The following is a 144,179-nucleotide window of genomic DNA, read 5'->3' as shown; positions in this document are numbered from 1 at the left end:
TTTCTGGCTATTGTGGAAACACAATAAATGAAGCACACTTCACAAGTTTCTCTACATCATGTTTAAGGAAAATTGTTACACTTGTATATGGACATAATGATTTATCTTAACATATTAGAATGGAAAGTTTATTAATCTTTAGGAAAAGTAATTATATATATTTTAGTCTGGGGAAATAAAAGCACGTAATTACTGGCAGGATTTTATCATCTCTTTAAATTATTGCACTAATCATAATAAATATTCATTGTGATTTTCATCAACTATCTAGCTACAATATTTTGATTTTCCTGTTTATTTTTGTGTCTTGAAGATACGAATCTCCTGGAGACTAGAAAGTTATTTAAATCTAGTGTAATGCTGATTGATAAGATAAAATGCCTTTAATTTCTTATCCATAGTAACAGTTGTTGATTGAATAACAGGTAAATAAATGAATGAACATGTATGAATGATTAGAAATTTACTACATTTTTCTAAGATGAATGTTCTTTCTGCACTAATTTATATACAGTACAATCATTCAGTTCTAAATTTAATGCCTTATTTATATTCCAAGATTCCTATTGATTTTCCTCTGTGTCACATTATATTTACACCCTGTCATCAGCTTTACTCTTTGAAAATACAACATTATGTAACATATTGAAACATATTTTCTTTTATAAGGAAAAAATAAGGAGATATCAACAGACTGAAAAGATGTTTTCAGAGGCATAGATTCTTCAGGAAGATACTGGCGTTCATAAGATCTCAAGGTTAGCATACATTATTATTTTCATGCTTTTACAGATCTGAGATATAACTGTGTCACTGCTCCGTGTTGTTATTGCTAATGTGTAATTGGATAATAAGGGAAAATGCTCTTATATAAAATATATATTTTTTAAAAGATCTTTTCAAAATTTTTAGAAATTCATTTATACCAGAAATGTATTATTTCATTCAATTGGGATGGTTACAAGAAAATATTGTTTTAGTAGAGAATCCATTGGTTATTAAAATTTTCTCCTTTTTTTAAAGGATAACACTGTTAGCATAAAAATAAATGTTAGGCATTCCTATAAAATTTTATTTTTGATTTCTTAAGGAATGTACACCTATTTAGCAAATTTTTTATTTCTTTTGTATCTTTGGTTACAACATACACCCATATATACATATAGTTTAGAAGGATAGCTAATCAGCAATCCTTCTAAAATTCTTAGAATCCCACTCCCCAACTTTCCCAAGTACAGTGAAAGAAATTTTACTCTTGTCGGAAAATGTGACCTCAATAAAATGACAGTTGATATGAATGAACAAAAGGATATTTGAGAAACTTTTCTAAGTTGTTAGAATCATATGTCTAGAAAAGAAAAGCAAAATAAGCCTACTCTCATTAAACAGCTTTTTATAATAGTAAACAAATGTAAAATATTCATTTGGAAGTTTGAGTTACAACGTAGGTTAAAATGGCTCATTCAAATGGGATAGCTTGAGAAAGTGAATGATTTCTGACTTCTTTATATTGTGGGACCCAATATCAAATATTCATGATTTTAAGTGAAATGTATTAATGATTCTTATTTATTTATTTTTATTTGTTTTGTGTGTTTATTTATCTTTATTGACATAACATTGGTTTATAACATTATGTAAGATGCATGTGTACAACATTATATTTCTGCTTCTGTGTACAACACAGCATGCTCACCATAAAAAATTTAGTTTCTGTCTGTTACCATAGAGTTGACCTTCCTTACCCACTCCCCACGCCTCCACCGCCTCCCAGCCCCTTCCTCTCTGGTAACCACTACTCTGTTCTCTGTAATGATCGTTTTATTTTTATTGCCTTGGTCAGGCTTGCCTTCAATATCTACTTGTTTTCCTCACTCATCCAAGGATATATTCATTCAAAATTTATTTAGGACTTACCATATGCAAGACAATGGCTGAGTGCTGCTTTGGTTGTTTCAAAATGAATTAAGATATGGTTCTTGTTCTCGAGAATTGCCGAACCAATATGTTACTCGGAAATTAATTTTATTATTAACACAAGCAACACATAATTAAAAAGACAGGCTAGATTTAAAAGGGCATGTAATGAATTCTAAAGCACAATGGGAATTATTTGGGGATTATTCATATTTTCACATTATGGCTTTTATTAGCCTACAATACTGAGAGTTAATACCAATGGGAATGATGCTCCGTTACAACCCACACTCAAATGACCTTTTATTAAAGTAGCTCTTCAAGTACACCACAAGTAAGTAATATGAGATTCTAAGAAAGAAAAGTCTCTTTTTTGCCACAACTGCAAATTTAATGTTGTAGAAAATAGTTATGCAAACACATGAAAAGAACAAAGGTGAGCGTTGCCTACTTGGTTTTTCTTATTCCTGTACAGGCAACTTTATTAAACTCACCAGAGAATTAAATCATTTCCCCAATGACCTAGAAAGGCAAGTAGATTTGCAATGCTTGTAATGTAGGTTTGAATGATATAAACCCCTAAGGAATCCATATGCAAATAGCTGGATAAGTAAAGAGATTTGCAGTGGAGTGGGAGTCCAAACTCTGTTGGAAATGGAATCGCATAGCACTCTGCTTCTCACAAAGAGCTTTTAGAAAGATCATGTCTTAAGAAGTTAAAGCAAGTCAAGTAATTAAAAATAGTAAACATCTTTTTGAAAAGTCAGTGAAGACACCCCTTTCTTAATTATTCCATTAAAGTAGTTAAATTAATTTATATAAGAACTACAATCATTCAACAAATATTTATCAATTGCCTGCTATGTGCATGGGGGCAACAGCAGTGAATAAAATACACCAATATCCTTGCCTTAGTGGAAATTACATTCTAAAGGGTGGAAATATATAATCAATAAAAAACAAAGTTAATTATATGTTACATTAGATGGTGATGGTGCTATGGAGAAAAAGAAAACAGGTAAAGAACATAGAAAGTAAGGAGGGGTAGAATTTTTAAAGCGCCTAATAACCTAGTACTACATAATTTGTACAAAGGAGATAGATGTCACTTTACCCCACATCGTGCCAACTAAAAGCAAGTATAGTGAAATATAGCATCTGATGGTAAGTTTTCTAAATCATCATTTGCTAAGGTAAATATCATTTTAATGTACGTAAAATAACTAGTATGTATCTCAGTTTCGCTGGAAAGAAAACTTTTTAAAATGATAATACATTTACTACATGTACATGAAATACTGTCAAAGTGCTTGCAATAAAGAAATATACAGGGCTTCCCTGGTGGTGCAGTGGTTGGGAGTCCGCCTGCAGATGCAGGGGACACGGGTTTGTGCCCCGGTCCGGGAGGATCCCACGTGCCGCGGAGCAGCTGGGCCCGTGAGCCATGGCCGCTGAGCCTGCGCGTCCGGAGCCTGTGCTCCGCAGCGGGAGAGGCCACAGCTGTGAGAGGCCCGCCTACTGCAAAAAAAAAAAAAAAAATATATATATATATATATATATACAACTGAATGTGGATTCATCCATTCACTTACTAAAGGATAAAGACTATAACTATCCATCTGTGTATGGGGGAAAATCAATCCATTTTTTAGAATTGAATAAATATTATAAACCTAATAGTAAAAGATCTCTATGGCAATACATATAGATGATTCATGGTGCTAGAAGACTCTATATAATTTTTTTATTGTTCTATCATCAGTCTTATTATCATTTTAGGAGAGTACTGAGTACTGGGATTGAAGACAGAAGGAAATTATTTAAACACCACCTCATTCACGTAGAACACTAATTTTTTAAAAGACATATGTGTTTCGTTGTACATTTGATTTATTAGAAGAAGTGTGGAGATTTGGAAATTAAAATAAATCAATCTATTTGTGATCTTCAACAAATGAGTCATCAGGTTTCTTTTGATGGTAATCTGGTTGGAATTTTTCTGTGAAACATTAGGTGCTGAGCACAAGATTCTGGAATTGTTTACAGGCCAGATAACCCTGCCCAATTTTTGGAGTCTGCCCTATAGATGAACTCATCACATAAATTGACATTATCTTAAAAGCCATTCAGTCTTGACTTTACTGGATAAAATTGAAAAGTTTAGCCAACTTGATGTGCAGAAAAGTAGTTAAATCAGTTTTTTCATTGTTAATAAGTCAATGTGAAAGGAATATCTAGCCATCCAAAAGAACAAAATTTAGATTAAAAGGTTTCGAAACCTATTAAGTATTACAATTTCTTTAATCTTCCAAAAGACAGGTATTATAAATAGTATTATCATCTAAAGGAAATAAATGGCCAGTATTGAAGTAGTAAAAGAAGTACAAAGTAAAGGTCACGATTGTTTAGAAGACTGTCTTAATTAAACCAAGGCAGTGGGTATGTATAACATGCTGTATTGTAGACAGAAGAGATGGTCCGCTCTGTGAAGCTGACCAAATAGAGGCAACCAGCACAACAGTATTGTCTGTTTTGGGAAAACCCAAAGAAAAGACAAAATAAGAGTTGCAGAGGACTAGTGGAAGATTATGGGAAAAACAAAGACTTCTTATTAATGTCACTGTGTCAGAGATAGATTCCTCCCAAACCAACATTAATCTTTGTTAGATTTATCTAGAGACTTTGAAAGAAAGAACTAGAAACTCTCGTTTAAGGGTAACTAAAACATGACTTTTCAAAAGCAAGTAGAAAATAGCAGATGCTTTCCCTTAAATTCGCTCACTTTCATCTTCCGTATATGTGCTTTACAAAAGTTAAACCCAGGAATATTTTGCAGATTTGTACCACAAATCCAGTTCCCCGTGGACTCTTCCAAATAATGACTCTTGCATCCTGTCACAAACCACCACACACAAATGTACATCTGTGAATCTCACATCACCTGGTATGCCCATGTTCTGGGTTGTTCCTCCCTCTCCACCTTTCTTCAGTGGTTCTCCAAATGACTTCCTACCATTCTCCTTTTCCATCATTCTTATAAATGATCTGTCTAATCCAGGTTTCTCAACCTCAGCACTACTGACACTTTGATGGCATAATTTTTTGTTGAGGGGGCTGTCCTGTGCACTGTAGGATGTTTAGCAGCCTCCCGGGCAGTAGTCGCCAGTAGTACTCCACCCCACAAGTTGTGAAAACCAAAAATGTCTCCAGACATTGCCCAGTGTCCCTTTGTCTCATCCCCAGATGAGAACCACTGATCAAATCCTAACCGTCACAACCTCAATAAGCATCCACTCCATATCAACAACCTCCCAACCACCTACAGCATCTTGCTCTCCATTAAAACTCAACTGAGACCCTTTAAATTCCAGCCCCCTTTGTTAAAGTGAAACTCACTTCTGACCATCTGTATTTGTTTTTAGTTCCCTTTTATTTGCTTATGCCTGGCCTTGTATCTAAAATGTGTCTAACGGAATGAGTGAGAAAATTAGGGAAAAGGAAAAATAAGGTAAAAACGTAAGATTGTCAGGAGTTGCAAATGAATAAACCCTTTTCCTCTCACTTTTTTTTCTTGAATTCATGGATACTTCCATGTCCCCCAAGTCTTACTTGGAATTCGTCTTGGACACCAGCAGCTCACCCTCCACATTTCTTAGTCTGTCCGTTTTACAGTGTACATGCAAACCTGAATCCATAGGGGAAATCTCTTTTCTTACATACAGGCATATGAGTGCTACAGGAGCAAATTATACCACTCTGCAGATAGATGGTTTTCTAATCTGAGTCAGCCCCTCAGTAGCATTCGCTAATCCTTTCACTCTGACTGTGGTCAGCCACCATTTCAAAACCATATCACCCCCACACAAGCCATACAATCTCTCCCCTTCACTCTCAGTGCACCTGCTGTTTTGACAAGAAAATTACAGTCATTTTGTGGAAACTACTTGTGCATCCTTGCAATTCCCTCCAGCACCAAACAGCAACATCTATCACCATTCTTTCTTTCCTCCAATCTTAAGGGATCAGGAGTCCTTCCTGCTATTCAAGGCAAAGCGTGGATTTGATTTTATTCCCTATCACTGATGCTGAGGCTTTTGCCATTAATTTCCCTTATGTCCTTTATCTTCAACTTTTTCTTCTTTGCTGGCCCTTTTTCTTCAACCTGTATATGCTCTTCAAACTTCTATCCAAAAAATAAATCAACAAACAGAAGCAAGCTGACCTCTCCCTTCACTAGATTTCTCTTGCTGCTAACATCCAATTTCTCTACTCCCCAGCTCATTCAAACTCTCCATAGCTGCGGTTATCTCCAACCTCCAAGGTTCAGCCACTCCTCAGCACAGTAAGATCTGATTTCTAACCCCATTTAACAGAGCATGCTCTCTCTAAAGTCTCAGATGACCTGCAGCCCTTATCTTGACTGGTTCTCTCAGGGTATTTGACACTGTTAACTTCATTTTTCTTCTTTCACTCCCTGGGCTGCTGTGACACCCCTCCCTCTTGGTTTGCCTCATACCTTGGAGACGCTTTTATAAAGTCCCCTTTCACAGGCTCTTCTTTCTCTGTTCTTTCACAAAGTCAGGAATCACAACTCAAATACCAATAGGCAGCCATAGGTAATATAAATGAGCGAAATCAGCTGACTGGAAGCAATAAACACTGCCGGGGCCAAACAACTTGCCCACAAAGGTCTTGATATTTCACTCGTGCTCACATGATAGTGCTCCCTAGAGACCCACCCTCAGCTTACTGCTGCTCATCCACCCTCCTGGCTCTCCCTGATCAAGCAAAGCCACTCTTAAGACTGTGAATGGCCTAGACGGCAGTGACTCCAACCCTGTTCTTTGATTAAACTACAGAATTGCACGTTACACACACATGTCTACAGGATAGCAATGCCTAGTAAGGACAGACACAAAACCAAATCATCAGAGCAATGGAAATACAAAGTCCAAAAACAGACACGATATACATGTGATCCTAACACGCAACAAAGAAATAATCATCAGTCAATGGGGGAGGCCTTGCAATGAAAGGCTGTGAACAACCCCAAGTACACATAATTAATTCGTGTCTGATAAAGAAGGCACTTTGAATGGGGAGAAGCAGGGAAGGACAATGGCTTACTTAGAAGAAGGTACTAGAACAATTCTTTAACTACGTGGGGAAAGGTAAGGTGAGATCTATACATCATACTATACTGAAGTAAATTGCGGATAGATTTAAAATATTTTAAAAGATTTAAAATTACTTTAAATATTTTCAAATGTTTAAATTATTATTGAACATTCAGTAAATTCAGTAGCTCACAGGTATTTATGTGCCTTGGGTTTAGGAAAGCACTTAAGCAATGCAAGAAAGCAAAAGAAAAATGATTTATTCATTTTTATATTTACAAACAATAAAATTTACTCTTCTTGTACAGTTTCATGAGATTTGACAATTGCACAGAGTCATGTACTTCACCACAATCAAGATACAGAACAGAGCTTCTCTGGTGGCTCAGTGGTTGAGAGTCCGCCTGCCGATGCAGGGGACACGGGTTCGTGCCCCGGTCCCGGAAGATCCCACATGCCGCAGAGCTGCTGGGCCTGTGAGCCATGGCTGCTGAGCCTGCGCGTCCGGAGCCTGTGCTCCGCAACAGGAGAGGCCACAACAGTGAGAGGCCCGCGTACCGCAAAAAAAAAAAAAAAGAAAAAAAGATACAGAACAGTTTCATCACCCCCAAAATTCCCTTGAGGTGCCCCTTGTTGGCCCCTGCCCATCCTAATCCCTGACAACTGATTTGTATAGGTCACTATAGTTTTGCCTTTTCCAGAATGTCATATCAGTGGAAACATACAGAATGTAATCTTTTGCATCCGGCCTCTTTCCCTTAATTAAAATGCATTTGAGATAGATTTATGTTGTTGCATATTTCAATAGTTTCTTCCTTATTATTACTAAGTAGTATTCCATTGTATAGATGTATCACAGTTGGTTTATCCATTAAAGGACATTTGGGTTGTTTAGATTTTGATGTTTTGAATAAAGCTGCTATAAGGATCCAAGTAGAATTTTTTGTGAGAAGCTAAGTTTTCGTTTATCATGGGTAACTGCTTTGGTGGGATTGTGTGTCACATGTTAAGTTTATAACTTTCTAAGACACTACAAAAATGTATTCCAAAATGGCTTATATCATCTTGCATTTCCATCAGTAATGTATGAACATTCACACTGCTCCACACATTTACCAGTATTTGGTATTGCCAGTTTTTTTTTTTAATTAATTAATTAATTTATTTATTTTTGGCTGTGTTGGGTCTTCGTTTCTGTGCGAGGGCTTTCTCTAGTTGCGGCAAGTGGGGCCACTCTTCATCGCGGTGCATGGGCCTCTCACTGTCGCGGCCTCTCTTGTTGCGGAGCACAGGCTCCAGACACGCAGGCTCAGCAGTTGTGGCTCACGGGCCCAGTTGCTCCATGGCATGTGGGATCTTCCCAGACCAGGAGTTGAACCCGTGTACCCTGCATTGGCAGGCAGATTCTCAACCACTGCACCACCAGGGAAGCCTTCCAGTTTTTTAATTTATTTTATTCTAGCCATTCTAATTGTTGTGGTTTTTAATTTTTGTGTCCTTAATAAATAATAATATTGAGCATTTTTACTTGTGCTTATTCACCATCTATATACATATATACTTTTGTGAAGTGTTTGTTCAAATATTTTGTCCAATTTTTTAAAAAGTCTTAATTATTTAGAGCAGTTTTAGGTTCACAGCAAAATTGAGAGGAAGGTACAGAGATTTTCCATATATTCCCCACCCCATACACATGCATAGCTTCCCCCATTATCAGCATCCTTCACCAGAGTGGCAGCTTTGTTATACCTGATGAACCTACATTGACACATTGCCCAAAGTCCATGGTTTACATTAGGTTTCATTCTTGGTGTTGTACATTGTATGAGTTTGGGTAAATGTATAATGACATGTATCCATCACTGTAGTATAATACAAAATACTTTCACTACCCTCCGAGTCCTTTGTGCCCCACCTACTTATCTTTCCTTCCCACCCTCAGTCCCTGGCAACCACTGATTTTTTACTGTCTGCATAGTTTTTGCCTTTTCCAGAATGTCATATACTTGGAAGAGTATAGTACGTAGCCTTCTCAGGTTGTCTTCTTTTACTTGATAATATGCATTTACGTTTCCTCCCTGTCTTTTTGTGGCTGAAAAGCCACATTTATTTTTATCACTAAAAAATATTCCATTGTCTGGATGTACCACACTTTTTTATCCATTCACCTACTAAAGGATATCTAAGTTTTGGTAATTATGAATAAAGTTCCTAGAAACATTCACTTGCAGATTTTTTCATGGACATAAGTTTCCAACCCCTTTGGGTAAATAATTGTTAAGTCATATGGTAAGAGTATGTTTAGTTTTGTAAGAAACTGCCAAACTGTCTTCCGAAGTGCCTGTACCATTCTGCATTCCCAGGAGCAATGAAGAGTTCCTATTGCTCCACATCCTTGTCAGCATTTGGTATTGTCAGTGTTTTGGATTTTGGCCATTCTAATAGGTGTATAGTGGTATCTCATTTTTAAAATTTGCATTTTCCTGATGATATATGATGTGGAACATCTTTTCATATGCTATTTGCCATCTGTATATCTTTGGTGAGGTGTCTGTTCAGGTCTTTGCCCCATTTTTTAATCTTTTTTTTCTTATTGTTGAGTTTTAAGAGTTCTTTGTATATATATATATTTTTTTTTGCCTAATTTTTTTTATTGAGTTGTTTTTATTGTTTAGTTTTGAGAGTTCTTTATAAATATTCTGGATAAAAATCCTTTAGGAGATGTGGAATTGGCAAATATTTTCTCCTTTGTGGCTCATTTTTTGTATTCTTGACTTTTTTCTTTTACAGAGTAAGAGTTTTTAACTTTGATGAAGTCACATTTATGAATTTTTTTCTTTTATGAATTCGGATTTTGGTGTTGTATCTAAGAGCTCTTTGCCTATCCCAAGGTCATAAAGATTTCACCTATTTTTCTTCTAAATATTTTATAATGTCATGTTTTACATTTAGGTATATGATCAATTTTGAGTAAATTTTTGTATAAGGAAAGAGACTGAGGTTCAGTATTTTGCATACAGACATCCAACTGTTTCATCACTATTTTTCTTGAAGACTCTCTCTTCTCCTTTAAATTGCCTCTGCACTTTTGTCAAAAATCAATCATATTTGTGTGGATCTATTTCTGGCCTCTCTATTTTGTCCCACTGATGTATGTATTTGTAATTTTTCCCATTATCACAGTCTTGATTCCTGTAGCTCTGTAGTAAGTCTTGAGATCAGATAGTGTGTGCCCTCTTCTTTTTCAAAATCGCTTTGTCCTATGCATTTTAAAATCAGCTTGTCAATATCTAAAAAAAACCCAGTTCTTCTGGGGTTTTGATTGGAAATCATTGACATATATTTTTTAAATGCTCCAAATTAAACTTAAATTTAAAAATCTTGAAAAATATTCACTGTATATATAAGATACAAACAGTCAATATTATTAAAATATGAAGAATTGTTAGATATCATTAAGAAAATATAAACTTCATTAAGGTAATTAGCAAGGCCTTGTGGGAACTTTTTACAAAAGGTGTTCTGGTCAGCTCTAAATTTAAAAAATAACGTTAAAATAACAAGTAATCAAAAACATTTGATGTGTAATGGTCATAAAAACATAAAAACTTTGGGAAATAATGTAGTATACTGACAGAGAGCATCATTTTAAGGTCAGACTGAACTTTGAGTTCATTCTTTACTTATCTGTGAGGATTTAAGCAAACTTTCTAATGTTCAGATACTCTATCAATTAAGTAGAAGAAGATAAAGTCTGGTACATTGTAAACATAAAAGTGGATTATTATTGGTGAAGATGTGGAGAAATGAACTGTATCATACTGCAAAGGTGGACAAGTAAATTGTTTCAACTTTTCTCAAAGACCATTTGTCATTATGTGCCAAATAATCGTACTCCTTACATATTCTTAGGAACTCCAAATATTTACAAACCTTAATGAAACAATCAATTATGAACACAAAACTATGTATACAAAGACGTTTATTAAGATAATATTTAGGGACATCCCTGGTGGTCCAGTGGTGAAGACTTTGCCTTCCAGTGCAGGGGGTGCAGGTTCAATCCTGGTTAGGGAGCTAAGATCCCACATGCCTTGTGGCCAAAAAACCAAAACAAAAATCAGAAGCAATATTGTAACAAATTTAATAAAGACTTTAAAAATGGTCCACATCAAAAAAATCCTTAAATATAATATTTAAAATAATGAAAATGGGAAACATCCGCATGTCTGAAAATAATGAAGTAATTAAATAAATTATTAAATATCCATGTAAAGTAATATCCTGAGATGGTTAAAATAAAGGTGTTCCACGGCATGTTTTATTATTATTGGTGACATCTGAAATATACCAATAAGTGAAAAAGTAGGCTATAAAACAGCTTTTACAGTATGATGTCATTTATGCTCTTAAATGATGTATATGCATGTAAGAAAGGATGATTATATAAATGCATATGTGTATGGGTGTATGCACATATACACACGTACGTATAATAGAAGTGATTAGGTCTGTGTGGTTGGGTGTAAATTTAATTAATTGCTTTTTTGGTGTTTTTCAATAGTCTCCAAATTTCCTGAAAATACATCTTATTATTACAAAAAAAGATAATTTAAAATATGGAATATGAAGGGATAGAAAATCATAAACTACATAAAAAAATAAATAGCCAACTACTTAAAACATTATTTATTTCATAGATGACAGTGAAGGGTGATTAGCCTTATTATTTAAGGAAATTCACAAATTAATATGAACATCAATAGGACTCCAATAGAAAAATGGGCTAAAATAATAGAACAACATGCATAAAAATGAACTATAAGCAGCTGATAAACATATAAAAAACTTCATCTTTAATAGTACTCAAAGAAATGGGAATAAAGTGTTATAATTTTATGTCTATCAAACCAGCACAGATTTTTTTATTGCATATCTGTTTCACTGACATATACTGTTGACGGAAATACATTAGTAGCAAAATATGTTAAACTTTCATATGCTTATGCTTTCTTATCTTAAACAATAAATTTCCAGACAAAAGCAAATATATCATAGAATTACATATAATTGTTTGAATCATTGAAAATAATAAGCGTGTTCTATAATAGGAGAATTGTTTTAAAAATTGTGGTACATCCAGAAGATATAATGTGACACATCCACTGAAATTTCATTTACAAGAAATTTTAATGACAAGAAAAATACTCATCATATGTTAGATGAGAAAAATAGACATGAAAAAGTGAAGAAAATATAAATTAAATATATAAAAGGGGCATTAAAGTAAACCAAAGACAGAGAAATTAAATAAAATATTTTAAATTATTGTATAATAAGGTAAATATTATAAATAGCATTTGAAAACAGATTTTTTTAAAAAAGTAGAATGGGAAGTGATTTGTATTTTAAATTTCTAAATGTTCATAGTGTTTTTTTCTATTGAGGTATAGTTGATGTACAATACTATATAAGTTTCAGGAGTACAACATAGTCATTCACAATTTTTAAAGGTTATTTTCCAATTTTAGTCATTATAAAATGTTGGTTATATTCCCTGTACAATATATCCTTGTAGCTTATTTATTTTATGCATAATATATCTATTAATCCCCTACCCCTATATTGCCCTTCCCTCCTTCCCTCTCCCCACTGGTAACTGCTAGTCTGCTCTCTATATCTGTGAGTCTATTCCTTTTTTGTTATATTCACTAGTTTTTTTTTTTTTTAGATTTTACATATAAGTAATATCTGTCTGATTTATTTCATCTAGCAAATGCCCTCCAAGTCCGTCCATGTTGTTGTGAATGGCAAAATTTCATTCTTTTTTATGGCTGAAGTAGTATTCCATTGTATATATATACCACATCTTTATACATTCATCTGTTGATGGACACTAAATGTTCATAATTTTCATGTAAATCTTAATTTTAAAATATTTGTTTATCTCCTCTATGTCTCAAACTTTTTCCTGCTACTGTGTTGACCATCTCATTTAAAAATAGCCAGTCATGTAAGTCAGGAAGCTTCTCACTCATCAGTCATTTCCAGAAAACCACGACCAAATTTTACTAAGTCTTTTCTTCATGCTACTTCTCATCCCCTCCTGAGAGCTGCACTGTCACTACCACCGCTTTAATTCTGCTGCTCTTCATCTCTCAGCTGGATAAAGTAATAGCCTGTTGACGAGTTTCTCTGATTCCTCTTGTGTCCCTTCAAATCCATTCTCAATACAGCTCCCCGGAGGTTCAATCTAAAACAAATGTCTGACCATGACCTTCATTCACCCTCCTGCATTTCTTCAGCAATGTCCCATACATTGATAAGACCCAAGCCACTTGTCTCAAGTACCTGCTTTTTGCATTCTTCTTCAGCATCTTCGCTCAGCGTGCTCAACCTTGATTCTACATTTCATCATCCTGAACTCTTATACTCACCCCCTTGGTTCCATACCTTTGTGCCTTGACATAGATGCTTGTTCTGGTTGGAATGCTGTTCTGTTCATCCTCTCCTCTCTTTTTGTTGCTTCACTAATTCCTCTTTATACTGAAAGGATTAGATCTAGTGACTCCTCAAGCAGAAAAGTTTTTTTTCAGAGCTTTTTCCATGTTCTAGCTCCTTATGTTTACTATCAGATTATTAACAGCTTTTTTTTTCAAATTATCTATTTACGTGTTATCCTCCCCTCAAGACCAGTGAGCTCCAAAGTATAACCTATGGGGTGAACAAGAAGATCTTTTGAGAAGCAAAGTAAAAATATTAGTATCTCTATTTCTGTTTGTTCCTCATTTCTAATTTCTATGTTTAAGTATTCATACAATTGAGATAATATATTTGTACAATAATACATTATATTATATATAAATGCATATACATACATATATAGGATTGCAGTGAATGCAGAAACTTTTTTTTGCTGGTGGGAATGTATGGTTTACCATGCTTGAAGACCATTGCTCTGAAGTTTTGCAAGGGCAAGGAATATGCCTTTTTATCCATATTTTTATCCATATCCTTTTTATCTATATAGGGACTCTGTTGAACTTAACTGAAAGTAAAATTTTAACAAACTCTTATCCACATTTATGAAATTGGTTGCAAAGTGATTAAAAATTTAGATTAAGGTGGAAAATCCTCTCTCTCTTGTTTACTAAACTTGATGTGTATGAGAGTTAGAGGGAATTTGAGAGAGAAAAATAGAAAGCAATAGAGAAAAAAATTCATACTAAAGTAACTTTCATTATTGCAAATGGTTTTAAATCATGAGGAAATGAAGTTTTAACATGCATGCTTATAGTTTCCCAAAGGTACTTAAAATGCAACATTGTCTTAGACAAAAAGATCTATGAGGATTTATAAAAGGGAGCATAACTTTTCAAAGCTAATGAAATTTTGAGGATAGAGTGTGTTTGTGTATCCCAATTCTACAAGCTCAGAACTTGAAAGTCCTTTAAAAATTCCCTTTTCAAGGAGTTGCCCAGTTTACATATGCACTGGGATATCTGCCAATCAGTATTAATACTAATTGATAAAAGGACCAGAAGTCTAAACCCGAGAGAAAATTCCATTCAAATGTTTGATTACCTTATAGTGAATGACTCTCCTAATTTTAATAAAATCATAGTTCTAGTTTTCTGTAATTCCAGACAAAGAATGTAGGGAAAATGTAAAGGAATGTCATCTTCCTGGTTTGTATAAGGACAAATGGTACACAAATGAATGAATAATAAAATATTTACAAGCTGTGTTTTTTTTTTTTTTTGCGGTACGCGGGCCTTTCACTGCTGTGGCCTCTCCCGCCGTGGAGCACAGGCTCCGGACGCACAGGCTCAGCGGCCATGGCTCACGGGCCCAGCCGCTGCGCGGCACGCGGGACCCTCCTGGACCGGGGCACGAACCCGCGTCCCCCGCATCGGCAGGCGGACGCTCAACCACTGCGCCACCAGGGAAGCCCACAAGCTGTGTTTTGGTGTTGTTTTCAGGGAAAATTTGAAAGTATATATCTAAATATAACATCAGATGTTGGAAAGGAATTTTTCTCTTCTAATTAGTTTTTAAAAGATCTTTATGAACATGATGAATAAGGAGGCCCTCTTGGATTTTTTTTTCTTACAAAATGTTATAACTTTGTGTTTTCCTGCCCCTGCTTCATTTTAAGTAGAGCTGATTCTAATTTAGTTGGTTTTTTAGGTTTTTAACATCAAGCCAAAAATAAACATCTAAAAATTTGTGTTACTCTTGGACAATTATGCCCCACTCTAAGGCATACATTTCCTGAAACTGTTATTTTTATCTCACTCATGATTACCTGTAAGAATCAAAAGAAATGAATATATGGTATGCGGTATTTCTCACATGGCCTCATATATTAAGAAAAAATTAAAACTAACAGATGGAACCTATTTCAGAACACCTAAAAAAATCCCTTAGTTTTAAAGTTCTTTAGTCTCCAAAATGATTTTTCAGAACAGGATAATATGGTATATCTTGAAGACAAACATTTAGGGAATTTTCTTCAACACAGGTTTGATTTCCAATTGTCAACATCATATAACTAGTTTCTTTTACAGCCAGCAGAGATGGTAGCTTCAGCCTTTCTGTTAAATATAAATGGGAAGGGTTGGAAAAATGGCTGCAATTTTATGCTTAATTTTATCTCTAGGTATTCTACTTTCTAGATTTCTAAAGCAATAAGTACAGCATAAGTAAGGGTCAGAAACACAAAAGTATAATTATAATGACATGAGTGTTTCCAAACTCTCCTTTTAATCAGCATCACCCTCATGTGAGACTGATTGGGAAACTCATTCTGCTTTGAAATCTACTTTTTGATTCATCCCGTAACAATGCGAATCCCTTATTTAGCCACGTCTACTTGAAAATCAGTAAGGTTAAAGGGCATAACAAAGTGCTAACAGAGGCCAAGCTGCCTCATGCTCACATTATGTGCTCTATGTTGAAACTTCCAGAGGTTTATTGATGCAGTGGGACTAGAAAAATGAGAGCAGAACCAATTTTCTCCCTGGCCTTCACCCTTTCCCACAGACCACAAGATAACCACCATTATCAAAAGGAAACTAAAATTTTCCTCTTCTGTTTTTTGTCAAACTAAAATAATGGGATTTCTTTTTTCTTCTCAAGGATGTTTCACTAGGTCAAATATAAATCTTAGCAGAATATTGCTTATGTTCAGAACAAGTAGTGTATTTCCTTTTCTTTCCCTCTATTACTGATATATGAATAATGAGTATTAAAAAGAGCATATGTAAATGTGAAAGCTTTACACCAAGTTGACAAGAATTTTTAAATTGTATTTATGAATGGGCAAAATATGACTATGCTTTTTATTGTTTTCAACGTGTCTATTATGAAGATTTATATTGATGAAGTCAATACCACATAAAATGAATCCTAGATCTAGGAGACAATTAATTCTTCTCATAACTGTAAAACTTGAAAAAAAAATGTAAAGAAAGAAAATACAGTAAAAATAACGTGTGGTGAAATGATCTTATCACAAATTGTACTGGTTTCTTTAGTAAAGAACTATCTACGCTTTAAAAGTAAAGAATTAAAACAAACATATTCCATTAAGACAGGGCTGAAAACTGGCAGCCTGAAAACTGAAGATATATATTTTCTGGCTATCAGAGTTGGCTTTTTAAAACATTAAATTTGCTGAATTTCCACTACTTTCCATTTTCTTATTCTGTGCTATTTCACATATTTTGTTATCTCTCTGGCCCTGAAGTCATCTGGGTTTGTAACCCCAGCTTTAAAAAATTGTTTTTGCATGATTTTAAAAACATTAGCAAGTGTGCAGAACAGATTCTCTTATTTACTATCAGTAGACATGTAAATTCTTTACAGTGTTTTCTGAGGGTATTAGGTAATATTTACTAAAACATTAATTCCTTTGAATCTTCTATCTCACTGAAGTTATTCTACAGAAACACTCATATCGGTGCGTAAAAGATGTTCACTGATAAATTGATGAAGAGTGAAAAATAGGAAACCTTCCAAATGCCTGTCAATAATGTATTGGTTTAATAAATTATAGTAAATACATAATGGAATATTATATAGCTCTTTAATAAAAGAATGAGGTAGTTCTAATGCACGGGATATGGAAATATATCAAGTAAATATTATTAAGTTAAAAAAAGAAAGTGGCAAAATATTTTTGTGTTTGTGTGAATAATTATCTCATATTACTAAAATGATAATACATGACTGTATTGCTAATGTATGCCAAACTGGTAATTGTAGCTCTCTTTTATGGGGTGGGATCATGATGGGTTTCTTATATATTAAACCCATATTCCTGTAACATTTAAATAATTAGAGCAAGCATACATGACATATAATAAAAAGCTAAACTATAGACATCCAAAACACTGCAATTTTCTATAAAAAAATTATCAGTTAAGAAACAATTTTCCTGGGCTTCCCTGGTGGCGCAGTGGTTAAGAATCCGCCTACCAATGCAGGGGACATGGGTTCGAGCCCTGGCCCGGGAGGATCCCGCATGCCGCGGAGCAACTAAGCCCGTGTGCCACAACTACTGAGCCTGCGCTCTAGAGCCCAGGAGCCACAACTACTGAGTCTGTGTGCCCCAACTACTGAGGCCTGCGTGCCTAGAGCTCGTGCTCCACAACAAGAGGGGCCACCAAGATGAGAAGCCCGTGCACTGCAACGAAGACCCAACTCAGCCAAGGATAAATAAGTAAATTAAAAAAAAAAAAAAAAGAAACAATTTTCCTATATTTATACCTTAGCCATAGCTTAAGAACAGTGGTATATATATGGTCCAGATTGTAAACATTCATTTGATTATGTTTACAAGATTTTTGTTGCTTTTTTCTTATTTAAATGAATAAAATGCATTGTTAGAGGTATAGATAAAATTGTTCAAATCTAACTCATTCTTAGGGAGAAGAAAAGCAAATATTTTGGTACCAATTTCTCATAGACTTAAGAAGAGAAGTATATGTGGAGCTTCATGAAAACTTTTATGCTGTGGACCAGGTCTATTCTCAATGCGTTAGATATTTCTTCTTTGACTCACATTTTAAAATTCTATAATAACCTGTTTTGGAAGGAAAGAAAAAGCATATTCCTCCTGCTGTTGAGATGAAAAATTTGTCATCTCTGTCTTAATCATGAACTAGGCAGTGGGTTACAAAATAAACTTGGCAAAATTTAGATGACCTGTCCTTGTAGACCATTTGGTCTACAAATGGACAGATGATATACAAGATGACCTTCTTGTTATCAAGGATAGGATCAAGAATGAGGCAAGCTTGCATGCAGAAGAAGGAATTTGTGTGCTAGCCTTGGAAAATTTTATGTCTGATCTGATCACAATGACAGGTTTATTGCCAAGATGAGAGGGAATTAAAACCTGGCTGGCCTAAGGGGAACTTGAGAATAAAGAGAGGATCACAGTTTGGAAAATGAGATCATGACTTGGACTATTGTCATCATTATCAATAGCAAACATATACTGAGAAGCCACTAGATGAAAGGCATTGAATTACGTGTGGTGAGGCTGTCGTTATAAAACCCACAGGAGAAGCTGACAGAATGATATATATTTACACAGTTGATTTAATGGTATAGTTAGTCATTCTTGACATCACCAGAATTGGTAACATTCGAAAGTTTCTGTTTCCCATGAAACTATGACTCTTCTCCTTATAAAAATGCACACAGAAGTTTACATGTGAAATCAGAGGTTCATTCATTCACAGATCCCTGATTTTCTTTCAAAAAGATTTTCTTAGGTTAACACTAAAGATGGAAAAGACAATCTGGTTTTGAACTCCAGGGTAATGTGCACATTTGTGAACCAATAATATGCTCTCAAAATTCATTTTAATTAGATATGCCGACACAAACTTTCTGTGCATTTGTCAGTTTAAATATAAAGTGTCGAATATTCTGGTTGCTTGACAAACAGTAGTAGTTTTGTTGTTGTTATTGTTTTAAAGTTAGTCCAGGACGTGCAGACTCAAAGTTTTAAAATGTAGATTCAATTGACCTCAGATTTCTCTTGTTTATTTATTATTGATCATGATTAAACAGATTTCTTCAAAGTGAATCTGGGCATGCTATTTACTTCTTCCCTAAGAATGAACTGACTAAGGTTTCTTCAACGTCTCCATAAATTTCAGCTGAATACGATTTCACATGATTCCCGCCATCAATGAACATGTCAATATCCAATGACCACATAAAAACCATGCTTTGTCATTTAAAGTATTGGTTTTGTCAGGTGTCGAATAGATAATAACTGTCTTTAAGGCTATATTATTCTGGGTGTTTACTGACCTCACCTTTACGAAATTACTCAGAATTTCTAGAGTGTGTGTTAAACATGTGTTAAACCCTTCAATGCAACGCACTAAACAGAAATGTATGTAAGACTGTGCTCTGCTTCTGCCACAGAGACACTGGCACAGACATAGATTCTGGTGGAATCTGCTCATTCTTCCAAAAGTGATATTTAGTCATGATCCACTATAGGTAATTCTTTCCTGTGTGTCAGTCATAGGACACATTAAATGTTATATCACAGGAGAACAAGATTTTGAATTGTGTTTTCAATTAAGTAGATGAATAAATAATATGCATTAATATTAATCAATATGTATTAATTAAGATCTGCAAAGAGACCATATGTTGCACTGGATATAGCCATTGTTTCCATATTGTATCAGATGTATGGTAGTCTCCAAAGGGAAATTGAAAAAAGGATCTATAAAACAAACAATCAAGCAGGAAACTCTGCCTTCCCTTTCCTCTCTCTATCTCAGTGGGTTCCCCAAAAGAACTATCCACAGCAGTCCAGAGTTCTACTCTTCACATCACTTTATTGTCTTTGTTGCCCCAAGACAGAAGATAAATCAATGTCTTCAAATGTCAGGAGACAAGGAAGGTGGATAACAAACTCGACTGTTACTGACACATTCAGTGCCATGCTGCTTTTTCGTGTTTATGGCAAAGGGACAAAACAAGGGGGAAGGAAGCTACTTACTGAGCGCCAGTGGGTTTACTAGCCGTGACCTTGTGAATACTGAGCTTTTGGGATTTGTTGACCACATGGTAAAGATATTCAGAGACTGAACAACAGGGGACCCAAAGGCCCTTTACATCAGAAACCTCACCTTAAATTTTCCAAATGACAATATCCCTGGATCCTAGACATATAATGAATGATATTTATCTGCTCTTTCACAAAAATGTTATATGAGGAGTAGCTGAAAGAGTTTTTGTCATCAATGAATATCTTTTATCAGTATTATAAGTGTACATGTGAGAAAAAATTTATCACTAACTTTAAACTCATTTGTTATGAATTATTAGCAATTGTTCAGAATGTAACATCTCCTCTCAAAGAGCTCATAATTTTTTTTCACATTTCATTTATGGTAACTCAACGAAATATTATATTACTCACTTATATATACTTATTATATTACTTTTCTTTCTGTATCCTCTTAATGTTTCCTCACTTCTTTTGCTTGCTTTTCCTCTTCTCCATCCTCCCCTTTCTATTTTCTTCTCTTCTCATTGATCTTAGAGTTTCCTTCCCTCACCTTAATTAAATTTATGACCTAGAACTGCTGTTTGCCTTCCCTTTTTCTTTTTGATTTGTTCAGTTCAGGAAACATTTATTATCTACCACGTGCACAGGCACTGAGAATCCTAAGTGAAGAAGAAATAGCTTCTGCTTTGAGGAAACTATGGAGCTTTTTTCCCTTTGGCTCCTGAGGAGGGGTAAGGAAAACAAAACTAGATTGTTTGTGGTTAAAGGGGAAGACAAATCCAGCCTTTATCTTTAGCATCATTAGCAAGAACCAGCTCTGCTTCAACCGGATCCCTTAGCAGTTCAGTAGTGACTACAATTCCTTAAAGGGGCAAAATCTTTCATTCTACACTATAGTAATGTCTATAAGTACAAATACCCCTGAGAGAAACCTAGTTAATTAAGCTCTTCCTATTTGAGATTCCCATGGTGCACTGTTTAATTTATTTTATTATTATTATTATCATTATATACTATCTTGCCTCTAACTGTGCTATTTCCCCCAAAACAGTAGGAGAAAAGTGGGACAGGCCATTTTAAGGCCCTGGGATTCTAATTTCCAGCGTTACCTTCATCCCTTCCCCTGGTATTCTTGCTTCTTTGAAGATTGTATTAGCTGCCTCTTCTTTCTCCTATCTCCATAAAGGAGTTAACTAATTCTGTGTTCTACACCACTTACCCACTGCCCCCACTTCCATTCCATCTCTTCCTCCATAACTCTTGGGGAAGACAGGAGTGTGTCTAGTCTTCCACTATTTTCATATGGTCTTAAAGAGCTATTTCATGGAATTGTTTTTGAAATGGATCATTGACATTTTCAATGACATCCTCCTTAGTATTTTGCCTTGACATTTCTCCCATTTTTTTCATAACCTCTCCAAGAATAGAAATAGTCTCTTGCTTCAGTTGAAGTGTCCCCCTCCCCTTCATTAAAGAATAATGAAATGGCTTCTCTTTCACTGAATCTTGACATATTTTCTGGAATGTGACAATACATTTGTGAATGCTATTTTAGGGACACACACCTCATTTATGAAAGATCTAGCATCTGTTGCCATTGCTAGGTACCTGCCTTAGCCAATTCTCAAATAGCAAAAACCGTTATGTATAAATTTCTATCACTTCTTACTTCAAAATCACCCAAATATATTTAGAAGTTCCCCACATTTGGTGAAGAAATATTCTTAATGATGGATTTTAGGAAATATGAACTATCATGGGGTAGCAGGTTGGGAAGGTGAAGTGATATTTAAGCAACCAAGATAGGCTTAAATTTTCTTTGAGTTTTGTCCTTTATCTTTAAAATTCATGCAACTCTTTGTATGCAACTCCATGCTATCTTTATGTTTATTATAATACAGTGGGATGTTTTGATTACTTACAGCATTTTCTCTAAGTTTTTTCATTAAAACGGATAGATCAATATGCATTGTTTTTACTCTGTGCTTTTGTGTTAGGTCTACCATGCCTCCCTTAATAGAGAAACAGGAATAGACAATAATTTGCTTTTTCCTTCACCCTGCCCAAATAGGACACTGAATTTTTATGGTTAATCAACTTGATCTTCTTCCTTATCATGTACAAACCCACTTTTCCCCACTCCTATGTGACGTTTCACCTGACATGATATAAAAGCCTCACTGATTTGTCCAATATTTGGTTATTTTTCCCAAATGAATGTGTATTTTTAACATATTTACATAGATCCTTTTAGCTGTCTTTGAGAACTCCAAGAAGACAAAAGCTTTGTTTCTTAATCTAATTTATAGTGTGACTTGTACGGCTAATGGATAACAAGATATTTAATAAATGCATTTTGATGATGATTTTTGAATTTCTTTTCCACAGCTTTCTTTATATAACCTTCTTGCTTGAATGAATGTGGATTTATATTTGCAATCAAGTGGTTACCTTCTAGAGATATGGTTAATAATAAGAAAGAAATCAGCAATAACAGTAGTGATTGTTGATATAAAAATGGCATAAATTTTAAAAATTAATTTAATACATGCTTGGGCTTCTTTTGTTTTCATGTGAGACTGATTCCTGGTTAAGGGTGTCTCTTAGTGACTGTGCCAGAGCAAACTGTAAGGAAATTTCTTGACTTAAAACTAGAGGTACTGGGAATCAGAATAAATCCACAGGTGACACCTAATTCTTGAACTTGAGAGATCTCCAGAGTTGCTGGTAATATGCCAGTAAACCTAAAAGATGAAATGCTAGAAGTAATTGACCCGTAGTCCATCCCCGATGAAACAACATGAAATTACAATACTCTCTGGCCCAAACCTCTAGCCTATTACTATTCCTGGAGAGCAGAGTGCATTGTCTCATTGAGGCAAGGTGCTGGCAGGCAACCAGTTCTCTCTCTTTTTCTGCTCTAAAATGCATTGAATAGGCTGTTGAACTTGTTTATATTATTTGCTTCAGTGGCTTGCCTTGGCAAATTACTCCCTGTCTTTATTGTTAAATTCAGTGTACTGCTAGTGTTTTAATTTTAGTTGGTAGCCCAGTGTTTAACATTTCTACTAGTGTAAACAGTGTTGGATAAGTTGATATTCTTTCTGAGAAAGAAGCTTATAAAATTTATCTCATCCTCTATTTGGCATTCTTTTACCCAGTACCAAGAAAGCCTCTATGTTTGCATTTAAAATTATGTTTATTCTATGGGAAACATAATTAATACCTATGAACTTGTCCTTTGCTCTACTGCTGGGCAAGGCATTCTCTTCTTTAGCTCCTTCCAATGCTTAACTGTGAAGTCAGCTTCTCTTCATCATTCTCTGCTCACTAAGCCCTGGAGACACATGTAGACTTTCCCCTCCTATTCCACAAGACACCTCATTGATCTTTCCAGTTTTATTGCACCAGTTCTTTGTTTTCCACAGGAATCCCTGCTGGCTTGTCCCTACAGGATTCTGGCTGCATTCTAAATTACATACGTAGTCTAAATCTCTAAAGCCTGAACTCTGGATTCTGGTAAATTAGAGGGAGAATTTAGCTGCCTGGCCTGCCTGGAAAGGATAATCCATTTCTGTGGTTGGTAGTTTGTAGTCATTCTGTATTTATCTTTAACATAGTTTCTGTATAATTTGTATAATTTATGCATCTAGAAATAACATCACAGGAACATTTTGCATATATTTAAAAAATCAAATATTTCTATATGGCAAGGTTTTCTCTGAAAAGCATGCCTTTCCAAAGAAAATGTTGCATTATAACATCTTGTATTGCTCTGACTGCTTGAATTTGGAGTCAGTATTTTATATTCCATCAAACAATCAACTTCTTTTACTTGAATATTCATCTGAAGGATCAGTTAATGTTCAGAGTTCAAATTTTGGCTCAGTCCCTGTCTAGAGCTTCTGGCCTCTTTCTACCTGATTACCTGCTACGTAATTACATCCTCTCTACCAAATGGATGTTTTTAGACCGTGAGAAAAGGTTGTCATGTTCTTTTACTTATTGTATAATTCACATATTGGAGATTATAGGCGTTCATAAAGGAAAAGCCCTTTTGCCTTATTCTCTACCGATGACTTTTCACATATCTTCTAGAATGCAGGCTCTCAGTGGAAATCTGTTCACCACTCCAGTGTCCTTGCTGATAGTTTCCCAACATAGCTATCACAGCCTTGGAGCAGTGATTAGAATTTTCAAAGATATTTTTTAAATTGCCTATTCCTTTCCAGAACTTCTGATAACTTCATCCCAACACTCCTGACACTCTAGTCCCTCCCCTGGAAAATTAGTTTGCTGAATGCAGAATATCACTGATGGGACTGTTCTGTGCAAGTGAGTGACGTGGAGAAAGTAAAAGTGTTGACTACCAGACCTTTGAAAATTAGATGAAGCTTTCTGGGAAAAAATGAAAAGCCGATACACACAACTTTTTGCATATACTTTCCTAGGACTCATGAATCTCTTAAAACTCCCTATTACCATTTGGTGTTGATCTTGTCAGCATTAGTGAAAAAAATATATATATATATATTATATGTGTATATATATAATATATGTGAGATTTATATTGTGAAATATATATAGTGAAATACAGTATATGTATATGCATGTAACTATATATGTATATAAACATGTAATACTTAAACAAAAATACTCAAGCAATTCATTATGTATCATTAACTCCTTTTTTCAGTTGTCAATATATTATGAATCTCTTCTCATATCAGCAGTTATCCAATGACCTCATAATTTTAATGACTGAATAGTATTACACCATAGGTATATCAGATTACATAGTAAATCCTCTATTTCCAAACAGTGAGATTGCTTATATTTTTCCATTATTCATAGTGATCCTTAGAGTTAAGTGCTTAAATACATTTATGATTGTTCTCTCTGCATAAATTCTTAGAAATGAATTTTAGGACTTTTGATAAGAAATGCCAATCAGTGGACATTTATCTTGCATATTCTAATTCCAGCTGATCATAGTATTCTCTCTTAGTAGTAAAGTTTTACGTTGGAATAAACATGATTATTCAGGAATATTCATAATCTTCAAGATTTCTGGTGACAAGTCTTTATGGAGTATCCAGGAGTAAATCTGAATGACATTTTTCTGAATTTACCGAGGATCTGTGCTTTTGTAAGCAGCAGTAGATTCTCAAACTCCTCTGAAACAGATCAAACAATTAGTTAGCTCTTACTAGTAGTTGAGATATGTTATGTGGTTGTGTCCCTCTCCTGAACACGCTGAGGGTGACAGTTATCTGGCTTCCTGAATTGGCTGAAACATCAATCGACTCACATTTAATTTGAGGCTTTGGGATTTTCTACCTTTACTAGACCAGGTTGTTTCATCCATCTTCCTTAACTATGCCCAGCATCTCCCTGGACTGCAGAGCTAGAGCTGCGCTTGTCTCTAGCTGCCCTTATTCTTTTTACTACTGGAATTTTTATCTAACTGATTTGCTTTTTTTTTTAATAGAAGAAAATATTTGTAGCAAAGAGCATGCAACTTAAAAGTACATTTAGTTAGGAAAGATAGAAGTTATTTGAAATGATTTAAGTAAAATATTGTGAACATTTCAATTATATTTTAATCAGAATTTGGAACTGGTATGTGACTATTACCACATCTCCATTGTCATTTAGTTATAGCTTTAAAAGGTCAAATATGTTATTTTCTATCTGTTTAAAAAAAAAGCTGATTTACCACGGATAGAGGAGAAGACTTCTCAGTCATCAAGCTCAATTATTTCCTTCTTATTCAGGATTTGTTGATGTTCTAATGAAGGTAGAAGTTGATTAAAATAGTAGGATTTAACTTATTTTGAAGTTGCAATAAAATCAGTGGTTTTAAATCATTCGTTCAACAAATATTGATTAAGTTTCTATTTTATGTGCAAGACACTATTCTAGGGCCTTGAACATATCAACAAATGAGATGAAGATACCTTCCTTACAAGAATTTACTTCCTAGCAACAGAAGATAGACAATTACCAATTAATGTAATATTATGTTCTGTGTATATATCATGTAATGTATATAATGTATATATCATATATATGATAATCTATATATAATATAGATTCTGTATATGTAAACTATCCAGAATATCATATAGTAGGTTAGAAAGTGATAAGGAAAAAAGAAAAATAGAACTGGGGAAGTAAGATCTGAAGTGCAGAGTAGGAGGGTGGGCAGATTGTAGTATTAAATAAGGTGGACAGTTTACTGAGAGAAGGAAAGAATTGGAAGAAGTGGAGGAGGTAGTCAAGGGTTACCAGGGGCAATAGTGATCCAGGCAGAGGGGACAACCAGAATGGGGGCCCTTAGGTGGGAGTGACTCCACTTAAAAGACAGCAGTGAGGCCAGGGATGGCATGAATGATTAAGAAGAATGACTAAGAAAAGAGTTGTAGGTGATAAAGTTAAAGAAGTAAAGCGGTCTTGTTTATACAGACCCTTTTCACTAGTGAAAAACTATTACTCTGAGTAAATGGAAGAGCCCTTGAAAGGTTTTGGGAAGAAGATGACATGATCTGACTTAGACATTTAAAAGGATCTGCCAGGCTGCTGTATTAAAAACTGTAAAAAAGAAAAAAGGCAGAAAGGAGACCTCTTATGAAGTTTGGACCAGGGTGATAGCAGTGGAGGTGTAAGAAGTGGTCTAATTTTGGATGTTTTGTAGGTAGTTGCAATGGGACTTATTGACAGGTTGTGAAGTGCTAGAAAAAGAGAGAAGACAAACATAACAGAGCAACTGGGATCAAAGTATGATCAGTGGAGTTGGAGAAGGCCATGTATAACAGGACTGAGTAGGGGAAATCAGAAGTTCAGGTGAGGATAAAAAGTTTAAAATATCCATTATACATTCAAGCAGAGGTAGTGAGGATGCAGGTAGGTATTGCAGCATGGAGTTAGGAGAACAGCCTGGACAAAATATATAGCTTCAGCAAGGAGATGATATGTAAAACCACGAGAGAGCATGAGATCACAAAGGCAGTAAATGTAAATAGAGAAAAGATCCAAAAATTGAGACCTGACCCTCTCCAATTTAATCAAGAGGTTGGGGAGAAGAGGACTACCAGAAAAGGAGACTGAGAAGGACTAAAACAGTGAAGTAGGAGAAAAGACAAAGGATGTGACATCATGGGTCACAAGAATGTGCATCAAGAGAAGGAAGTGATTGGTTGTGTCAACTGCTTCTGATAGGCCAAGAAAAGGCAGATTGAGAATTGGCCATTGCATTTAACGATATGGAGATCACCGCTGGTCTTGATGAGAGCTGCCTTAGTGGGTCAGTGGAATTAAAGCCTGACTTAAGTGGGTTTAAGAGAGTATGGGTGGAGAAGATTTAGTGTATGTGTAGATAGCTATTTCAAGGAGTTTTGCTACAAAGGAGAGCAAAGAAGAGGAGCAGTAACTGGATGGGAAGCGGTGTTGGGAGAAGGTTGTCATTTTCTTAACTGGGAGAGACAACAGCATATTTATATGAGAAGGATCCAGTGGAGAGTGAACAATTAATGACGTGGCAGAAGGAGAGAATTGCTGGCTCAGTGTCCTTGAGTAAACAAGACAGGGTAGGGTCTAATACATAAGGGAGGTGAGCATATTGGGAAAATTTTAATATACTGTTTTGACACTGCATGACAGTCTCATTATTAAATAGTTCAAAGAGTCCAAGATTCAGAGTAGAAGTGGGTGGCATGTGGATAGGTATCTGGGCTTACTGTCACTTATTTCTAGGTTATTAATTCTTAACCAGGGGCCATGAGGATAGTGGCCATATCTATCTTATTTATTCTGTGTGCCTAGCGCCTAGGATGGGTTCTGGCACATTAAAGAGGTGCTTAATAAATATTTTCTAATTGACTGATTAGGTGAAGGAGATGTTTTATTTTCTGTATTTCTTACATTTAGCATAATTTACCCTTATTACTTTTTTTCTCGCAGTTTTATTGAGATATAATTGACATATAGCACTGTATAAGTTTAAAATGTATACCCTCATCACTTTTCAAATTAAAAAATGAACGTTATTCATCTTAAAGAAATGCATGGAACCAGGAATCTATAATTGGTGATTTCAAGTGAAAAGCAATATTTAAAAAATAAACTACCTTGGGCGACTTGCTAAATACTGTGTAATTCTGAACTGTTGACTGAAAAAAAAATGCACAGCAAGAGTTGTGAGTTAAGTTTTATTTGGGGCAAAATGAGGACTATAGCCCAGGAGACAGCATCTCAGATAGCTCTGAGGAACTGCTCCAGAGAAGTAAGGCAAATGTCAGTGTTGTATATGATTTTAGTGAAGGCAGTACCTGCAGTGAAGCACACATGTTGACAGAGGCTTGCTGCTAGTCACGAGGAGCAGATGTCTCCATTCATGATTTTAGTGCTTTTCTAGATATGAGGAGATACAAGAATTTGGGCTCATAAAATCTTCTCCTGAAAATATCTAAATATCTGAAGGCCTGTTCTGCCAGTTTTTCCCAGAGCACAGAGGGCCTCATTCCTGATCTCCACCCTGAACTCCTTTCAGGGTGTGTTGACGGTCAGAGGTTGCAGCAGCTAGTGACTTAATCCTTGCAGAGGCAGATGGCAATGACAATTTTTAGATGGCAAAACCAAAATAAAAATAATATGTATTGGATGCCAATAATATGGTAGGCTTTTACATTTACGTAGTAAGATATTACAACTAACCCCATTTTATAGATGAGGAAACCAAAGCTTAGAGATGTTAAGTATCTTGACAGAAATCACAAGGTGCAGTGAAAGACATGGACTCAACCAAGGTCTGTCTGACTTCCTGCTCTTCGCTACTTCACAAATCTGTCTTTTGCAATGCTGGTACCCTGCATAAAAATATTACCCAAAAACCTAATGCAACATTTTCTTTGTATCAGATTCATTCTAAGCAGTTTCTTCACCACATAAATTCAGAATTGTTTCCTAGCAGTACTATCTTGGCTTAAAATGTATTTTTAATTAGTAGCCTTTTAAGAAAGGTAGAAGCACATTTGAACGAGTTCAGAGGATTTTCCTCAAATAACAAGGTGCAGCCGGATTGCTTTTTCTGATACGTACCTGTCTTTCCTCCCAGGGGAAGGTGGGAAAAGAGAAGGAGCTTACAGTACGGAAACCCATTTATAGTTTGAGACCCTGGAAAACATTACAAAGCAGAAAGTGAATTATTTGTCCTTTTGTCAAAGTTGGAATTCTCACTGACTTAAAGTACAGAATTCAATTCATTGGATAGGCATCTGGGATTACATGAGCCATATTCTGATTTTTTAAAAATTTGAAGTATATTAGTAAGCATTGTGAAAATCTTTTCAAATAATATTAAATATATTAAGTAAAACTGAAAGTTTCTTCTTTATCTCCCTTCTCCTAATGGTAAGCATGGTCAAAGCTGACTATGTCTTTTTTCAAGACTTTTTCTGTGTACAGTAAAAACATTATCTTGGTGTCCTCTGCTTTGGAACATACGTGGGAGCCACACTCATTTTTACATCTGCAGAGCATCCCATGTTATGAATGTGTCAATACTCATTTAACTATTTCCCTATGGAAGGACATTTGAAATGCTTTTCAATTTTTCACTGTTACAAAGAGTGCTATAATAAGCACCTATGTATTTCCAGAGAATATGTTCCTAGGCATAGAATTACTGGTCAAAAGCGTTGGGCATTCCAAAATTTTGACAGATAGTGCCAAATTACTGGGAAAAAAAAGCTGCTCCACAACGAAGTAGGCCAAAGCTTGCTATCATAGCCCTTTGCCAACACTGGATATCATCAGTCTTGAAATCTGCCAATTTGAGGTGTGTGTGTGTGTGTGTGTGTGCTTTATTGGTACCTCTGGATTTTAATTTGCATTTCCCTGATTATTAAAGAGGTTGAGCATCTTTTCATCTGTATATTGGCAGTTGGTATTTCTTTTTTCTATTAAGTATCTGCATAGAATTCAAAATATGTCCAGTTTCTCAATGATTTCTCCTTTTAGGTTTGACTGAAATATTCCAGAGAGTACCCAAGTTTTACCCAGGAAATAAGAGTGCATGTGCAGATCATTATTTTCAAAATGGAAAGTATATTTCTTTTTGTGGATTTTTTTCTTGACTATAAAAGTAAGTCATGATAATGATAAGAAAAACAAGATCCAGGTGTGCAGAAAACCATTTTTAAAAAACTATTAAGAACACAATTAAGAAAAATGTTAAAACCTATTACAATAACAACCCAGAGGTACCCACTATCAACATTTGGGTGGATCTATACACTTTATTTTGTAGCATACCATTTTACAAAAGTGATAAAAGATGATAGTACACATTGTTTCTAAACAATTTAAAGTATTTTAAATTGTAATTTATTTTGTTTTTATTGTGAAAATAACTCATACTCATGGTGAAGCACACAAATACCTAGGAAAGTGTAATGTGGAACTCAAAACTTTCTGCTCAACCCTGCTCCTGCACAAGCTAACGTTTTGGTTTGCTAAATTATGTCGTCAACAATTGCCTTATTATGTTGGTGTTCAGACCCATGGAGAAACCCTACTTAAGCAATAATGAAGTGAAAATTCCCTCAAAATATGCACTGGTATTAATTAATCACAGAATTTTGCTTTTCCTGAAGTATCATGGGTAAAACATAGCCATGGGGTATGAAGACGTGATTGGAGTCCCATTTCTGCCATTTATTAATAGTCTGACATTAAGAACTACTTCACTCCTCCTCAGATGCAAACTGGGATTAGTAACGCACACCCTTCAAGGTACTCTGAGGATTAAGTGACATTACTGCCTGACACATGGCAAAGTGCCCAATAAATACGTTTGAATTTGAATTATCCAAACTATTCCATATAGCTATATTTATCTTATAACTAGATTTACACAGGAAATAATGTTATTTTCACATCATTTATTTATAACCAAAAGTCTTTGACTTACCACAAAGATGGCAAACAAGACTTTAAGTGTTGTGACATAAAACATAAGAGCTTCACTAGGTCATAACATTTATTATTTTCAAGCACAGGGCATCTAAATTGTTTGGAAATCATTACGTCCTAAAAATTGAGAAGCGTAAACACGAGCAAGCACATAAAACCTACTAGTAGCGTCATTTTTTTTTTTACGTGACATTAGAGCAGCATATTTAATCATGGTATCTCAATATTCCTATGAAGAATCTACTGTGGACAGGATAGTCTTTAAATAGAAGGTTTAGACAGAATTATGTCAAAAATTAATACAGCCCATATTCATGGCATTTTTCAAAACTACTCCTTTAGGAATTTCTATTCCAGTCTAAATAAAAAGGGAATTAGCTTTTAAAAATATTTTCCCACTACTAACTTTCCTTATCCTTTCAACTTGTTTTGGTAATTGTTTTACTGAGGTTATATATATTTTACTGAGGATATATATATATATATACACACACACACTGTGTATATATAGTAGTGAAGGGTTTTATGGCTTACTTAAGGGAAACTTCTTTTGAATTCTTGAATTCTTTGAATCTGTCTACTTAATCTGCTCTTAGTGATGCTGAGATTGCCTGAAGGAATAATTCTGAGCTGGGGTTTCATATTGTGAAGATGATTCTATTTATAATCTGAGCTAATAGACCCTGCATTTTTATGAAGTCTTCATCTCAGAGCCCTATTAAATTGGGGAAGTACCAGAAATGGCTGTCACTTTTTCAATGTAAAAATATCAATATGAAAGAAGGCAAAATGTGCCTTTGATATTGTAGAATATTATTGTAAGTAAGGCCTTATTTTAGAGGGCAATTCAATACATCAGTGAGCCTGTGGATGAATTATGATGTGATCCTGTGGGAAAAAGAAAAATCAAGGGGAACAGAGTGGACAATTTGTTTTGAATAGAGTGGGAATGGTATTAACAGCTCAATTAAGTACCAATGGTTTAGAATTAGCTAAAAGTCATTGTCTTCCTGGGACAAATATATTCTAGCTTTTCTAACTTGCTTTATGTTTCACATAAATGCGAACTAAAACGTGTTTACATTTTTCCTGTTGACAACAGAGCAAGCCAAAAAAGGCTTCACTTGCTGAGTAGAAATGAAGATTCATCCATCTTTGCTTTCTAGAACACTGTCAGGGCACAAATTCTTTAAGTTTCTATATTTAGGCTAATGTAGATACATTTTCACTGGAGAAGTTTGGCCCAACTATTCTGAATCTTCCTCATTCCTCGCTCTCCTACTTTCTCTCTCCATCTTCAGCACACGTTCACCAACTATGTCTTAGGAGGCACCATCACTCCATAGGTGAATGATGTTTTCTCATCAGTTGCTCTGCACTGGATTCAGGCCTCTGACAAGAACAGCTATTTGATAAAATGACAGTGGTCAGCTTTTCCTCAAACATAGTTTCTCTGCATTTTTAGTTTTATCACATAATCTCACTTTCTCCGCCTCACCTCCTGAAGAAGACTCTTTTTTTTTTTTTTACCCCTGAAGTTGCTCTTTCAGATCCACCTTCTCCTACCTTTTTCTATCATCTGCTTCCAGAGCTAGACAGCTTTCACAGTCCCTTCCTGTGTTCTCATTCTTTGATTCCAAATCTGCCTGAGCTTTAAATGTAATTCCAAGGTCATTCCCCCACAGAGTGTTGAAACTTCTGTTTCACACTCGCTAGATCAGGCTAATACCCCTAATCATTTCATCTCCACTCAGAACCCTAGGAAAGGCACACTGTTATGTGTTCTCCCTACCCAAGTGTGAACTCTGTAAAAGAATGTTGAAACAGACATTTAAAAAGTTCCCACTAAGAGAAAATGAAGGATCCATCACACCCTATTTCCATAATGCTTTATCTATTTCCCCCCAAATCTTTTAGTCTCCCCCAATACCCAAGTGAATGGTGGGAACTCCTGCTGTTTGTCTCGCTACCACTCAGCTTTCTCTTTTATCCCTGAGTGCTAAATCACAAGTGGAGATAGAGAAATTACACATTAAAAACTCTCATGTGTATCTAGCAATGGCAGAAGTCAGTTTCAAAAGCCCCTGCAGATCTTGATAATAACGATTTCTTTCTAATTCTGGTTGTTCATTGCTAAAATAGAAAAGCTGGGAGCAGGACAAAATTGTATTCCCAGAGAAATCTAAACAGTAGCTCTTCACAACAAAGTAAAAATAATGTTCACTGATTTGCAAACTTTATGGGTATATCATAAAATATTGGGTCACCACTCTGGATCTGGTAACAAAACAAAAATATGTAGATTATTCCAAAAAGAACAGCTCAGAACTCCAAGTTAAAGCCTTAATGTCAACCTGTTCTCAGATGAGACAGATACATGGAAAGAAATCTTCAGAGGGCTTTTTAAGAGTTGCCAAAGAAATACAGAAATTCAATAAATAGAAAAAGTGTGGAAAAGCACTCACATTTATTTTCAATGAAGAATCTAGCCTATTCTCATGACATAATGATAAACAACAAGAGAGCCTACGTCCTTGATTTGTGAAGACTTCATGAACACCATCCTCCAGAATACTGAGAACTCACATTGCTGGGAAGGCCAGTGTTCTGATACAATCTCTGACCGATTCTCTTGCCCTACATTTTTCCTTTATAAGCATGTTGGGCAGAGTGGCTCAAATGGAAATTTAATTAAAAGAGAAAAAAGCTACCAGTTTTTCTTCAAATAGGTAAATCATGATTTTATGGAATTTCTGATTTATATAAGTGTATTATATACCAAAATCGTCTCATCACAGGAATTCGACTTCCTGGTGCCCTTAAGCCCATTCCCTTCAGACACCTGCAGCCGTCTCCAACAGTAATCTGGACAGAAAACCAAGCATCTGTTCTAGTATAATACTCATCCTGCATCAGCCAGTGTTAAGGTGAGATATGCTTTGGTGTTTGCAACATAGTTGTCAGCTATGGACTTGGTAGGATAATGAAAGTTAATATTTATTGAGTTCACCATGGACTAGTACACTCATATCTTCTTTAATCCTCAGTAACCTGAAAGGTACAAATTATCATTATCTCTGTACACAGCCATCTACAACCCCCATATCACCCCCTCCTTCCCTGAAAATTTTAGCTTTTGTCTTACTGTTACTCTCCCTAACATCATACCTTCATAACCTAATTCTTGGTTATATCTGTATCCATGTAAATAAGCCCTTCAGTGGTAGGTTTCTGACTACCTTCTCCAATAGCTTTATCTTTTACTTTCCTCCTGTGTACATACCATACAACTGTTCATAACCAATAATTGTAACCCTTCCATGATATCCATTCTCTAACTGCCTCCTATCTTACTTGCTTCCTCCCCCTAGTAATATGATTCTTATAATCCTTCAACCCCATTGGGACCTACCATGCATGGATCCCACCACCTTTCCACTCATGTCTTCCTTTCTTCCCCAAATAAACTAGATTCCGTGGCCCATCATTGTAATCACTTCCTGAAATTTACCCTCAACTCCCTTTGCCCATCTCTCCTGCTTTATAATACATTCCTGGCATGACCCCACCTCAGGTTCAACCTTACATTGCCTATTTCAGACCTGTTTCCAGCTGAACATGACTGAAGAAAAATGTACAACTATACTGATTTATTTCTATTTAAATTCATAACCACTAATTTCAACTGAGTCTAGGTGGCAGTCACTAATCCTATCTTATTTTCCAGGTCCACTAAGTCCCTTCCCATCCAGAAGACATTCTTTTTCTTCTTATAACAAAACTCCAACACCTCCTCCCCCCATCTCTGTGATCAGCTTATGATCTTGTTCACTATTTCACTGAGAAAATAGAAGCAGAAGAGAAATGTCGTAGGCTCTCCTCCATATCTCAACCTTCTATTTGTCACTATGGATGAACTGTTTGTTTTGCTATCAAGGCCAGACACTCAACTTGTACACAAGATCTCATTCTTTGTTGCCTATCCAAAGATATTGCTCTGGTATTTACTCTTCTCTCCTATATCATCAATATCTCCCTCTACTATATTACTTCTATCAGCTTGTAAGTATGCTTTTTTTTCTTTAAAAGTGAAGTCTCTTTTCTCCCACATCACCTTTCATCTATGCCTCATTTCTATCCACTCACTTAGCAAAACTCCTTGAGAGAGCTATTTACACTCTGTGGTCTGGCATTGCCCCTACCACTTCATCAAAGCTGCTCATCAAGGTCACAGTGCCCTTTGAGTTTCTAAATATGATTGTAAATTCTCAGCCTTCCGCTTACCTGACCCATCACTAGCTTTGGAGAGAGTTGATTACTCCCTCCTGTGCGCCGCCCTATTTTATTTTATTTATTTTTTAAACTTTCTTTACTTTGCTGCCAAGAAACTACACTCCTCGTTTTCCTCTTGCCATGTTTGCTGGCTCTTCTCAGTTTCCTTTGTTGGTTATTCCTCATTTCCCCAGTCACTAAACATTGGGGTGCACAGGACTCAGTCCTCAGACTGTCTCTCTCCTTTATCTGCAATCTAGAGGCTTTGCATATTATTTGTTCACTGGAAAATGTTTATCTTTAGCTTAAAGTCCTTCCATAAATTTCAACTCATACATATAGATAGATAGGTAAAACTACCTATCTGACTTCTCCACTTAAATATATAATAGACATCTCAAAGTTAATTTGACCTAACCTAAACTCTTATTCTTATTTATCCCTTGGAAAACTTTTGCAGGCTTTCCAGGCATAAAACACTAACGCCCTCCTTATAATTGCACAGGTGAGAATCCTTGGAGTCCAGGTTGTCTCCTCTGTTTTCCCTAATCCCAAATCAAGCAAGTCTTTTTGGACTCTACTCCAAAATATATTCAGAATAAACCATGTCTTATCACCTTCACCTGATTCAGGTCCCCATCATTTTTCATTTGGTTTATTGTTAACAGCTTCCTAACTGGCCCCTCTTTCTACCCTTACTCTCACACAGTGTATTTTCAACACAGCAACCAGAGTCATCTTTTTTTTTATTTTTTGCGGTACGCGGGCCTCTCACTGTTGTGGCCTCTCCCGTTGCGGAGCACAGGCTCCGGACGCGCAGGCTCAGCGGCCATGGCTCACGGGCCCAGCCGCTCCGCGGCACGTGGGATCCTCCCGGACTGGGGCACAAACCCGCGTCCCCTGCATCGCCAGGCGGACTCTCAACCACTGCGCCACTAGGGAAGCCCTGTTTTGTTTTGTTTTGTTTTTTTTCAAAGTCATCTTAACCTTATTCGTATTGTTCACTTTTCTGCTCAAGACCCTCCAGTGACTTTCTGTTTCACTCAAAGTCCTTACAAGGGGCTACAAATGACAGGACTATCTGGTGCTCTTCTTATGCCTCAATCACCTCACACACGTCTCTGCCCTCGTCTCCTCCTCTCTCCCTCCCTTGCTCACTCTTTTCCAACATTCTCACCTCCTTGTTATTTCTGGAACGGGCCATATCCTTTGTGTTTGCCATTTCTTTTTTTCTGCAATTCTCTTCACTGCAGATGCTCTCATGACTCACTTCTTCACCTCCTTCAGGTCTTTGCTCAAAAATCACTTCTCAGTGAGGCTTTTTCTAATCACTCTCTAAAATTTGCCCCCTCCTTCTCCATCCTAAGACTTCACTCCCTATCCCTTGTGCACTTAGCACATGATACAGTGTATATTTTATTTAGTTATTTTCTTGTTACCTATTTATTTTCTTTCTCCCCTTCTTCTCCTATGTCCACTAGAATGAAGTTCCTCGAAGGTGAGAATTTTTTCTGTGCCTTGAAAAGTGCCTGAAACATAGTCGATGTCCCAAAAGTATTTTTTCATGAATGGTTTCCCATTTTAAATAGGACGCTTAGAAAGTATAAGACCAAAACCATACAGCAAGTAAGCTGTGCTGCTGAGTCCGGAACCCAGGCACTCTGAGTCCCATGCCTTGCCAAGTACTCTTCACTAGACCTGTTTACCAGATGCTGGAGTAGGACCTGGAGTGGCAGTGACTCATCATCCCTTGCTTACCTATTAATGGTGAAGCTGGGATAGTTACAGGAGAGAAGTTGTACTTTCAATACAAATTGGAAAATAAAATGGAAACAATGAGGAAAGGCTCTTAGAGCAGTTTGATGAATTCAGAGGCTGAATCTTTTTTTTTTCATTCTAATTAAATTCATTTATTTATTTATTTTTAATTTTTTAATAGATCTTTATTGGATTATAATTGCTTCACAATGCCATGTTAGTTTCTGTTGCACAACAAAGCGAATCAGCCATACTCATGCACATGTCCCCATATCCCCTCCCTCTTGAGCCTCCCTCCCACCCTCCCTATCCCACCCCTCTAGGTCATCACAAAGCACCGAGCTCATCTCCCTGTGCTATGCTGCTGCTTCCCACCAGCCAACTATTTTACATTCGGTAGTGTATATATGTCGATGCTACTCTCACTTCGCCCCAGCTTCGCCCTCCCACCCCATGCCCAGAAGCTGAATCTTAAAAGATGAGTAGGAATAGCCAGAGAAGAAAAGAGGAGGTATTTTAGGTGATAGAAATAGCATTGCAAATACATGGAGGTGTATAGTTGCATTTTATGTTCAGTGCCCTATTAGTGGGATGGAAAAAAAAAACATGTAGCATTTGATAGAAGGTAAGACTGAGGCAGGAAGAAGAGTCCATATGGTGGAGACTCTTGGGACCATGCTAAGTATCCTGATAGTGAGTCATGCAGGAGTTTAGCGGGGTGGGGGGGAGGGGGAGTGTTCCTTGATTACACTTCTGTTTGCGATTGCCCACCCAGTGCCAGGTGTAAAGAGGGAGACCAGGGACTAGACCAGCAAGGCAAGAACGGGGAACAGGGAGCAGTGGGTGGAGAATGCTGGGGAACACCAGGTGGGAATGGCTGCAGGAAAGAGGGCTGGATGAAGAGGAACCTGCCATGGCAACCAAGAATCAAAAGTCGGAAAAGTGGAAGATGCCTAGGGGAGTTTGATGCAAGTGACAGAAATAGAACACTTAAAAAGGGCTGAAAAAATTTTTAAGGGATAGTTTCTTCTGGAAAGGTCAGTTCTAAAGGAATGATGGAAGCAGATGCCTTATGGAAGAATAGATGAGAGATGACAAATTACAGTAATTTTCCAAATTATTGGATATAAAGAGAGAAGTGGAGTAATATCAAGATGGCAGTGCAAAAAGTGCTTTGTTTCATTTTTCAAATGAAATGAGAAGGTGTGTTCTGGGTTGGTATTTGTCCTATACACATTGAAATTATTCACTAGTTGCTTATGGCTCCTACTAGATCCGATAGGCAGATTTATCTATTCTGATTCCATGGTGGAATCTATTCCGATCTATTCAGAATCTAGAGTCAGCAGTCAGTGTCCAGGGTCATTGTTAAATATTTTTTATATTCTCCTTAGTGTGATTATAGGCTAAAGGGAAGAAAGTAGAAAAGGAATGGCTGAAGATATGGGAAAATGGCAATTATTCATAGCAAAGGTTAGCAAACTATGGCTGAGAGCCAAATGTGACCTACTACTTCTTTTTGTATGACCCTCAAATAACGGTTTAACGTTTTTTAACGATTGAAAAAATAAGAACGTTTCATGACCCATAATGATTTCATGAAATTCAAATTTCAGTGCCCATGTATAAAATTTTATTGGAACACAGACAAATCAATTTGTTTACATACCATCTACAGCTGCTTTTGCATTGCAACAACAGAGTTGAATAGTTGCAACAGAGACCATATGTCTTGCAAAAGCCTAAAATATTTATTATCTGGTTTATTACAGAAAAAACTTGTTGACCACTGATTTATAGTACAATTCTTGAGAAGAGAGAGGGAGAAGATGAGATCAAGGGCACATGCAGAGGTATTGGCCTTGAACAGGAAAAAAATGCTTTATCCTACAAAACGGGGAAAGGATGATAGGATTGTGCAAATATAAACAGTTTTGTAGGGGCTGGAGGAGAAAGAGGTGGGGGCTTGTCCCCACCACATACACCTCACACTCTAAGTGAAATGTGTTAGCTGCCATCGATCATGACATTCTAGAGGACAAAAACTGTGTCGTATTCATCTCTGTCTTCCCCACAGCTTTCAGCACAGAACCTTTCTTTCAGCCACTCTCACTAAATATTTAATTGAATCCCAGGTGAAACCCTATTATAAGCGCATTCCTAGAAACCTCTGCCTTTAGGGCCTTGCATTTAATTCTCTTACTATCTGAGCCCACATTTATTCAAGTTTGATGTTATGTTTAGAGGTGTAAAGAAAATGGAAGCTGACTTCTTATTCAGTTAATTTCCAGTTCACTAAATAGAGTCCATATAGTCAGAAAGAGTTAATATTCTTATTAAAATTGTCCTGTTTTTCCCTTTTTTCAACTGGAATAGTTTTGTGTATCAGTAAGGTGTTTTAAGAATAAATACTATCCAATATAAGTCATTAATACAGATTTTTTTTTAAAGCTACTAACAATGTAAAAACAAAATAGGAACCACAGGAAAGTTTAAAAGTTAAAGGGGAAAAATTATTATAGAGTAGCATATATGACAACCCTTAGTTATTTTATTTAGCCAGCATGGTGAGTTTTAAGAGTTTGAATTTTAACACGCTTGGGTATACACTACTCATTCACTGCCATTGTCACAGTTGCTACTGTCTTATACCTGCTCATATGAATATATTGCCAGCCCGGACCTGAAAAGTATTTAAATTTATAATTGCTAATGAAGAGTTATCTGAAAGCACAGAACAGTACAGATGACCAACTTGAGGTTTATTTTCATCATGGCTTAAATATACATGCACACATATACATACAAGAATATTTACATGAATATACATAAATTCACCCCAATCAGCCAAATCATCAGCTCTCCCTTGTTTACTTAAAAAGTAACAGCATGACAGTGGTAATCATATTACAATATATAAATATATCAAACCAACACGTTGTACACTTTAAACTTTCACAATGTTATGCGCCAATTATAAGTCAACAAATAAATAAGCACCAAAATAAAAAAAAGTAACAGCATGTTTGTGAAAGTGTCTATTTTACCTATTAATCTATTGTGAAAATTAATTTTGTAAACACTCAGTTATCTAATGTTCTTTAGCCCCCCAATAAATCTTTCCATCTCCAAAGGGAGCTATACTTGTGACGACCTATAATGATATTCATCTTGGCATGATCATCGTTATAGTAATCTTCTAGTAAGGCATAGATTGCTGAAAAGAATACTCTGAAGTGACTGATGATAGCGTTATAATGCCCAGTGACAGAGAACATATCTATACATTCAAAGTAATAGTAACTAGGCACATTTACACACTCCCAGGCTGCCGCCTCTAATCTAGAAACTTATCTAACAGATGTAAAGTACAGCACAAACTTGCAGTAAAATGATGTGTCAGGAGCTTTGGGGGAGAAAAAGAGAGAGAGAGAGAGGACATATGCAAAGGAAAAAAAAAAGCAAAATATTTTGCCTATTAATCAATTCATGGGATATGAGAATTGGAAAATGGGAGTTTTTGTTTCGTCTTTCCAACTGTATTATTTTTCAACAAATACAAAATTTTGGTTCTTTGCCACTTTCTTCAATAAATCACTCTGGTACCAGAAAAAAAATCCCCAAACAAAGCAGTGCATGGTCTGTGAAGGTGACAGAAACATCAATAAAAATAGTCAGTTTAACTGTTGATCTCTATTGATAGAGGTGTACCTTTAAGATCACTTGTTCTAAATGGTATCAAACTCCTCATAGGTAAAGGCTAGGAGGAACAGGATATGGTTGCAGCTGAACATGCTTTTCATTAAGTATCTTACTTCAGGCTTTCTATCTGAACAACATTTAAATGTTGGGAAGCTGACATTTTTTTTAAAAAATGAACAAAACGTAATTTATTAGCAGACTGTTCTCTGGAAGGAGTCCCAGTTATTTACAAGTAAAGAAAAGGGATGTATAATAGAACTAATAGTTGTACTAATGAGCAAAATCAGGTTCTATTGTCACCATTTAGTTTTGACACATTAGAATTTAAGGGAATGTAACTAAATTGAGATCTATAAGAATGGAAAAATGTTAAATTTGCATTTTAAGCCATCTTTCTAGTCTCCTGTTTGTCCCATATTATGGAATTACTCTGCATGTGATACTTTTTCAAGCCTAATATTTTTTATTCATCCTTATCCAAGGACAAAAGGTTCTAGTTAGGTCCTATTTCTTAGAGAGCTCACAAACTATTATTTTATCTGGAAATTTCCTCTTGTTAAATGATGGGATCAACGGACTTCTCCCCTAAAAATATATTTTTAATAGGAGTGTCAATTTTATATAGTATACATATACTCCCAGGAGCAGAGGAAGTTGCTTAGTGACTTCTGTAAAGCTTTTTTGAAAATGACCCATGGTACTGATCTGTGTAGTAAGAAAATCAGGGAGTTACGACTGCTTTTTAGCACTCACCTCAAACATACTTTTCATAATATCCTGTGAACAATCCTTATATGCCCATCTCTTTTCCTGCATCTTCGTCTATCATGTTATTCTATAGCCAACCCAAGCTCTATGCTATCTTTTCTCTCTACCCTTAAGCCATGTGGTTCTCACTGAGTGATTCCATTCATGCCCCGCAGCCTCTGCATCTCCTGTGACAGTGTCTACCCAAACCACCGGAAGCCTGGCTACCATGCTGAGCTTGAGTTATTCAAATCACTCTGTTTTTGATAAGAAGAAAAGCAACACAGTAATCAGGTGATAAAGTACTATTTAAAAGCAAAGCTCAGCGCTTCCCTGGTGGCGCAGTAGTTGAGAGTCCACCTGCCGATGCAGGGGACACGGGTTCGTGCCCCGGTCCGGGAAGACCACACATGCTGCAGAGCGGCTGGGCCCGTGAGCCACGGCCGCTGAGCCTGCGCATCCGGAGCCTGTGCTCCGCAATGGGAGAGGCCACAATAGTGAGAGGCCCACGTACCGCAAAAGCAAAGCTCAAAATATCTGTGTATAATTTGGTTAACTACTTGATCAGATATGAAATGCAGGTCCGTATGGCAAACCAGACTTTTTCCCGTTATGTGCTTGGCTTGCAGATCTACTCTGTTAGTGATGTGCCTTTAATCTCTAAACTGTTTATTTCACTGGTGTTTATGATATGATTTGGCTCACTGAAGCTTAAACCTTTGAGGGGTAAAAAATGCTATTATTTTTATATTTAGTTATAGCTGTCCACTTTCACACAGTGCATTTAGGAACAGGAAACATCCCCTTAAACACTATCCATTTATCGAACATATAAAAGGAAAGACTTTAATTCCTTATAGTAGTTACTAAGGGCTACCACTTGTCAAATACATTTCTGCAGTTAAATAATAAAAAGCCAGAGTGTTTGATTGAAAAGAGCACTAGTCTAAGCTAAGAAAGTGGCTACTTGATATATTTATGCCTTACTTTTCCCACCAGTAAAACTTCTTCCTTGCATGGCTACTTAAGGATGAAAAATATATTTAAAACACCTCAGGAGAAAATTCAAGTCCATCAAAAGATTGAATAAATTCAAGTTACCCAGCAAAACCCTCCCAAAGGCCATATGAAATTGGACTCATAACGGGAGAATGGTTGAAATGTTTTTTTCTTCCTCTCCAAGAATGATTTCTTACGTTTCCAATTCAGTAACGATTCTTCTGTTTATTCTGTGCTCTTGATATTCAACAAAAAGTCATTTCAATCTTGGCAATATATTCACCAAAACCTAAAATGAACTGTTCATTTGGGTTTCATTCTCTCTGCAAATATCATAAAATTACATTTATTCTCTCTTCTATAAATTTAACACCAATATTTATAAAATTATTGCAATACAGGCCACATTATATTCTCTTTTGTCCTATGAAATTCACCACAATTAAACTGAAATCTTACTATTTTCCATAGCACAGTATGTCCCTTGCCTCAAGAGGAAAGAATAGACAGTTGTGATGGACAAAAACTGAGTAAGGAATTTCTACTTTGTAAACCCTTTTTCCTTCTGGTCCATCTGCTGTAGATTTGATGCAGGAGGGTATTCTCATCATCAATCAGTGTCTCAATAAGTATTTCTTATGTTAATGGCCATTAAAGTCTAGTGAACTTAATGCTGAAAAAATATAAATACAAAGCTCTTCTATATGTAATATTAGTGTGTGGACATTTTAGTCTATCTAGCATACTTTTATTTAACACATGTCATGAATTGGTAGAAAGCTTCTGTTTACAGAAATAGCATTCTTAAAATAGCTTACATATTGGCAGACATGTTGATCCAAAATGTGAAATGTTTGTGAAGGCCCATTAGCAAAGCCTGAATACCTCTTATGTGCAAGTGTCTGTACTCTAAAAGAAACCTACCTCTGACTTCAAAGAGACTATGTTAGACAAATAAGTACATGCAAAATCACAGGCACTGCTCTTGGACATGGGAACAGTTGAAGCACATCTCTTCTGTATTTGGAAGAAAAGGAGGAAAGGGAGAAAAGTTGTTGGCAAAGAGGGTAGTAATGATGATTGGTACTTGAGGAAAAGGTCCAAGACGTTTTATCAGTTGGAGGAATTTTTAACAAGGCTGAAAATGTGTTACCAGCTGTGGAACAGCTACAAGAGGAGAAAAATTGCAAGGTATCCTGTCTGATCCAATTCTCATAACCCTGTTGTGATGGGTGGGAGGAGGAAGTGTGTACAATATCTCCAGCTTTTCATTTGTTTTTTATTGAAACAAGCTCAGAAAACACAAACTGGAAGCTGGTGTTAAACAATAATTCTGTCCTCTGAATAACAACCTGCATGTTGCCAGCATTATCAAAAATATAAAGACAGCTATCTAAAAGCTGTGTACGGGCTTCCCTGGTGGCGCAGTGGTTGAGAGTCCGCTTGCCGATGCAGGGGACACGGGTTCGTGCCCCGGTCCGGGAAGATCCCACATGCCGCGGAGCGGCTGGGCCCGTGAGCCATGGCCGCTGAGCCTGCGCGTTCGGAGCCTGTTGCTTCGCAACGGGAGAGGCCACAACAGTGAGAGGCCCGCGTACTGCAAAAAAAAAAACAAATCATAAAAGCTGTGTACAGCTTATGTCTATATTCTAAAAACATTTTTGCAAGAACTTGTGCAACAGCATTGAGCATCTCCGGTGTGAAAGGCTTGTGGTAGGCACTAAAGATATAAATATGAATAATGTGGAGCCTTTATCTTTGAGATCCCAGTTTATTGGTATCTTTCTAGAAATGTAGACACATTAATACAGTATGGTGTTATAAAGTGGATAGTAGAGTACTAAACAAAGACACATGAAAGAGAGAGAAAGGAATGGCCTTTTCTCTCCATGTGCAAAGGATATGGAGATAGGTTTTAAAGGGAAGGCAATTTTGAGCTAAGTCTTAAAGGGGAGGCAAGAGTTGATTGATGGAGGAAATAAGAGTATAAGAAATCAGAGGACCATCTCACAGTTAATACTGGCCTGTGGACTGAGAATGGGCTTCTATTCCAGACTCTTCTATTTATAGCTAAAGATGTAGGGGTCATTACAGATTAAAAGTTGCCCCTCAAATTGTTGCCTGGGAAACACTCTCCAACTATGTTATGATTGGTTCTTTTCCAGTATACAATTAATAACTATAACAAAACTGACAATAGTATATTTAGGTTCAGAAGTTTTAGCATCATTTCTCTCTGGGATAGCAAGAAAGCAAGAGTTCCACTCCTGGACATTTGCTTTGCAGGCACTCTCCACGCATAAGGAAAATTTAGTATGAATGCATCAATATTTTCCCAATTAGATGTTTTTACCTCAGGCTTTCCAATTTTTCTGCTGTTAAATTTCAACCGGAACTACGTAATGGCCAGCTGTAGATTTTTTTTTTAATTCTCAAGGTCTTCTTCCAGTTTAAACATGTATCTCTTAGCTCTAGTGCCCTTACCATTTTTTGTGAAAATACAATCTCTCTCCTCCAGGCAAGTAAAGTAATTTATCATAATGTAGGGCTCAGCAGCCGGGTCAGAAGTAGGGTTACTCTACTCACTGAGACCTTCTTGTGCCACCTCCAGTCACCCCTTCTCGTCCACTGCCACTGAGAGAAGGCATGGGAGTAGATATGTGAATCTCTTTGCAGTACCTCAAAAGTGAATTTAGAAAAGCAGTGCAGTATGTAGTTCCTTAAAGAAAATGTTGAAAAGGAATCTGTTCATTAATCAAAAGAAATTACATCTTTAACAAAGCTGGTAGACAGGATGGCATCGTGTCCAATCCAGCCTAAGGGTGGAGTGTGGAGGCAGAGTTCAATTTCCTTCATATCTAAAGGCTTAAACTTACAGCAGTTGAAATTGTTTGAACAATATCCTTATTTGAAGAACCTAGGGGCAAGACGGGAATAAAGATGCAGACCTACTAGAGAATGGACTTGAGGATACAGGGAGGGGGAAGGGTAAGCTGGGACAAAGTGAGAGAGTGGCATGGACATATATACACTACCAAACATAAAATAGATAGCTAGTGGCAAGCAGCCGCATAGCAGAGGGAGATCAGCTGGGTGCTTTGTGACCACCTAGAGGGTTGGGATAGGGAAGGTGGGAGGGAGGGAGATGCAAGAGGGAAGAGATATGGGGACATATGTATATGTATAACTGATTCACTTTGTTATAAAGCAGAAACTAACACACCATTGTAAAGTATTATACTCCAATAAAGATGTTAAAAAATATATATCCTTATTTTTAAATGCCTTTCTTACCATTAAATTAAGTTAGCATAATTAATTTTAATATAAAAGTTCTAATGTTATTAATTTTACATTGTATCAGTAACAGGAAACAGAACACTTGTAAAATATAGAAAAAGCCAAAGTCAAAAATCAAAATCACCTATTACTTAACGTCCAAAAGATAACTATTTTTTATGATTTTGATTCTACTTTTCTAATTATTTTATGCTTATAGATACTTAAAATATTGAGCCCGTAGTGTGTATATTGCTTTAAACTCACACATAGTCCCTTAATTCCTTTAATTCCTCTCCAGTCTTCTTCTATACATATTAGTTGTAATCATGTTTCTTTATATTTCTGGGAAATTTCTTCACTAATTATTTTTTAAGCATATGTATTGTTTTTACATAGTCAAAATACTGATTTCAATGGCTATCTGATATTCTGCTACATTGATAAATATATATTAAGTATATTTAGGTAATTTAAAGTTGGTTTTGTTTGTTTGTTTGTTTGTTTGCGGTACATGGGCCTCTCACTGCTGTGGCCTCTCCCGTTGCGGAGCACAGGCTCCGGACGCGCAGGCTCAGCGGCCATGGCTCACGGGCCCAGCCACTCCGTGGCATGTGGGATCTTCCCGGACCAGGCAGGAACCCGTGTCCCCTGCATCGGCAGGCAGACTCTCAACCACTGTGGCACCAGGGAAGCCCCTAAAGTTTTAATTATTGTGTGATTTCTTGAAATAGCTTTGTATTTAAAAACCTCATTCTTCTTGTAGCCCATTAAACCATAAATTTATTGCTGCCACCTGGTTCCACAGTGGCCATAGAATATAGTAAATTAAAATAAAGGGAAAATGGAATAATGTAGCCATAGGTGTCCTAGGTCAAAGAAATACTGTATAAATAAAATGTAATAAGCATATGTAGACAACCTTAAAGTCACCTCACTGTGAATGGCTGGGAAACAGTAGCAATATAATGCCCAATTTTGTCTCAGCCGTCATAATTGCATGTTCCATAGATAACTATCAGTAATTAAAGAGGCAAAGATCCAAATCTTGCTTTGGCTTCGAAAGAGTAGCAATAGCTGTGGTATCCCCAGTTGTTGGCTAAAGTTATCAGGAGTTATAGTATTCAGATAAAATGTATTTACCATTCTCTCTATTCCTAATCCCACATAAGAAATTCTTAGAATATCTAGAGTTTAAATGAGACTGTGATCAAAACTTGTTTTTACTGTTTATTTACAAGGCTAATGGCTTTTCTTCAATGGCATGTTGGTGTTCTAAACTAAGACACATGTGACTAAGACAAGGTTCTTTAGCCTAACGACCGAATTAAATAACACCACCTTCCAATACGAAGGAACACATATGCACTATGATCACATGTGTACATAACAATCATATACTAGTATTATAAGGGTGTATAATTTCCTTCCCTCCCGAGACAAAAATCAGAGCCAAACATGCTTGGATCATGGTTTCATGTAATAGTGCTCTTTGATAAAACAGACATGAATAGTGAATACTAAACAGGAAGCCGACTATATGAACAAGGAAGAAAATGCATGCTTCATTTCAAAGAAACCAGTCACTAGCATTAATAGCAAGCCACGGGATTAAGCTCATTAAAAAATTTGCCTAAAGGAGAAATCTCACTTGTTTCTTGTATTTCTTCATGTCGTATGTTTAATATAAAGCACAGAGGTGGATTTTGTGATCTGGATCATGATTTTAATCTGCATAGAACACTTTAATAATAGTTTACTTATCTGAGTACCACAATTAAGTTCAATTGATGGTATTCCAGATTTGAAGTTTGATTGTGAAGTTGTTTTTCTTTCTTTACCTTTAATCAGGCCACTGAGAGAAATTCCGTTCTCTTAAAAGTTAGCTGTGATGGAGGGAATTGTTTATCTAGGTAATCGATTTTGTCTATGAGCTCCTCTGCCAGGCATTGGGCACTCAGAGGTCAAGAAGGAATCTTTGTGTTCTTAGAACCATGTACTTTTGCCAGGTGCATGGTAGACATTCAATATTTACCACTGAGTGGCTCCATATCTGATATTCCTCTTGTATTTCTTTCTTTTTTTCTTTTTATTCTTTTATGTTTTATTTATTTTTATTTTTTAATTTTTTTTGCGGTACGCGGGCCTCTCACTGTTGTGGCCTCTCCCATTGCGGAGCACAGGCTCCAGACGCGCAGGCTCAGCGGCCATGGCTCACGGGCCCAGCCGCTCTGCGGCACGTGGGATCTTCCGGGACCGGGGCACGAACCCGTGTCCCCTGCATCGGCAGGCGGACTCTCAACCACTGCACCACCAGGGGAGCCCTCTTCCTTTCTTTTTTAATGTATTATTATCTTTAATTAAGTACAAAGACTTTCCCAATCATGTCACCTAGAGATCATTTTATCCAGTGCTCTGTTTGGCCGCCAGTCTCTTGTCTCTCTTCTCAGCAATGGTAAGGCAGATACCCCTTCCCTGGGGAAGAGAGATCCATGGTTTGTTGTTTTTGCCAATAACAAAAATGTTGGAGAGCCAGATGGCAAAGCTGTTGCCATTGGCATCTCTCACATGAACTATATCAAAAGAAACAGAATGTCTTTTCTGGTTGGTGATCACACCAGTTCTTCCCAGGTTAGCATCTCCAGTCACCATGCTCAGGTTACCAGTGTCAAATTTGACAAAATCAGTAATCTTGCCAGTCTCCAAATCAGTTTGAATGGTGTCATTTACCTTGACGAGGGGATCAGGGTAGCTGATGGTGTGAGCACCATGGGTCACCAGATGAGGGATTCCTTTTGTGCCCACAAAGATCTTTCTCACGTTGCACAACTTATACTTGGCCTCCTCAGGTGTAATATGATGAATAGCAAAGCGATCCTTGTTGTCATGGATCAGACGAAAATTCTCTCCAGTCTTGTCAATACTGATGACATCCATAAAACCATCAGTGTAGGTTATATCAGTGCGAACCTTGCCATCCATCTTAATGAAACCCTGCATGCAGATCTTCTTTACTTCATCTTCTGTTAAGGCATACTTATGTCTGTTCCTTAGGAAAATGATTAGGGGGAGACATTCCTTCAGCTTGTGGGGACTTGTAGATGGACAACAAGCAAACACACTAGTCAGTTTATCCAATGCTTTGGAATTTCTACACAATTCAGGAGCTCCTTGGGACCACAAGCCATGGCTGCACTAGGCACGAAAAGAGTTCCTCTTATATGTCTATCCTTGGTTACTGGTACCATCATCCATACTGTCTCCTAAATTAAAAATCCTGGATTCAGGGTTCCCCCTCACTCCCACTTAAGTATCTGTTGATTTATTTCCTTAATATCTTTCCTCTCCATCCCCAGGGCTGCCACTGTTTTCATTCAGAGCTTTATAACTTTTTTCTAGGATATTTCAACTGTCTCATTTGGTCTCCTTTCTTCTAGTCCCTCTCTCTAATTCATTCTCCTGAGTTACCTAATAAAACACAGTTGTAGTCAAGCCATTTAAACATCCCCTATAAGTACAAATTGATTCTTAGTTGAACTCCAAACAACCCAGCATTACAAATGCACAATCCCATATCAAGATAAATAACGTTACCATTTTCACAGTGAAATTTTTAGTTTCTTTCACATATACATTAGTCATGCCTCAGAATCTGTATATATTATAGCTCTTCTTCCCAGAATACTCTTTTCCTTTTCCACAAAAGAACTCCTACTCATCCCTTAAGATTTATTTTCCGTGTCACCTCCTCTATGAAGCCCACTGTGACTACTTTAAGTAACATGATACCAGTAGAGCCACACTGCATTAAAGCCATACTACCTGGATTTGGATACTGACTCTGTCACCTTGGCAAGTCACTTAACCAGTCTATGCCTTAGTTGTCTCATCAATGAAATGGAGATGGTAAAAGTAATTACCTCATAGGCTTGTTGCAATGCTTATGTGAATCAATTAATACACGTAAAGTAAAACACTTCAGTCTTGGTTAAGTGTTTGATAACTGTTAGCTATTTTTATATAGTTTATTCACTCCCGTCTTTATGTTCTTATATAATTTTCAGTTAGAGAATGTATCCCATTATGCTGTATCTATCTCTTTATATAGGTCCCTACCTCTAGACGGAAAGCCACTTAGCTTGAAGACTGTGGCTTATTCATCTCTTTAACCTGTCAGAGCACCAAACCAGATCCTAAGCCTATAGTATTCAGTGAACGTAAAATGAATAAATTTGTGAGTGAATGAATGAATGAATGAATGAACAAACTCAGGTAAATAATATGCCAAAACTGTTTCTGTATGTGTCTGTTACACAAATCAAAGTAGATTCAATCTATTAGCCAAGTATCTATAGACTTGTATTGGTGAAATAAAATATAGGAAACTCTTTCTTGTGCCTTGAACCCCAAAGCAGTGTCATAGCCCTTTTAGTTATGATGTAACCTTCCCATTGACATGGAAAAGCCACTGGTCCTATTAAATTATTATTTTTTTCTTTTTTACCTGCTCAGTCCACGTTTGCTTTTGCATATGCTGTTTGACTCCATATTTTTGGTCTCTGGTTAGACATCTAATTCATTAATAAGAAGAAATCATTATAATCAACTCTGATGGTCACTAAGAAATAAATGTATCCTTTGTGTTCTCAGAGAGGAGGTTCGCCTCATTTACTCTTTTCTCTTTATAAATGCTGTTTTCTAATGCCTTTGTGGTGATAAAGAGAATGAAGGGTGGGGGGGAAACCTAGATACTTTCTCCTCTGGGTCACTTTGCATAAAGACTTCTTTACAGCCACGTTCAGATGATTTATGTACATATTGTATATGCAGCAGCAGCAGTTATAGAGCTATTCCTACCATTTAACCTGCATCATTCTGAGTGGCCGTTCACTGGCTGCTTAACTTAACATCTGCTACTTTGGTAGTCTAATATCCAGATAGAATGAAGAATCAGAAAAATAAAACTCCAATAGGCTTGTTTACTTCGATAGGTAATGGTGTGTGGTTTTGCGGGGTGGGGTGTGTTTTGTCTTAGTTTGCATTATCCAAAATTATCTATCTTTTTAATCTTTGCAGAATTAAGACATGTTTATCTTTTCCCAACTTAGGAATCAGACAGCAGAAAGAAATATAAATGGTCTCCTCTATGTACTGTATTTAAGGAAGGTCTTGTCGTTTTATAGTCTTTTGCAGCTTCCCAAACACAACATTAACAATATTTGATATTAACAAACTTTCACAATATTTGAAAGTAGACAAACTGAGGCCAATACAAATCAAAATACCCGTACAATTACTAAATCTGTCTAACTAAACTAGTTAAATGCTCTCTACTTGTCATATATAATTGGTAACTGAATCATAAAACCATTGACTTTTAAGGCTATAAATGAGATCAGAGCTTGGCTTATCCAACCAATACAAAATTCCTTCTTTCTTTTTGACCAATTCCTCAATTGTCACCTTTAGTTCAGGCTTTCATCATATCTTCTTAAGTCCTCTTCCTCAACCTCCATGCTGCCTTGGTGCTCTACGAGTCTAGACACGCCTCAACTGCCAAAGTTGCTTTCTTTATTCATCATTTTGACTATACCGCTTTTCCTATGCCTTGGTCACTTCCCAGCATCTCATGTGTTGCAAAAATCTCCTCACTTCAAGCTTCATTGCACTCCAAGAAGGGGCACCAGACTTCCTTTTCTCCTTCAACCTCCCAACACATGCCTAAATCTCCTGTCACCCAAAACACTTCCTCAAAGTCCTCTCATTGTAGTTAGTAAAGCTCATGCCCATGTTTCTGGGCTTTTCCCAAAGTACCATTAATGGGAATTCCCTTTTCTCCTGGCTAGTGAGGCAATCTCTTCCCTATTAGTTCAGAAACCCCATTCCTGTAATACAATCTTCTTAGATAAATCAGTCCTTATGTGCTTTGGACACACCATGAATTTTTTTTTTTTTTTTGCTTCTTTCTCTGCCCTCCTAAGTTGTATTTTCTTTTAATGCATCCATTAAATTCATCCATTTCACTGAATATATGTATCAGACAGTCGTTTCATGTACTTTTAGGTTTATTATGTTGTCTCTGTCATACACATGTAAATAGGTTCCAGTTATCAATTGCTGAGTAACTACCACAACACTTAGTGTCTAAAACAGCAACCATTTTAATACATCTTATGAATTCTGTAGGACAAGAATTTGAGAAAAACTCAGCTCAGCGATTCTCCGCATAGTGACAACTAGGGTCACTTCATAATATCCGTTTGGTGGATGGGTAGGTTTGGAGGGTCCAAAGTGGCTTTACATACATGTTAGGCATCAGGAATGGCCAGAACCCTGGGCTCGGTTTGGACTGTTTGAACAAAGTGCTTATATGTGGCTTCTCCAAGGCAGTCTTAGGGTAATTAATCCTCTTACATGGCAACTCAGGGCTCCTGGAAGACTCAAGAGGCTCCAAGAGGCCCAAGTAGAAACTTTAAAGTTTCTTAGGACCTAACCTTGGAATTTCTGCAGCCTCTATTGGATTAAGCAAATCATTAAGACTAGCTTAGAGTAAAGGCAAGTGAAATTGGATTCAACCTCTTGATGAGAAGGATAGCATAGGAATATGTAGCCATTATATGTAATATATAGATATAGAGATAGAGATTAGATAAATGATAGATAAAGTCTTTTGATAAATGACTTTAATTATAGTAATGATTTTCTGACTTTAGGAAACAATATTGAAAAGAAATTGATTGTACCTATAATGCATGTTGTCAACAAAATATTCAAACTTTAGAAAACATTATCTCTACTTTACCACTCTCCCGTAACTTGCTCAGCACTTTTTTTTTTTAACCTAGATAGACTACAATCTTCTTGGGTACAATGTATATTTCATTTTTATATCCCTAGCAACTGTCTCAGAGCTTGGTACACAGTAAACTCTCAATAAATGTTTGCTGAATTGAATTGAATTAGTCCTGGATTTTGAGGCTGACATGGCCAACTTAATGACTTCTCTGAACATACCGTAAAGAAGGATAAAGGTAGCAAGAAAATCCAGCCTTATCAAGGGTAAATCCAACAGGAGGTACTGATATATATATATAAATATATATATTAATATATATTTATATATATTTATATATAAATATATATTAATATATATATATGCCAACTAATACAGTTCTAGAAAACACAGGTGATGGTATCAGTTAATCTTTCCCATCTTCCTTCATGCAGTAGAAATTTCAAGAGACCATCCATTTAGCATGTCTATGCCCAAATTACTGCAGGAGCTGGATAGCAAACATTCTGGATTACTTCTGACAAGCTTTAGTTATTTTGGAGAAAAGAGGGGCAGACAAAATGATTCTATTATGCCTCTTTGTCATTAGAGAAAAGCCAAGCTACTAAGAGTCAATAATAAGAATTGACATATCTTTTTGAATTCGCAGCTTTTAATATACAAAGTAAATTAAAACGTCCTTTTAATCTTGAATGGAATTTCCTTCTTTAAGCTGTGATCTTGTGTTTCTCTGTTAATTTCAAATTTAAAGAACTCTTGGCTGATGAAACTGTTGTATAAGCAGAGGCACTGTTGTTCATTGTGTAATGTGAGAATCAGAAACTCTACTACAATTCTCTTGTCATGTCGCTGACAGAGTTCCAGAATTTTGATTGGAAGGATGGGTATATTTTATAATTTGTTTTAATCCTGAGGCAATTTTATGAGATTTGTTTCAAATTACTTACTAAATTCATTTCTATTTTTTTTCTGTATGTATTAGGAAAAAACTGCCTCTTGTTTCCAAAAGTCCTATCTACTTATTATATCTGTTTGTCTTGGCTATTAGGATAATGCATTTAAAAATTCTTTTAAATAATCATTAGAATTTTACATCATTTTTTTCTCATTTTACTAATATTAGTGGACAATGCTTGAATAAAACCAATTTAGGGAACTGAAGAATAAAAATATTGCTATATATTTCCATGACATGCTTTCCAAAAATTTTTCTGTTCCTGTTTTGCAGACTTGACAAATAAGGCATAAGATGATAAAATAACTCACCAAGGTCATTTAAGATAATAGTAGACCTGGGAAGCTTATTACTGTTTCATGATGTTTTGTCTCTTTCTAGGTCTTTCCAACTATGTTGTCCACCTTTAAATACCTTTTTCAACATTAATGAATTTAGTAAGCTTTTACATTTAATACATTGTTTACAGACTATAGTCTTTCCATTGGAGACATTATTTTACTAATTTGTTTTAATTGCTAGCTATTTCTATATCCCTTGTATTTATTTATAGTTCTTTCTTACTGTAAATTATTTCTTTACATACATTCATACAAAATTCACATATATGGATTTTTATTTCTAATTTCACACCCATTGCCCCTCCCTATCCCAAGAATTTGGAAGTAACAGTTTTCTACTGATTCTTTCCTTCCATTTGGCAACCATTTTATTTCACTGTTTTTGAAGTGATGCAGTAAGAGAAAAATGGCTGCCTTTTGTTTATTTCCTTGTACATTAACATGATGACATCATCAAAGATATTATCTAGAATGTACATATCTTTAAGAACCCAGAGGTACACTATAAGCCAGAAACACTCTGTTTTCCTTTTCCTCTTAATGCCCCAAGGTTTTGCAGCTTTAGTGTAGCTCTTGTGTGCAGGGGGAAAAAGGAACTTGAGCATTTTGGAACAAATGCATTAAAATGGTGGCATTTAAAACATATCTGAATATTTTTTCAATGTTAAGAAAAATCCATGAAAAGGCATTTATTTAAGTCATGAAACATTCTAAATCAATGCTACCACTACAAAAAATATTATAAAGAATGATGTTAAATCATTGTATTTAGAGACTGGCTAAAATATTTAGCCACATGTGCCTATTCTGGCTTTAAATTATTTTTAAAAATTTCCATTGACACAAAAAATTTTGTTATAATTATTTCCAAAAAATAACTTCTCATTAATGGAAGGTTTAAGCAGGTATATAGATTTACTATTTTTAAGATTACTGTATTACTTACAAACACTATTAAAATGTACTATATAACTGTACAGAAAATTTATTTTCTGATCTTCATTTATGATGCTTCTGACTTTTCTTTCTGTGCTCTTTGTTGCACATTGCATGTACTTGTCATAGGATTTCCATTGAGATCAACAAGCTTTCAGTTACAAATTCAATTTAGATTATTAAAGAGATAAGAAGTTTATTTTTTTTCATCAACTTCCAATTATTAAATAGCTTTTTCATTTGGAAATACACAATCCATTTTCAAATTTTGAGAATTAATTTTAGGTAATTATTTTTAAACGTATTTCAGAAAGATAATCTGACTATACCTATGTGTGTGTGTGTATATGTATTAATTCAATATTTACATAGCAGAAAATTCCTGTAAATGTTGAGTACTCAGCTCTGAAACTACTTGTTAACACTGAAATCAGATAAGGTAAACCATATGCTTTATTGAGGTAAGTGCTCTAAAATAAGTTACTGAGATTTTAAGAATTAATATGAACCACATGTCCTTTAGATCTTTAAATTGAAATCTTCATTGTTCTTTTAAGTCAGCTGTTCTAGGGATGTGTCATCTTTTGAGAAGATAAATTAATCATCTACCTCACTTATATACATCAATAAAAGAGACTCACCCTCTCATCTACTTTATCAAAAATAATTAGAACATCCATATTTTTATTCATATATTATATCTTATTTTTATTCATATATTGTATCTATTAGTGGTTGAGATTTTCATTGAGGATATTTTTAGGGAAACAGCCACTTATCCTTTTAGAGAGCAACCTCCTCCAATAAAAATAAACACCAGCAATCTAAAGGTTAAAACATACTGTCAAATCATTCAGTTAAGCAAGGCTCTTTAATAACATTTGCACAACAGTACTTTCAGAAAGCAGAAGGTAGGAAATAGCTCTTTGCTAGTTCCCCTTCCTTAAATTATTATCCAGCCTCTTATTAAAATAAAATCTAGTGAACTTCTTTTGAATGCCTGCTCAAACGCTTTCTATAATAAAAAAAAATCTTGTGAAGGGATTTCCATAAGTTGTGCTGCATTAATGACTTAGAGCAGCTTCCTAATCTGTTATTCCTTCCTCCTAGCAGACCTCAGCTGATAAAAATATCCATACACACAGTGAAGTCAGTAGCATGCCTGGCTTTCTCAGACAAAACTCCCATGTGATCACATATAGGCAGCCTCAGTGAGGCTGATGCCGTGCAGCAAGCAGTAGGTAATGAGTCTTTGTGCAGAGTGAAGCTCTTGTCGCTGAACAATAAAGCATACGGTACCAGCAATAAAACACAGGGCTGGCAAATTTCAGAAGATTCCGCTGAACCAGGAAGAACAGTGCCTTCGGTGATGCTGACACACATTATAAAATGATAATCAATTTATTTTGGATTCTAATGAATAAAGAGTGCAAGGACTAAGACTGCAGCTATTTGAACAGGTCAGTGATTTTATAAATTACTCCTACACTTCCTTGTGTTTGATTGGATTTACATTAGGATGGTCTGATGTGTGTTTTGCCTTAAACAAAAACTTTGCAAGATATTTACAGTGTGTAATATGAAGGATGCACTTGAATTGACCCAATTCAATTAAATGGCTGATGTAGTCAGATATGATAGAGAAACATTTATATGATTATAGTAAACTGAAAAGTTATTTATTCTATTTAAAAATTTATGGGTTAAAAATCATTCAATAATTTCTAATCTTCTATGATTCAGAAAGAACATAAAGCAGAATACTACTAACAGATAGCTCAAATAAAAAGCTTCACGTTAATGTTTCTGGTATTAAAAAATCCTGTATTGCAATAGTTTGTGTCTTATGATTTGGATGATATATCCTTCAAAATTTATTGATGTCTTTCAGTGCACTGCAAGAGGTTTAGTATATTTAATTATTTAAATAAAAAATTTTTAAACCAAGAAAATTTTGAAATGTTAATAATGCTATCTCCCAGAATAATGCATTTTATATTTAACTATAATATAGTATATATCTATAGTAATCTGTTGTGTGCCTTTTATTTTGCATGTTATATTTCTTTTGATAGATGGAAAATATTATTGCATTAAACCTTTTATTTCATAAATATTCACTCATTAGTGGAGAAAACAAATTAGCTTAATTTTAAAAAGAAGAATTGATTAATTATGTTACGATGCATATTTCCATTGACTCACCATTTAGAAAAGAAGAATATGTGCCTTCATGGGTATTTATAAAAATATGTACACACATGACCTTCTGTATCTAGAAAATAACCACTTCTTAGGTTTATGAGCAAGAGAGTTTATGTTTTAAATAGAGAGATTGCTGTGTGTAGGAAGACAAGGAAGAAATAACTCTAGCAAATAATAGCACAACACTGAACATCTCTGTCAAAGACATACAAGCATTACTGCTGCATGAATCTTTACATTAAAACACATAGTTTAACTTTGCTCTGCATTTTTACTGCTGTATTGTTTTAAAGGCATCGTGGGACCTAAATTCTTTACAATTAATTTCTTGGACACCATTTAGGATGATCTTCTCTAAGGCACTAGAGTACATTTAACATTTTATAGAATTACCGGTGACTTCACGTATTTGTATAGTGACTCAAATAATTGTATGCCTGTAAGATGCTGTTTAAACCACAACAAAAAGAAATACCCTATGTCCCTGATTATGCGTGTACTATGTATTCGAAGGGGAAAAAAATAGCTATGTTTCAAAAACAAGAGAAGTTAATGAAAATTTTAAATTGGCCTTCCACATGTATTTAAATGAAGTATTTGACTATTTGAGTTTCCTTGGTTACCACTGTCGCTGCTGACAGCTTCTTTTTGGTGGGGAGGGGGGAAAGCAGCACTCCAAAACAAAGAGTTAAAAAACACTTATCCATTAATAGACGCGGGGGTGGGGTGGGGAGGCGGGAGGGTGTGATGCGGACAGCCCGGCGCAGTTGGTGCCCACTCCCCATCGCGTATTCCAGCTCTCGGGCGATTCAGGTATTCTGGCAGAACCGCAGTTCCACAATTCCTTACCCAGCATTCCGTTTCAGCTGCTGGAGGGCTGCCTGAGCCTTATGCAAATGAGACCAGCTCCGAGGCTTTGACTGCAGAAGCGAGAGGAGGGGGGCAGAAGGGAGTTCAGAGGTCACAGGGCTGGTGGAAAGGCTGGATCGGTTGCCCCAAAAAAAAATGCACTGGGCTCCTCTGCAGCAGTGTTTTGCAGCAGTTACATGAAGTGTGCTTTATTTCTCAGAGTGAAGATCTTAACAGCGTGTGTGCCGTAGTCGTTTAAAGTAAACGCAGGTACGGTGACAGATTTCATGATGCGCCTGATTTTATTTCTATAAAAGACACTGATGAGGATTGGCTATTTTAACTCATTGTGGAAATTGGCAGGGTGTTCTCGATTTTCAGCTTCCCTTAACTAGTTTATTAAATCTTCTTAATGTTGTCTCAATTTGAAACGTAGGTGTTTTGTTCCAATGGAATAATGTCATGAGAGAAAAAATTGGTTTGAGGCTTCTAAATAATTCCATTTTGAGGAAAGTTTTTGATTGCAGAGAGGTGTCTGGGTTGAAACATCTAGCTGAATATCAAGACTTTCAACTTTTTGAGGATTTTCACATTTTTAAGAAATGTATTTTAAATGAGGTATCTGGAACTAAATAATGGAGTTCTTTTGTTCATACCCCACATGATATCATAAGGACAGTTTTAATAAGTTATATTTTCATTTCATTTTAAGAGAGGGTTTCAGTTTTGAGATTCTCTTTTCTATATTTCATCGTTAAACATCTTATCAAAGAAATAATTTATTTGGGGGTCCCATCCTTTAAATACTTTAATTTTCATAATTGTTATTAATTTTCTTTGGAACTTTTTAGACAATGCTATTTTGAACTCAACATGTTCAACTTCCTATGACTTTTCCTTTCAGTTAAATCTGGATTGTGAAGTGATCCTCATAAATGTCACAGGCAGGACAAAAGTCTTCTTTTTCCATGCATGAAATTTCACACTTTTGTAAAATGTGTGATCACATCATAGAAAAGTCTGACCTGAACCAAACAAATGTGTACTCACTTCTATTGTTCATATTGCTTTTTTATTTCCAAAGCATATTTTTAAATAAACTTAAAGCATCGTGATCAGACTGTTTGTCTATATCATTAAAATTTTAAAATATATCAATTCAGCAGTTACAATGCTGATGGGAAAAATGTTATTTTAATTTGCATCAAGTGTGCATCTGTCTACATTATAGGTTGTACGTGTATGAAAATAAATTGGAAAGATGAAGAGGCAAAATAATGTTTAGTCATGAAATAAGTGCTTTATGCTTTCATATTTGCATAAGATATTTTGGAGTGAATTTTATGCAGCTTACGTACAAAGAGCTAGTACATGTTTAGATAAACTTTCTTTTGCATTGAAAAGGGGGTGTTTATTTTATTATAATGATTAAGGCTTGGCAGTTTGGCAACAATATCTTTTATTTTTAAATGAGGGGTGGGGGGGAGCATGGAAGGCAGACCAAAACAGGAGGATGGCCATTTAAAACAGTGATTTAAAACAGTGAAAGACAATTACTTGAAATATTTATGAAATCACTTCATAGTAGTCATCCAGGGCCAGATTCTATGGGGACATTGTGACATTTATCCAGGATCCCGAGATTAATTTAGGAAAAGAAATTCATATTTTGGTATGGGTTTTTAAAAAACAAATAAACTGCCATTTTCTTCTAAATTCTCTTTTGAAACTTTCAGTAATGACTGAAGCTTAAGGGGGTATATTTTAAATCAATTATTTCCTTTTTATGTTGAATGGAAAATGCTGTCCTCTGTCCTCTGGTCCAAACAACGTATTTGTTTACTTTTGTTTTATACATATGTATATAATTTATATATATATAAACATATATATATATAAATTATATATAAATATATATATACACATAGGCTATGAAATACCTATGTTTACATATATTTATATATGTATATATTGTTATGCATACTATAATTATATATATTTTGTATGTGTACATACATACATATATTTCAAACAGCCAAATAAAATCTTTCTTATGGTCAACCATATTTAATCCAACAATTCTGAAAAGCAAAAACTCTTTATTTCATTTTTAACTCAGGTAGTACCCATAGTTTATACCTCCCAACCTCTGCGTGTGTTCTAGGCAGGGCACAGGGAGGAGGAGAGAACTGGGTTTAAAATTCATTTAGCTTGTCCAATACTATTAACTTTGTAAATGCAACCGCTACCCGTTAGCACATTCTGAATATAGAAATAAAAACAGTGCGGGCAAAGAAGGAGAGCCTGTGAAGATTCTTGGAGAAAACGTGGTAATAGACAAATGTGAAATAAAGAGAATTGTTGTGCTTCCGTGAGCTACGAGAGAGCTATATATGTCCTGCAGCAAATTTATGGCTTTGAATATCCTGGAGAATTTATGTCTCTATGCAAATTCACTCAGAACTTTGAAGTCTTTTTTTGCATTTGCTCGAGCCATACTGCTTCCATTCAAATCTCAGCAGCGTGTACCTAGTAAGTTCATGGTCTGGATAGTTGGGTGTATATAGAAAAATGTATTTGTGTAAGTGCAATTCAAATTAAATTTAGAAAGTTAAAGAGTAAATAGAATAATGTAAAAACAAATCATTGAAGGAAGTGCAGTTAGTGTACTTGAAGAGGTGATGTTACATCAGACTTCAAAGGAATCTTTAAGGATTTTTCAAAAATTAATTTCCTGCTTTCTGATTACCAGTCTGTCTTTGTCATCACTTGAAACTAGAGACCATATTGTAAGCTTGGAAAAGATGTTAGGGCAAACATGTCGTACTCAGTCTAGCAGTATGGAACATAGTCTAAAATCTACAAATAACTGTTGTCATCTCAAAATCGCATGTGTAGGTTTTAGGTTGTATTATCACTATATGTGTCCTCCTGAACTTCTGGTGCCTATGAAATAGAAAAAAGAAGAAAATAACTTATAACATATAGCAGGAAAATATTCAAAATAATTGAGTATTCAAAACAATCACATTTCTTCATTTTAACCTGGCATTTCTTAGGAAACAAAACATATGATTGCATTTTTATCGCCTATTCTAAAATTTAAATAGAATTGTATCAGTTTTATTGAAGAGTATAAGGACGATAAAATTGCAAAATGATTTTAAAGGTCTTATTTTTATTCCATAGTATTAGACACATGGCAACATTATAGTAATACTTTGTCTAGGACAGTTGGAAAATAATCTGTACTAAATTAACCAATTTTCCAAATAGGTAAAGTTTATGACTTAAATGGCCAGTTTTTTAAAATGTGTTAATTGCTTTCATGGAAGCAAAATACAGTGCATGCCATTCTGCCTTATTGAGCAAAGTGGAAATCCATTTAGGTTTTTCTTCATGCATAAGAATCATTATTTCCATCGTTACATTGACTTATTGCAAATGATAACACTGTTCCCCAACTGTACACCAACACTAAATGGTGTTGCTATTATATGCTTTTTGCATATAGTTTTATATGTTTTTATATGCTTTTTATAAATTTACTCTTCCTTTTCTCATGTTAATATTTATTTTAATAGTTAACAATTATTCCTTATCTGAGAGTAATTCGAAAATCAAGTTTGTGCACTTTAGTTTACATTAACTTCTAAATCATTTAGACTTCAGTGGGCAAAGAGAGAGAGATAACATCCCTCTGTACTTCTCCTATGTACTGAACTTCTGACACGTACATATATGTAGTATACTGAGCATAGAAACATAGAAAATAGAATTTGTTTTACTTTTCTTATGTTCAGGATATTGAAAATCATGTTTGAGCTCTAGATAAATGAGAAATTGGTTCTTGTTGCTACAATGAGAATCTGTCATAGTAAACCACCAACAGAAATTTGAAATTACTTTGTCTAATAAGGAAATGAGGAATCTCTAACAGGTATACCAAAGAAAACACGCAGACCAATTGTTTTGGTGGTGTTTGACTAAACATTGGTGTCATATACCTATTCTTGCCAATTTCAGGAATTGTGTCTATTTCATTCTTAAATCCTGGGGCTTTGTGATACACCATCACCATGCTAGTTAGGAAGAGTTGTTACTCAGGCAATCTCTTATTTCCATGCAAGCTTACGAATCCACATTTCATTTAGAAATGCATTTAGTCGTGTGTGTGTGTGTGTGCGCGCGTGTGTGTGCATGCATACACGTACACGTGTGCACACCTAACATTCTCCCCAATCACATACAAGAAAAGTAAGACAACAGAGCCATCAATCCCCATTTCTTTTAAAATTCACTAGTATAATGCATGTGTAAAGATACACGAGGTGGCTAATACCATAACAGCTAATAGGTGGTCTCTTACACTTTGAAGACCTTTGAAAAGCTGAAGGAATATTGCTTCTCATTCTGTAAGAATTAGAATAGTCCAAACTATTGGGGAAAAGCTCCATATTCTGGTCTTTTTTTGCCCATTAATATCTAAAAAGGCCTGAGAACTATTTTAACAAACCTGGGTAACTTTGTTTAATACAATAAAACATTGTAAACTTAGGGCAATTCATGAACAATTGAAAAACCAGGAAAGTATTGTATATTGTTTTCTTGATAAGTAAGTGCTTTTATTATGTAGTTTATTGAGTGTGTGAGTTCAAGCTATATCATGGAGTGTGAAAAGACTGAATAGGACAGTGGTTTGGAGCTTACCTTCATGTTCCAACCCTGGTGTCACTTCTAAGACATAGTCTGCAACTTACAATCCATGTGGCCTTGGACAGGGTACTTGAAAACTCTAAGCCTCATCTTCATCTGCAAAGTGGGGATAACTGTCTCTATATCAAAGGGTTTTTATGAAAATGAAATGGCATGATGCATGCCTGGCACAAAATAAGATCATTTTAAGTGATAACTAATATTACTATTTTTCATCCCACAGGGGTTGATTCCCTGGTGCTGATAAGACAAGTTCAGCTTAAGCCTATAGTTACAGATAATCTTGATAAAACATCTTAGACTTCAATGGATGAGGAATAGATGTGTTTTCCAAAAATAGAAACCCACTAAGAGTTTATTGGAGGTCATACCTAGGAGGTACTAAGCAGATGATATCTTATAATCAGATGGGACAAGTAGAGAAGGCAGTCACCAAATTCAAACTATATGTGGCTCCATAGATAGCTTAAATCTTACCAACCAGAAGCATAATAACCACAAAATCCTCACATAGGATGTAGTAACACGTGATTTTCTGAGCTCTCTTGTTTTATGTCATTTGTTGCTTTAAAATGTTTCATCTTTGGGCCTTTGCCTACTATTTTTTCTTTTCCATGTTGACTTTGTACAATTAAGGCATTAGTTGTTCATTCTATTCACCGCAGTTCCTATCTTATCCATAGACTATGGACCTTTCAATTACAGAGGGAGCCTGGCTCATGTTAGGCACCCAAGAAATGTTTGCTGAGCCAGTGCTGTTGTGGAGCATGAGTCCAGTTCTACCTCATGACTTAAAAGTGCTAATTTGTTTGAATCATGAAACGATCTCTATTCATGGACTTACTGCTATTTTAAACTTCCTGTGTATCAGAATGATGTCTAGAAATATTACATCAATTGATTTAGCCACAAGGTTTTTCAGAAGAAATTTAGAAAATATATCTACATTTTTTTACTTAAAAATTATTATAATAGTAGCATACCTAGAAGTGATAACTATACATTGGTAGCAAGTGTCGGATAAATTGGTTGGGGAGGAATATCATGACTGCTTTTGTGAAACTTGTTTGAATGATGAAACTTTTCTAAATAGTGGGTTTCCGAGTTTTAAAAGATTGTATGAGCGTGGTGTGATTTATTTCTATTGTGAACCAGTTTTAATTTATGCCAGTAGAACCTTCACTGAGACTTGAAAATCCAAGTATTTAATCTTACTCTCTAAATTATTTTTACTAATTGCTGCTTGATCTGATGTCAGCTGAAGGTTGAATAACTTTTGTTCTCTGCCTTAGATAGTAGAAATCTATATCTTGCCTAAGGTAGTAATCATTTTAAAGAACATCCAAAGTACTTTCTTCTACTTACTCTAATTTTTAAAATCTTCTTTATTTTTTTGCACAGTATCTTTGGCAGGATCCCCGTGCTTAGATGGGTATAGTCCTAAAGCTTGACCATATTTTATTCTGATGTCCACTTTAGAGTACTTTATGAGGGAAGTGTTTTTAAATATCCTTTCACTTCAGACTATTCTAATGATTCTTCTGAAGGAAAAGGATGTCATATTTCTTACATACCTTTTGAGCTACACTGACTACTTTATTATTTAGTCAGAAACTTTCTAAAAGACTGAAGAGAAACTTCTTAAGTGCTAAGGAGAAAAAAATACGTTATCTTCCAGTGCTGCAGTAGTAATTCTAAATTCTTCCATGTCTGTGTGGTCTTTTTTTTTCCTTAATGTGGTAAGTCTTGCCAATCTTCCAGGAAACTAGGCTAAATACTCCTCTTTAGTCGTAATAGCAAGCACATCAAATAAATTTTTCGTTGGTACTTTTGTCGTTGGGGTAGGAAAAATAGGCTGACAACAGACACTTGCTCAATTTTCAACAGTTTTAAAAGCCTTATCATGTTCTTGGTTGGGTCTCTGTGCTCTTGCTAACTGAAAACACGTCCTGAAAGTTAACGTTGGGGAAGGACTTTTGGCTTTCAGTTCACATGTATTCTGCTATATCATGTTGACAAATAACAAGTAATGAACAATGTTTAGGGTTAAGAGGCATTAAAAACCAAGTTCTGGGTATCTTATATGGATCCTAATCCCAATGACAGGTAATATGGAAAGCTTCTTGGGGTCTCCCCAGCCAGACATTCATAAAGAACCCCTTTACCATTAGTAAGTAGAGTAGCCTTCCATCCCTTTGTCAGCAGGGCATAAATCAATTTAGCCATTGCAGTTTGCACACAGTGAGGGAAGAGGTATGGACAGTTAGAGGCACCTACCTTTGATGGAGAATCCATGGGTAAATGACGTGCATTTGTGCACTGTTTTCAGGGATAAGCACTCATTTCTTTAATCAAATTCTCGAACTGCAAATCATCAAGCTGCAAAACTGTCGAAATCCAAAGCACATAAAGTAACTCAGACCTCTAACTCAAGGTCATGGGCAACTCTGGCACAAGGAATTCATACATAATTGGGGAACCCTACAATCATTTCTCCAACAAAAATATTCATTAGACAAGAGTGCTCCCAGCATTTTTGGCTTAAGCAGGCACCTAGACAAGAGAAGTGTATTTGGCTAACTTGTACTTCTTGAATTGGCAAGCCACCAGTAGCATTTTTCACATTGGTGGTGCCCCATGGAAACACCTTGCAGGATTTTATCTTGTGAATTAATTGCCAAATCCCTATCTTCTTGGCGGCAGATAGGTTAATTTCTTGCCAACTGGGTTAAGGCAGAAATAGCCCTAGTATTGTGAAAGAAGGTATCCCCTTTTTTTTTGTTTGTTTAAGAGGAATGCATAAGCATTCTGAGACCTGTGGCGTGATAAGTGTTCAAGGCATTGAAATCTGATGCCAACTTCTTAAGATAATGATTATCTTATTTAGCAGAAACTTTAGCCAATAGTCAGTATTTGATTAACATAACAGTGTAAGGGCAGTAGCAGTGTGATTAACATAACAGTGTAAGGGCAGTAGCTGTGTGAGTGTTAGGGCAGAACAAAGATTACTCAAATTCATGGTGTAAAAAATTTGAGGAGGAAAAGGATTGAATATAAATTAACTCGTCTAAAAAATTGTATCCTGATAGTTAGGAACACATCTGGATAACTAATGATATCCCACCAGAAAATAAAAATAACACAGTATGATTTTTTTTAGCCAAGCTCTCTTTTGTTGAGTATTGGAATAAAACCTACACACCATCAATTGAGCAACTGTCCTCTTCATCCTCTCTCTAGCCCTGTAGACAATCTGGTTGATGAAGTGTGACATTGTGAATAATCTTGCTTTTGCCAACTCAACTTCTCCCACCTGCTATCACAGATGAGCCACACACCAGTATTTTCATCAACTTGTTTGCAGTACTTCTCATCTCATCATTTGAATTTGGTGAAGCAACCAGAAGAAACATCAAAATTGTTTTCCATTCTGCATGAAAGTAAAGAACAATAAGCTTCTTTTTCTATGCAACTTAATCCTGACACTGGTGTTTCCTGTTCAAGGCGAACAGCCTGAGCTTATCAAAGTCGTTGGGAGAGAACAGTCATGGTTTCTTAGCTTTTTGTGCTTGCTGGAAGAATTTGATGAAGATGTAAAATAAATGATTTTGTTCTTTGACAAATCATGAAGAAACGTCCTTCATGTCAGGTTATAATGCAGTTAACATGCTCCTTTGATGTATGCCATATCACCAAGGCAGAAGGGTGTTTGTTAATGACCTTTGCAGTTAAAGGTTGCTCTCATTTTGATCAACTACAAAACTAGCAAGCAAGCAATGCAAAGGATATACGCAGACTCCCAGGTAAAAGTGAACAGAGGGCCTCTAGACACCCGCCTTGTTCCTGAGAGAGGACCATGTAAAGCTCCCAGTTTAAGCAGCCTCCATTGGAATTAAGGACCTGCCAGGTCAAATGAACCAGGAACTCACAGCTCACCACCCTTTCTTTTATCAGGCCAGGGAAGAAACAGCATCTCACCAAAAAAGACCTCCTCATTACCATAGAAGGAAATTCTTGCCATGCCAGAATTACTTCCTTTTAAATTCATTTTTTCCTGTGTCAGTGATAGGCCATGCCTGCCCTAAGCCTATTAACCGTCTCCCACCCCCTCACCTTTTTTTCAATTGTTTGATAAACTCTTGATTTGCCCTAATAACTTTACATATGTTATGTACTGGGTTTTGTCTGATTGGTAAAGGACAGGAATATTCACGTATGGTATTTCCAGTTGGTAGGTGGCATTTTTTTATGTAGATGTTTTGTTGATTTTATAGTCATTCTACTTTCTCACCAAGAGCACCAGTTAGGGTTGTTAGAAGAGATGCAGGCTGCCCAGTTAAATTTAAATTTCAGATAAGCAACAAATAATAAGTAAAGTGATATCTCAAATGCTATTTATTTTTTTATCTAAAATTCAAATTTAACTGGGTGTCCTGTTTTAATTTGCTAAATATTTTAATTTGCTAAATCTGGCAACCCTAAAACGATTCTTCTCCAAATCAGACAACTTGCTCTTCAGAACTAGGAGATTGATGATGCTCTTAAGGCATTTTTCCTGTGGTCATTTCCCTATAATGCAGAGCAAAACATTGGGAAATAGGGACAGAATGTATGAAGAAAGAAGGATTAAACATTAGATGAATATAAATGGGATAGTAAGAACTCAATGGGTTACCTGGGAAAGCTATGAAATTTTTAGGCAGTCAAAAGAGAGGGATATAAACCAGATTCTAACAAATACTCAAAGTTTAGCTTCAGTAGTTCTTCCAGAGGCATTAAAATGTACATTTTTATCCAGTGTCTTACTTATCTTCACCCTGCAGCCTTCTGGTTTCCAACACTTTTTCCAGAAATATATTAAATAAAATAATTGTATTTACTTATAACCATAGAAAATCTAGTGTGGTTGATCAGTATCTTTTTGAGGAGAAATGGAAACATTTATACTTTTCTACTACTCTTTCTTTAAATGTGTCCAGAGACTTCTTACATCTAACACAAATATGAAATAAATAGTATATGATAATTAAGAATAACAGGTATCCAAGATTACAAGATGTTTATTAGAGTTTTAAAATTAATTCAGGGCTTCCCTGGTGGCGCAGTGGTTGAGAGTCCGCCTGCCGATGCAGGGGACACGGATTCGTGCCCCGGTCCGGGAAGATCCCACATGCCGCGGAGTGGCTGGGCCCGTGAGCCATGACCGCTGAGCCTGCGCCGTCCGGAGCCTGTTCTCCGCAACGGGAGAGGCCACAGCAGTGAGAGGCCCGCGTACCGCAAAATAAATAAATAAATAAATAATAAAATAAAGTAGTTCTTAAATGAATTTGGCAATAGAAAGGGCACTTAGGTGTAGGGAAAGAGGAATCCCAAACTGAGAAGCCGGCCAAGTGTTGAATTCATGGATGTTTTGCCGAAAGCCTTACTTTCAGTTTCAAGGTTTGTAGGATTCCCTCGCAAAATAACCTCTCTACACTCAGTTAAACAAGAATTTAGAGAGAGTTTATTGAATTAACAAATAACAGTATACTAATTAAGGAAAGAATAGTAAAGGCAGAGGTATACACATCACCGAATTGGGGAAGCACCTACATCCAGGTCCAAGCAGCGCTGGGAAGTCCCTTGAACAGCAATCTGGAGTCCCAGTTGAGAAGGTCCCGGGCCGTGCGTTCACCCCTCGGGTGAGACTTCAGTTTGCCACTCGAAGGAGCCCAGCTTTTAGCACCAGGCCGCAGGCTGCTAACTATCAGCCTAGTTGCAAGTTTGCAGCTCTGGTTGTTGTCATAAATGCCTTGGTCTTAACTCATAAGTTTTGGAATGTTCTTGATCCCCAGGGGCTGGCCAGACCCTCAAGGTGAAAGAAGTCCCATGACTTACGCTCTATCTTATCTAGGGGTTTATTATTGATTCTGGCCTGGGTGTAGCTCAGCAGTTAGGCATGCAGTCAGCTTCAGCATCATTATCCAGTCAGAGAGGCCTGGTGCCACCTCTGAAGCCTGAACAAGACTACTTTACTAGCTTCCCCAACAATGGACTATATTAATAAGTGAAAAAATTAGATAAATCAGTGTTAGACAAGGAAAGAATATTGGCTTTGAAATGCAATTGAACTTATTGAAGCCTCTGAGTGAGGTTCTCTGAGGTGATAGCAAATCGGCTGGCTCCTTGTCTACTGGCCACGTAGTCGAATGGTCGCAGGGCTGACACCTGACCCAAAATGGGCTAAAAGGTTGCTCATGCTTTGGAGCATTAAACTTGAACTGTGAGACATAGAAGTTGTTGGGCTTAAACCTGGTAACTGTGGTGCTCTAAAAAAAAGGATCATGGAATTTCTACAACCATAATCCCAGAAGCTGTCCTTATTCCTGCAGTTCCTCAATTTTTCATTTCAGCTCTATCTTAGATTGCATGAACTAGTTCAGTATTTTTCCAACAGATGTCTTTGTGCTTAAGTTAGCTAGAATTGGCTTTTGGGTTGCTTGCAAGCAAAAAAAAAAAAAAAAAAATTATATGACGCTTTGAGGTCAATTTCATCTCATTTTAATTCTCATCTAATCAAATATGCCAGATATTTTGATAGGAGAGATAGAGTGGTGAATGAGATGTACATGATTCTGCTTATGGAGCTTTTAGTCTATCAGAGAAAATAGACACTGACAAAATAATTAAAGTATGGAAATAGAAGAGTTTCATTCATTCATCAAACAAATATTTATTGAGCCTCTATTAGATATAAAGCATTGTTCTAGACCCTTGGAACATCAGTACAGAGATCCCTGCCCTGGTATCTTCCAGCAGTGAGAGGCCCGCGTACCACAAAAAATAATAATTAATAAACCTAAAAATACATAAATAAATAATATGGATTTAGGAGGTGATAAGTGCTGTGGGAAAAGAAATCAAAAAGTAGATCGGAAAGAATCATGCATACATCAAAAGGCTTAGAGTCCAGAGAGAAAAAGCAGGTTAGAGAAACTGAGTTATTATTAGCGCTGAAATATTGGCAAAAAGGCCAATGGCTCAAAAAGAAGATGAAGTTAGCCAGAGTTAGCCAGAGTATATTGTTAAGGACTTTATAAGCCATTTTGAGGATTTTGAACTTTATCCTAAGGTAATCCAAAGCCACTTAAGAGTTTTAAGCTGCTGAACATGATCACATTTACAATTTAAATTTATCATTGTTCCTCCAACCCGGAAAACCCATTGAAAGCAAACAGTAGTGGATGGGAGAGAATAATTAGGATGTGGCTGTCCTAGTCCAAATGAGAAATGGTGATACCCTTGACTAACATGTGTTTCTTGAATTGGAAAATGGTAGCTGTATTTAAATGGCTGATAACGAGACTTAGATTCTCAGCTTATCATATTTAGAGTAAATTAATGCCTGTTCAGGTTTATCTTCTGTTCTTTGAGCTTTGATGCTGTTTGCCAGCTTGAAATGTTGACCACTTTTTCACTGGCTTCATACCTACCAAGTTTAATTATGCCTCGTCTTTGGGAACAAAAATATATTATTAAATGACTATTTAAGGAGCTATGGCAGCCACAGGACAAGCATTGATTCTGCTCACTTGCATCTATACCTAGCTAGCCACCTATTGTCGTCCTCAAATTCTGAGAGAACCAATACAGGGTACAAGCAAACCAAGTATATACAACTCCTTTATTAACAGGGTCTTTTCCCTAAATTCTTTTTTTTTTTTTAGTATTTGTTTAAGGATCTCTTTGTTTTTCTTTCTTTTCTTTTCTTTTATTTTTCCTAAATTCTCGTATTCTTTTCTTTCCTAGTTAGCTAGTATAGATGCTGAAGGCGAAAACCACGAGCTTCCGTTACCATTCCACTGTTAGGTCTTGATCAAGGTTTATATACTTGTAAGCAATAGGTCATTTGGCCCTCATAATTCGTTATGACATCTTGTTATGCTCACAGTGTTTTTTAAAGGCTGTGAAACTAGACAGGTGTTACGCTTGGTTGCTACACAAGCAGTTTAGCACTTAACCAGTTTCATGGGTATAAGTTAAAGTTATGCCCACTTGTAATTATTTGAATGTTTAATTTCCAGCATAGATACTAATCACACCTTAAACAGTCAGTTCCTTTGTCCCTTTGACCTGGGAATAGCTCAGGCTCTTTCAGTCTCAAAGACGTAGACAAAAATTACAGCCAACCTTCAACTCCATTGCTTCAAGTCTTGCCAGTACAAATGTAATAACAAAGGGAAAAGAGACTTTTGAATTCCCTCATCATTCCTCCAAAAATTTCCCCTCTCGTGCTTGAGGAGGTGAGAAAGGAAGAGAAGAGTACCACGTACCACATTTTGCCATGTTTGAATATAGTTTCCTTTGGGCCTGTTGGGTATCCTTGAGAAATCTGCCTTTCTTAAGGAAGCTGGGGGAGATCAGATGGGAAAGTAGAGCTTAAGGACATGGCTTTTAACTGTTCCCATTGCAATATCTTATTATAAAAATGTACTTTTTAAACATGGATTTCCTTTTTGTATTATTTTGTCTTGGTGTCTCTCCCTCATGAATTACTTTGCATCTTGTTTGAAGTGAACAATTTTAAAATTTATATCCTGTCCTACTTTTCTTTCAGGAACTTTACTTAAAATATCTGTTTTTCTCTCCACCCTCTCAGATATGCATGAACATCTTATGCATTTCACACTCTTTAAGATGGAGAAAATAATAAGCTAATCTGAATAGTGGTAAAATCAGTCAGAGTAGAGATTTTATTCTCAAAACAATAGACAGTGTAGTATCTTCTTATTGCTATCAGTTATCTCTATTGTTAATATAAGTCGTGAAAAAAGGCATAAATTAGTAAAACAAGGCAGTAGAACATGAATTTGCAGGATATTCTCAATTCTATGCAGCCCAGCATAGTGGATGCTTGCTCCTTGGGAGCAGGTAACACATTCTACTCCTTTTTGTATCCCCTACTCCACACAAGGTGGCAAGCATATGCATACCAGTTACTAAACACGTGAATAGATGAGTAGAGTAAGTTGAAATTAATGATACTTAAGAGACATCTAATACTGTACTTATAGAATTCACACCAGTGACGGACCAAGAATATTTTGACTAGGAATTGAGTGCTGGGTTATATAACTCTCTAGGGCTGGTGTGTGGACACATCCAAGGAAGGAAAAGTACAAGGAAGGAAAAGTCCAAGGAAGGAGCTACTGGAGAACAGACTAGAAATTAGACAAATGGCCCTCCAATTTGAGGATGTATCAGAATCACCTGGAGGGCTTCATAAAGCAGAATCCTAGGCCCTACCCTCTGGAAGTTTCTGATTCAGTAGATCTGGAATGAGGCTTGAGAATTTGCATTTAGGGGCTTCCCTGGTGGCGCAGTCATTGAGAGTCCGCCTGTCGTTGCAGGAGACACGGGTTTGTGCCCCGGTCTGGGAAGATCCCACATGCCGTGGAGCGGCTGGGCCCGTGAGCCATGGCCGCTGAGCCTGCATGTCCGGAGCCTGTGCTCCGCAACGGGAGAGGCCACAGCAGTGAGAGGCCGGCGTACCGCAAAAAAAAAAAAAAAAGAGAATTTGCCTTTCCCTCCCAGGTGATGCTTATGCTGCTAATCCCAGTAGCCGACCTTGAAAACTACTGAATTAAAATTTGGAAAACTCGCCCAGCTAAGGGGATCTGGTCAGGCTGCCTGCTCTGTGATCTGCACAGAGAAGGGGTTATTACAGAGATTCCTGAGGGCAGTGCCTAGATAATGTAACTAAGAACTCAAAAGAGAGTTAAAATCAGCTGACATAATGAGATGGAAGATAGAATGCATGGAATCAATTTAGCAATACTTTCAGCTAAGTTAAATTAATTTAACAATGTAAGACCATCACATATATCTAAGCTAATTTATATATAAGTTATTCCTGAAAATATTCTTACACTGCAAGGAAAGTTTATGCCCTTCAGCTGACTATGTATATGTCGAGGTAAATGGGGAAGGTAGAGAAAGGGCAGCTCAAGGAAAGGGGAAAACCCATTCATCCTAGAGAAAGGATTTAGGAGAAACCGTACCCACTCCCCACACCTCACTCTTCCCACCCAACTAGTGCCACGTCCCAACTAACTAGCCTTAGGAGGTTTCCGAAACAGTAGCAACAGCTTCAGCAACCAGGTGTCATAGGGACATACTTCACCTTATTGTAATATTTCAATGAAAACTACCTAAAATTTAGATCTGATTTCATATAGTGCTCAGCTAATTAGGTTTCTTACATTTTAAAACTTGAGTACGAAGTTTTTGCATATTTACATGTGTTCCTTCCAGCAATCATTTAGGACTTTGGGGAACATTGGCGTTTATTTTCGATACAGAATTTTATGGACTTGGGTGGATTTTCTCAATTTGCCAACAAAAAGGAATAAAGGTATTGCATTAAAATGAACTATGTCTAAAAAAGTTGATACATTTTGGTAAGCAAATGGTCAAATGCTCATATTTAATTTAATTTTTGTTAATTTGAAAATGTTGTTTTAAAAACTGCTTAGTGATCCTTTCAAGGGAAAGCTCAGCTCATGTATAAAAAGCCACATAAAAATGACTCCGGAGACCTTGGCTGCACATCCAGCGGTCAGATATTTCAATGCTTCATTGCTCCCGTTCCTGCTACAGGTACATGTGACAGCGCTGCAGCGATGAGTGGAATTTTAAAGAGGAAGTTTGAAGAAGTTGACGGCTCCTCCCCCTGCTCCTCTGTGCGGGAATCAGATGATGAAGTTTCCAGCAGTGAAAGTGCTGACAGTGGGGACAGTGTCAATCCATCCACTTCTAATCATTTTCCCCGTGAGTATGGAAACTATACCTGAAACTGATTGTCTGCTTCTACAGTGAAAATAATTGTATCATCTTGGTCATTTTTAAACTTTTATTACTAGTTTGTTTTTGTTTTTACAGTTGAGCTAAAAACAAAACATGATTAAGTAAAAATGAAATATTTCTGAGGCATCAGTGGGTTCCTTTATTTAGAATGCTTTTGGGAGTGGATTATTTGATAGTGTTAACCAACTGATTCGATGGAAAAAATGACATTTTATTATTACTACTTTTCAAAGGAAGCACCCTACTCCAACAGTAGATGGGGAAGGACAAGTCCAGGCACAAAAATAGGTATCCTCCCATAGCTGAAATGATATTCTAGGAGGAAAAAAAAAAGTGGGGAGTGTGTATTTGGCAGTGGAAGTTCTAGGTTCAGTGGGAAAGAGCATAGCCAACCATGCGTTAAGAAATGAAAAAGCAGCAAAACTCTCCCAAGTGTGCGAGCGCAGTTTATACCTCTTTTCCACTCATCCCTTTATTCTCTTATCCTTAAGAATAATATTTAAAGCCCACAAAGAAAAAAAAGGTGTATGCTTTCTCTTTTTCCTTTTTCTGCCACACTGTAACATCACTCCTTCCTGTCAGACAAGGTGAGGTTTGAAGGACTGACAGGAAGATTTTGTAAGGAAGTACAATCTACAGGCTAAAGGAAACTGACTATTAATAGCTAAATAATCTTGAATTTATATTTACAACAGGAAGATTTTAATATATCATGATATCATGATAGATAACTAGTCTTAGTTTATTTTTCAGTTAAGTAGCTGATTTTATTAATATGTGATTCCATAACATAAAATTTATTTTGGAAATGTGCCAATGCAGAAAACCAAGAGAATTAACCATATTTTTAAGAGGTAATAAGGAACTCAGTAAAACTATTGAACATGAAACAAACATACAAAATCGACAGCATTCCTTTAAGCAAGCAAAATTAATAGAAAATATAATGAAAGGGCAACTACACTTATTATAACAGGAAAAAATCATCAAATATTCAGGGACAAGGTTACTGTGTGATGTAGGTGATCTTCAAATACATTTATATATATCATTATGATGTGAAATGAGCTTGTGTTTTGATTCAAAAGAAGATATATGTTTACCTATTTGGCCTTAATATTAACAGTGATAATAGCAACAACATCATCATCTGACAGGGTTCTGTGAAGATCAAAGAGCGAGTGAGATAATACATATGAAGGAACTTTATAAAATGTCAGGTACTAAGCACGTGTTATATTAAAAATTATTCTCATAGCTAACATTTACTGGGTACATGCTGTGATTCAGTAGTTTTATATACATTATTCCTATTCTTTATAGCAATCCTGAAGTACCATTACTTTCAGTTTACAAAGGAGATGACTGAGAATCAAAGAGGCTAAACATCTTGCCCAAGATCACACAGGATTAAAGCCTAGACATACATGTACACACACACACACACGTATATATATGTCCATATATTTATGTGTTCCACCCCATAGCCTTCACCTTTTCCATTATCTCACTCTGCCCTTTAGTTATGTAATATTGGACATATCTTTAAAATGTGATTTATTGTGAGTTAGAAAAGAATACTGGAATTAATGAAGAGACAGGTTATGTTTCTGGTAAACGTTTATAAAGGTAAATCTGTTAAAGCTTTCCACATTAATTTATGAATATAAAAGGATAATCTCAATAAAACCCTCAACTGGATTTTCTTAGAAGGTGATGGAATAATAAAAATCCATTTGGAAAAATAAGCTAATGAGAATAAGGGGATATCTTTTAAAAGAAGCCATAAATGTTGAAAAGCCACTCCAGGTATCAAATAATAGTAAAAAATTATATAGTTTAACATTTTCGGTACCATGTTAGATCTAGGAAAATAGAGAAAATCTCAACATAGTATGATAAGAATTATATACACACATAAATGTATATGAATAGGGCATTATAAAACAATGGGAAAAGGAGTATTTAGTAAATGGTTTTGGTATTAGAGTTTGAAAAAGAAAAATTTAGATAACACATCTCACAACATTGCCAAAATACATTTCAGATGGATTAAGTAGACAAATATTTTTAAAAATCAAATCACAGGGGAAGTTTCATATTTGGTAGGATTGTTATCTGAGTGTTGAAGTAACATAAAAAAGTTACATTGCAAAATACTTAACATATTTATATAAAAATATTAAACATACCTGATCCCCAAAAATCCCAAAGTAAAATAATCTATATTGGAAAAAAAATATTTGCAGTTAATATGGTAAAGCATTACTGTCTGAATAGCGAATAAAAAAACACATAAATTTTTATATAAATTAAGATACACAACCCCAAACATAATCTACATGATAGGAAATATGATTAGCAAATATTTTGAAGCATTTAACACCAGTAGTAATAACAACACAGATTAAAATAATACTAATGAGATTTCATTAGTATGAAATCATGGAAATTTCATCTCCTTGAAATTAGTGTTCCTCCCTTCAACAGAAAATACTGATACCTAAGTGCTGGTGAAGGTCGCAGTACAAATTTTGCATACATCCATATTGCTTTTGATGGCAATGAAATTTATAGAAGTGTCTGTTTAGCACTTTGGAAATATAAGAGCCATAATGATATTCATATCTATAAGTCTGTACTTCAGAGAATTTATCTGAAGGGGGAAACATCAAAAACATGGGGAAAAGTGCATAACTGAAAATGTTGGTTCTTGAGGGAAATAACAAAAAATGGGACCTGGGGCAAGGAAGAGGAAGGTAACATGTCTAAGAGTGGGGAAATGATGCATTAAGTTATGGTAGCTTATACAATTAATTAATTTACATGATAGGTATGAAGACAGGAGATAATGTTAAGAAAAGCAGAACACAAAATTTTACCTACACTGTCAGGGAAAGTCTCTGTATCATAATGTCAAAGAATGGTAAGGTGCTTTAAAAACTGAAAACGATTTGATTTGTTGAAGTATTAGAATGATAGATTAATTTTCATATTTATTAATTTTTTTCAGTTAATATTTATATATCCCACAACAAAGCAATTTTAAATTTAAACTAAAATGATAACTGTAGTTCTGATTGTGTTTATGTAAGCAAATGGCATGATCAGCTAAATCATGCAATACTTCAGCTAACTAGTAAAGGGTTTTTATGAGTTATGTCCAACAGATGTTATTTTTCCTGTTGAAGAAAATAGAAATATTTTGTGATGCCCAAGAATTTATTGAAATTTTCAACTCATCATTTATTATCAGTGGTAGTTGGCAATGGTTAGTTTATGAAATTGCTGATTTAACTTTGTATTAAATGAAATCTGGTGAAGATTTTTCATGATTTTTAAAGATAATTAAATGATTGATTTAATAAAAAGTGCCTTTTTGATTTAATAGTCTGCTTAGTTCACCATATTCACATTATGGAGAAGGAAAAAAAGAAAAAGTGAGAGAAAAAAACCCCAAAAATCAAAAAACAAAAATTCTCCCTCAAATATTTGCTGTATAAAAGATCTGAACATGTTAACCAATGTAAAAGAAATAGTTTAAAAGATTTCTTGTTTCTAGAAATGTATTTCAGATTATTTGCTAGCCCCAAATTGATGCACAAATTTTTATAAAATGTTTTATTTATTTTTTCAGCTAAAGTACAGTGATCTTATCTGCATATGAATCTATGAACATACATTTTTAGAAATATTGTTATTGATGAATCTTATTTCTTTAATATATTTTTCTACTTTCAAGAAAAAAAGTAGTTACCTTAGAGTAAAAAAGGATTTTTGATGACTATCAAATTTGTATAGTATTAGGAAACCAAATTTAGCTTCGCACTGAGATCTTTTAAGATACAGTTATTTAAATCTCACTCATCATGAGCTCATCTTTCAAGTTTAAAATGTCAGATGCACTCAGTGCTTTATAAGCATTAACATATTGTATAACATAACATTTTGTTATCATTACAAATATAGGAATTGATAAAACTGTGTGGTACAAGACAGCAGCTATGGTAGTAGAAAATTCCATCTATTCTAAGCTTTCTATAAGCTATTCAACTTGCAGCACATCACATTATGATATTAAATCAGTAAAGGCATATGGCTTTTACCTTGGACTTTTGAGTTTTGCTAGGCAACTAGCATACTTACCAGCAATGAACCAAGGTCATATCTTATACTTCCCTTGAGATAGAAGTAGCTGGATTCTGTATTGCTGTGGAACACTTTGTTTCATCAAATCCCTGTGGCTCTATAGCCAATCAGCCTGTACTTGAGTGCTGTCAAAAGGAGAGCTACAGAGAAGCTGGAATGATTTTTTTTTTCTGCCCTCTCAAGGTTCCTGGCGCTTCACACGAGTAATGAGAAGCTGTATGATGAAAGGAACACATTTTTCCTGAAACAGAGTGTTTCTACAGATAAATATATAGCATTTAGGAAGTGGAAATATCAAAAGGCAAAATGATAGGTATTCTAAATTTCACATGAAAACAGGTAGTGTATGTCTTATATAGGGACAAGAGTTTTCTAATTTACACTTTCACATTCTTGGGTTCATTTGATATCCTAAAGTTGTTGTGTGATTAGGAGCCATTATTGTACCCATTTTATAAAAGTAGAAATTAACATTCAGAGATATATTATTAATTTACCCAATGGCTGAGATTTTAATCTGTTTTCCTCCCTCCTTCCTTCCTTTCTTTACTTCCCTCTCTTTTCTCTCTGAATAAACAGGCATAAATACGCTGCCATGTGCACCCAAGTCACAGTCTTCCTCCAATGTCATTTCCCTCACAATGACTGCACATTTCATAGTGGGATTAGAGACAAAAAATCAAAAGAAATCAGATCTTGACATGAAACTTTGTAGTGGAAGTATGACCGAAACATATCTATTCTCCTTACCGAGCAGTTAAAATGCATTGAAAATCTAGATTCAGTTTTGACAAATATAGTGTATCTTATGTTACAGTCTCTGTGGTAGGTGCTTTCAGACATGTCAAAATGATAGACTACAAGTAATAAATACAACTCAGAGATACAGTGACAGATCATGTCTACTCAGCATTGTGGTATTAATTTGAGAACTTACTATAGCAAAGACAAACATAGCAATCTATCCCTAGATCAGTGATTTTTCAAACAATGGAGGAGTGTTAAGGCAGAAACTGAACATAGAAATTTTAGGGAAGTCTTTGAGCAGGACTTAGGACCACATGACCCTCAAAAGCTCCTTACTACCCTGTAATAATATGCTTCTAAGAACAAGGATCAAAATAGCATCTTAAGTTAGAGCAGACACCAAGTGGGAAAAGATAAGCAGCGTAGGTCAAGGCACCTCTGATGAGCTATTAAATTAAGACATCTCCAGACTCTGACTTTGCAGCTCCTTATGTTGGAAAAGAACCAAATAGCCTGGCCTTGTGAGATCAGACCTGGAACCAGTTGCAGATCTATTATACTAGGTCATGTCCCTATCTGAACACCAGACATGGACCAGCTGAGTCATTAAGTATTAAGTTTAGTTTAGTGGAAATGTGGGAGTTTAAGTAGTTGGCACAATTACGAGTGGAGGAAATAGATACGAGTTAGTGGTCCATTTGGAAAATACCCACTTGAGTGTACTATAAAAGCCGTTGGCTGATACAGTGGAATTATTTTCAGATCATTTCATCTGAGAGATCTGAGAGATCCAGTATGATAAATCAGAAATAGTCAACCATTGCTGCCTCCTCTGACCTTACTTAGACCATCTTTCAGGTTGAAATGTCTTCTACTCTGCCTCTCAATCTCTAACTCTAAAGTTATGTACCTGCTACGAGGCTCATATCAAATATTTCTTTCTACATGAACACTTTACCACGTCTCTCATGATACTCATCCTCTTTGCCTGAATCTCCCGGTATTTCACCAACATACAAAACCTTTGGCAATGGTTTTCTAACTTCTTTCCATCTCAGTTTTGCCCACCAAGCCATGATGTCAGTAGCCATGTGATGGCTCATTGAACCATTAGCCTCATGTTTCCTTGACCACCTCTATTCTGGAGTCTTCCATTCCATTCACGTCCTTTACCTCCACTCCATATAGCTGCTTACGTCCACAGCTTCACCCAGGATAGTTCTATAAACTAGTACAGCTCTATCACCGAAATATCAAATTTCAGTGTTCCAAACTCAGACCATAACCTGTTTTCCTTCCACTTCCTTTCTCCCCCTACCCACTTTTTTTACCTCATCCTGTTTTCCCCCAACGTAACACCCACGTCTTGTCTTTACATATCTTTCCACTCCACCCTTTACATTCGCTCCATTATTTCAGCTTTTTTTTTTTTTTTTTTGGAGTCTTGGACTCAACCATTTTCCTCCCATATCCTTCACTCCTTATTTCCTTTTTATTCAAAACATCCGAACACTTTAAGGAAGTTTTAGAGAAAATGACGAAACTGTATGTTTTCAAACTCAGCTGCCTGTTACTGCCACAAAAGATCCTCCTAAGGTGCCCACGGTCGTGTTCTTTTCTATCTCAAAGAGCAGAGTGTTCATCAGACTCATCAAGTCCCTCCACCTCCTACCTCATATTCAACAGATCACCTTGCCTTCACTGTGAATGCTACCTTCCTGTTTGTCCTTATCTGCATGTCCTTACATTCTACCTTTAAGCAGAGCCGTCAAAATGAGTTTTAAAGAAATGAGTGTAAGCTCATCAAAGGTAGGAACGCAGTCTTTGTATGCCTAGTATCTAGTAGGCACTTAATAAATATTGGATAACAGATTGAACTGAAGAGTTAGGTTTATATATATGTATACAACGTATGTGTGTGTGTGTGTGTGTGTGTGTGTGTGTGTGTGTGTGTGTATATATATATATATATACTGTTGAGTGAAATACACAAGTTGCAAATAAGACAGTACTTACATAATTAAAACATACAGACAACACTCTATTTTATGGAAGTAAAAATAGACATAGGAAGGGCTGATACACAACAATGTGGGGATTGGTTCCTCTAGAGAGAAAGGATATAAGAAGGGGTGATGGCTGCTTTAGCTGTACTTTCTCACTTTCACTTATATTTTAAAAGGAGCAATCTAAAATAAGTATGCAAAATATTAACACTATACACTGTTATAGTGTATATACAGTAAATCCCACATAACATTTTTGCCTCTTCTATGGTGTTAATATAGAACATTGTTTCTTTATTTATCAGTGAAGTAGCTGCTTGTGTGTGGGAGCTATTGTAAAAGAAAAATATTTAGGTTTGCTATGATTTTGCTTTCCCTAGTGCATCAGGTGAATTTGTGAGAATGAGACTCTACTGCAAATTCCTTCAATTTGTTGTAACTGAAAAAGCCACAACCGAGGAGCCAGAAGATCCTCAATCTAGTTTTAGTTCTGTTACAAGTAGCTCTGACCGTGATTATATCATGTTTTTTCATTTGAAAAATGTGAAAATAGATTGATTTTAAGGTATTTTAAATCGCATAAGATTCAGATAATCCTTTTTCCCTCCAAATATAATATGCCTCTGGTAGTCTTTTTTGCTTGAGTTATTTATATTATTGTATTTGAGGACATCTTTGTGTTTTCAGTGTTTATGCTTGTGTACTATTAGTGTACCTATATACAAGTCCAATAGAATATTCCATCTGGTGCTTTTAGTTTTTAGGTTCCACCCCCCAAAAAGAAGACAATCATGTGGGTTATTTTAATTGATGCCGTTTTGGTCTGTCTTGATTAAACAGATAATGCACTCAAAGAATAGTACACTAGAACTGTAAAAAAGACAGTTTCATAAGGACTGAGTAAAATTAAGTAATGATGGTTGGACTAAGGAGTTGTGTATGTTGTTTTGTTGACAGTGAAATGTTGGAAAATAAATAGAATACTCATGTATTTACGATTTTAAAAATTATCTTCAAAGCTGTCTTTGAGATGTATAAGTGAACACTCCAGAACATCTCATTACCACAAAGGAATATTCTAACTAAAATTTCTAAAGAAAGCTGCAAAAGAATGATGCATTGGAAGGAATGATTTATCTGGAATATGTTTAAAATGCATAGTCATTTGAAGCCATGGAATGTTATTTATAAAACTAAATATCTACATTTGTCTCATTTATGTGCTAATTGTGTTTTAATATTGATAGGGTCAACCCTACTTGTCAACAGAATGTACAGGCGTTTAGGCAGTATACTTTAAGAGGCTTTTCTGTCCTAAAATATCTTTTACCACATAATTGGAATTCCCACCATTAATGTAATCGCTTTGGGATGATTCCTTTGGAATGTCTATTGAAATCCACAGGGCTTCCCTGGTGGCACAGTGGTTGAGAGTCCTCCTGCCAATGCAGGGGACACGGGTTCGTGCCCCGGTCCGGGAAGATCCCACGTGCCGCGGAGCGGCTGGGCCCGTGAGCCATGGGCGCGGAGCCTGTGCTCCGCAACGGGAGAGGCCATGGCAGTGAGAGGCCCGCGTACCGCAAAAAAAAAAAAAAAAATTCCACATGTAGGTGGCCTATGTAGTCTATCTAGTAGTTAAAAATGTAATGTCTATACTCAAATTGCTTATATTCTCATCAAAGGTTGTCTACTCAGGGGCAAGTAAGGTAGTATCTCTGATGTTTAGTTTCCTCATCTATAAATACCAATAAAAAATAGTATCTACATTATAAGTTTAATGGTGGCTTAAATGGGCGATATAGGCAAAATGCTTTACATTGTACTTGATATTTAGTAAGTGCCCAAGAAGCGTTAGCTATGATGATGATAATGGTTCCAATGAGGGACAACACAAATTTTATTAACAGTTATTTTGGAAAACTACCTATGCAGAGAATAACTCTCCAGAGGAAAGGAGACATATGATAGCTGTGGTTTTGGTAGGCTGGGAGAAAAGTCTGGAAAAGATATAGATTAGAGATGCAAATCCAAATATCTTCAGAACCAGGCAAGTCATAGAACTGTGAGAAAGCATCCAGGTGTATGACATGAAGGTATGGCGGATCTAGAGTATACCTCCCTAAAAGGAATTAGACTTAATGGTAACAATAATAACAATAAACCTGTCTAATCCAATGAAATTCTTCTTGAGGTTGTATTCAGTTTACTAACTACCTGTTTGCTACTCCTGGCCTAGGCATTGGAACATTATTCAGAGGATATCATGAGATTCAACACAACAGCTATGGAAGTAAGAATTTCCAAAGTATATTCTCCACTCTTGCTGGCATTAGTCCTAAAAAGTCATAAGGGTTCAGAATAATAGTCATAGCAGTACTAGCTGCCATTTATTGAACTTTCATTAAACACTCAGTGCGAGGGACTGCACTTACATTTTACGTATGTTATCTTAATTAGCATAACCTATGAAGCATCTGATGCTGATTTTAAGTAGCTGCCCAGAATCACAAAGCTAATATGTAGTGGGGCCAGCTTTTAGTCTTTATGTCAGTGTGACTCTGGAACCTGTACTTCTGTATTATTATATTGTTTCCCGTAATTATTGTTGAAAACAGCATTAGCAGTCTTTCTCATTCGAGCATCACTTCTCAGACTTCTGAAAACATCTCCTAACTGTTTAGGAAATATAGTATAATCTACTGCTAATTAATAAAATAGCACATAGATTCCATTTCAAATGAGAGACACTCAGTAAATATTACATGGGTTGGGTTCAAAGTAAATAAGCTGTATTGGCTGACTAACTCTTTGTGTTTAAATTGCAGGGCAGATAGTCAGAATTTTGTCCTCTTAGGTTTTTCTGAAGCTGAAGCACTTAGTCTTTTTCTGAATGACATTTTCTTTTTCGAGTAAAAGGAACAGGGAAGAAGAGTTGCTGACATTGTTATGACTGAGGGTGTAAGGCTGGGCATTGTGGCACCTCCCAGCCAGGCCCACTTACCCACAGGAAGTGCTTCGGAGCTGCAGAGAAGAGGGTGTCTTGTCAGCTGCCTCCCCTTTGATTGACCACATCAGGCTTTAAAAATATCTATGATCTCATTAGCATCAGCTATTTGCAGAGCTCTCTTGTAGACCATCTTAATGGAAACGTGAGAGCTTTTATGAGTGCACTCTAGGATAGGATTTATGGGAAATAGTCACAGCAGGTGTTTGATGTCTTTTGGACTTATTCTCCTGAATTCTAGATACCATCAGAACATCAAGAGAGTGTGACTTCTGTGTAAATACCAGGACAGAGAAATAAGTGTTGGCACAGGTATTTCTGGAAAATTTTCTATAACATTTATCAAGGACAATTTACTAGAAGAAATGGATAGTAACTTGAGGCTTAAAAGTCAGAGAGGGAAAGAAGGAGGGGAGAGGAAGGGAGGGAGAAAGAAGATAATGCGGTCGATTGCACTGAAAATGTATACTTATATACTCAGAATATGGGATTAGGAAAGGAAAAGGGTAGTAAGCAGGAAAAGCATCATAGGGTAGAGGCGTGTGCTTGCCTCAGGCCCGCAGCACAGACAGCAAACAAGTAATAAATAAGAATGTGTATTTAAAAACCAATTGCTACTGTTCCAGTTAGCATCTCTTAAAGTTTCCAGTTAAGAGACAGAGTCCATTGCAACCTGGCAAGAAAGGTGGGTTTCCTTTCAAATGGTAAAAGAAATGTGAGATTTAAAAAAATGATGTTTACTGCTATACTTTACATGCATTTATACAGTTAATGTCTATTACTTTTAATCCTAATTTTTCACATGAAGGAACTGGAACTCAGAGAAGGTTAGTGACTTTTTTCAGGGTCCTGGTTTTTTTTTTTTTTTTGCGGTACGCAGGCCTCTCACTGTTGTGGCCTCTCCCGTTGCAGAGCACAGGCTCCGGACGCGCAGGCTCAGTGGCCATGGCTCACGGGCCCAGCCGCTCTGCGGCATGTGGGATCTTCCGGGATTGGGGCACGAACCCGTGTCCCCTGCATTGGCAGGCGGACTCTCAACCACTGCGCCACCAGGGAAGACCTCAGGGTCCTGTTTTTAATAAGTGGCAGAACCACATTCAAACCCTGGCCAGCTTCCTTCCAGTGCCTCCACTCTTAACCATGCACCTTTCCCTTTCTATGGAAGCCTCAAAGGACCTGCTCAATGAAATCTTTTTCTTCTCTGATTTGCTTCTTAATCTAGGCTTGAATTTAACCCTTGCAGAAATCTATGTGGGTGTGATTTAATTTTCTAAGTATAAAATAAAATCATTAATTCAAGAAAGTCTTCATTGTACAGCTTTTATTAGTATTGCCTAAAAAGTAAAAACATTTATAATTTATCATATATGCCCTTGCTTTTAATAAAGACTACCTTTATATTGTCTATGTAATACTTAAAAAACCACAAGATGCTTGCCAAAATATTAAATACAAATTTGCCACATGCAAAGATTTTTTAAATACTATTTTTGTGGTTATTCTTGGTAATCATTTAGTTCTCCAATTTTCAAATTTGTGTTTTGTATAGAGTAGCAAAATCAATTACCTTAGAATTCTTGAATAATAGAACTATGCATGTGTAAAGGAGTATATGTCAGAGTATTATATAAGCTGCATTCATTTGTCCAAGGTTTTGAGGACATATGGGTGAAAATATTGCTTGTAACGGTAACCAAATTTTCAGAAACGGAGACCTGATTGAAATAAAGAGGAATTTATTTGGGGTTTGTTAAGACTGCAGCCTGGGAGACAACAGATTTAAGAAGCACTTGAATTGTGTTTGCTAGGACTACAAAATGGGGAAGGCTTACAACGGCAAAAAAACTACAAGGTTCCATAAGTTGTTTGTCAATAATTAGGACTGGAGCTGGCAAGAACTAAGGGTGCTTGTTAAGCAAGGATTTGTTTGGGGTCTGAAATGATTACATAGTTGCAAAGGTGGAGGTGGGACTTTGAAACTACAAGGTTGCAGCTAGCAGCTGCTAGCAGATATTGTTGTGAAAATGGTTGGTGGTGTCCTTCAGTTTGATACAGTTTAGAGAAAATTCAAGTTCTCAGTGATGCAGGAATGTGTCTGAAACCACATCTACAATGGTAACCCGACTCCATTTTGGATGCCTGAATCATAGTTACTCCATTTTGATTTTTAAATAATCTTAAAAATGTCACCATAATCATCAAAACAGTGAAATTCTAACAATACTGTTTTACACTGTTTTGATGGTTATCATGAGCTGTTTTGCTTTTGCGTTTATTTTGTACTTTGAGTTATTCCCATAAATATTATATTGAAATAAAATTATATTTACTTGCCAGCCATGGTGGAGTTATTTACTCCACAGAAATTGGCAAATACCACACATCAGGGCTATCCATTTATTGTTTTGTAGATTGTGCAATGGAAGAGCGATGGAAAAAATGTGAAAAATGCAAATTAAAATTATATCATTTCTGTACCTTTTACATTGTGAATAGCACAAAAACGTGAATATTCTTCTAGTCATCAAAAATTATTATTCTGCTTAGGAGAGAAGTCATTCATGTCATTGATGAATGAGTGAAGTTTCAACATGTTTTTGATATTTCATTTTCCTTTTACCCATTTACTTAAATGAAAATATCAATCAGTATTCATATCTAACTACACTCATCTATCAATTGCAACCAGAAGTTGGTGATAGAAACAAAAATTAGGCAAAAGTCAATTAATAATTGATTCTGTGAGAATCAATTGATTAAATAGAATTACAATAAAGAATATTTATATTTTATTATTTGTAAATCATGGGCTATGCATTCTTTATATAAATAAATGTATTTTTATGGAGAGCCAGTTAACTACTTCGTTAGCTCTATGATTATTGTTAAACCCAGCAGTGTTTTGTGCATTTAAAAATTATTTTGCACTTTTCCTTTATCCTTTTGAATGCCCTGAGTATAAAATTTTAGTGTTTCTTAACTGAGAAAATGGTATTTTGTTAATTTTCATAAATATTGGCTCATTACAAATTCTTAAAACTGTAAGAAATAGAGGGGAAAGCCACTCATTACACTAAAATGAAAAAATAATTTGGGCGATAATTTATAGATATTTAAATATAAAAAATAATAATAATCCGGCTTTTCTTTTATGTTTCTCAACCATTTCAGGTCTTTTTATGCTGTAAGCTTTTGTCTGATTTGTGGTCAGTTAGCTCAGTTAGAATTTGAGTGTGAATATCAGGCACAATTCCAGACTGACAACTGCATCAGCTTCCTTCTCCTCCGCTGACACAGGCTACCCCCAATTCTGTTCATATAGCTACACTGTCTATTCTCCAATGCTACAGAAATGGGCTAGAGGACAAATAAACGAAAATGTTCCACAGCAACAGAAAAACAGAGTTCAAAGTGTGTGGTGCTCAAAGATCTTTGTACACAGATCATAGTCACATATGATATACCAACAAAAATGTTCCATCTGTGAGTTTTCAGCACAGTGGTGATAGGTCATTTGCTATGCTATTTTTAAGCAGATGCTTGAAAAACTAAGAGTGTCTTTTTCCCCCTCTTGGAAATTGAAGTGTGTTATCTTATTAACATAGCTCTCATTGTCATCAGTGTTAGCGAATATTTACTAACAACACCCAAACAGCTCTTTCATTTAATTGGACTCTGAAATTCACAAAGTTAGGCATCTTTGTTATTTAGGGGCAATAGCAGCAGAAAGACAGTATGAACCAAGAACTAAACAAACTGACATTTACACAGATTACACCATTTCATATAATTGTGAAGCCAGCATCAGGACTATCCATTCACCTCTTTGCCCTGTCTACAGCCCAGGCAGAGAAAATTATATATGTGGAAGGATTATGGAGTGCTAGAAATAATAGCCTTCACAGGGATGGGAAATGCTCTGAGATTAATTATAAAAGGTTTATTAGGAGACCCAAATTTTGAGTTGGGCTTAAAGAATGATTTGGTAATGTATTAGAAGTGGAAAAAGAAGTATACAGTAGGATTATGGTGGATTATCCTTATGAATGTTGTTATTTATGTGGTATGAGTTTGGGAGGCTGTTCAAAAGTGCGGTAATATGTTAGGAACACATTCCTTTTCATTTAGACCCACCCTTCACATTCTTTCTTTGGGGATGGTTAATATCAGGGCTTTAAAGCCATAAAGCTATCAATCACAACCAGCATAGTGAGTGACTTAGTTTCTAAGAGAAGGTTTGTGGGGCCCCAGTAGTGTTCTACATATATGAATTAAAGAAGAGCTCCAATGAAATCAAGCAAAAGAGCAACAAAAAGAGAACTAGAGCTGAAGCTCTTCTAATTTATAATTTTACCTAAAATTATTCCTAAAAGAATGCAGAGTAGATGAGGGATTGTAGGAAAATCCCCTCTTCTGTGTCCTAATTTTCCACTTACTGAGTTGTGAACTGAAAAATTACGAGGTATTTTTTTTCTACTTACCTAAACTTCTTTCAAGTCAGATTCACACAATCTGAAGATTACAACTGACCCTTTTTGCTACCACAAAATATTTCATTACATTAGGAGTGAGCCTAGGGAGTAAAGAGTGCTTCTTGGTGAGTTGGTTGGGGCCACATGTGATTTTCCCCCCATAGTGTACCTCATAGCTGCTGGCAAAATCAAGAAAGTGTCAAAAACAATGATAGAACTTATCTTTTAAAAACCATATGATCGGGCTTCCCTGGTGGTGCTGTGTTTGAGAGTCCGCCTGCTGATGCTGGGGACACGGGTTTGTGTCCTGGTCCGGAAAGATCCCACATGCCGCGGAGCGGCTGGGCCCGTGAGCCATGGCTGCTGAGCCTGTGCGTCCGGAGCCTGTGCTCTGCAACAGGAGAGGCCACAACGGTGAGAGGCCCGTGTACCGCAAAACAGAACAAAACAAAAACCCATATGATCATCTCAATAGATGCAGAAAAAGCTTTTGACAAAATTCAACACCCATTTATGATAAAAACTCTCCAGAAAGTGGGCATAGAGGGAACCTACCTCAACATAATAAAGGCCATATACGACAAACCCACAGCAAACATCATTCTCAATGGTGAAAAACTGAAAGCATTTCCTCTAAGATCAGGAACAAGACAAGGATGTCCACTCTCCCGCTATTATTCAACATAGTTTTGGAAGTCCTAGCCATGGCAGTTAGAGAAGAAGAAGAAATAAAAGGGATCTAAATTGGAAAAGAAGTAAAACTGTCACTGTTTGCAGATGACATGATACTATACATAGAAAATCCTAAAGATGCCACCAGAAAACTACTAGAGTTAATCAATGAATTTGGTAAGGTTTCAGGATACTAAATTAATGCACAGAAATCTCTTGCATTCCTATACACTAACAATGAAAGATCAGAAAGAGAAACTAAGGAAACAATCCCATTTACCATTGCAACAAAAAGAATAAAATACCTAGGAATAAACCTACCTAAGGAGGCAAAAGACCTGTACTGAGAAAACTATAAGAAACTGATGAAAGAAATCAAAGATGACACAACAGATGGAGAGCTATACCATGTTCTTGGATTGGAAGAATCAATATTTTGAAAATGACTATACTACCCAAAGTAATCTACAGATTCAGTGCAATCCCTATCAAATTACCATGACATTTTTCACAGAATTAGAAGAAGAAAAATGTTTTAATTTGTATGGAAACACAAAAGACCCTGAATAGCCAAAGCAATCTTGAGAAAGAAAAATAGAGCTGGAGGAATCAGGCTCCCTGACTTCAGACTATACTACAAAGCTGCAGTAGTCAAGACAGTATGGTACTGGCACAAAAATGGAAATATAGTTCAATGGAACAAGATAAAAGCCCAGAGATAAACCCACACACATATGGTCACCTAATCTATGACAAAGGAGGCAAGAATATACAATGGAGAAAAGACAGTCTCTTCAATAAGTGGTGCTGGGAAAACTGAACAGCTACATGTAAAAGAATGAAATTAGAACACTCCCTAACTCCATACATGAAAATAAACTCAAAGTGGATTAAAGACCTAAATTTAAGACCGGACAGTATAAAACTCTTAGAGGAAAACATAGGAAGAACACTCTTTGACATAAATCACAGCAAGATCTTTTTTGACCCACCTCCCAGAGTAATGAAAATAAAAAGAAAAATAAACAAATGGGACCTAATTAAACTTAAAAGCTTTCGCACAGCAAAGGAAACCATAGACAAGATGAAAAGACAACCCTCAGAATGGGAGAAAATATTTGCAAACAAAGCAACTGACAAGGGATTAATCTCCAAAATATACAAACAGATCATGCAGCTCAATACCAAATAAACAACCCAATCGAAAAATTGACAGAATACCTAAATAGACATTTCTCCAAGGAAGACATACAGATGGCCAAGAGGCACATGAAAAGATGCTCAACACCACTAATTATTAGAGAAATGCAAATCAAAACTACTATGAGGTATCTCCTTACACCAGTCAGAAGGGCCATCATCAAAAAGTCTACAAACAGTAAATGCTGGAGAAGGTGTGGAAAAAAGGGAACCCTCTTGCACTGTTGGTGGAAATGTAAATTGATACAGCCACTCTGGAGAACAGTATGGAGTTTCCTTAAAAAACTATAAAAATAGAACTACAATATGACCCAGCAACCCCACTACTGGGCATATACCCTGAGAAAACCATAATTCAAAAAGACTCATGCACCCCAGTGTTCACTGCAGCACTATTTACAAAAGCCAGGATATGGAAGCAACCTAAATGTCCATCAACAGAGGAATGGATAAAGAAGATGTGGTACATATACACAGTGGAATATTACTCAGCCATTAAAAGGAGCAAAATTGGGTCATTTGTAGAGACATGGATGGGCCTAGAGACTCTCATACAGAGTGAAGTAAGTCATAAAGAGAAAAACAAATATCATATATTAATGCATATATGTGAAATCTAGAAAAGTGGTGCAGATGAACCTTTCTCTATTCCTGCTTTCTTGCAAAGCAGAAACAGAGACACAGATGTAGAGAACAAACGTATGGAAACCAAGGGGGAGAAGGGGGCGTGAGATGAATTGGGAGATTGAGATTGACATGTATACACTGCTATGTATGGAATAGATAACTAGTGAGAGCCTGCTGTATAGCATGGGAACTCTGCTCAATACTCTGTGGTGACCTAGATGGAATCCAGAAGGGAGAGGATATGTGTATACATATGGCTGATTCACTTTGCTGTACAGTAGAAAGTAGCACAACACTGTGAAGCAACTATACCCCAATAAGTTTTTTTACAAATCAGTTATAAAGTTCTGTACACACAATGTAAAGCATCATCAAACAGAGGAGAGTTGGAGGCTCAGAAATGCTTGCCTTGTATCCTAGAGTTTATTCACTGGCAAATATGCTGGTGTAGGTAATTTTGACCTGTGCTGCTTCTCTACTCACTCAATCTGATGAAGTTACTGAATTGCTTATACAACCACCTAAGTCAGAAGTGCTTAGAAGTTCCAAGGAAAAAGAATTTAAAGAATTCTTTCAAACTTACTAGTGAAGTCATTCATTTGATTATTAATAAGACTAAACTTACTACTCTGGTTGGAGGAGTAGATGCTTAGTAAGAGCAAGGCTTGGAAATCAAAGAAAAATTCTCAGATGAAGGGCATGTATCTGAAGTGGGCACCCACAGGAAATGCAACCTTTTTTCTTCTCTTATTTTTAGAGATTTTATATATCACCTAAGCAAAAATATTTAATTGCAAATTTTTTAAAAAGTAGAATTAAAGCAGCTTTGTATTTAGTTAATAATTACTTGATACATCATTTTCTATAAATGTTATTGGATAAAGCATATAAGCACTTTAAATTTTTAGTTTTTCTTTTTGATCAATTTGATCCAGCCAGAGCTTATAACCTTCTAAAAATTATCTAAGGTATCTGGTCATCTACTGTTCAAAAAAAGAATGAAACCTTGTAAAGTTAATAAATATTTTTAATTTTCTTTGTTTTTTTTTGAAATCTATGCTGTCGTAGTTGAATGAAATGTATTCACTTAAACTGATTGCAAGTACAAAGTGGCTTTTTTGGTGTGTATTTCGCAATTAAAAGATAATGTGGTGAATGGTAATATTGATATTAAAAGGGATCCTCAGTGTTGAAAACATTGAAAAAACATTATTCTAGATCCTCAAATATGATTTATTCAGAAATAAGGGTATGTCCAATGGGGTTGATAAGGTAGACCATTCAGCACTTATTAGTATCGCATAGTTGCCTCTGTCGCTTCCAAATAGATTACTCTGTTCAAATCAATGCTACATAAATGTTTATTTTAAGAATTATTTAGAAGGATAATAAAGCAGAAAAGACTTTTATTTCAATATTGCTATAGAGGGCTTCCCTGGTGGCGCAGCGGTTGAGAGTCCGCCTGCCGATGCAGGGGACACGGGTTCGTGCCCCGGTCTGGGAAGATCCCATATGCCGCGCAGTGGCTGGGCCTGTGAGCCATGGCCGCTGAGCCTGTGCGTCCGGAGCCTGTGCTCCACAACGGGAGAGGCCACAGCAGTGAGAGGCCCGCGTATCGCAAAAAATAAATAAATAAATAAATAAATAATAATAATAATATTGCTATAGAATTTGCAAAATACTGCAAGCACACCCTTGATATATTGTGACTCATTTTCCATTATATTCTGTGATATATGCTCACAGTGGGTAGTATTGGTATCCCATAAATGTGGTGGCTGATATCTTACGTTTGGTATTTGTAAGGTGCTTTTTCATTCAGTGAATGCTCACATATTTTCATAGAAGGAGTTTACCTGAAGGATATTACATTATAATTCCTTTTCTACAACAAAATGTCAATGTTGCCTATGGCTTAAATGGCCTCAAGCTTTGTTTACCATCCCTTAATTTTATCTTCTCTTTCATGTGTGTATGTGATATGTATGTATATATATATATATATATATATATAATTCATATATAATGATATATAATTATAATTGCATTATATATAATTATAATTGTATTATATATAATTATATATATATTAGATATATAGTATAATATATGTAATGATCAGTTCTTTAGCTGACCTCTTTCTAGTCTGCTTTTCTTCAAACTTACACTTTTAGGAGAGCAATGACCACTATATAGTAACCTCAGTTTTCTTACTTTATTTCCCCAATGTTTGAAAGAACAGAAGAGTATGGTCCCATTATGATACATCTTAAGCTGGAAATCAGAAGCCAAACTAAACAAATACCAGTCCTTGGTAAGCAATTGTGGATCATTGTAGTCCTGGGTGTTATGCTGAGTCTTTTCCAACCACAGCTGTTCTTGGCAGCTTTTACTGCAGGCATCCTACCAAAATATTTTTATTTGTGTTCCACTTGCCTTCTTCAGTCCTTTTTTTGAAATACCATTGATGCCAGCTCTTTTCTGGCTTTTCATCTCCCTTTCCTCCCAGCAGGCAAAATTGTCCTCAAGTATTCTTTTATTCAATATGCTAAGAATGGAAGACACTAGGAAATAAAACATGGTTTGGCCCTCAAGGAACTCCCAGTTTTAGTGATGGGAAAAGAAGATGCAAGCAGTTTTCAGTAGAGCATAAAATGAGTTGGTAAAAGTAAGGAAAAGTGTGTGAAGCAGCACAGAGCAGAATATTTCTGTTGAAAGGGGTATGGACCAAGAAGGTCTTACAGATGAGGGGATATTTGAGCTGTTTTGTTTTTATTTAGTCGAAAATAATAACATTTCTTTATTAAAGAGAATTTAACATATGTTCTCATCAAATTCTCTATCTTTTCTTGTTCTTAATAGTTTGTACCATTGAAAAAATTAATCTATTTTAAATAGTCTCAACACATTTTGTCTTTATGCATGCTTGAAAGTGTGCACACACGCACACCCACACCCACACAGGATTTATCTTGTTTCCCTGTTGCCTTAGCCTCTTTTACTCCTTGCCTCTTCTTATTTTGACTTCTCATTTGATATTTCTACCTAGGTGTGCTATTAAATGTTCTCACAGGGGATTCGAATGTTTATTTTGCTCTTTGGAGACATCAGCTTTACCACGTAGGGAATATTCTTCAGATCATTTAACATACTCCCCTACTCTTACAGATCTTGAAGGTCAGGTAGAACTTTCCTCTTTGTGCTGGTCTTTCTATTGTATTCTGAAATGTCTCCTTTCTAATAGGCATCTTACTGTATATATTTCTGCCATATTTTCCACATTGAAAAATAATTTCTGAAGTTACTGTGGCAGTCAGAAAAGAGAGTATGTCTCAAATTGAATTCAAAAAGTTCTTTTTTCTTGCAAATCAATATTTTTAATTCTAGTAGCCTATTTCCCTTCTTTCATACGTGTATTTTCCACCATGTTATTGTCCAGCTAAGCCTCCTTAATTCTCATCTGGCTTTATAGATCTTTGATGGGTTAGTTCTGGGTCTGTATATTTTTGTAAGAATCAAAATATGTATTTTAAAAATAGTATACTAAAGAGAGGCATATATTTAAATAGCTTTTCTTTAGTATCTATGTATTAGTTTGGCTGATGTAACAAAGTAATAGCCGCTTTAGCTACATTATAGAATATAGCTTATGATTAAGGTTATTATGTAGCTTAAAGAAAATAAAGTTTATCTCTAAACATAGGGTCTAAGCATAAGGAGCCCACTGCCCGTATGGCAGCTCCCTGGTTGTGGGAACTCAGGTTACTTCTATCTTGTTGACCTTTGATACTTCACATACAACTTCCAGGTTGGCTATTTGGTCTCCTGCCACCATGTTCACATTCTCACTCGTGGGTAGGGGGTAAGAAAAGAATGGTGAGGAGAAAGACACTTCTCTTAAAAACAAGACCCGGAAATTGCACATATGATTTTTACTCATACCCATGGGTCAGAACCTAGCCACTTCATGACCCCACTTAACTGCCAGGGAGGCTGGGTGACTAGCTTGAAAATATTAGCAGAGAAAAGGTCAAGATATTGGCGAAAGAACTACCAGTCTCTATGCTAATCTACACCTGTACATCCCACTTTCTTCTCCTCCAACCCAGACCTATTGTCTTTAAATCCACTTGTCCCTCACTTTTCTGAAGAGTCTCCATGCCCAAGCCTTTTGACATACCAGGCTTTTGTATGATGTTGCATGTATTTGTTCTTTGACAACCCTGCCCAGCAGAGCCTTCAGCCGTCAGATATTGTGATGGTGTGCGGTCACTGATTGTCTCTCTCCCTCCCTTCTGATTCCCACTTTTGATTTCTCTTTTAGGTGGCTGTTGTCTTGGCTTTTTGTCTCCTACCATTACTTTTTCTAACACTCTTCCTTTACGTTTTTAGAGCAACCTCAAGTGAAGTGACTCTTCCTGTCTCCTTCTCTCCACAAAAGCAATGCTCTCCTTCTCTGGCTTTTCCCGGGATTCCACAGGAAGTCTGTCAGCCTCATTTCTCCATTCCTCTCTGGAGTTTCCTCTTGCCAATCCCCAACCATTACAAACAATAGCAGAAGAGTCCTAGCTACCCTGCACTGTTACTCCAGCCCAGTTATCTTGTTTCTTCTTTCATCCTGGACCCTAAAGACGATTCAGGAAAGCCATCCTGGAATTTGGGGGGGGGAGGGGAATAGTTTCTATTTTATATAATTTTGGCTTTTTAATAAAGAAATTTTATTAAGTATTTTATTTATCTTAAGCTTTTCCATATATATTCAGAAGCTAAAGGGTACAATAATCTTTATCAAAACTGTATTGGGATTCTGAGTATATATGCCCCAGGCTGGTTCTGTGGGACCTCCTGAGGGAATGAACAAAGGCTTCCGTGCCAGCTCTGCAGAATCACATAGAGGGCTTCCATCAAGCCAGTCCTTTCTTCTTCCTAAAACGGCCTCCAAAGGCAGTCTTTCTTTTTTTTTTTCCTTTGATGTAAGCTCACAATATTCTCACTTTCAGGGTTTTAAATTACTACAAATGTTCTGGGGGTTCACCCATTTTTTTTTTCTCCGTATATTTTTTTTTTCCATTGAGGTGAAATTCACATAAAATAAAATCATCATGTTAAAGTATACATTCAATGTAGGATACATTTTTATTTTATTTATTTTTTTAATGAATTTATTCATTTTATTTATTTATTTTTGGCTACGTTGGGTCTTTGTTGTTGTGCGCAGGCTTTCTCTAGTTGTGGTGAGCGGGGGCTACTCTCCCTTGCATGGGCTTCTTATTGCCCTGGCTTCTCTTGTTGCAGAGCACAGGCTCTAGGCATGCAGGCTTCAGTAGCTGTGGCATGCAGGTTCACTAGTTGTGGCACACGGGCTTAGCTGCTCCGCGGCATGTGGGATCTTCCTGGAACAGGGCTTGAACCTGTGTCTCCTACATTGGCAGGTGGATTCTTAACCACTGCGCCACCAGGGAAACCCAGGATACATTTTTAAAATTTCACCTTGATTTTCTCGCTTTTCCCTTGAAGGGTCAAGATACACCTTTCATTTTGTTTTTTAAATTTTTAAATAAAAATTGTATATATGTAAGGTATATGACATGATCTTTTGATATACATATATAGTGAAATGATCACTATAGTGAAGCTAATTAACATTTCCATCTCCTCATATAGTTACCGTGTGTGTGTGTGTGTGTGTGTGGTTACAGCACCTAAAATCTACTCTTTTAACAAATTTCCAGTCTACAATACAGTATTATTAATAGAGTCATCATGCTGTACGTTAGCTCTCCAGACTTATTCATCCTGTATCACTGCAACTTTGTGAAGGTTCATCCATTCCGAGCTACCATAGTACCTACAGAGTCCCTTGCTGGCTAGCTGTTCCCATCCATTGTCAAACTGGTGCCTCATAAATTTCCCCTTAGAGGTCCTCCCTCTTCACAAATGCTGCCTGGTTTCCTCTTTTTTTTTTTTTTTAGAAATGTTGGAGGTAGGAGTTTATTAATTTATTTATTTATTTTGGCTGTGTTGGGTCTTCGTTTCTGTGCGAGGGCTTTCTCTAGTTGTGGCAAGCGGGGGCCACTCTTCATCGCGGTGCATGGGGCTCTCACTATCGCAGCCTCTCTTGTTGCAGAGCACAGGCTCCGGACGCGCAGGCTCAGTAGTTGTGGCTCACGGGCCCAGTTGCTCTGCAGCATGTGGGATCCTCCCAGACCAGGGCTCAAACCCGTGTCCCCTGCATTAGCAGGCGGACTCTCAACCACTGCGCCACCAGGGAAGCCCCTGGTTTCCTCTTCTTAACTAAGAAGCCTTCTTTCCATCCTACAGCCCTCAAGGAAAGCCAGACACACCAAGATTCTCACCTTTCCTCCCCCAGCCTCTCCCCTTTTCCTCCTCCTTCCTAACATCTCATTCCTTTGTTTATTCTGTCCACTCCAGTTGTCTCACCTACCATTCACTAGGAATCACTTAGGTGCCAGACGTTACACTTGTTAATCTCCACAACCCAGTGAGGTAGATATTCTCATTTTACAAAGAGGAAACACTCAAGAGAGGTTATAAAGCCGGAAGAAGGTGGGAAGCTAAATAGTGGCTGAGTCAGGATCGAAATCCCAGTCTGGCTCTGAAGCCGACACTGTGTCACACTGCCATTCAGACATACTTGTCACATTCTGTTTTTAAAGAAGTTGCACAGAGTCATTGAAACAACGTGACAGTCCAAAAATCCAATTTCAAATCCTGACTCCATCATTTGGTTTGTGTCCTAGCCAAGTTACTAAACTTCTGAGTTCATTTTCTCACCTGTAACATGGGGCCAATGATCCTTTCTTTTATTCAGTAAATATTTACGGAGCACCTCCTACATGCCGGCCACAGTTCTAGGCCATGAGGACACGGCCCTGACTAAGACACGGCCCTGACTAAGGTAACAGACGTTACCCTGCTCTCAAGGAACCAACATTTTAGTGGGAAGGCAGATAACGAATATACATATCATGTAGTTGTAAGCACTCTAAAGAAAAATAAAACAGGGAAGAGGAGAGAGTGAGACAAAAGAGGGGAAGAAAAGACCATTCCAAGAATGTGAAACTTAAGCAGAGACTCATAATAAGAAAGGGAGGGAGCAACATGGGTACCTGTTATAAGAATATTCCAGGCAAAAGGAAAGGGCAAAGGACCAAAGGCAGGATTCAGTAGTAACTAATTCAAAAGCTTGTTAATGATTAAGTTAATCCTTACAGTGTGTGTGGATTGGTATATTTCAGGCACATAAATGTCATCTTTTCCCCTTCAAAGTTTTCATGTATTACCAACACTCGATATTTCCTGTCCAAATCATATGTGAGAGCTGCACACATCTAAAGACTTCCTGTTTTGCTCCACTGCTATGGTGTGCACTTTCTTTGTGCCTTCTGCCACCACCTTTCACTACCCCTGGTCTCTCCTCTTTGTACCCAGTGGCCAAGTGGCTTCACCCCAGTGTGGACCAATCTCTCCCAGTGTGAAAGCTCTTGATTCTGCCATGCTTTTTAACATAAGATTAAAGTTACGTATATTTGTCCCCAAACCAGAGAAAAATCCCTACTCCTGCCTCTAGTTTTCCATACCCCCAGTCACATCCCACTTCCCCACGAACACAATGAACAGATTCTTTTTTTCTTTCTCCAGTGGCACTCCCCTCACCATTGTACAGGCTGCATCTCTGGCTTCCTTGTTTCTGGTGTGATATGTGTTGCTTATTCTGGCTTTAGGCTTTCACGCACTTTAGAGAAGAGGTTCTTCATGGCTTCCTTTGAACCCCTTCACCCCTTATTTGACTCTTCTCTTTTACTCCCTGCTGGTTATCTCAAATATTCTCTTAAAGACTCTTCTTCTCATCCACTAGTTGACAACATTGAGAGCTTGTGGGAGCCATTTAACTAGGCTGGATGTTCCCCTCGATCTTCTCCTTCTACCCTGAGAAGACCTCTACCTCTGATGTAAGCCTACCCATCTCCTCTCTTAAGCAGGTGCAATCATTTCCCTTTCATTTTCTTGATTTGTCTATTGTCCAAGCCGGGCTAGTTTGTTTTGCTTTCCATTGCCTGAAATCCTCTGCCATTTCCCCTGCAAGCCCTTTTGCACTAGCTGCTCCTTCTGTGCTATGATAGCCACAGGTAGCTTCCCTGAGTTCTCTTCTCTTTCATTCTGGACCCTTGAAGTAGGCATAGCCTACCTTTACTGAGAAATGATTTGTGGCAATCTGCAAGTAATAGCGTTTTCTCCCTCTTTTAAAAGAATTCACTGATGGTCTCTCCTTTTTGAAACCCCTCTTCTCCCTTCACATTGTACTGATTGCTTGAACCACATGCAAACCATGCTTTTGGTGCCCTTTCTTGGAGCCATTGTAGAATTCTTGAAAAAGAGAATGGGTAGTTTTTAGCCTCAACCTGTTCAACTTGATGAATACACATTAGAGTTTGATACGCATTAAAGCTTGAGAACATTTTCACAGACCACATGTGACCCTGCTAGAGGCATAGTCTGCTCCTTCAGGCCCTCACCAAGTTGTTCTGACATCCCTCCCTCCTTCCTGCTTGGGGGCCCAGGGACAGATAGAGGACTACTGTGTGTGCTCACTGTTTGCCTCCTGCTGACTCATTAAATAATATGCAACAACAGCAGATTCCATGACCCTGGAACGCTCCCATATCCATTTCACTTGGAGTAGCTTTGCCTTCTCATTCCCCAGTTCGTACATCTCATTCACAGAGGTAAAGCTCCCATGACTTTTCTCCAAAATGCTTTGAATTCAGGAGTGCGCTTATGATCTGTCTATCTCTGTGAAGCGGCTGAAGCATCGTAAGGTCATTTGGTTACCTGTCAAGTCAGGAGAGAGGGCAGAGTCAGAGGTAGGGTGTAATCTTCTCCCTCCAGATAGCCGTGATTTAGTCTACCAAGCGAGAAATGAAGATGTCTCTATGTGTTTGATTCAGAGACCAAATCAGTAAGCTCCAGAACCATCAAATTTCTGTGCTTGTGAAAACCTGAAGCATCAGCTGAGCATGAATCCTATTCAGTCACCCTCTCTTTCTTCCGTTTCAAAGTTTTCATCTTTATTTATCTTCATTTTGCACTCTACCATTCATTGATTCCCTCTTTTAATCCCGGACGCCCTGCCTGGTGTATTCAGCAAACTCTTCCTTCTCTCAGATCTAGAGGACGCTGAGCTGATTTCCTGTGGTTCGGTTCTCAACCACTTAAAAGAAAGGTTGCAGCGTTTTCTTTTGTCCGCAGGTGAGTTTGATTGTTTGAAACAAGCTTTCTTTCAAAGAGTCTCAACAGACTGTACAAAAGCTTAATCACCGTATCTGTATATAGACTAAAATAAGACCTGGGGGGGGCACCATCTGACGGTTCCTGCTCTTTGAAGACATTTTTGAAAGCTCCTTTTTGTTTCCTTTTCTGCCTGAAAAATTAAATTCTAGTGAACAATGTATTAATCTTGCATACATATTTGGGACAGGTCTTTTCTTTTTTTACTAAGATGACATTTAGAATTGCAAGTTTTATTTCTTCTACTGCTTTATCTGACTCCTTTTCCTTCAGTGTTGATTCACCCTGCTTTGTTGCCTTTCTTGCTTTACCCATTTGTAATTCCTCCTCCTTAATCACTTTGAAATCCACCATATTTTCTCCTGTTTGTTAGCCCACAATCTCCCCGGGGCATTAACTGTAGTGAGTGGTGGACACGTTTCGGGTACCTGTGAGAGCCTGCCGTGGGACGTTCAGCCCTTCAGCTGGATGCCAACAATTTCTTCAGCCTGGGTCTCCAGTATCCTCTCCAAAACTGCTCTCACACTGCATCTCTTTTTTTCCCAGATATCAGATGAAAGACAAGGTAGACATTTTATATTTACCCTGTACATGGATATCTCCCTCATGGTGAATTTCAACACCATTTCAGGAAACATTGACTTTGTACAGCTATCGTCTAGTGGGAATTTTATCAGAAATTCTTTTATTTCTCTTATCATAAAATTGCTAATATTCAACATGTTCAAAGTAAGCTCTTCAGTTCTTCAAAGCTGGTGGAGCAAAGGCCTATTGCCTTCATTCATTCAACAAACATTTATTGAAAGCGTACCCCAGGACACACAGGAACAGGTGGATGCCCCAGGGAGGCTAATCGTTTGTTCCACATTCTCTTACTAGGGCCAGGGTTTTCAATTATTTGTATACCTTTTTCATTATGTTCAAAATGAGAGATTTATTACCTGCACTAAACATTTTGTAACATTATAACTTAAACGTAATTGCATTGCTGCTGCAATTTTCTGAACTAGATAACTTCTGAGGAGGCATACAAGAGAGTTTGAAATTTAAATGATAAAATAAATCACGTGTTCCTGGTAAACAGTAGTTATGCCATGCATCAGGTGCTTCCAGAATTTCATCTCCCGGTGACCATGACTTCAGGTAACTGACTAGGTGCTGGGGGCAGCACGTGTGCAGGGATGTGGCTCATTCCTGTCCTTGCAAGGAGAAGCTCGGTGTGTGTGCCATGCATATCCTCAACAAAGATGACTGGTGACAGTGAAGGCTTTTTTAATATACTTTGTTGGGAACGAGACCAATTTACAAGTTGCCAGTCTCCTTTGGAAATCCATCTATATTGGCACATATATTTTATTTATTCCAGTGATATTCTAATATCCCGTTATGGACGTCCTAATAGGAACGCTTGGCAACTGCCCAGCTGTCCTGCCCCTAATATATCAGGGATGTTAAGGAAAAGCTAGATGCACTCCATGCTCTGAGACACCTCAATCCAATGGAAGAAACAGAATTGGGAATAGATAAGTTACACAAACTGGTAATTAGACAATCAGAATATGTCTTGTTTTAAATGATATTTTTACAGCAATAATCTGTTTTATAATTCAGAGTTCAGCAAACTACAGCCATTGCAAGCCAAAGCCTCTCCTGTCACCAGCTTTCGTAAGTAAAGTTTTACTGGCATACAACCGTCCTGGTCCATCTACATCTTGCACATTGTCTGTGGCTGCCTTTGCACTGTAATGGCGAGTGGAATAGTTGCAGGGGATGGAACGGCCCACAAAACCAAAATTTTTACTATCTGGCCCTTTACAGAAAAAGGTTTGTTGACCCCTGCAATAAAATATGTATGAACCTATTTCAAAGTGTTGGGTTCAAATACTATTGGCATTTAAAGCATTTGACTCAAGAATTGTTTGCAATATTTTCACACTTTCTGTGCTGTGTGGCCAAACCTAGAAACAATAATGAAATATGACCATCCTCACACTAATGTTGATAGAAAACCATTAAGCATTGTATAAGTGCTTAGAATACTGCCTAGGTACTAATTCTGAATTTAGTGAGAAAATGTTCTTTTTATTTTCTTATCAATGTCACAAGTCTGACATCCTATTAAGAAAAAAAAAAAGTGAAATAAGAAGAACCAAATGTTGTTTTCTCTCTCTTCAACAGTCTCTCCCTGCAATGGGAGTTTAGAGTCTTACATTTACATTTTAAAAATCTAAATCTAGGAAATCAACAAATCAAACCCATTTGTGTTTTAATAAACTCTCCAGCAGAATATTTCATTGTGATTCATAAAAAAACCTTGGATTAATTGAATATCTCCTCATGGCATAGTTCCAATAAATATAATTGTGGCATACCCCGTGATTCGCCCGCATTTTTACTTTGCTTCTGTGTTTACCAGAATTTGCACTCTCCAGTCTAGTTGAACCACATGGACCAAGCAACTTAGCAGCCGTCAATTTCCATTTCCTATCTGCAGAGTAGAAGCCCTTTATCTTATCTGTAGGGCTGTGCCGAGAATTAATGATATAAAACCTGAAAAACATTGAGCACTGTGGTAGATGTGTGAAAAATGTTATTTTCCTTCCCTTTTTTTGATACATTCTGTGATATTTGACCATTCTTTCATGTCATACTTAATGCAAATGTTCCTGTCACCTTAAACTTAGCAAAAGGACCACCCGAGTGAACCAAATGCTGACGGAATGGTGAAGCTGGTTTCTTGTCTCTGAAAGCCTTCATCTCCGTCGTTACCTGATAAATACCATTTCAACTGATTGAAACCTAGGGATGCTCAACTCCAAAGAACTAATAATGCAATAATATTGTTAAAAAGAAGGCAGCCAGGACTGTCTTTTATTGTTTCTTTCTATCACTTAAATCACCTGTAACTATGTTGGAATATAGATCATTAACCTCCCAGAGTCAGCAGGTTTTGAGTTTCTATTTTTTTTTAATAAATTTATTTTATTGATTGATTTTATTTTGGGCTGTGTTGGGTCTTTGTTGCTCTGCGCTGGCTTTCTCTAGTTGTGGCGAGCAGGGGCTACTCTTCGTTGTGGTGCACGGGCTTCTCATTGCAGTGGCTCCTCTTGTTGCCAGCACAGGCTCTAGGCACACGGGCTTCAGTAGTTGTGGCATGCAGGCTCAGTAGTTGTGGCTCACGGGCTTTAGAGCGCAGGCTCAGTAGTTGTGGTGCACGGACTTAGTTGCTCTGCAGCATGTGAGATCTTCCCAGACCAGGGCTCGAACACGCATCCCCTGCATTGGCAGGTGGGTTCTTAACCACTGTACCACCAGGGAAGTCCTTGAGTTTCTATCTTTAAGGAAGAATGTAATTGTCTGTCATCAAGCCTCAGCTTTCTGGCATCGACTGTATTTTGATCTTGTTATTTTTCTAAGATTTCTTATGAAATTGACCAGGAAATATTTACTTTTTAATTACAAAAAGAAAGAAATCTCTTCTGATAATTGAAGCTTCTTTAGTCTTGCTTTATTCAACATTCTAATGCCTTTCTTTGTTTTCCACATAATAACTTCAATCCCCCAGCTTACAAGCTTTCCAAGACTCCCCACTGGGAACAGACTAAAATCCGGTCTCCTGATCACAAGATTTGAGTTTAAAACCAAGCTGGTCTATTCTATTGTATGTTGGATTCTAGGGCTTGTGTCTAATTCCTCTGTTCATTTCTTCAGTGCTGAGAATAGTGCCTGGTACATAGTAAAGTGCTCAGTAAACATCTGTTAAATTTAACTAGTAACTGAAGTATGAACAGAACTGCAACCGTCCACTCTTTGTGGTTCCGTGAATGTGTTCTGTCCCTGACACCCTTGGGGTTCTTTTCAGTACCGTTGAAATCCTACCCACACTTTCAAGGCGCTGCTCCATTAAACCTTTCCTGATCCTTCAGCAGCCAAGATTAATTTCTCCATTGAGTTTTCATAGCATTCCCTACGTCTGTTAACAGTATTAAAGCAATTCATTCATTCTACAAGTATTTATTTGTTGTGAAATATTATTTATAAAATATGTATTGAGCACCTATTCTGCAATGTTCCAGGCACTGAAGATACAGTGGTGAAAAGTCTGATAAGGGCCTTGTAAGTTTATATTCTGATGGTCATAATGAAAACAAACAGACAAATGTATCACATCAGGCAGTGATATGGACTCTGACAAAAAATAAAGGAGGGAAAGGAATGGAGAATGATGGATGGGCTTCTCTGAGGAAAAGGCACGTGAGCAGAGACCTAGATTACACAAGGAAGTGTGCAAGGCCTTGTGCTAGAGGCTGAGAAGATAAAGACTGTGAAGCATGCTCCTTGCTCTCAACAACATGAAGAAACTTACCTGTTAGGTGGTAATAATTGCACTCTAGTGTCTGGAAACAATGCCAACACAACCTGTAGACGAAAGCCATTCTAGCACCGATGTGTTTGCCTTGCTATTTTAGATGCTTCTGTGTTCCTTATTATATTGTCCTTTTGTCTAGGAAGAAATCATGGGTTGTTCATCTTGATGTCCCCCAGCATGTTCACAGTGCCTGGTGCCTTCCCGGCCCGGCAGACTGGTGGGTTTGGCCAGTGCAGTCCTGAGCAGAGCCTTTCCGGCACTGAGGCTGGAACTGAGGGAGGAGCTGCCTGGAGCTCCGTCTGGGTGTTCTCCGCAGAGGGAGCTGATTGCTCTCCCCTATGAATTACCGTCCACACTGAGAAGCCCTCCGCAGCGGATCTGATGAGTGGGAAAGCTGCCAAAGCAGTGCAGCCAGGCTGGGCCCCCGGGGCACCTGTGAGGTCATCCTTTTGCTTTCTGTTTGAAAAGCTTACTGTGATCACAGTGGAGGTGAGTGGGTGGAACTGGGAGAGACTCTTACTCTTTTCTCTCTCTATATAGATATCAAAAATGTACCCCAGTACCACACGGGGTAATTTGATTCATCCAGGTTGGTAAAAGCCTGCCTCTATTTTCCTCCCAGGAAAAGAAGGAATTTTAAATAGAAACTAAATTCCAAAGTCTTCAGAAACCCTAACCCTCATTCTCAGAGGCACATCTGAGACTTTACTCTCTGGGATAATTGTTGGCTTTAACAAGGAGGTTGGCGTTCATTGAAGCAGAAAGAAAGAGAGCAAGTGAGAAAGTGCAAGTGAGTGATTTGTGCGCAGGTAGAAACATGGCATCATAGAATGTTGGTACACCCAGGACAAGATTTTGAATCCTTAATCTTATTTATTATACTATTTATTATACTATACTATATATATTGTACTATTTACATATGAGACAGTATTATCTTGTCTGCACACAGTATCTCACTTAATGGTGAGACTGGTCGGGACTGGTCTAGATTTTGTGACAGATGACAGTAGTCATCTCGATGTGGTGGCCATGGTCCAGTGCAGTTCACCAGGATTGCAGATGAGAATGGCATGCTTCTGTAGAAATGAAAATCTGTTTCAGAGTCATAGGTAATCATTGCATAACAAAATGTGTAACCTTGCTCCTCTCCCTGGCTCTACTCTTCCTCACTCCATACTCCTCTCTTTTCCCCCTGAATTGCTCCCCTGAGAGCTGCAAGGCACATCCTTTCATTATGCAGAACCATTTAGCTCCCTCCAGTTTCTGCTCCCAAACATTCAAACACAGCGTGGGAGTGGCAGACTAAAGAGTAAAGAAACCTGGTTTTTGTTGCAACTCAGTTTCCTGAATCTGTGTAAACACCTGACACTGTTTTAATAGTATTCCTATAGACATTAAGAAAAACAATGTCTTCCATTGGGTCAAATGAACTTCCTTGTCTTTATCGGCTCTGGCCAGTGGCACACTCATTTTGTCAGCAGATTGGCAATTTATGCAGAAGCCACCTAGAAATTGCCTGGGTTATAGGTGCTTAATATATGTTTCTTCAGTGAATGAGTATGAATGCATGCCTACATAATTGTGTGCATAAATTAGGAGCGTATATGTGAGGAACTCCTTGAAGGAGTGAATAACATAAGAAGATGATCTGTGTGTTTTTAGAGATCTGTGTATGAGGAAAACCATTCTAACTTCATTGATAAGACATGTCTTGAGATGCTTTCCCAGTAATGTTGATGTATTTGCCTTACTCAAGTTCATCTCTTCCATTTAGTTCTCATAACTGACAGCATTGATGTACAAGACAGGACAGGTGATTACTGTTACCGTGTACAACCTTGGCTTTGCTAGAATCAAATTAGCAAATCAACCAGATACTAATCACAAATGGATATATGACTATAAAAACATGTATCTATGTTACTTGTATTGGGTTAGCCAAAAAGTTCGTTTGGGTTTTCCATAAGATGTTATGGACAACGCCGAACAAACTTTTTGGCCAGCCCAATATATGTAAGTCACATGTATATTTGAATTCTAGCAAAACTTAGACTCTATGGATATTTTTTCCACCCATTCCAAAATTCCATCATGCTAATTCTCCTACACTTGTATTATTTTTTAAATAATTAGAGAATTAAGCATTAGTTGACTCATTACCTACAAATTCTTCTGGTTTTTACCAGTGCTGGAGCAGAGCACACAGAGATGTGGTTTATGATTGGTAGATTGGGATTGAGGGCAGTGACTGGGCAGTAGGGTTGACCCCTATGTAAGAAAATCAGCAGTCCTATTCACGATACCACAGGTATCATGGCATATGGTTCTGGTCTAGGCCAATTTTTTGTTTTTAGCTAAAACATCTGATATGGTGAAAAGAAGTATGGCAGAAGATATTGTGGGATCAAGGAAATAGGCAGGTCACAGAGCTAAGAGTCTAAGTAGATTCAACAGGGCCATATAGCACTAACTCATAAAATAACTTGGAATTGAAGGAATAAGACCAAGTCCTGAGTAGGATGAAAGAACTAAAAGAGACCAGGGCTCTGATAGGAAAGCTTCAGTTCTAACAGGGAAATGGAATGTGAATTCAGAACCAAGAATGAGGCTGCTTTAAACTGTCTGGGTCTTTATATAGAGATCTGGCAGAAACGCTACTATCCAGTGGATGTCAGTATGCCCTGTGAGGAAGAACAGACTAATTGTATACCTGGCATGCTAATGGAGATGAAGTTATTAATATATTTCCAGGTTCATCCTCACTGGCTCCAAATTAGTACTCACAGCTGGTTGTGATGAGACAGGCAAGGAATAACATATTCATAACCATTATGGAGTAGGTTAGGCTCTTACACATACTATATGGAATTCTATGTATAAGTACTTGTGCTTATATTTAATGGAATTTAGAAAATGTGAAACATATGGTCATAAGTGCTGGGGTATAAGATGACTCATTTATAGTAATGCCACTTCATGAATGCACTAAACAATTTTATTGTCTTATGTTCAGAAAGCTATAGAAGTGTTCTTAAAGGGCACAATGGAGATTTTACAGTCTAAGTTTTCAGCTTTTTGTGATGTTCATTGTAGAAGAGTTGGAAAATTCAAAACAGCATAAAGAAATGGATTTTTAAAAACTATAACCCTATCACTCCAAAATGATCAATATTAGCATTGTGGTATATTTTCCCAGTCTTTCTTTCAAGTATTATTATATAGCTGCTATGTATTGTTAAGCATTTTTTTCTAATCTGCTACTGTTTTTTACTGAACACTATATCAGGCATTTTCTAGTATTATTAAAACAAATGCACAATCTTATTAATCTTGTTGGCTACAGAACTATCCCTTCATATGGACAGAGGCTTGTTTTCACTCAACCGTTTCCACAGTGTTGAGCATTTAGGGGTTTTCAGTTGGGCCGTATGCATAACTTGAACATGTTTGGACATAAATAATTTTTTTAATTTCTTAATTTTTTTAAGATCAATTTCTAGATTCAGAGTTATTTTTATTCAAAACAAGACGAAGATTTTCTAAGGTTCTTGGTATACATTGAGAAATTGCTTTCTGAAAATGTTGCAATAATTTATATACCAATCAGTAGTATAGAAAAGTGCTCATCTCTTTGTACTGTTGCCACAATTTAAGATTATTACAATTTTGTATTATTTGCTAATTAAATGGGAGAAAATTGGATTTTGTTATTGTTTTGATTTTTACTTATTTGATTATTAGTGAGTTTGAACGCTTTTTATATATTTTAATCATTTAAATACCATTTTTGTCACTTTTCTATTTATTAACTTTGCTCAGCCGTCAATTGTTAGAAAATGGCCCATGAACAAAGAAGAAGTACAGCTGATTCTCATTATTCATGGTAGTTGTGTTCTATAAAGTTGCCGCAAACACCAGATTAGCAAATACTGAACCACTGCTCCTAGGAGAAATACAGGGCTAGGTTTCTGGGAGCCTCTAGTCATAAGATTTTCATTCACTGATCAATACATACCTTGTTTAGTGTGTTTCTATTTCAAAACACCTTATATAATATTTATTGTTGATTGATTAACATTAAACTCATGGCCAAAAGCACTGTGACTCACGCCCGAACAAAGCTCATTAACACGTGTATAATTTCTCTGTAAGGCACATCACAGCCTTGCACTTAGGAATACTAGAGAACATTTCAGCACTATGCTTTGGGGCCATTTTAAACAGCAAAATGACCAACAAGAAGCCCCAGAGTGCAAATCCTGTGGCACTAAACATACTACGTGAAGGATGCATGTTTACACTAGGAGAGCTGAAACAGAGAGGCAGGCAGTCCCCTTGTTCAGTCTCAGCTGAGAACATGAGGCTACTCAAACTTTTCACTGCTCTGGGCATGTCTGTGAATGACCATGAAAGTGCCATGAGTATTGATTGGAGGTTACAAATAAGTTTCAGCAAGTAGGCAAATTCACAAATACAGAATCCATGAATAATGAGGACTGACTGTATCTTCATATCTTCGTGATCTGGCCACAGATAAATGGTGATAAATATGGGTGAGTAAAGAAATGAATAGACAGATAAATGTAAATCAATTCATGTTGAAGGGAACAGGTAAAAAGAAAAGTGTTCTTTAAATCCTATAATTTTGAAGTATAGACAGGAGTTGCAATACCCAGAGCAAGGAAAGAGCAAAACTGGGAATGGCAAAGCAGGTATGCTGACACCTGAGGAGAAAGAGCAGAACAGGGCAATGCAAAGGGCACCAGCGAGAAGCCAGATGGAGCTGAACGTGAGGCTCATTTGCCAGCTTGTGACCTTGGAGGAAAACCACTCTGAGCCTCCATTGTCTCCTCCACAAAATCAAGATTAAAATATCCTCCTTAGACTAAATGTCCCTTAGGGGTACCTTTTGTCTTTTATTCAGTTACAGCCCTAGGACTTTGCATAATTCCCAAAATATGCATGTCAGCTATGTCAGATATATATATGTCAGATACTCAATGGCCAAAATGTACCAAAAATGAAAAGAAATATATTTAAAGTTCAGAATATTCTACACTTAAAGTACAGAACAAAGCATTTTCATTGTAAAACACTTGTCATACAGGACTAGTCCCTGCCAATGAATAGTTAACAAACGTCGATCACTCCATTTCAGATGCTCTACTGCTCCATATAAATGATTTATGTGAATTCAAATTATGTGAATGATTTATTAATTTCTTTATTTTTATTTAACAAACATATAGTACTTATTATGCGCCAAGCTTTGTTTAATGCTTGACAAATGTTAATTTGTTTAATCCTTGTAACAACACTATGCCGTAGGTTTTATTATTAAAACTATTTTATACATGAGTCATAGAGGGAGTAAGTAACTCGTCCAAGGTCACACAGCAAGTAAATGGCAGACCCAGTATTTGAACTAAGTGCTTTGGCTCCAGAGTTCATGGTTATAACCTCTACTTTGTCACAGTGGCCCTGGGAGATTCGAGATAAGGAAACAGGGGTTAAGTAACTGACCTAAGTTAGCAATGAACCTGCTGGTGTGTCTGACTCCAAAGCCTGTGTCATTAGGATTTATAGCTCAAGGCCACTAGCATTCTGGTGATAAAACAGCAGAGGCTCACAATGGTTTACTACCTATGTTGCTTCTAACGGCTTCTAAAACACAAACAACTTGCTTTCTCTCTTCCTGGTTTCTTAATAATGCGGCTAGATTATCATTGCCCTAATTCTAGATTTTTTTCTGAGTCCTGAGAGCAGGTGTTCATGGAATATAAGAAGGAAGAAAAAAGAGTATTAGCCCATTCCGGAACTAAGGAAGGGAGGTAGGATATTGTCAAGATTAACAGCTTGAGCTATGGACTGACACTGTCTGAATTCAGATCAGGCTTCCCTGCTACCGGCTGTGAGGTTTTCGTAAACCACTTCACCTCTCTGGACCTCAGTTTTAGCCACAAAATTGAACAGTTCTACCTATTCAAACCATGCTTGTATTGGTGTGAGGATTCAATGAATTACTACCTATAAAGCAATAAGAAAGGTCCTTGGCACACGGTGAATACACAAATAAAACTTCAATAATAGAAGCAACATTTAAAAATTATCCAAATTTGTCTTTTACAATTTCACCTCTTATGTACTAGTAAGTTTCCAAACTTTGTGATTGCACACCTTTATCATTAAAATTGGCGTATGTACAAACATCCTTACTTTCTGTATAGATTATCGAAATGTGTAGCAATAGATTGTAGTAACAGATTGCGTGAAATTTTAAACTAGATGACAGCAACAGTTCACCAAGTCCTGGTTTATCTTTCCCTAATATGCCTAAGCTGCCCTGGGGCACCCTGGATCCTTGTACCCAGACCTCCCCTCCCCAAAGAGTTCTTTGCTCAAAGCTACCTATGGCCTCCTCTAGTCTTTCTTAATTTCAATGACTTGTAAAAGAAAAAGGGGTAACTTCTTCTGTTGATGGAAAGTAATTATATCCATTACCATCTGGGAACAATAATAGTCCCTTAACTCTTCCAAGATTATTCACATACTCAAAAAACATCCTACGTTATCCCTACTGAATTCTTGATCAAAGGCCAGAAGTCTGGGGGTCAAGGCAGGGTCTACCTCAAATTGATTCTGCTTCTCACATTTTTCCTTTTGCCAACTCCCAGCACCAACTCCCTTTGGTGAATGAATTGGTCTGTGGCAGGGGGTGGAGATGAGTATTTTGCTTGTGAAAGTCACTTAAAACTTGGACTTAGCAACATTGAAGACCACATATACATGAGAGGGAGGTCAGGGAACTGGTTAGTGGAAGATGCTGAGAACCAAGATTCCAAGTTTGAGTTCACTCCAGACAATAAAAGAAACATAGTAATCATTCAGAAGTGGTGCTCTTGAAGATAGAAGAGGCTGAATCCTGCTTTTATTAAACACAGTATACTCATTTTGCTCATTTTTTCTCTTCCATCCCAAGGAATATAAAGTCCTAAAATGTAAAAGGAAAAGAAACCTTTTTACACCTTTGCTTCTCCCTTACATAGCCCGAACCTGAGGTCACATTTAGCTTTGGAAAAAATATTTCTTGTAACAACCCATATGTCATAAGAGTAGCATAGGAAAGGGAAAACACAGATCCCAAAAGGAGGACTGTTTCTATACCTCCAGAGGTACCTGAGAATATATATGGATACACACAGTTGACCCCCCATATCCATGGATTCTGCATCTGCGGATTAAACCAATGAATGATCAAAAATATTCAGAAGAAAATTCCAGAAAGTTTCAAAAAGAGAAACACGAATTTGCCACGCTCTGGCAACTATTTATATAATAGTTACATTGTATTTACAATAATCTACGTAGCATTTGCATTGTATTAGCTATTATAAGTAAGCTTGAGATGATTTAAAGTATACAGGAGGATGTACATAGGTTATGTGCAAATATTATACTAATTTATATAAGGGACTTGAGTATCCATGGGCTTTGTTTCCATGGGGGGTCCTAGAACCAATTTCCCATGGATACTGAGGGACACCTGTATTCCCTTACATGCCCCATAGATGTGATAGCAAATCGTAACTGGTACCACTCCTGGGGGCTGCCAAAATCATTCCCAAGAACTTTGGACTTATTCTCTCCTTTGGCAAGATGTTTGCAAAGGGAGGTATCTGTGAGCTATGAAGAGACCGAGAGGAACAATGCTATACTTTACAGGAATAAAAATACCTCATGAAGCATTCTCTAGGAAACTCTTTAGTTCATAGGCTCTTTATCGGGAAAATTGTTTCTTTATGTGTTTTGAATATTGCTTTCACATACTAAGTAATAAATAGTTATGATGTAGGTGCTTATGAAATTTTTATTTTGCAAGAATTACAGAGTTTAATAAAAGTAGAACCCTATCAATAAATTCCCCTCATTCATTAAAAAACTATGTATTAAATATATCCCCACACTATTCTAGGTGCTTGGGATATATGAATGAACAAAATAAATAAAAAATCTGTTGGGAGACCCTTGCCAAGAATGCACTGCCCTGTCCCCTCTATACCTGGGCCATTTCTCAGTGTTGAATTTGTAGCAAGCAGCCCTGAAGGATGAGGTAGTGTCTCCTTCCTTCCAGACAAAGAGCAGGCTTGCTTACTGCTTACTAAAAAAACAGTGGGTTCCCAAACTTACCATGCTTTCGGTACAATGCAAACCTACTATACATGTAGCATCTATTTGACCCCTCCACATTGCCCCCATAGAATCTGGGGGACAAGGAGTACCAACAAGAACAAGATGCTCATGCTGCTTGCTGTATTGTGAACAATGAAGTAGTTTGTTTCTGATCCAGAGACTCATGTTTTTGCCCCCATCTGCAAAACGTTAACAAGATAACTCTTTAGCGTCAAGGTAAAATCGTCCCAGAGAAGACAAATCTCTGCCTTCATTCAATTTACATTCTAGCCCATATTGTATCAATTCTATCTTGCTTTCATATTTCAATAAAAATTTAAATCCGGCCTTCCCTGGTGGTGCAGTGGTTGAGAGTCCACCTGCCGATGCAGGGGACACAGGTTCGTGCCCCGGTCCGGGAAGATCCCACATGCCGCGGAGCAGTTGGGCCCGTGAGCCATGGCCGCTGAGCCTGCGCGTCCGGAGCCTGTGTTCCACAACGAGAGAGGCCACAACAGTGAGAGGCCCGCGTACCGCAAAAAAAAAAAAAAAAAAAAATTAAATCCTCCTTGCTTCCTTCTGCAACTTTTCTCAGGAGCTCATCAACCATGGTTTTTACTTATGTTTAATCACCACTATCAACAAAAAGAGAAAAATTAGATGACTTAGGATATGGATGTTATTATAAAATTTCATAGGAAATTATAAATCTTGTGCAATATGATATTTTAAGGTAAGTAACTACTTTAAGGTGAAGATAACAATTTAAATACTAAGAGACAGAATTGTTTTGTAGATCTATCACTAATGAACTGCTAAAGGCACGAATTTCAATCCTGTTTTTGCCAGAGGTCAATATCAATTAGTGATATATATATATATATATATTTTTTTTTTTGGTACATGGGCCTCTCACTGTTGTGGCCTCTCCCGTTGCGGAGCACAGTCTCCGGATGCACAGGCTCAGCGGCCATGGCTCACGGGCCCAGCTGCTCCACGGCATGTGGGATCTTCCCGGACCGGGGCACGAACCCGTGTCCCCTGCATCAGCAGGCGGACTCTCAACCGCTGCGCCACCAGGGAAGCCCCGTCCAATTAGTGATATTTTATCAACAGGATTTCTCTTTCAAACCCGTTTTATAATATTCAGATAACTCTTTCCCTTGCCAGCTACTTGCTTTTTAGAGATGGGTTTACCAACTCATTATTAATGGATTATTTAGAGGTTTATTATGGTGCCAGGGTTTGTTTTTTATGTTAGGTCTAGTGAAATATAAAATATAGCATATTTCAAATGGTTTGTTAATACAGAAGTTATGTGTACCCTCAAGCCATGAGGGCGATGTGTCCCCTCTTCAGTATATAATGGTTTTTATTGAAAGGTGTCTCTAGAAAATAAAGTGAATAGAAATTAGTGAGGAAGGAAGACACTGACCATGAGGCTTTAGGGGAAAACTGTCAAATGTCATCTTATCATTTAAAATTAAGGAAAATATATTTAGGAAATGTATATGTTTACTTATTTAGCCCATAGTTCAGTTATTCATTCATCGAATTTAGTGACGCAGACATTTATCAAGTGAGTCCTTGGTGCCCAGCTCTGTGCTGTACGCTGAGGGTTCCCCAGGGAGCAAAATGCAGTCGTTGCCCCCTAGGTCCTTACCAGGCAGTTGAGGAGAAACGCACACTCATATTATCTGTATCAAGGCAGCGATGTTCTGGAAATGTGTAGAAAGAGCATTTACCTCATCTTAAGGATTCTATGAAAGTCTTCCTGAAGTTGACATTTGAGCTGAGTCTCAATTTATTTTTCTAGTATTGTTAGATATTGGGTAGTAATTTTATGCCAGACGTGATACTTTAGAGATTTCCTTATTCGAAGTTTTAAAAAGTGTTAAAAACAGACAAGGAGAAGATTATGAGAACTTGAAGAATATGCTCAATCAAAAAATATATATGTTTGTAGAAAAATCATAAAGTTTTTCTTTTCTTTTCTTTTCTTTTCTTTTTTTTTTTGACGTTTACAAGCCTCCCAAATCACTCATTGACAACCAGGAAACAGAAGGCACCTCAGTAACCCCAGCTGCCCCCCTCCCAGCTGCCTTCCCAGCCTCTGCTTTAATCCCAACTCTGCAGCCCTGGATCTCTTTTTGAAATTTAGCATTTCTAACATATGGAGCCAATAATACAGCATTGATGAATTTCTTCCTTTTATGTTTTTAACGATTTGGATTTTTATTGGGGGTAAGTATAATAAAGACTTTTTAGGCCTAAGGGTAAAAAAAAAAAAAAGGTGATTCCAGATTTCATCCTTCCTGGGAAAGTTCAAAGTTCAAGTGTACTATCTTTGACCCAGTGATGTTCTCCAGAATGACTGGCTCTTAGAAGAGTTTTGTTGCTCTTGTTGTTTTAGAGGATTTTGCTTTGTTTTGTTGTTATTATTCAGTGATGTTCTGACCTGGATTGTCAAGATATGTGAGGCTTGATGGGGCTGTATTGTTGGATCAGATGAGATACTGTGTGGGAAAGTCATTGAGCAGGTGGGAAGTGCTGTTTAATCCTTCTAACAGGAGAGGCTCATGGTGGTACTGAGAAAATGTAAAAAGCAGCAAAACAGGTTAGTAGAGCCAAAGAATAGCAAATGTCTCCTTCTGTCACTGTGTGAGCATTTTAATCAAATGACCTGCCTCATGCAGCTTTATTTTGCATTGAGATATTCTATATCCCCAAAATATTTCTCCAGTGGTGGTAATGAATTGCATTGCCCTCTCCGTTGTAAGAGCGTGGGTATTCTGCTGCGGAGCCATATGGTTCCCATTTATTTTAATGTGTCTTTGACATCAGGAGAATTGCTGAGACAGCAGAGGAAAGTGCTTACAACTTGGACTGCAGCCAGAACTGCGAATATTTATGTTTAGTAATGACTACCTTTTTTTCCCAATTAGAGAAACGGTATAGTCTTAAGATGGTATCCATGTTGAGATTTTAATAAAGTGAGAGTTTAAGTTTATATATTTTGGAAATAGCTGTTAGTTTAGTAGCAGAGAAATGTATTTCTTAAGCATGAAGTTTTAGGGTTTAATTGCACATATGAGAGATGAAAGGAACAAGCTGGGAAGTAGGTGGTACTTATTTTCTCACTGATAATAAAGAAACACTTTTTGCTTGGTTTAACAGCAATACCAAGATAGTAGTCTGCATATGTGATGCTTTCCATCTGTGATTCCTAAGGCTTTTAACAAAGGTAATTATTTCTGATAATATTCCTGTGAGGTAGATAAACATAATTCTGAAAATACTAATGACTGAGAAATGAAGGTGCCCATTAATCTAATCTGTATAATGGAGATCAGCAAGTTTAGAATTCAGATTTTGATTTAAGTACATTATCTAACAATTTACTATTTTCCAGGTATCAGGATAGGATAATATTTTCTCTAATTCATTAGTAATACTGTATGCTTATAATAAAGAAGCATTCTTTAAAAATGAGAAGACAGTAAAGACCTCAGTAATAATGAATGTTCCATATGTAAATGTTAATATCAGCTCTGTAGAAATCTTAGGTCCCATGTAAAATTTTAATGTTATCTAAAAGAATATACATAGTGTGAACAGAGAAAAGAGGTGATAATAATGTTGATCACAATTCTGTGAAATTGTTCTCACTAGTAATAAGGTCAGATGGCCAGTTGAATATATGGAACAGGAAAGAAATTTCCCAACTTCCAGTCTGTTTGGGGCAGAACTGAACAGAATGCAGGGCCCAGATTTAGCAAAACACTTTAATATTATACTGTCTTTCGAATATTTTGCTTAAGGATTTTAATGTGCAAACTTTAAGTGATGTATCATATAAACACACAATTTATCATATAAAGACCAGAAGGAAGACTTCATGTCAAATATAGAATTAAAACTCCAAGATTCATGATGCCTAGTACTATTTGATGGATGAATTGATGAAAAAGGAAAATTAGAATGAAACTTGGTAGATCGCTCAGTTAGTGGTGCTATTTTAATCTACGGTTTAATCTAAATTTGTTTTAGTTTAACAATTCACCATCCCCAGTATTAACTGCATTTGATGTTGATGGCTAGCGCTTTCTAAGTCACATCACATTTTCAGTGGAACAGCAGTTTCATGTATGCAGGAGAGGGTCAGTGCTAAGTCAACTATATATTAAGATTATATAAAAGAGAGAACATGATTTCTTTTTAAAATTTTGTTCTTTCCATTTTTAAAACAATTTTATTGGAGTATAGTTGATTTACAATGTTGTATTAGTTTCAGGAATACAGCAAAGTGAATCAGTTATACATATACATATATCCATTCTTTTTCAGATTCTTTTTCCATATAGGTTATTACAGAATATTGAGTAGAGTTCCCTGTGCTATACACTAGGTCCTTACTAGTTTCTCCCAATTTTTTAATTTCAAGTTTATAACTCCAAACTATTGTATTTATTCCTTTTGTCCTAACAAGTATGAGAACAAAATGACCTCCTCCCTATTTTTTTAGATTACTCACAAGAATTAGGGGGAAAGTGCAGGGGGCACCTTTAATAAATAAAAATGTGTGAATGAAAAACAGCTAGTTCTGAGAAATGACCAACCACTCCTTGTGAGTTAATCATCTTAATTATTTATGACATCAAAGCTGGAAGGTCGAAGCTTGCACTTAATTTTTATATGCTGCTTTCTGAATTTACATCAAAATCCTGGGCAATAAACCTTATTTTTTTTCAAGCTGAGGATTGCAAGTAGATGATTACACTATTAAACCACCCCTATAATTGCAGTGTGCTGAGTGGCCTGGGCTGTAGCTGTCAGGAGAGACTCAGGAGGGAGCTGGTTCCCTCCACGCAGATCTCGTGCTTGCTTGTGTGGACGTAGCTGACAGACTCAGTGGATGACGACGTGACATGAATGTTCATGATCCAAAACAAAGCTTTAGCCTCAAAGCTTTGTTTTTTATATTATTTCTCTTCTTGTTAATTTTTTTTTGCTTAAATGTATATACAATATTTTTACATATCTTGATAGAAAATGTATTATCACACAGTCTTATGTGAGAGGGTTTTTTGTTTTGTTTTTGTAAACTAAGGATTTAACCAAAAGGGTCTCATCTTGAATTATTTCACTCAGAAGCTGCAATGAACAAAAGACATTATTAGTCTCAAAAGTAATCCATTGGTGAATATTTTCATCTTGTTATAGGATGGAAAATACTTATGGTTAAACTACCTAATCTTGTCTACAAATTATAAACCTCGTCCTCTACAGAAGGACTGACATCAGAATGAAGACGACTGGTTCTTATGTATGTCTATCATATTTTATATTCTCCACTCTATTTGCTGCTTTACTAATACATAAATTGGTTGGTTGGTTCGAGATGGGGAAGAATGGCATTTAGGGAGCTGGAGAGACAGATGCGCTACAATTTGAAAAGCATTTAGAGCGATCATTCACACTATAGGAAACCAAATACAAATTGAGACTTGATAACTTGAGCATCACTTCAAGTCAGAGCTACTCTTCCTTGATTTTTGCTTTTGAATGCTGCTTTCATAGAAATAAAGTCAGTAGTAGAAGAAAAACAAGCCGCTGGTTTGCTCTTTGATGGATTCTGACATTTTCTTACACTTAACTGACTGTCTCAGTTCTGATGAAATTTTGGGAAATGCAAAGCACTTCAATTCCAAAATATTGGGAATACCCCAATATTGTCTCTAACATGTTCAGTGTTTGGGAAAGTCTCTTTCTTTCCTTTGTGATTGTTTTTGCCTGCGTTATATCCTTCATAACTGAGTATAAAGTAACATACTGAGTATAAAATACCATAACATTGATTTGGCCATCACTTTATGTTACATACTTAGGGTAATTTGGATTTTGTTCATGATTGGAAGGAAAATATTCCCAATTAGTCTTTACTTTCATTTTGCCTCTCATTTACCCATGCCTTAAGATATTTCCTTCTTATCAGTCGTTTGGAATTGCTCCCACTAAAATGATTTACTACAGCCCTAAGTACCTTACTTGAGCAAAGTAACAAAATAAACACAACTGGGGCAAATATATTTGAGAAACTTGAGAATGTGACTTAAAGGAATAAAAGGGGACAATTAGAACAAGGAGGGATTGCTTTTGATAGCAAAATTGCCTTCATTTTCAAAGGAACTATTCCTATGTTTCTTGGTTACTAGATCCATTTTCACTCCTTACTTGTGGTTAAGATTTGAGACCGTGTGTGTGACACCATGATCAAGAGGGGCCAACCTTGACAATCACGTCAAGCTGGAGAAGATGTGAAAATATGGTCACAGGAAATTTTCAGAAGTCACTTGTGAAGGCTGAGGACATTTTTTTTTAGTCTTAATAATTTTAAACATTGGAAATTGATATAATATCTAAGCTGTTATGCTAATTTCTATGCAAAATATTTTCTGATGAAACTGGATTTTCTGTTTGAAAGCTAGTTTTCATGCATGATTTCGTAACTGATTTGATCTTGATTTGTTCTTCAAAAGGTAAGAAACAACATGCATACTTTCAGAGCCCCTGACTAATTTGGTCTGTATGATGCAGAAACACAAGTTTTTATTGCCCAGGATTTACCAAGAAAAACAAATTAATTTCAGCAATCTTACTTTTCTTCTACGGAATTTCCCCCCAAAAAATGAAAAGTAGACTCAAAATATTGACTTACAAATCACCTGGTATTTTCCTTTTGAGCATAGCGCATAGAAGTATGCTATTAACTTCAGACCCAAATGGTAGAGTTACTATTTTCCACAATTTACCCCTTGTTTAGCATCAGACTGGACCATAAACTCTCAACCTCCACGTGCCAACTTTAGTGCCAAAATACATAGTTCTGTTTACTGCCTTCTGCCTTTCCAGCTATACCAGGGCTTTGCTGATAGCTGTTGACACTAAAAGAGCCAGGTGTGCCTTAGGAGGGTAACTAGATTCCTGCTCAAGCATTGGCCCCAGAGTGGCTGCACTATGGCTTCCATTTTTTCTTAAGTTATTTTATTGAAGTGTAGTTGATTTACAATGCTGTGTTAATTTCTGCTGTACAACAAAGTGATTCAGTTATACATATATATATATATATATTCCTTTTCATATTCTTTTCCATTATGGTTCATCGCAGGATACTGAATATAGTTCCCTGTGTTCTACAGTAGGACCTTGTTGTTTATCCATTCTCTATATAGTAGTTTGCATCTGCTAATCCCAAGTGGCTTCCATTTTTAATCCACTCTGATCATGAACTCTTTATTATAATGTATGGTACAGCTTATTTTATTTTATCTACTTACATTCTGACCCTGCCATTGTGAATTAGTCAGTTTCTCAACTCTCTTCTTCACTTATTTTTAAAAGCATTTTTTAAGGTTGGATAGCTTCTTCAGATGGCTAATGTCAGTTACTCTGTGCTTTTTATTCCTTTAATTTACAAGGGTCAATATTATCTCCATAATATGTGATCATTTTACAGCAACACCAGTATGCCCTGTTGTACCACCATAATGGTGGTCCCAAAAGCTGTGTCCCGGGCAGGATATATAGTACTGTTGCATTTAGACACTTCTGCTTCAGGATGGTAATGGTGAATGGGATAAAAGAAGAGGAGCTGAGAGGCAACAAAAACTTAGCCTTGTGTATGAAAACAGACTAGTTCTTTTTCAAAGCAGTAATGAAAGCCACCTTCTCCTTCTTCTTTCTTCTTGCTCTTGACCTCACGGTAGTAAAATGAACCCTGAACTCTGTAGAGACACAAAGTTGAGTTCAATCATTCTGTAAAGGGCACAAATTACTAGGTAGATATATCAGGGAGGTCTCAGATTCCCTAAGGCACATGTGCTCAGTGAATTTAATCTGTTTTTCCCAGGCTTGACGAACGCAGACTCCTTTTTGATAACTTCATTCTGTGATGCTAGTCAAATCGGGGCCTGGAGGCAGGAGATAGCCCACAAGAGCCCATTCTGGGACTCCAATTCAATCATCAGAAGAGAGACGTGAGTGGCTCCTAAGTTTAGGAAAGCCACACTTAAAATATCCTTCATAAGGCTGATCTTGTGGCATTTCAAAGCCTTCCTCTTAAATATATCCCATAGGCTTTTTGATCATTGTCTCTACAGTGCTATTTATAACATGCAAGTGCTAAAACAAGTATCAGCACATGTTTGAATTATAAACCCTAGTGGGTAGGAGGAAGCACTAATCCTAGTGCACTTTGACGGTTAGAAATGCCAAGAGCCCAGGTAAAGGGCTTCTGCTCTCTGCAACTATTGTCTTCTTCCAAGCCTTGGAAAAACATCTCTTAACTGTCTTTTGGGGAAAGTGTAATCTGGCTTTTGGTGAAAGGATGGTACAATAGATTCATCCAGAAGGTTGAAGTTTTTTTTTTTTAAATAAATTTATTTTTGGCTGCGTTGGGTCTTTGTTGCTGCGCGCAGGCTTCCTCTAGTTGCGGCGAGCCGGGGCTACTCTTCAGTTCGGTGCGCAGGCTTCTCATTGTGGTGGCTTCTCTTGTTGCGGGGCGTGGGCTCTAGGTGTGTGGACTTCATAAGTTGTGGCATGTGGGCTCAGTAGTTGTGGCGCCCAGCCTTATTTGTTCCGTGACATGTGGGATCTTCCTGGACCAGGGCTTAAACCCATGTCCCCTGCACTGGTAGGCAGATTCTTAATCACTGCTCCACCAGGGAAGTCCATGAAGAATTCTTATAATCTAAAAATACAGGTACAAAATCTAAGTAAATTTTTTTAAAAGGAAATTTGTCTAGAGTACTATGAATTGTCTAAAAAATAAGTAATAAAATTATCAGAGGTGTTTATAGTAATTGTTTTAAATGAGTACATGAAAATGTTTTTATTTCATTTGTAAATTATGGCCTTGAAAGATAATGTCTTCAGGGCATCATTTGTATGATACTAAGAGTAAATTAGGTTGAAAGTTATCACCCAAAAAGCAGAGTCTCTAGCCTGCTGTAAGGTGGTGACGGATGAGGCTGTCAGATAGGGTAGCAGATTACTGGGCAGATTATTGAATTTTGCTTTTTACAGTGATCTTTTACATTTTGACAAGTTCTTCTCTGTTTTGAGATGATTTAAACATACAGTTATGAAGCAGATCAGAGCTTCTAAAGCTAAGTTGAAAATTGTCACTGCTGCCAGGAGTACAAGTATTTTGCCGTGAACGTGTACATAAATAAATGGGAGAACTACGTACATGCTTGAAAGCATTTGCTTCCTGGCAATCTCTTCTGGAGAGGTAAAGCAATAAAGAGGAGAGAAAGTTGGGAAAGCTAAATTCTTGCCCAAATGTCCTACTTCTCTTGCTCTGTAATCTTTTGAGTCTGTTTCTTCTGTCTGAGTTTCTCATCACTGGAAGTGGAAGTTCCATACAGGCAGGGATCACCATCTGTTTTTTTCACCAGTATGTCCAATCATTTAGAAAGTGCCTGGCATATAGTAGGCCCTTGGTTTATATTTATCGAATTAGTAAATCCTTGAAATGAGATGTATCATAGCACCTCTCTGTATTTGGCTTGAGAGTTTTATGGGGGAAAAATGAGATAAATGAACTTGAACCCCTTGAAAGAATATTCTTATATAAATCCAAAGTGATGCTGTATTCACTTTTCCTTCATTGCTTATACAGCCTTCCAAATAGAAATCATCTTTGGTCTACAAATAACAAATTTTGGGAGGATGTGGAGAAAAGGGAACCCTTGTACACTTTTGGTGGGAATGTAAATTGTTGCAGCTACTGTGGAAAACAGTATGGAAGTTTCTCAAAAAAAAAACACTAAAAATAGAACTACCATATGAACTGGGTATATATCCAAAAAAACCAAAAACATTAATTTGTAAAGATACATGCACCCCAATGTTTATAGCAGCTTTATTTATAATAGCCAAGGTATGGAAACATCCTAAGTGTCCATCAACAGATGAATGGATAAAGAAGCTGTGGTATATATATATGATGGACTACTAGTCAGCCATAAAAAAGAACAAAATTTTGCCATTTGCAGCAACATGGATGGACTTGGAGGGCATTATGCTAAGTGAAATAAGTCAGACAGAGAAAGATAAATACCATATGATATCACTTGTATGTGGAATCTAAAAAATACAGCAAATTAGTGAATATAATATAAAAGAAGCAGACTCACAAATATAGAGAACAAACCAGTGGTTGCCAGTGGGGAAGGGGGGAGGGACAATAAAAGGATGGGAGAGCGGGAGGTATAAACTATTGAGTGTAAAATGGGTGCAAGGATGTATTGTACAACGCAGGGAGTATAGCCAATATTTTGAAATAACTGTAAATGGGAAGAAACATTTAAAAAGTGTATAAAAATAAAACAATTTTTAAAAAGAGATATACAACCCCCCCCAAAAAAAGTCATCTTTGGAGTCTGCAGCAGTTGACATCTACCAGAAGCAATGGGACACCAAATCTCAGCCTTGTTCAGCTCCCTTAGCATGACCTCAGCTGTCTACTGTGAAATGATGGTTAAAAGACTGGGCTCTTGAATAATGAATCCCAGTTTCACCACTAGTTATATGACCTTGGCCATGTTATTTAACCTTTGGTGGATTGGTTTCCTCAAATGGAGACATGGGTAATTTCAACACAAGGAGTTATAAGGATAAGATGAGATAATTCATGTAAAGTTCTCTGCATAGTCCATAAATGTTAGCTCATATATGTATTTTTTTACGTCCAAGGAGTCCATTGTTTCTTTCTGTCTGTTTCATTCATTTCTTTCTTCATGAAAGAAATAACTCAAATTCTGTAAGACTGGGTTACTTCACTACAAAATAAAAAGACTGGGCTAGATGATGTCTAGCATGTCTTCCAACTCCAAAAGGTCAGGATTATAATGTGTAGCTCTCTTTCCCCTCAAATACGGTGTGTATCTCAACCTTCCATGGTGCTCTGTGCATCTTGATTTCCCTGTAACTAGTAATAAAGGTTCTGATATATCTCATGATGTTTTCAATTTTCTCAGTGTATACTTGGATTAAAATCCCACTGTCTGTAATGTTATTTACTGGAGTTTTCATCAAATGAAAGCTTGGTTAGATTTAGGTTATAAAAATACCTAAATGGTGCCTTTGAGCCTTTTTTGGTGTACATTTTTTACTGCTTTTTGGAATTTTCTAAAATTTAGAAACAGACATGTTTTTCATGCCAGATGCCTTCCATATCAAAATAAGAGCCAAAGCGTTCGTAGTTTGTGTCTTTTCTGATTATAGTATGCTACGGCTCATGTGAAAACCATAAAAGTAAAACGTAAAAGTTTAGGGGAAATGAGAAATTAAATTGTGCCACGGATCCAGACTACTGGCAACTTTCCTAAAAGTTTGCTTAGACCACCATTATAGAAGGACTTAAAAGTCTAGTCTGCCACAGCTGGAAGAAAATAGAGGAGAGGAAAGAGAAACCGGTGCCAACTCTGAGAGACCACATTTTTAGTGTCTCCCAGCCAGACAAGGTTGCCCATAGACTGAAGATCATCAAGTGGCAATTTCTAATTCTTCGCCTCCTCTGAAGACTGCTGCCCTGGCTGTTCACTGAACTGTCTCTTTCCCTTTCAGCTTCCTCCATCCTTAAAAGGGAGAAGCGGCTGAGGACGAAGAATGTGCATTTCAGTTGCGTCACCGTGTACTACTTCACCAGGAGGCAGGGCTTCACGAGCGTGCCCAGCCAAGGCGGCAGCACCCTGGGCATGTCTAGCCGTCACAACAGCGTGCGCCAGTACACCCTGGGCGAATTTGCCAGAGAGCAGGAGAGGCTCCACCGCGAGATGCTGAGAGAACACCTCAGGGAGGAAAAGCTGAATTCTTTAAAGCTAAAGGTAAAAAAACCTTAGACGCTCACTTTTTTTTTTTTTGCCAAACCCCCATCCTTACCTCACTTTGGTTGCATTAACCATTTTCATATTTAGATCCACAGATTAAACTGGGCATTTTCCACAACAGACTGTCTGCTGAGGCTTTTTTAAAGCAAAAACAGTATGGTGGCCTGAAAGCAGTGTGGAAAACTTACCTGACATTGTTTACTTATTCATCCTATGAATATTTCTTTAGATCCTAGACCCTGTGCTTGGGCTGGGACTATGTAGTATGAAACATAGACGTGATTCCTTTTCTCCTGGGACTTACGAATCAATAGGAAAGATAAATATTAATCATGTAGACAAAATAAAATCACATCTTCGTGAAGTGCTATGAAGGGGAGTTGCAAGGTGCTATGAAAGTAAGTAACAGGGAATTGATGTGGTCCAGAGGTCAAGGAAGGCTTCCTCAAGGAAGTGATGGTTGAACTGAAATCACACATAGACAGGAAGGGTTGGCGAGAGTGGTTCAGGTGACAGGGAGAGTTGGAGCTGCCTCATGGCAGGAGGAATCATGGTGAACACACAGAGCTAGCATGGCTGGAGCAGAGATGAAGAAAGTAGAATAACGTGGTGGGTGGTGGTGGTGGTTGGGCTTTGTAAGTCTGGTTGAGGCATTTTTTTCCTCTTCATCCTGATGCCATCAGAAGTCGTACAGGAGTCTTAAGCATGGGGTTGGGGGTGGCAGGGTAATGTGATTCAGTTCATGCTATGATGTGAGGATAGTTTCGGGGCAGGGGCAGCCATATTGGGGGAGCTTATGGAGTCAGACCAGGTAAGAGGCTATTACAGTGGTCCAGGAGAGAGATGATGGTAGGTTAGATTAGACTGATGGTAGAGAGAGGAAGAGAGATGGACAGAGGGAGTAATTTAGGAAATAAAATCGACAGTCCTTGATGATGGGTTGGATTAGGAAGGGAAAGAGGGGGACTGTCAAGAATGACTCCTGAATTTCTGGCTTGCAAAACTAAATGGGTTGTGGGTGATATTACTTTTCTCAATAACGAGGATATGACAAGAAATCCAGGAAGAGAAGCAGGTTCAGGCCGGGGGTGGGGTGGGGTGGGGGCTGTGCCGTGGTGGCTATATAATGAGATCATCTCTATATAATGAGATCATTTTTGGAGATACTGCTTTTGAGAGGCTTTTGAGTTATCAAAGTGATGTCTGGGAGAGGTCCAGGTGGAGATAACTCTCGTTGTGCCACCTTAGAGATTAACTGGAGAGAAACACAGCTCAGAAAACCTTTTCCTCAACCGGAGACACTCTTTATGTTTGTATTGAGCCCTCAGCCTGTCAATATGTAGAAAATGCTCTCCCATCATTATCTAATGAAAAAGGAAATCTTTCTTAGGAAATCCAGAGTGCTAAACATAAAGGATCACAGGTTAAATAGCAGAAGCACCATAAGCACATCTGTGTTACCTGTACCTTTAGTTTCCAGTATGAAGTCAGTTGGCAGAGGTGTGATGTGTGTTTCGAAACACCTTGTTTTTATGTATTTTGCAATGTATGCATGTGCTTTGTTCCCAATTTACAAGAAGGCAGTTGCTTAAGTGAGGCTAGACACAACCTAGCCTAAAGTGTGTCTTATATTTCCTTTGGTGGTATTTTTGACAGATTTCAACGAAAGTCTCTTAAGATTTTTTGGTAGCAAGACACTGTTACTGTTGTTCTCCATGATTGCTTTGCATGTAGCCGAATTTAATGATAATGCTCAGATTTGCTTCTGAAATCCACCCTCTGCCTTTCTCACCCGCTGCAAACCAACTCTACCCCCTACCCAAAGGGTGAAGTCGTTCTCCAGATTCAAATATTGGCAGAACAATAGGGATGGCTGCTATTCATTAAGTGATTTTTATTTGCCAGGCATTTTATAAACATTATTTAACCCTAACAAAACCCCACTGGTAGGTAAATTATGAGACCATGTGTACAGCCGAAGAAGAAGAAGCACAGAGATGTTAAGTAACTGGCTCACTCAATAGAAAACTGGTTTTGTTATCCTGTTCCTTACTATTCTAAAATTAATTGATTGTTCCCTATAGGCGTTGGTAAAGACAATCTCTGTACCTATAGGGAGTTGTCCCTTTCTGGGGTTTGGTACTGTGTGCAGTGGTTTTTTAACAGCTGGGGGACTGTAATTCTATATGAGAGAAGATTTATTGTGGTGACCTTTGAAGCACATTGTACATTCCATGACTATTAGGGGGAGCTACACACCTGCAGGCTCCTTCCTCCATACCAGGCAATGATATATTCTGATACTATAATTTGTATTCAGTTACTTCTACCCTTTTATTTTTAACACGCTAAAGAAGAAGCAAAAAAGAGGCTTCTATTATTGATTCACTTTTGTCACTGTGCTTAGTTTTGGAAGTTGGGAAGACATTCATCCGAGTGGGTGTCATGTCTTGGTTTGTCATTGATAACCGAAAACATGCAGCTTTCCCTTTTGGTGAAGATATAAACAAAAGGCATTTGGACATCATCACTCCTTCCAAATGAATATCAAGCAAAAAGATAATGGGATTCTAAGGTGATCTGATCTAAGTCTCACTATACTGAAAGTATTCAAAAACTCGGAAACACATATCACATAAAACGAATGAAAGATCACGGCAATGTGGACTCACTGGCTGAAAAAATCTGAGGGGAATTAATGAAGGAAAACATATATTTTAATTGTGATTCCTCTAGTGTATTAACTTTTATGAGTTTTTAAATATCATTGACTATGCTTGTCTAAGGTTTAACTACCCCAAATCTAACATTAGCTATCCAAAAACATTACCTATCCAAAAATTTCACTCTGATACTTGAAATTTCACTTTTAATTTGACGTTTGTTTTGAAATATACCTCTGGCATAAGCAACGAAATGTGACTAAATTGATTCCATTTTTTGGCTGGAGCAGCAAGAGAGGGTCAGTAGCTGAGAGAGGGGTCCAAAGAGGAAAGGGAGGATTATTAAAGACAAACTTTGCCACTTCGGTTTTGCCTGGAGGTGGCCCTCTGTGGGTGACAGCGAACTGCCCATTGAGTAAGGAAAGAGAAGGCAGCATCTGACAAAAAACATTTTCCAAAGCTCTCAGCATCAAACTTTTTCCTAAGCCCTTGCTAGGAAACTCATTGGATTTAGAACTGGGTAGTTTCCTTCCTACTTACTTCAGAACCAACAGCCCCAGAAGAGTAAGAAGTTTCTCTTTCCATTCTACCTGTGCGTCTTTCCAGGGTGTCTCTCTAGGTTCTAAATAGTGAGCCCATTTATACAACAACACCTCCTACCATGGGGCCTTCATAGTGAAAGGTTAGTAAAAAGAACACAGACACGCATCTTGATGTTTCTTGATGTTTCCTTGGAAACAAAATAAGATAGAAATTTAGCTCTTCATTGTAAAATGTCTTCTTATTTAGTGATTCATCTCTTAATCAAATTATGAGTTAAATATATTAAGAAATAATATATGCAATTAGATTTGTAGAACAAATCCAATTTTATTTTGGGGGTTCAAGTGTGTCTTTTTTGTTGTTGGCATTGGTGTTCCAAACATTGCCTAGAAACAATTAATAGAGAAAGCTTATTGAATAAAGTGCATGTTTCTAGAAGAAATAACTAGCTTTAGATTTCTAAATTACAGAGCACAGTACTTTTTCCCTGTCAAGCCCATTCAAACATGTTGTACTCTTCACAGTAATCAATGCAGTCATCTTAATACTATACCTTTTTCCAAATTAAGTACTTAGATTTCATCATCTGCACCACATTGTTGAACAATTACATTAGACTTTATTCCCATTTCACATGGGTCTGTAAAATGCATTAGGTGGCTATTTGTATGTTTCAAGAGAGCCTTGGCCTTCCAATTGCCTCTGGGGTTATATCTTACTGGATTCTACTACCTTGGTGTAGGAAATGTACCTTAGCTTTCACAGCTTTCACTGGACTCTCTTTCTCAATGTTTTTTCAACATTGATTGTTTTTCCTCTCCTTTCTAAGATCAAGCCTTTCTCTACTCTTGTACCATTTCCAGAGGCTTTCCAAAGTTATACAGTTTTCTCATGTGTTCCTTGACTAATGCTTGGTGGTTTGCTGTCTTTCTTCATAAAAAAAGTTACCAGATGGTGACTCTTCCTTTAAGGAGCAACCTTGAAAATATCTCTATCTAAATCTCCTTCGCCCCAAATCTTAGATTTATGACTGTGTGTTATTCATTTAGAAATTTACCTGTACAATATTATAATTCTTCCTCTTCACCCCCAGCCCTGCCCCTTGTATCCTCTTAAGAGTCTTGTGATTTAACTAACCTACGGGTAAAGTTCTTAAATACCTAGGAGATGGGAGGGATTAGAGGTTTGTGAGAGGTGGTTGACACCGAATATCTCTAACCTATAGTTTCAAAATTTGGGGATGTGGTTTTAACTATTTCCTTATACCACAGTTCTTATTAGACGGGTCAGAATCTGCTGATCTTGGTAGTCTTAAGCGCCACTTATTCCTACAGAACTTCTTTGTCAGCCTCTGTAGACATTACTCAGGAGCATACGTAGTACCAGTGCTTCCAGAATGCATCCCTCAGTGGAGGCCTGCTCCAACACTGAATGCAAAACTTTGATTTCCATTTGCCATGTCACATGTACAGCCTATTTTGACAAGAACAGAGAAGACACACCTAACCAAAATGATGCATCCTGAGAGACTGGGCTTCAGCCCTGAGCAAATGCAATATATTTAAGAATAGGTTCTTTCAAAACATTGCTGGCATTTTCATTTAAATGGAAAACTTAAGCATATGTAATCACATCTCTACATTCTTCCTGTACAGTAAACATTGATCTTCTTTTCTTATTGAGGAGAAATCTGTTGAACTGATTCTCCTGATTAAAATATGGGGTTCATGCAGTGGTGCGCTGTAGCCAGCTTGTAAAAATTCTTCGCTAAAGAGGATTGTCTCATCTCTTCCCCATGGTAGCTCAAAATCACCCACGATGGGAGTATTCACACCGTGCGACTTGCCAAACAGAAAACTAACAGCACAATTAGACAAACAAATTCGACAACAAATTAGAAACACCCCTCCCTTTTTTTTTAAGAGACCCAGTTGTTAAATATTTATCAGCACACTCTTGGATTCATTTAGCTTATTAGCTGCCGCTAAAAGAGACAAAGTTTGTCTGAACCAGAAGGGAGGATAAAGGAATGTATGAAAAATTTATATGTCTTATTGTTGATATTATCATCTTTTCTGGTGACTTTTGGGGTGATATGTAAACCAAAGACTCATTGTAAATTCAGGTTGTAGAAATATTTATTAGCTGACAAAACAACCTAACATTTCTGGTTCTTCAAGGACATGATTAATCTGGTTCCAATTTGCCACCTGCAATTAACAACTAATGAGCCAAAGAATTATACTATAAGATTTGACTGAGTATCAAAATGATATGAATGTTTTACTTCAGTTTGCCAGAGACCTTAATGACCAGGTTATCTATCCAGCTCGTAGCATGTAACCAGGAATTCCTTTCATCAAATACATATTGTGTGTGTATTTGCATATAAAAATGCAGATTTGTATATCCAGCCTCTTACTATACATCTCTGGCAACCCAAAGCACACTGATTTTTAAATTTTATTGTAGCATAGTTGATTATGGTTACCAAAGAGGAAAAGGGGGGAGGGATAAATTAGGAGGTTGGGATTAACATATATACACTACTATATATAAAAGCACACTGCTTTTTGAGAAAGCCAATTCCATTTGTAGCTGTAAATTGTTAGAAAGCTCTTCTTTCTGTTGATCAAACTGCTATCATCTAATTATACCTTTTGACCCTAATTCTGGCCTCTAAGGACGTAGAATAAATCTTGTCCCAGTTCTCCAAACTCCAAGTGTTTGAAAGCAGTGTTGATGGGCACGCAAATATTTGATAATAGGCTATATGTATGGGCTCCATGTGTCTCTGTCCTATAAGATTAAACATCCCTAGTTCTTTTCATTAATCCTGCTGTTTTTCAGACACTTTATGGCCTTGTTTACCTTCTTCTGGATATAATGCTATTTATTTACGTCCACCTCAAAATATGGTACTTGATCTGGACATTGTACTCCTAGTGAGATTTGTTCAGTATGTTACATTACATTCTCCCAAGTTGTGGATACTCTATCCACAGTATACACTAAAGGTACAGTAGCTTTCTGGACCTTAATCAATTTTTTTGTTCATATTATGTTGGTGGTAAGTAAAACAACAGACAAAAAACAAGCAAGCAAACACACAAAACCCGGGTAAATCAGGTCTGCATCATTACATAAATTAAAACTTTTTAACATCTCCTGGGCAAGAATCCTCTTTAGTGCTAGACATGGTGTACAGAGAAGGATCAACAAAGTTTTGTTTTTTATTTTAATGAACCTAATCTAATCTTGTCATCTGAAGATGCGATTAGCCTGCCTTTTAGTTATTCATCCGATATATTATTTTAAAACTATATTTAACAAGACAGGGCCAAGTTCAGGATACCTTCTCAGAGTAGTGACCCTCAAGAGGAAAAGGGGGAGACTTTCCTGTCACCACCCCACAGCGACCTCCCTGGAGATTCCTTGCCGGGTGGGTCACTGCTGCCGATAGGATGTGTAGGTGCCACACCCCTCATTGGTGGTGCAAAGGAGCCGAGCATCGCTGTTCTTTGAAACATTTTCAACGTTTCATCTAACTAAAAATCCATGCATTCAACCATACCCTTATTAATCATCTTGTATCCCATCCTTCCATGTACAGAACATAAGAAATTTTGTCAGAGAATCTCAAGACTAGATCACTGGTTTTCTAATTATGTTCCATGGGGTCAGGGCTCTGGGTGCCTCACTCTTGCTTTTGTCTGTTTTATATGTTAAGATTCTTCATGGGCTTTAATTTGACAAATGGACATTTTCTCCCTAGTGAGCCCAGGCAACAGTCACTGTTCCCTCTTTTCACATGTACAGACCATCTGTTTAACTCATCTTTTCTGGAATTTTATCTAGAATTAGCACTTTTTATTTTTATTTATTTATTTTTTTTAGTTTTCATTTTTTTTGTGGTACGCGGGCCTCTCACTGTTGTGACCTCTCCCGTTGAGGAGCACAGGCTCCGGACGCGCAGGCTCAGCGGCCATGGCTCACGGGCCCAGCCGCTCCGCGGCATGTGGGATCTTCCCGGACCGGGACACGAACCCGTGACCCCTGCATTGGCAGGCGGACTCCCAACCACTGCGCCACCAGGCAAGCCCTAGAATTAGCACTTTTTAAAATAATAATTCACTTGCATTTTGATTACCTTTTAATTCCTTTCCCTATGACTCTTCACAGATATTTGACTGAGCAATCATAACTTTAAGCTTTTTCATTGCTCTAAAACATGAATACCCTGGGCCTGGGTATTCTTACGTAAAACAGCTGAGTACTCTTTCACTCTCTCCCACCTCTTGTTTTGACATGAAATCCTTCCTAGCTGTTTTCCCATTTCTTGTTTAAAGGTTTTTCTCCTTGATAGAGACTGTGGAATCAGAATAAGAAGTAAATAATTCTACTTGTGTCTTTGTACCTCCCCTCCCATTTTTTTGTCAATCATTTCCTCCTTCCCACTGCTTCTGTAACTTGCTCATGTATTTTATTGAACTTACCACACTGTATCACATTTGTTACATGGTCATCTCCCCAGCAGACTAGAAGCTGCTTAGATGGAAGCACTGTTATACACGTGTAAACCCTGATACCTGATACACGGCTGGCGGTATAGCACAGTGATTAAGGATGTTCATTCATTCATTCAAAAATATTTATTAATCAATTAGTATGAGGTTGCAGTTAACACAGTGCTGGAGACAGAGTTATGAGCAAGACAGATATGGTCCTTGTTCTCAATGTGTTCACGGTAGAATGAATGAGGGAGGTATACATAAAGCCAATTACCAGCACTAATATATTACTACAAAATGAGGCAGCATGCTATGCGGATTAAACGCAGGCCAGGGTAAAAGAGTTAAAAGTCAGCTGAGGAAATCAAAAGTAACATTATTTCAACAGTGGTAGCTGTCACTTGGACCAGCTTCTTTTGCTGGCATATCTATTAGAAAGAACACCTCCGCAAGCCCACAAAATAAAAACTCAAAGGAAATGCTAACTGGTGAGAATGTCATATCTTCAGCTGGCTTCCTGTCTTCTTTTTTGAGCTCCTGTTCTCTGTATATGAGTCATATATTTTTTTATTTCTGAATGAGCTAATTATAAGGAAGCTTGTCTGCTCTTTGCCTCCTGCCCTGCAGTGCTGAGATCGGCTCTTCGAGCGTGGCTGCAACCGTATCCTTTTCTTCCATACAGGTTTCCTGTTACTCTAAGAATTTTCACTCCAAACGGGTCTCGTGAGCCTAGCTCAAGCTTTGGAGTCAAATAGACCTGAGTTTGATTCTCAGTGCAATCACTAATTATCTTTGTAACTAGATGTTGGCAAATTATCTTCTCAAGGCTCCAGTTTTCTCCAAATACCGTATTCTAAGGCATATATATGGAATCTAAAAAAAAGAAAGAGAAATGGTACTGAGGAACCTAGTTGCAGGGCAGGAATAAAGCTGTAGACATAGAGAATGGACTTGAGGACACGGGGTGGGAGGGGGAAGCTGGGGCCAAGTGACAGTAGCATCGACATATATACACTACCGAATGTAAAATAGCTAGTGGGAAGCAGCAGCATAGCACAGGGAGATCAGCTCCATGCTTTGCGATGACCTAGGGGTGTGGGATAGGGAGAATGGGAGGGAGGCTCAAAGGGGAGGGGATGTGGGGACATATGTATGCATGTGGCTGATTCAATTTGGTGTACAACAGAAGCTAACACGGTATTGTGAGGCAGTTATACTCCAATAAAGATCAATTTAAAAAAAAAGAAAAAAGCACTGTTGCAAAACAAAACCAAAAACAAAAGCTCCAGTTTTCTCAACTGTAAAAATACTTCCTAAGATTGTTTGCAAATCAGGTGAGATAATTTATATAAAGTATGGAGGGAGTTCAGTACCTGGTTTTCAGTATATGATAGCTTGGCCCACTCATTATACATATCATCATCATTATAATAGGCAGGAATCAGTGTTTGTGGAATTGAATTATTCTTTCACATTCTTGTTTCCACTGTCATTGTTACATGTGTTAAGAACTTTGTAATAACCAGGAGATTTTATTACTAAGAGCACCTTTTAACCACTGAAGGGAAGTGTTTTTATTTCTGTGGGTTTTATTTTGTTTTGTTTTGTTTTCAGCATTATAGTCCATCCACATTTTCAGTATTGTTTCCCTCTCCATAATCATTTTGCACTAAATTAGTTTCTTCAAGCACTTAATTCATCAAAAAGTTCATCTTGTAGGAATTTACAGTGGAATATATCCACTACATGCTCTAGCCAAGAAAAAACACGAAAGATTGAATGCTGAGTTGATAATCCCCTCCCCCCACTCACTCACTCCCCCGCCTGACCTGGTACTTGATTCAGGATAGCCTGAGAATCACTCCGCCGATTCTGACAGTAATGTGTAATGTGTCCCATCCCGCCAACGTATTTAGATGGGCAAAGGTTTTACTCTGTTGCGCTTTGGGAACTGTTTACTCATACGTAACAGTACATATCAGACAGATTTGCAAAAGTAAGATGTTTCAATTCTGTTTAAGAAAAGTTACAGTCCTTTCATTTGTAGAGTGAGTCTGGACAAGTTTACACAGTGGCTCAAGAACTAAGTCCTATCTTAAGTAGCATCATTGGAATAAAGCAAGTACACACACACACGCACACACACACACACCTTAAGATACTTCCAATACAGTATAAATAAATGCACATATATGCGAGATAAATATAAAATAAGATAAGGATCACTAAATCAAATTATGAGTTAAGTCATTACTTTTCACCTGTAAAATGGCTAAGGCAGGGGAAGGGAGATGCTACTTTCTGAAAACCTAATGTTTATTTACTTTTTTGTTTTTTGCTTATGGATCAAGACAGGAAGGGATGCCACAAAAGTTCAGCCAGTCTGGCTAATTTGCAAGCCAATGAATGCATGCTCTGTCCCATCTCAGGCCTTTGAAGCTGTTGTTGCTCAGTGGGGAATACCTTCTGCCTCCACCTGTTCAGCTAACTGCTACTCCACCTTCAGATTCAAGCTTAGGTGTGAAAGTCTACCCTCCTCACCCCGTCACCAGCCCCACCTCAAGGTGGCCCTCCTGCATGGTTTCAATGCCTTGTGTTCAAGCTCAGCTAGGAAATCCTTATAAATTGGATTAAAATTACTAGATTCCTCTTCTCTTTACTCTAATCCATTGATTTCAAGACCCATGTCTTGTGCACCAACACACTTAGAGCCTAATGTAAAATAAGCACAAAAGATTACTGAATATATATCAATATATAAAAAGTATGTCTATATAATTATCAGGACAGTTAAGAACCCAAGCTGTAGAGTTAAATATTTAGGATTCTGATGTGGTACACACCTCACTGCTTATGATCTTGGACAAGTTATTTAGCATTCCTGTGCCTCAGTTTCCCCATCAGTTAAATGGATAGAATGCTAATATCTACTTCATGAGATTTTTGTGATGGTCAATGAGTAAACGCAGGTAAAGTGCTTGCAGCAGTGACACACAGATTCAGAACTGTTACTATTATCGTCTCATGTCTGATTCTCTCACCTTTCTTTCACCTCCAACTCCAATCTCTCTTCTTTTCTCTTTCTCTCTCTCTCTCTCTCTCTCACACACACACACACACACACACACACACACACACACACACACGCACACACAAGCAGGCTTGAAGGTCAGGATCCTTTGGTGGTCTCCTTAAACCACATTTTTGGCAAGCTTTGTTTGAGCTCTTGGAAAGGCAGTGTTCTTTGGGAAAAGAACACTGAGATAGAAATGGTCCAAATCCCAGACTGGCTTCTAAGGAATCTACTTCAAAAGAGAGCATTCCTTTGAATATGCTGGTTACTCTGTATGTATTTATTTTGTAAACAAAATAGCTTGTTAGACACATTGAGGTTTAACTCCACATTACAGTCCCTGTACTGCATTAGGTACCATTGAAAACTTGGAATCTATCTGTTTTACACAGGGAAAAGCATGCTAAAATAGGGGTCAGGAATTAGGTTCTATAAGCATGTCTTGGAGGGGACACAATTAATCTGAGCCTCAGTAATGCATAAAATAAGGAGGCTGTATTTGATGAACTAACATCTGAAAATTCAATGATTCTATTTTGAGATAGGAAGAAGACATTCATAGGTATCACTCATGTCAAAGAGACAAAATGTACAAAATAAATATTCTTGTGAAGATGGGCCAATGGGGTAAAGGAGTCAGCAAAAACAGATGAGGAAATCATAGAAGACTCCCTAGAGTTTGTTGTACAAGATCTTGGAAGCATGATGAACATGAGTTGATGGACAGAAATAGAGAGCTCATTGACTTATTTCCCTGTTGCTCTAATATAGAAAAATGCATTTGAAAATAATGTATGTAATACTCTGATTTAAAGGAGCGTTTAAACTCGATAGGTTTGGTCTGCGTTTTAAAGGGGCAAATGGGCATATCCTGGAGGAGAGGGCTGGGGAAGGAGTTCCAAGGGGACAGCAGAGAATAGTATCTGTCAGTGGTTACGTAACCAAACCAGAAACCGTGAGGACAAAGGGATAAGCCAATTAACCGGGCTGAACTAGAATATTTCCAGTCTTCACTAGAAATGGCAGAGTTGATATTGGATAGATGAGGAGAAAACCTTGCCAGATCACTTCAATGATAATGTGAGATTTTTTTGAAAATTTAAATTAGGCCCCTTGTGGGTTCTTGAACAAGAGTAAGAACAGTATGTAGCTAGCTGTGTATCAAGGACTTTTAGATTCTTAATTGAATTTTTATTTAAAAATGAAACTGTTTATTGTAATTTAAGTGTGGGAATAAGAAATGCAGATTTTATTTCTAAGGGCTCTTATATTTGTTTTTTTATGAGTGAAGAATTGTTTTATTGTACTTTTTAAACTTTTATTGAAATATGGTTGATTTACAATGTGTTAGTTTCAGGTATACAGCAAAGTGATTCAGTTTATATATATATATATATATATATATACACACACACATACATATATATGTAACTGAATATGTATATATATCTTCATATATATATGTATATATAGATATATCTTTTTCAGATTCTTTTCCATTATAGGTTATTACAAGATATTGAGTATAGTTCCCTGTGCTATATAGTAGGTCCTTGTTGGTTATCTGTTTTGTATATAGTAGTGTGTATATTTTAATCCCAAACTCCTAATTTATCCCTCCCCTCCCCTTTCCCCTTTGGTAATCATAAATTTCCTTTCTGTCTGTGAGTCTGTTTCTCTTTTGTAAATAAGTTCATTTGTATCATTTTTTAGATTCCACATATAAGCAATTTCATATAATGTTTGTCTTTGTCTGACTTCACTTAGTATGATAATCTCTAGGTCTATCCACGTTGCTACAAATGGCATTATTTCATCCTTTTTCATGGCTGAGTAATATTTCATCCCATATATGTGTATGTATATATATGTGTGTGTGTGTGTTTATATATATCTTCTTTATCAATTCATCTGTCGATGACACTTAGGTCGCTTCCATGTCTTGGCTATTGTAAATAGTGCTGCTGTGAACACTGGGGTGCACGTATCTGTTCGAATTAGAGTTTTCTCCAGATATATGCCCAGGAGTGGGATCATACGGTATTGGAATAAGCATCATCTGTAGTTTATTTGAGATACAGTTGTTTCTTTTTCATTCTTAGATGCCATTTGGTTAGTCATGTTGCCTTAAAAATTGTCATATTTTTAAATGTTTGCTGAAGTCTTACTTTTTGTTGATTTTTAGATTTCATGTATTATATGACAGCAACCATTATTTTTTTAAAAATCAAACCCTGTTGATATGAAATGAAGTTTTTTGTTGTTTTTGTGATGTTACCAGTTACTGTTAGTGGACATCACAGAAAAATGAAAACAGCTTAACCAATACATTTATAAAGAAATTCCAAGGAAGGAAATAAATTACAGATCACACCAAGAAACAAAACCCAATAAAAGGAAATGCCCAACTTTATAGGAACACAGATTTAAGCTCTGAAATATAAAAAAATACATAAATTAGTAGCTTTTGACAATGCATTTCAGGGACCCTTTGCAATATATTTTAATATACACTTGCTACTGTGTTGTTTCCTCTACCTGAGGGCAAAAATCAGTCTTCTGTTTGTTTTTCAATACATTCAGAGTTGTCCAGGTTGGGATTTTTGGTCAGTAATAAATATTCTTATCTAAATGTAGGATTTTTCCTAGGAAGGTAAGAAACTGATGTCTGGTGTCACCAGGGTATTTTAACTGTGTAATAACTGAATTGTTATTAAGATCAAAAGGCATAGTAATAATTGCAGATAATGAAGTTCATGAAAGTGATACATATAAAAGTTAAAGAATCAAAATAGCTTCCCTATCTAGAACTTCCTTGAATAATCTCTGAGTTTCTTCATTTATTCCTGTGCTGCTTCCCAGAATATAGTTCTTGCTTATATTCAGAGGAAATGTCTCTTTCTAAATGTTTTTTTATGAAGAAAATATATTATGTGGTGATATGGTGGTAAGAAGTGAAATACTGACTCAGGGTTTCCCGATGGATGAAATTAATTTAGAAAAGAAATATACACAGAAGCAGAAAAGTTATGGGTATGAGACACAGTCGTCCACAGGTGCTATTATGTGGAAGGTATTGCTCTGGGCAGTTTCCTATGAACTCCTTCGAGGGAGGAGTTCATTGTTTGGGTTGCCTGTTGGCAAGAGCCTGCCACACTGCCCTCTGCTCCTTGTCTTACTGAGAGCACAGTGACCTGACTAAGTGCGTCATATCAAGCTCTCATTCATGGAACATTCTGTAGGGAAACCGTGTTTGTAATCCCAACAGCACAGGACAGCAAAACTTTACTTCCTAGTACATAGTTTCTTTGGAGCCCAAAAGACAGGGTTGTTATTTCAAGGACATGTTTGCTTATTTAGGTGGCAGTAGCTTCCGCTAAGATGCTATCACCTCTGAACAAGGACACATTTATTCCAACATCAAATCTGCCCATCACAAACTGAGTCTAACAATAGCTTTCAACTGATGGGCATCTGTAACCTTTGGCCTTTTTCACATCGCGCAGGCTGAAAGCTCCAGCAACTATACCTCCTAACATTAAGAGGTTAAGAGTTCCAATTAACAAGTCTTGTGTCCATTTAAAAGCCTATCATTTTGATGAATTCATTTTCCTTCCTGTAATTTCTCTAAAGAGAAAAGTAAAAGGAAATGATTTGACTCACAAACATTTTCTTCATCCCTATGAATCATTTATTTTGTAACTGGAAGTTTATACCTCTTAATCTCCCACACCTATCCACAAACACTTATGGATTATGGGGACATAATGTTATATAATAGCTTCATTCTTACCAAGTGCAGAAGTAGGGATTTTAGACCCTGTCCATGCTAAGTCTCTTTTTTACTGCTTTGTATTTCTAGATGACGAAGAATGGCACCGTGGAATCTGAAGAAGCTAGCACTCTTACAGTGGATGACATTTCTGATGATGATATCGATTTAGACAACACCGAGGTAGACGAGTACTTCTTTCTCCAACCCCTGCCAACAAAAAAACGGAGAGCACTGCTGCGGGCCTCTGGGGTGAAAAAGATTGATGTGGAGGAAAAGCATGAGCTACGAGCCATCCGCCTATCTCGAGAGGACTGTGGCTGTGACTGCCGGGTGTTCTGTGATCCAGAAACATGTACCTGCAGCCTGGCAGGCATTAAGTGTCAGGTAAGGATTGGGATTTCAAGGAATCCGAAGGCATGACATTATACACCAACCCCTAAAAAGGCAGTTGTGTTCCATGTAATGAAGTTTCCCACACGTGGAGGATAATTCTGGGGTAAGGCAAGACACATGATTCAAGAAGAGAGAAATACTAATTCAATGACATTTAGGGGTATATGTAATATTTATATATATATATATATATATATATATATATATATATATATGGTATAGTGTGAAAGGCAATCCAAGCTGCAGTTGTCAGTTGAAATTGTTTGCTCTTGGATTCATTTATTATGCAAACTTATTTTGTCTTCTTACAAGCATTTAGGGAGATCATGACATCGCTAACATTTAAAGTTTGTATTCTCTGATCCATCCATAAATGGATGATGATTGCTTAGAGGTAGTGTAGATTAGTGGAAAAATTACTAGACTGGGACTTAAGAAAACTGAGTTTTCCTCCTGGCTCTGCCTTTTGCCACGATGTGAAATTGGCAAGTCAGGTAAACTTACTGGGCTCAGTTTTCCCACTTCTAAAATGAATGGGCTGGGCTAGATCAGGGGTTGGGAAACGATAACCCACAGGTCAAATCTAGCCTGCCACCTGTTTTTGTAAGTAAAGTTTTATTGAAGCACAGCCATGTATTTTTTGTGTGTGTTTACATGTTGCCTATAACTGCTTTCATACTTCTACAGCAGAGCTTGAGTAGTTGTCGCAGAGACTGTATGGCCCACAAAGGCTAAAATAATTATTCTCTGGCCTTTTTACAAAAAAAAGAGCTTACCAAGCCCTGAACTAGATGCTTCTCAGGTTCCTATCCATCTATATCATTGGTGCGCCATGATTAGTTAGGGATTTTTATTGTATGCAGAAACTCAACTTTTTCAATAAGAGCCTCTCAGGCAGACAAAGGGAGAGGACAGTTCTTATCAGTTGAACAGTTGCTTGAGGTAGATTCACAGAAAATGGAATCACAGGTAAGAAAGTAGCTATAGATTCTGGCTCGACATCTGCTACTACTTTTTGTGGGGACCGGGATGACTGTGCTAGAATCCACTTTCCCCTCTCTTGCATGGGAAATACCCCATGCTTGGATAAGGTGGAAAGAAGGGCAAGTTCTTTCTGGTTGCCTGTGCTCTGGTCTGCATAAAGGTGGAATCTAAGCCAGCAAATATCTTAGGAGTCCCTTAGATTGCCCAGAATTCCACTCATCACCTGAGTGAAGAGCTCAGTCCAACAACACTTGCTGAACCTAATCACTCTATCTACAGAGTCCAAACACTCGAATAATCATGGGATATTGATTAAATGAACATCTCCTTCTCTCCAGAAGCTTGTAGTCTAAGGGAGGGGTAGGGAAGGCCGGGGAGCCAGCAACTAAACAGAAATCCACCAGTCACCATCATGAATGTGCGTACGCATCGCAGCCTGCAGTTGCATACGTGCATCACCTACCAAGGATCCAAAAGAATGAGAAGGTACACCAGTGAGAGTGAATTATCACACTGCTTGATACTAAGGTGGTGTCAATCTGGACACCTTGGGCAGAGAAGTTCATTTTATAATAAGCAAAGAAAAACTCCTGGCTTGAATGAGGAATGTCATGTAATTTAGACTAAAAATAGCAGGTGGGGATGAGGGCAGTAAGTTTGTTTAAAACTGAGCCTGTGAGCTGGCATGCAGCAGAAAAAAAGGGAGCTTGGGGAAAGGACAGAAGCATTGAAAAAAATGGGAGCAAAATTAATGGGATGGAGAGAAGAGGGAAACGGAGAATGGCGACAGAAGGAAAGAAAGCACAGGAGGGATAAATGAACAAAACTACACACCATAACTCATTTTTATTTTGAGTATGGGTTTAAAATTAGGTTAACTCATGTTCTAAGCCTTCACTTCCCTTTTTGTTTCTGTCTGCAGTTTGATTGTCGTTTGTTCTGGCGTAAGTGGGTTTAAGTCATCCCAGATTTCAAAGGCTTTGCCCTGAGGTACTGGATTTTTATTTGATTTGTAAGAGTTCCAGGGGGCTAATCTGTGTTCTTCCCTCCAAGGTGGATCGAATGTCTTTCCCATGTGGCTGCACTAAAGAAGGATGTAGTAACACAGCAGGTAGAATTGAATTTAATCCTATCCGTGTCCGGACTCACTTTTTGCACACAATAATGAAACTTGAACTGGAGAAAAACCGAGAGCAGCAAATCCCCACGCTGAACGGCTGCCACGGGGAGATAAGTGCCCACAGTAGTTCCATGGGCCCTGTGGCTCACTCCGTCGGATATTCCATCGCAGACAATTTTGAGATTGAAACGGAACCCCAGGCTGCAGTGCTGCACCTGCAGTCGGCGGAGGAATTAGATTGCCAAGGAGAGGAAGAGGAGGACGGTAGCAGCTTCTGCAGCGGAGTCACGGACTCCAGCACCCAAAGCTTGGCTCCCAGCGAGTCAGATGAGGAGGAAGACGAGGACGACGAGGAGGAAGACGAGGACGACGACGAGAAAGGGGACAGTTTCGTGGAAGCTTTGGGTCCCCATGCCGAAGGGGTCCCTCTTCCTTCCGTCCTTTGTTACTCCGATGGCACGGCCGTCCACGAAAGCCACGCGAAAAGCGCTCCCTTTTATGCCAACTCTTCTACCCTCTATTACCAAATAGACAGCCACATTCCAGGAACTCCCAACCAGATCCCCGAGAACTACTCGGAAAGAGAGACTGTCAAAAGCGGTGCCCTCTCGCTGGTGCCTTACACCATGACCCCGGAGCAATTCGTGGACTATGCCCGACAAGCGGAAGAGGCGTACGGCGCCTCCCACTACCCAGCTGCCAACCCCTCTGTCATCGTCTGCTGCTCCTCTTCGGAAAACGACAGCGGTGTGCCCTGCAATAGCTTATATCCCGAACACAGGTCCAATCATCCTCAAGTGGAATTTCACTCATACTTGAAAGGCCCCTCCCAGGAAGGGTTTGGCTCTGCATTGAATGGGGACAGTCACATTTCAGAGCATCCTGCTGAAGATTCTTTGAGCCTCGCAGAAAAGAGCAGATTGCACGAAGAGTGCATCAAATCGCCCGTGGTGGAGACTGTCCCTGTTTAGTAGCTTAAGTTATTCTTGGACCAACTCCTCTCCTATGTAAAGCACTGTATTTAATTGGATTTCCTGGGCTCATCGTGGTTTCAGCTGAGGACCAAGAAAACTTGGACCGTGGTGAATCTTCCAGACTGTATTTTGTTTTCTCCCTTCTAGCTACGTGACTGTGCCGTTGCACAAATGCAGTCTCTATGAGGGTTTTAAACGATTTCAGACTGTTTTGATAGAAAATGCTAATTTTAAAAAAGCATATCTCACAGTTGCCTACCTGTGAAACTGTGTGAAACCTGCCAAGCTGTGTAGATCAGAGCTCCAAGTTTTGGATTATCGGGCCTGTGCAAGATTGTTAACTAAGACTGGGAAATAATAAGATTTAGAGTCCTAATTTTCGATATATCTGAAGATGATGGTGACTTTTTAATGTAAAAGTAATTATTGTAAGAAAAAGATTTAATTGTTCCATGCGTATTTTATTTATGGTAGTTAGAAGTCATGTTTTGATGAAAACGAACAGCAGCATGTTCTTTTAAGCTGAAGACACATAGTTAGTACCACCGAGCATGCCCACATGGATTGCCTCTGGAATCCATTCACACTTTTATGATCGTGTCTGATCAAATTTGCAAATACTTTCTTAAGGGTGAAATAGGCCTATTTTTGCTATTTTGGACAAATAAATGAGTCTATATGTGCAGGTCCTTACACAGTTTTCTCTAAAGTTAACAGTTAGGACAATCCTCTGGTGAGGGTCTAGTTCATTGCCCTCCCTCAGTTGACTCCAGAGATGGAGGTAGAAGGAATTGCCTTTCTTTTTTAAACAGCATCATCTTGGTTCTTAGCTTGGACAGCACCTTCAAACTCTACTCCCCTGCATCAAAATGCACTTTAGTGCCCCTTCATGGTACCTTGTGAGGGGTGGGGACTAAGAACTCTTTGAGATGAAAAATTTTAAAAAAACATTTTTTAATCTGTAACTATTATAAGGTTCATATAATTAAATAGAGGAATCACCCAGTGATACTTTATGAAGGAAAAATGACCTGTTTTCCTTCACCACTCTCAAGACCTAACTCGGTAAAAGCAGAGGAGGCCGAGAAAACACGGAAGAGACAGAACCTCAGCAACCAGCCTTTTTCTACAGCGTGATCAATCCATCTCTACACAATGAGCGTATAATGAAATTTCCATTTAGTGACTAGCTGATTGAAGGGGGGGCCTCTACCCAAATACTCAACTAGGCCTTACTTTTCTGAAGCATTTTGATTTCTCTTGCCTGGGACAATTAGCAGAACAGTCCAGAATGCATTGAATACTTTCTAATTACCTCATGTTCTCTTATTAAAGGGGACAGATAGAAATAAAACATGCACTCCCCACCTTTAGATTATCTGCGCTTGGTTCGTCGGAGGACTTCTAAGATCCCGTTTTCCTGTAGATTAATTTAGGTAACTAAATAGTGTGTTCTACTTTTTTTTTTTTCCAATGCAATATGACTATGCTAAATCTGTTTCATATTTTTGACCTTCTATTATATCATTTCACACGTTATGCCTCTTTGAAATGTGGACATGCCTTGCTATTCAGTGACTGCATCGCTACTTATTTTTTATGTCTTTTAGACTTGGATGTTTGGAAATATGGATATAAATATATTGTAGATCTCAAGTCCTTAAAAAATACTATTTTATTTCACTGAACTTAAAAAATGTTTGATCTAGAGAAAGTCCTCCAATGGAAAAGTTTCTACTAAGACTTGATTTGGGGAAAACATGTTTACTTGGCAGCTCTTCCACTGTGCGGTTGGTTCCTGCCCCTACTCTACCCCACCACTGGGCCAAACTAGAACCATTAGTATTAACAGTACAGCAGCTTTGGGTTGGTCCTTATGGAGGTAGCAGTAATGAGGGCAGGGATGTTCCTTTTGAATGACAAGCCCTTTGGGCTAATCAGATTGGGGTTTTGCTCAAATCTTGATAGTATAGCCCATGTTGTCTACAAAGTTACAGTTTTTAGTGCTTGATCTCCAAATTTTTCCCCCTATTATATAATCTAAAGAGCACAGGCCCAAAGAGGAA

The 144,179-nt window shown here is 37.1% G+C and overlaps 1 protein-coding gene and 1 pseudogene across 1 annotated transcript; one reads left to right on the top strand and one right to left on the bottom strand.

Annotated features, from left to right (window-relative positions):
- Positions 1 to 48,219: 48,219 nt before the first annotated feature.
- Positions 48,220 to 49,004, bottom strand: LOC116756817 (annotated as a pseudogene).
- Positions 49,005 to 73,242: 24,238 nt separating this feature from the next.
- On the top strand, positions 73,243 to 142,110 carry CSRNP3 (cysteine and serine rich nuclear protein 3). The gene is made up of 4 exons (XM_032638301.1): positions 73,243 to 73,420; positions 123,815 to 124,074; positions 138,730 to 139,026; positions 141,073 to 142,110. Exons 1-4 carry the CDS (start codon positions 73,273 to 73,275, stop codon positions 142,108 to 142,110), a joined length of 1,743 nt encoding a protein of 580 aa, XP_032494192.1. The 5' UTR covers positions 73,243 to 73,272.
- The last annotated feature ends 2,069 nt before the right edge of the window (positions 142,111 to 144,179 follow it).

This window comes from Phocoena sinus, chromosome 7 (genome assembly GCF_008692025.1).
Source record: "Phocoena sinus isolate mPhoSin1 chromosome 7, mPhoSin1.pri, whole genome shotgun sequence".
In the NCBI taxonomy this organism is placed as follows: Eukaryota; Metazoa; Chordata; class Mammalia; order Artiodactyla; family Phocoenidae; genus Phocoena; species Phocoena sinus.
Note: the sequence above shows the minus strand (reverse complement) of the source record. Positions and strands in the feature narration are given on the sequence as shown.

Coding starts and splice junctions, on each gene's coding strand:
- CSRNP3 (XM_032638301.1), top strand. CDS start 73,273: ATGAGTGGAATTTTAAAGAGGAAGTTTGAAGAAGTTGACGGCTCCTCC. Junction 73,421..123,814: donor CACTTCTAATCATTTTCCCC/GTGAGTATGGAA, acceptor TTTCCCTTTCAG/CTTCCTCCATCCTTAAAAGG. Junction 139,027..141,072: donor TGGCAGGCATTAAGTGTCAG/GTAAGGATTGGG, acceptor CTTCCCTCCAAG/GTGGATCGAATGTCTTTCCC.